Source organism: Lithobates pipiens, unplaced genomic scaffold (assembly GCF_037356315.1).
Source record: "Lithobates pipiens isolate NorthernLeopardFrog02 unplaced genomic scaffold, aLitPip1_a1.2 Scaffold_76, whole genome shotgun sequence".
NCBI classification, from domain to species: Eukaryota; Metazoa; Chordata; class Amphibia; order Anura; family Ranidae; genus Lithobates; species Lithobates pipiens.
Genome location: NW_027507899.1, coordinates 30,992 through 170,636, shown reverse-complemented (window position 1 = coordinate 170,636; position 139,645 = coordinate 30,992). Strand labels below are relative to the sequence as shown.

Below are 139,645 nucleotides of genomic sequence, written 5' to 3'. Positions count from 1 at the left end.
ATCTTATGAAGTAAGGAGTCAAAGAAAGCCCTCTGCCCTTTGTTAGGGGCATAGTAAGATATAAAAGTATACATCTCTCCATCAACCTTCCCCGATACTACAATGTATCTACCCAGAGGGTCCGATACAGTCTCATGGTGAGTGAAATTCACATGTTTGGCCAGGCAAATGGCCACCCCCTTTGTTTTGTTTGAAGCGGAGGAAAGAAAAAATTGGGGGTAATGTTGGTGGAGAAAGGTAGGATTATATGAGGCAGGGAAGTGTGTCTCTTGTAATAGGAGCACATCTGCATGCATAGACCGATAACTTTGGAACATTTTCCTGCGCTTTACAGGGGAGTTAAGTCCCTGAGTATTATGAGAAAATATTTTGAGAGTGGGGCCTGCAGTGGTGGAACTAGGCATGAGATATGTGTGTAGAGGCTAGTTGATAGGCTGCTTTCTTACCTGTGTAGTGGAACAGTACTACTTGGAGGAGTAGACGCCAAGTGGGAAAAAAATCGCCCGAGCATGGGAAGGAAGACCATGGTCCGCCAGGATCTAATGACTGAAAATTTGAGCAAAAGAGAGGAGCTATAGGAAAGAGGTGAAAAAAAGGAAGGAAGGAAAGAGAAGGGGAAGAAAGAGACAATGTTAAAAACACCAGTATAACATCAAATGTATAGATAGGCCCTAACAGAAACATCTCCCCATAAAACCTGGGGTCCCCAGACCCCTGCCCACCCCACGGACGGAAAGTTCGGGTCATTCCGCCCCCGTAATCTAAGAGGACCGGAAAGTCCTAATTATAGGACCCCCAGTATAGTTTCCAAGGGCACCAAAGGTGCTCTAGAAACCTGTCAGAGGTGCACTGGGTCCACCACGGCCCCAGAAACCGGAAAAATAAGACAAGCAAATGAAAGCCAAAACAAAAGCCCATAAGAAAACTCATAGGCCGAACGTCCCTGAGAAAAAGAACAAACCTGAAATATAACTAACCACCAGTAAAGAAACGAAGAAAATTGATAAAAAACAAATAACGCAACCTTGTTACTGGTCATTGTGGTTGCAGTGAAGAGGCCTACTCAGTAGGTCTATACTCTCTCAAAACCCACCCTTCCCCTAACAAGGCCCCTAAAGAACATCCCGCTCCAGCCGGGCGTAGGGCTGGGACAGGCTGCCCCTTACTACCGCAGGGACCCCGTGGGCCAAAAACCCCGCCCCCAGTAATAGCCAACTGAAAAAGCATGCCTGCCTGGCCCAAAAACCTGGGATCTTAACTGGGAAAACTCAGGGTGAAAAATGGAAAGTAGATAGCAATAAAATGAACCCCAGGTTAGGATACATACATTCACAAGGAGTCCTGTATAACTGTAAATGAATAGGATTTTATATCCCACCCTCCTCCCCTACCCAATAGGGCCGAGGCCCCTCAAACCCTCCCCTCCATTCCTCCCTACCTGAGCCCCCCAGTCCAATAACAATGAAAGAAAAAACAAAAAGGAAAGTATAATAAAAATTGGAAAGTGCAGGTAGATGGCCCTAGGCCAGAGGAGGGAGTCCCATAAATGGTCACTGAATGGATCTGTAAGTGGTCAAAAAACCAGCAAAAAAAGGAAGAGTCTGGGAATAATCAAGAACAACTGTCCATTCTTCTGAGGACGAATCCACATCAGGGCGGGAGATTTTCTTTGGAGCGTTTGGAGTGCTGTTGTAGCCAATTTGGTTGTAGAGGACTGGCCGGCGGAGGCCTCTTTGAAGAGGCCGGGGTCCCTCTGATGGTTTGCCTGGAGGATGTGTCCTGAGGAATTAAACCCAGCTGAAGTAAAAGCTTTTCGCCGTCAGCAAAAGAGGAGAATCCAAGATGCTTATTCATATAAGAGAAATTAAGGCGTAGAGGAAAAGACCACCTGTATGGAATCTGTTTATCCGCCAGGATTTGCAGAAGTGGCTTGAGGGCACGTCTTTTCTGTACCGTATAGGGTGACAAATCAGTGAAGATCTGAATTTTATGTCCCAGCAGTTTGAGGTTGTCTGAGAACCTGGCTCTTTTCATAACCTCTTCCTTTACAGAGTAAAAGTGTGTTTTGACTATGATGTCTCTAGGGAGGCCATCTGAGCGGGGAGGCTGTAGGGCCCTGTGTGCTCTGTCGAGTTCCAGGCGTTGTTCAGTAATATCAGGTATTAGATCCTTAATCAGTTGCTTCACAGCCGCATGGACATCTTTCTCGGATTCAGGGAGTCCCCTGATCCTAAAGTTATAACGTCTCGATCTATTCTCGAGGTCATCGATTTTTGCGCAAGCGGTTTCAAGCTGATCCTGCAGATCCTGTAATCTGGCTGTATTCTGATTAATTCGTGCAACTGCCTGATCTGCTTTCTTTTCAATAGTGTCAATTCTCACCCCAATGTGCTGCAAGTCAGAGTGTATGGATGCAGAAATCTGTGCTGCATTTTCTGCCAGACTTTTGGCTAGAAGCTGGGAAAAAGCTATCATCATGGAGGGAAAGTCATTAGGAGCAGGGGCTGCAATATCAGGATCAGTATGTGAGAGAAGCATGCCTGTGTGTGGATCCAGCATGGGGGTGGAAGGACAATCCCCGTCCAATCTGCTTAATAAGGATTCTGTGGACGCTGGAGAGGCTGCCTGGGGGAGAGGAGGAAAGTCAGTACCTGGGGAGCACGGAGGGGCCAGGTCTTGGTCGGCTATAGACTCCTCAGCGAGTTCCGCGCTGTGTGTTGTCTTGTGTCCTGCCGCCGCCATCTTGGCATAGCTGACAGGAACGGATTGCGCCGACATCTGTCCCAGGAGGTTGCGCCGCGGATGCAAAGCCGACATCCGTGGATTCCTGGCGGTTTCGTCTATCCGACCGGCCCGGTGGTGATCGTCGTGGGGCGTTCCGAGAGCTCCGGTGTTCAATTTGGGGCCGTGGTGGAGCGGAGCTCTAGAAGCCAGCGGCCATCTTGTGAGCTGCCGCGCATGCGCCTCTGAAGGCTTGTTTAAGTCCCCATGTGAAAAGCAGCATCATTCTGGCATCTCAGTATAGCTGGCTTCCACTTCCGGTTGCCGCTGTGCTATAGCGTCCAGGGTAACCATGGTAACCAGTACACTATTTAAATGTGAAGGGTGATGCCGTTAAGCTCCACCCACCGCTGACGAAGTCCTGATAGCACGTAACATACATACGGGGGGAGGAGCTTATTCGCGGACGTCACCCGCCGTCCAGTCTGTTTCTGTTTGATATTTCATTCTCCGCTGTGTGCTCTGCTTTTTACATTATATAAGCTGCCACACTGACATCTTGTGGCGGCTTGGTGTATTTGCACTAGGACGGTGTCATTATCCAATACACATGAACTGTGTTTTTTTCTCCGCTGTGCACTCTGCTCTTTGGCATCATATAAGCTGCCACACTGACATCTTGTGGTGGCTATGAGTACTGACACAGCAATATCAGTATAAGTTACTTTACTGAACTGTGGACTATTACAGTGGAATTTTTGGCTACTATTTTTATTATCTATTTTTTTATTTTTTTCATTTTCTGTAATTGTGAATTTTAAATAAAACGATCCTTTTTAAGCTACACTTTTTTTAATCCCTTTTGCACATTTATTTTGGGCTGAGGTTCCCTCTGATTTTTTTCCTGTCTACATATATTGGCCCATATACACCTGGAGTGAAAGCGTTGGGCATATATTGGAAGCCGGCTACATCTGACCGATGACGAATGGGATTTGAAGTTCTCTCTGTCCACACGTAGGAAACCAACCAGTGAGGCTCCTGCACACTATGAGTATGAATCTGCATGTTTGACCATCTGAGAATTCAGAGGTCCATCCCAGCTGGTAAGAGTTTATTTCTACTGGTGGAAGGAGCGGTCACACAAAAAAGAAGAGCGATCTCACTACGTGGTGTCTTCCCCTTCTCTCGGCGGTCACACAGTGATATGTGATCAATGTTTGGTGGACTTTCATTTGCGCTGCACCATTTGTATCTTCTAATCTGGTTGTGAGGTGTTTTGTGTGTTGCTCCTTTAGGTGTTCAGCTTGCAGAAATGATTTGTTTTTTGGGTACATGTGAGCGCTGATTGTCTTTTTTATCTTATTATTGAGAAGAGCTAACATTGGGTCTGGTAGAATTCAGCAATTAACTCATTTTGAAATTATTGCAAAGGCCTTTTTCCAAAATTTTTGTACAATTGGGCATTGCCACCAAATGTGCATAAATGTACCAAGTTCCTGACAGCCGTGAAAACAGAGGCCGGCATTGTCCGTTGTGAATTTGGCTATTCTCACAGGAACCAAATACCATCGGGGAGGACTTTATATGATGTCTCTACCGCCAATATATTTGTAGAGGAAGATTTGGTATTAGACCATATGTGAGCCCAAGTTTTAGAGTCAATCGTACGATCTAGATCTCTTTCCCACAACATATGTAGGTACAATAGTATTAGATTTAGAAACCAATTGTGCATAGATAGATGAAATACGACCTTTAGCATGTGCTTCTTTGAGACAGAATCTTTCAAATTGAGAAATAGTGTTTTAAAAACAAGATATTGATAAAAGAATCAACATGTGTGTGTCTATATGTGTATATGTATGTGTACAGATATATGCATGTATATAGAAGGAACCAAGGAATGAATTATAGAACAACCCTACTACTATTTTCTACTTATCCAATTTTATTAAAATGTATGATTTATTAATATATATATATATTTTATTTTTAATTTAATTGTATTACCAAGAAAGGGGAAAAAAAATGATATGTAATTATATCTTAGACATATTGTATGTATGCTGCTGTTGAATGTATTGTAGTTGTCATACTATCCCCCATATGTTTTTAGTTGAAGTTTGATAAATTTTGATTACAGGGTTAAAAATCCCAGGCCAATTAATTTCAGCTACAAAAGGGCTCTCTGAATAACAGCAGGGTGACCTGAGGAAGGAGGCCGCGGCCTCCGAAACACGTTATCCTGACAACTACCAGTTGGCTTCACCAGAGCTCTCCCTGGGACAAGTGTCGGAGGCGCCCCACAGCCCTCTCCTGACCTGCCGTCTCTTCAGTCGGTGAGCGGCTCACTCGCGGCCTGTCGGCAGCTGCTTGATGAGCCGGTGTCTGTGGAGCCAGCCCATCCATCCAGCCGTCTTTTCATCCACTCTGAAGCACGTATGTGTCCCTCACCTCAGATGGCTTTACCCAAACTCCTCATTGGGACTAAAGAGCTAACCTGCCAGATCAATCCCAGTTGAAAACCATAAAATCGTGGATTCCGCAGTCGGAAAAGTGAACATCATCAGTACTCCTGAAAATGGTGGTCAGGATCTCCAGCAGAGAAATCACCATAAACAAACATATCCCCTGCAAATGGACTATTCATATCTATACAGCATGTAGAGCTTACTGGAGGCTCATCAAGGCCAACCCAGGCTATGGATCCCGACACATTTTCTTCCTGTAGGGACTTCCTTGATTGAGGCCACACCCCCTCCGAGGAAGTCCCTATGAAGAGGAAACACATCAGGGATCCACATGCTTTATAGATATGAAAATCCCATTTTCAGGGGCCATGTTTGAGTCCTCTTGATCTACCTGCTGGAGATCCCTACCATCATTTCCAGGCAGAGGCGTACTAAGTAGGGGGCGGGGAGTACGGGCCGCCCCAGGTACTACACACTGGGGGGGGGTCAGGCCAGCACCCCCTCCGCGATTATAGCGTTGGCAGCACAGCGGGATAGCACAGTGACAGGCGCAGGGAGAGGAGAGGCGAGCTTAGCTATTGAGTTGTGATGCAAGGGGGGGGGGGTGTGGGGGGGTGCAGGGTGACACAGGTGCACCTTCCATCCCCTCCTCTCGCGGCCGCGGGCTGTCTGTCTGTGCGATCACGGATGTCACATAGGCAGGCACAGCCGAGCAGCCGCCTCCCCCTCCTCTCTGTTTATGTGTAAACAGGGGGAGGGGATCTGCTGAGCATGTGCCACCGCGCTGATCTGAGGTACTGAAAGGGGGGCTAGACTGAAGAGGGGGGGCTAGACTGAAGAGGGGGCTGCACTGAAGAGGGGGGCTAGACTGAAGAGGGGGCTGCACTGAAGGGGGGCTGCACTGAAGAGGGGGCTACACAGAAGAGGGGGCTGCACTGAAGGGAGTCTGCACTGAATGGGGGTCTGCATTGAAGGGGGGTCTGTGTAACATGCAGGGGGTCCAGAGCTGCAGGGTGCTGTGTAATGTAAAGGGGCCAAGAGGCGCAGGGTGCTGTGTAATGTAAAGGGGTCCAGAGCTGCAGGGTGCTGTGTAATGTAAAGGGGTCCAGAGCTGCAGGGTGCTGTGTAATGTAAAGGGGTCCAGAGGTACAGGGTCTTGTGTAATGTAAAGGGGCCCAGAGATGCGGGGTGTTGTGTAATGTAAAGGAGTCCAGAGGTACAGGGTCTTGTGTAATATAAAGGGGTCCAGAGCTGCAGGGTGCTGTGTAATATAAAGGGGTCCAGAGGTGCAGGGTGCTGTGTAATATAAAGGGGTCCAGAGGTGCAGGGTGCTGTGTAATGTAAAGGGGTCCAGAGCTACAGGATGATGTGTAATGTAAAGGGGACCAGAGCTACAGGATGATGTGTAATGTAAAGGGGTCCAGAGGTGCAGGGTGTTGCGTAATGTAAAGGGGTCAGAGATGCAGGGTGTTGTGTAATGTAAAGGGGTCCAGAGGTGCAGGGTGCTATGTAATGTAAAGGGGTCCCGAGGTGCAGAGTGCTGTGTAATGTAAAGGGGTCCAGAGGTTCAGGGTGCTATTTAATGTAAAGGGGTCCAGAAGGGCAGGGTGCTATGTAATCTAAAGGGGCCCAGAGATGCAGGGTGCTGTGTAATGTAAAGGGGCCCAGAGATGCAAGGTGCTGTGTAATGTAAAGGGGTCCAGAGGTGCAGTTTTGGAGAGAGGGTATGCAGTAGTGACAAAGAGAAATTGAAGGATGCAGGGGGCACAGTGGGGCATTTTTTAAATTTTAATGGGGGGTGCCAGATATAGGATCCGCCCCGGGTGCCAAATGCTCCAGGTACACCCCTGTTTCCAGGCACACTGTTGTATCAGAGATAAGAGATCAGTAGTAAGTGACACGGAGTTCAGGGGTCAGCATTCACTGTCCATAGTGGGGGGGAGGGGAGGTCTAGCCATGACTGTGTACAATGTGTGTTATCTCATATGTTTTCTTTAATAAAGAATTGTGTTGTGTATATACAAGAGGCTCATGGTTCCATATACTGTATATATGTGAGATTAGTACATTCCGGTCATATGAGTCCATGAAGTAGATTCTTCCATAAGTTGGTATTTCTTCTTCTGCTATACACCACAAGGACTCCGACTGATAGTTCTAATGTGTGTCTTCTAGGCCAGGCTTGGGGTCAGGACTCTTCTAACTTTACTGACCTCATTTGGGACCTTTCAGTGGAGAAAAAGAAAGTGTCTTACCTCTACATTTATCACACATGGAGATTTTTTGGGCAAAAGTAGAACCAATCAGATCTCTGCATTCTATAATTCTTCTACTGAATGTGTAATGTCCTGTCTAGCCTGTCCTTGTGGTCTCCTGGATGTGGGGCACAATTAGGGCTCTTCATAGCCGATTTGGTGAACACCGCCGACTGATTGAAGAAGGTTGTTGTAAATATTGTGTGCCCAGAAATTGTACAGAAAAGCACAATAGATGGACAGATGGACTTGTAGTGTGGGGGATGGGGGCCATACCAAAAAGTCATTCCCCTGCAGAGCGTTATAAAAAATGATGTGATGAGAGACCTTCTGGATTTTTCCTCTCAATATCCTATCACTGATGGGTCTTACTGAAGAAATTGGGATGAATTCTATAATATCATATCATTTACAGGCCACCGTCTCACAATTAGGGATGAGCCGAACACCCCCCTGTTCGGTTCGCACCAGAACCTGTGAACAGACCTAAACTTCGTGTGAACTTTAGAACCCTATTAAAGTCTATGGGACTCGAACGTTCACAATCTAAAGTGCTCATTTTAAAGGGTAATATGAAAGTTACTGTCCTAAAAAGTATTTGGGGACCCGGGTCCTGCCCCAGGGGACATGGATCAATGCAAAAAAAAGTTTTAAAAATGGCCGTTTTTTCAGGAGCAGTGATTTTAATAATGATTAAAGTGAAACAATAAAAGTGTAATATTCCTTTAAATTTCGTAGCTGGGGGGTATCTATAGTATGCCTGTGAAGGGGCGCATGTTTCTGGTGCTTAGAACTGTCGCTGCACAAAGTGTAATTTGTGCAGGAAAAAAAGTCTTTTAAAATCACTTGCGGCTAAATTGTCGGGTCTCCGTAATACAGAGAACATTCAATGAGTGTTCTCTGCATTAGCCGACAATTCATTCATTCATTGATTAAAAAAAAAAAAAAAAAAAAAAAAAAGCGTGGGGGTTCCCCTAAATTCAATCAAAAGGCCCTTCAGGTCTGATATGGATATTAAGGGGAACCCCGCATCAAATTTAAAAAAAAAAATTGACGTGGGGGTCCCCCTAAATATCCATACCAGACCCTTTATCCGAGCACGCAACCTGGCAGGCCGCAGGAAAAGAGGGGGGGATGAGAGAGCGCCCCCCCTCCCTCTGGAACCGTACCAGGCTATATGCCCTCAACATTGGGAGGATGCTTTGGGGGTCTGTGACCCCTCAAAGCACCTTGTCCCCATGTTGATAAGGACAAGGGCCTCATCCTCACAACCCTGGCCGTTGGTTGTGAGGGTCTGCGGGCGGGGGGCTTATCAGAATCTGGAAGCCCCCTTTAACAAGGGGACCCCCAGATCCCGGCCCCCCCCTGTTTGAAATGGTAAGGGGGTACAAAAGTACCCCTACCATTTCACAAAGAAAGTGTCAAAATGGTTAAATAAGACAAACACACTTTTGAAAAATTCCTTAGGGTTACGGAAACCTGCATTACATCAGAGGGGGCGGGGTCACCCACACGTCACTGGGGAACCCCTGGCTTCCCTCTCCTGCGTCAGAGGGGCGGGGTCAGGTGACGGGTGGCCCCGCCCTCCCAATATAAGAAATGTCAGCGCTCGGCTCTCTGCAGTGTCTCCGTAGAGGAGACAGAAGAAGGAGGTATGGACAGCGCTGGACTGAGAGATCCCCCGTCGCTGGATATGATCATCCATCGCTGGACCCCGGAGACCCGTCGCTGGATAGCAAGAGTGGATTAGCATCGCTGGAATTTTTTTTTTATTTTTTTTATTTTTAATAAAGGAATTTTTCAAAAGTGTGTTTGTCTTATTTAACCATTTTGACACTTTCTTTGTGAAATGGTAGGGGTACTTTTGTACCCCCTTACCATTTCAAACGGGGGGGGGGCCGGGATCTGGGGGTCCCCTTGTTAAAGGGGGCTTCCAGATTCTGATAAGCCCCCCGCCCGCAGACCCTCACAACCAACGGCCAGGGTTGTGAGGATGAGGCCCTTGTCCTTATCAACATGGGGACAAGGTGCTTTGAGGGGTCACAGACCCCCAAAGCATCCTCCCAATGTTGAGGGTATGTGGCCTGGTACGGTTCAGGAGGGAGGGGGGGGCGCTCTCTCGTCCCCCCCTCTTTTCCTGCGGCCTGCCAGGTTGCGTGCTCGGATAAAGGGTCTGGTATGGATATTTAGGGGGACCCCCACGTCAATTTTTTTTTTAAATTTGATGCGGGGTTCCCCTTAATATCCATATCAGACCTGAAGGGTCTGGTATGGATATTTGGGGGGACCCCCACGTCGATTTTTTTTTTAAATTTGACACGGGGTTCCCCTTAATATCCATGTCAGACCTGAAGGGCCTTTTGATTGAATTTAGGGGAACCCCCACGCTTTTTTTTTTTTTTTTTTTTTTTTAATCAATGAATGAATGAATTGTCGGCTAATACAGAGAACACTCATTGAGTGTTCTCTGTATTACGGAGACCCGACAATTTAGCCGCAAGTGATTTTAAAAGACTTTTTTTCCTGCACAAATGACACTTTGTGCAGGGACAGTTCTAAGCACCAGAAACATGCGCCCCTTCACGTGCATACTATAGACACCCCCCCAGCTACGAAATTTAAAGGAATATTACACTTTTATTGTTTCCCTTTGATCATTATTAAAATCACTGCTCCTGAAAAAACGGCCGTTTTTAAAACTTTTTTTTGCATTGATCCATGTCCCCTGGGGCAGGACCCGGGTCCCCAAACACTTTTTAGGACAGTAACTTGCATATTACCCTTTAAAATGAGCACTTTAGATTTCTCCCATAGACTTGTATAGGGTGTTCCGGCTTTTCGAATTTGCTGCGAACACCCCAAATTGTTCACTGTTCGCTGAACAGGCCAACAGGCAATGTTCGAGTAGAACATGAGTTCGACTCGAACTTGAAGCTCATCCCTACTCACAATGTATGGAGGTTCTGGTTGTACATGGAGTTTCTTCCCATTAGTTATCTCTACAAGAGTATTCTGTTCCCATTCCTCCAGGGATCTCTGTGTTTCCTTTTATACTAATCTGTCTTATGATCTGGATACATTGTTTCATATTGTTTCTCTTTGAGGATTCTTGCTTTTCTTCTTTTACTTTTCATTGGTTGTCTGGATTATGTTCGGTGCTCCCCCTGCTGGCCATCCCCACACAATGATTTTCATAAAAACCTCATCTATACTTTTTTTACTTCATATAATGAGACGTATTTCACACATTTATTTTAAGTGTATATTTTTATCATTTTTTATTGATGTTTTTATTGATTTATATCTATGAAAGGAAATACATTTAGTGCTGCTGATGATATCTTTGTATTGCCAGCAGGAGGCATTTTTACCTTTTTTTATCATTATTATCATTTATGGCATCCACTATTTCTTATTCTTTTATTTTTATTACTTATTTTACTCTGCTAAATTTGTATTAACATCATTTTTGGAAAATAATTGTCTTTAGAAGTGAATCAACATAGCGCCAATCTGAGTCTTATAGTTCTTCTGATCCAATAATATATCTCCTGAGGTTGTAGAGGGATTAGGCTTGAGAAAGGGGTGGAAAGCTCTGAAACACGTTGCCTGACCAGCCCATCCCCCCATGTGTGTCCCTGTGTGTTCTCTGACTGGTTTCCTGTATCTCTCCTCTGAGGAAGAGCGTCTCCTAGAGGGCCAGTGCCGGATTTATCTGAGACAGCTTGGTCTGAGGACCGGGATCACCGCCGTGCTCTGCCGTCTCCCTGGAGCTTCGGGGAAAGAACTTTCTTATGCTGCAATTTACATTGTGAGTGTTAAGTGGAGATTGTTTTATTGGGAGTTACATTTTTACACCACAAACACCCGCTTGTACCCTGTGCTTTCTGTGTCAGCGGGATTCCTCCCAGATCCTGATGATGGCGCTGCAGGGGGAGGACAGTGTGACTCTGGATGGATTATAGTACATGACATCCATTCTTCAGACTTCTATTTCCTCTGATGGACATTCCATCCTATCTACAGGACTCTTTATGGATAGTACCGCCCCTCCCCCCACATATATCTCTTACATTGTGGCTGTATATTCCTGTCACTGGATGTGTACATTATATCTCTTCTTTATCAGCAATACACATGTGTAGAACAAACACATTTGTTACCTTTCTATCCCTTATTCAAAGAATCTTGTTTAGTTACATTTCAGGAATTTCTTTTTTCTTTTTCAAATTTGATTAAAATTTTCCAAATTTAGTTAAATTAAATTAAATTGGACCAAATTCAGAAAATTTGATATCAGCATTCAAATTTATTCTATTCAAAATTTGAATTTCTGAAGATGGTTTTATTTTCTATTTTATTCTATTCTTATCTATGTTATTCAAAATTCACATTTCAGAAGATGGTTATATTCATTCTATTCTATTCTATTGTATTTTCATCTATTCTATTCTAAATTCAAATTTCAGAAAATGGTTTTATGATTTCTTTTTTATTCTATTCAATTATTATTTTTTCTTTTCTATGCTACTCTCCTATTTCCAATTCTATTATTTTAATTCAAATTTATTCCATTCAAATTTTGGAAGACAGTTATAGTCTTTCTATTTTGTTTCTATTTGATTGTATTATATTCCTTCATTTTCTTTTTCCTTTATTTTCTATTCTATTTTATTCTGTTCTTTTATTTTCTATTCTGTTGTTCTTTACTCTGTTCTTTTCTATTCTATTCTATTCTTTTATTTTTTATTTCTTTATTCTCTATTATATTTCATTCTATTCTATTGTTTTATACTCTATTATGCTCGGTTTTACTTTGTTCTATTCTGTTTTACTCCATTTTTTTATTCTATTCTATTATTTTATATTTGATTCCTTTATTTAATATTATATTTTAATCTATTCATTTATTTTATATTCTGTTTTGTTTTACTCTATTTTGTTTTGTTTTATTCTATTCTGTTCTATTTTTCTCTATTCTACTCTATTCCTTTATGTTCTATTCTATAGTGTTCTATTTGTGTTTTCGAATTCAATTTAAAATGGATTTATAAATTCAATTTGAATTTTGTCCGAATCTAATTTAGTTTAAATGTGGTTATTTTGGTTTAAATTTGTTACTCTTTAACCACTTCAGGCCCGGAAAGGATATACCACATTCCTGACCAGAGCATTTTTTGCAATTTGGCACTGCATCGCTTTAACTGACAATTGCGCGGTCATGCCACGTTGTACCCAAACAAAATTGACATCCATTTTTTTCTCACAAATAGAGATTTCTTTTGGTGGTATTTGATCATCTCTGCGGTTTTTATTTTTTGCGCTATAAACCAAACTAAGTCACCGGAAACATCCAGCCAGAGCTACAATGGAATGGTTTACATCAAAGCATATTCATGTGTTAGAATGGCCCAGTCACAGTCCAGACCTAAATCCCATTGAGAATCTGTGGCAAGGCTTGAAAATTGCTGATCACAGACGCTCTCCATCCAATCTGACAGAGCTTGAGATATTCTGCAAAGAAGAAGAATGGGCAGAAATGTCCCTCTCTAGATGTGCAAAGCTGGTAGAGACACCCCCAAAAAGACTTGTAAAGAAAGGGGGTTCTACAAAGTATTGACTCCGGGGGGCGCCATACAAATGCCCCTCCCCCACACTTTTCACATATTTATTTGTATCATTTATCATTTTCCTTCCACTTCACAATTATGTGACACTTTGTGTTGGTCCATCACATAAAATCCCAATAAAATACATTTATGGTTTTGGTTGTAACAAAATGTGGGGAATTTCAAGGGGTATGAATACTTTTTCAAGGCACAGGCAGTCCCAGAGTTACGAACATTCGACTTGTGAATGACTCCTACTTAGGAACGGGAGGCGGACACTTTTCAATGGTGGGCACTTTCCTCAGAACATCGGAAAACGCCGTCTCTGCCGTTCTGGACATGCTGTTCCAACTTACCAACGTATTGGACTTAAGAAGAAACCTGCAGCCCCCAACCCCTTCCTAACTCGGGGACTTCCTGCAGCCCCCAACCCCTTCCTAACTCGGGGACTTCCTGCAGCCCCCAACCCCTTCCTAACTCGGGACTTCCTGCAGCCCCCAACCCCTTCCTAACTTGGGGACTTCCTGCAGCCCCCAACCCCTTCCTAACTTGGGGACTTCCTGCAGCCCCCAACCCCTTCCTAACTCGGGGACTTCCTGCAGCCCCCAACCCCTTCCTAACTCGGGAACTTCCTGCAGCCCCCAACCCCTTCCTAACTCGGGGACTTCCTGCAGCCCCCAACCCCTTCCTAACTCGGGGACTTCCTGCAGCCCCCAACCCCTTCCTAACTCGGGGACTTCCTGCAGCCCCCAACCCCTTCCTAACTTGGGGACTTCCTGCAGCCCCCAACCCCTTCCTAACTCGGGGACTTCCTGCACTTGTATTTTCTATCATTTCCCACTAATAACACTACAAACGCTTCATCTCCCTGCTGGTCTTTCCCATCTTCAGGAACAATATCACTTCTCTCCTCCATTCCCCTCGGATTGTAGAATTCTCACAGCTTCTCTGCATTTTACATTGAAAAATGTTTTTTTACAGTAAGATTGAGAAATAAGATTTGATGATCTTTAAAGTGAATGAAGAAGGTTTAGAATTGGGGGAAATCCAGTACAAGCCTTTATTTCTAGAAGAAGAGAGAGAATATCTCTTCTATAGATTGAAGATCTTCACTTTGTTGGGGGATTATTACAAAGAAACAATTTGAAGAAACAGGTTGTCCCTCCAATCTACAATATAATATTTCTCACCTTCCACAATGGAAAATAATATCCCAAAAAGTCAGAATTGCAGTAAAAAGTGTCCCCAGAAAGAAGACGATGTCCCCCAACATGAAGGACTAAAGACAACATTTACAGACAAAGGTCCCTCCCAGGAGGAAATAGAAGAGACCAACCATTGGATTTTGGAGCCGTCACCCAAAACTAGAAAGAAGTAATAGCAAAATCCAAGGAGTAAGAAGAATTCCTCAATACAATTATTCCTGGTCCCGGGAATGTCATGTTAGTGAGAGGCTCCAGTACAGACTCCACACCCAGTACATCAGTCTCACTCCTCCTCCTGAAGAAGCCACATTCAGAGTTCAGGAAACATCACCAGGAATCCCCAACCCATCACCTGTCCAGCAGAATAGTAATACACGGTGATGGCACTTCTGAGCCCCTTTTATCACCAATCACCCTAAGTGCTTCACATATATTGAAGGTGGATGGGTGGGGGTTGGGGGCCGATGACAAATACCGAGACGCCTCAATGTAAAATGATGATGTCATCTATCTGTTTCTAAGAATATTTATTATAACACTAATACAAAATGAATTGATTACCTTATTCATGTCTTGATCTGCTTCCTTAAGGGCTCGTTCACACCGTACATGCATGAAAACGGATGGGAACTGAAGGGAAAACCGACATCAATTTCACATCAATTTTCACGCGTGTCAGTTATGTGCCCTATTCACGCCAATGTGGAAAAATCTGCATGTGATACCAGTGTTGTGGCCCTTGCACAACGCATGCAGAATGGTGTGACCGAGGCCTAAAAGTCCACCTGTATTCATTCTGATACTTTAACCGCATGCTGAGCAACCGCCATGAATCGGCATCATGGTACATCAATACCATAGACAACCACTAGGAGGCACCTGCACAGCGCTGGAAGCACATGTGTGCACTCCCTGCTTGCCCACAGTGTTGATGCAAGTGCCCGACGGTCACAATCTCCGTCGGTCTCCCGCGATCTCTCGGGGCACACGGAGAACCGGGATCTGAGTGTGTAAACACACAGTTTCCAGTTCTCTGATGGGAGAAAAGACAGATCCTCTGTTCATACAGACAATCTGTCATCTCCCCTGCAAAGTCCCCTCCCCCCTTCAGTTAGAACACACACTAGGACACATTTAACCCCTTCTCTGCCCCCTAGTGGTTAACCCCTTCACTGCCAGTGAAATTTTTACAGTAATCAATGCAATTTTATAGCACTGATCGCTGTATTAATACTACTGGTCCCAAAAATGTGTCAAAATTGTCCGACATGTCCACCATAATGTTGCAGTATCGATAAAAATCGCATTTCGCCACCATTACTATTAAAAAAAATAATAATACAAATGCCATAAAACTATCCCATATTTTGTAAACGCTATAACTTTCGCGAAAACCAATCATTATATGCTTTTTGCGATATTTTTTTTACCAAAAATATGTTGAAGAATACGTATCGGCCTAAACTGAGGGAAAAAAAATATATGTTTTTTGGAGATATTTATTATAACAAAAAGTAAAAAAATAATGCATTTTTTTCAAAATTGTTGCTTTTTTTGTTTATAGTGAAAAAATAAAAAACGCAGAGGTGATTAAATACCAACAAAAGAAAGCTCTATTTGTGGGAAAAAAGGACATCATTTTTTTTTGGGTGCAGAGCCGCACGGCCGCGCAATTGTCAGTTAAATCGACGCAGTGCCGAATCTCAAAAAGTTCTCTGGTCAGGAAGGGGGTAAAATCTTCCGGGGCTGAAGTGGTTAAGGTACCCACTGTCTGGGGGCACAATAGGGTCATCACTGCCTCCTGGTAGAGATTTCTAGGTGGACTAAGTGAACCTTAAATAAAATAACCTCAATGTCTAAATCTATATATATAGCGAAAAAATATAATATAATATAATATAATGGGACCTTAACAGCTCAAAAAGTATATTAGTCTACAAATAATATAAATGTAATCACATAAAAGTGGAATTAAAAACTTTTTCACATAAGAAATTACATGAGAAAAATATGCAAGCGTACAGTATACTTATACTTATTTGTACATAATAGAGCCTAGTCCAAATCACATAGAACTGACGCGTTTCACAGGCATTTGGCTCCTTCCTCAGGGGTAGCTCTGTGATCAGTACAAAGTAATATGGAGAGTACCCAGGGAAAAGATAATCCTTCTCACACCCCCAGAGGAGGAGAAGTGGATAATCGTCCACTTGTGTCCAATTCCACACCCCTAAACAAAAAGGAGGAAGAGGGGAGACAAAGGAGGTGTAGGTCCCCAGACCCGCAGGCCAGTCGATGGGCACTGAGATCACCCCCAACTGAAATATCTAAATTTCATGTCCCCGGATCCAAACATAACTTAAAGTCATTGTAAACTCTCACTTTTGTTTGTGTTTTAATTACAAACATGTTATACTTCCCTCCTCTATGAGGATGTTTTGCACAGAGCAGCCCGGATCCTCCTCTTCTCGGGTCCCTCTTCTGCTGCTCCTGGCCCCTCCCTCCTTTGAGTGCCCCTCAACCAGCAGCTTTCTATGGGGCACCCAAGCCGGGTCAGAGCTCCGTGTATCCATTCAGACACGGAGCCCTGACCTGACCCCGCCCCCTCTCTCCCCTGATTGGCTGACTGACTTTGATTCAAAGCAGCGGCAGTGTCCAGGATGGCTGAGGGGATAGTGGACATGGCTGGAGAGAGAAGGGGCTCAGGTAGGTAATTAGGGGGTACAGGGGGTGGGGGGGCAACTACACAGAGAAGGTTTTTTATCCTAATGTATAGAATGTATTAAGATAAAAAACCTTCTTCCTTTACAACTCCTTTAATGTCAGAGAAGTATAACAGATCAACAAATCTTAGTCCTTAATCCATCGGTCACATTGGAGCGACTTGTCATGTCGCCGGTAATCGCACTGTTCAGATCAGTGTGATGCCGACTTTGTGGCGCTGCATCGCTTTAAAGAAAAGTGATTCCTCCACTACTTTTGGTGATTTGGGGGTGACTTGCATAGACATCTCTGCATGAAGTTGGACGGATGTCTTCTGAGTCTCACCCCAAGTCACATTGAAATGCAGCTTTGAAATGGTGCGATTTCAGGTGAAGTCACATGATTTCAAAGCCGCGGTCAATGTGAATGAGGGCTAAGGAATGATAAATGACTCCAAGCTTCAAGGGGCCTTGTGATTTGGATGGTCAGGTCAGCTAATGTCGGGTACTAGCTACATCTTGATGTCATCTAGGGCTGGTTTGATAGTCGGTGACCTTCTCTAGGTGTCATCAGCTGGTAGAATGTCATTTCTAAAGGCTCGGTGAGCGATTCTGAGGAAAGACTGACACAACTTTTTATATTTTCCTTCAACCAATCAAAATGACCCAAATTGCTCTTCTGGTTCAGTTATGGTCGGGATTTGAGTTTCCTCTAATTAGCGTCTTGAGAGTCTGAGATTCCTCTTATAGCAGCTTTATCATATTGAAACTGCACCCCACTTCTGGGCTCATCACCATCATCACCCCTTAAGATGTTGTGAATAGGGATGAGCCGAACACCCCCCCCCCCCCCCCGGTTCGGTTCGCACCAGAACCTGCAAACAGACCTAAACTTCGTGTGAACTTTAGAACCCTATTAAAGTCTATGGGACTCGAATGTTCACAATCTAAAGTGCTAATTTTAAAGGCTAATATGTAGGTTACTGTCCTAAAAAGTGTTTGGGGACCCGGGTCCTGCCCCAGGGGACATGGATCAATGCAAAAAGAAGTTTTAAAAACTGCCATTTTTTCAGGAGCAGTGATTTTAATAATGATTAAAGTGAAACAATAAAAGTATAATATTCCTTTATATGTGGTACCTGGGGGTTGTCTATAGTATGCCTGTGAAGGGGCGCATGTTTCCCGTGCTTAGAACTGTCCCTGCACAAAGCGTCATTTCGCAAGGAAAAAAAGTCTTTTAAAATCACTTTCCATTGTCGGCTCCCGTAATACAGAGAACATTCAATGAGTGTTCTCTGTATTAGCCGACAATTCATTCATTGATAAAATAAAAAATAAATAAATAAAAAAAAGCGTGGGCGTTCCCCTAAATTCAATTACCAGGCCCTTCAGGTCTGGTATGGATATTAAGGGGAACCACGCATCAAATTAAAAAAAAAATTGATGTGGGGGTCCCCCTAAAAATTCATACCAGACCCTTTATCCGAGCACGCAACCTGGCAGGCTGCAGGAAAAGAGGAGGGACGAGAGAGCGCCCCCCCTCCTGAACCGTACCAGGCCACATGCCCTCAACATTGAGAGGATGCTTTGGGGGTCTGTGACCCCTCAAAGCACCATGTCACCATGTTGATGTGGAGAAGGGCCTCATCCCCACAACCCTGGCCGGTGGTTGTGGGGGTCTGCGGGCGGGGGGCTTATCAGAATCTGGAAACCCCCTTTAACAAGGGGACCCACAGATCCCGGCCCCCCCTGTTTGAAATGGTAAGGGGCTACAAAAGTACCCCTACCATTTCACAAAGAAAGTGTAAAAATGGTTAAATAAGGCGAACACAGGGGTGGACTGACAACTCATGGGGCCCCCGGGCAATAGGGGATCATGGGGCCCCCTTTGTCACCACCCACCCACGCACAAGCCACACCTATATATTGCACTATTACATTACATGCATTGGTCACATACTTTCTCTACTGTATGTTCAAAATAAATGTTTAAAGAGTTAAGAAAATAAAGAACAAAAAATCACATATAACCACGTACATTTTCTGTGGGGCTGCGTCTCCTGTGAGCAGAATCACATACAGGTACGGTACTTCTACACTTGCGGGTATGTGCGCTGTCTGACCCACTGCCACCTTGATTGGACACACCGAGAGCTAATTAGTGGGTCTGGTGGACCAAATGTCCACTGGGTCCAGACGAATGTTTCCATCAGAGGCAGAATGGTGGTCTGCCAATGTAAACAAGTTAGATCGCCATTCTGTTAGTAGGGAAGACCGAGATCCTGTGTGTCTGCTAAACAGGAACACAGGTATGTCTTCCCACATTTAAAAGCACCTCCCCCACACAGTTAGAAAGCACTTCCTAGGAACACATTTAACCCTTTGATCTTCCCCTGGTGTTAACCCCTTCCCTACCAGTGTCATTAGTACAGTTAACCATTACTAGTAAAAAATTCTATAAAAATATCCCATAGCATATTGGGATTTTTACCAACATGTAAAAAATACATATTGGCCTAAACTGATGGAGAAATTAGATTCTGAGGCTAGAGCCCATAGCAGCAAAGTAAAGAAAGTATATATAATATACACACACACACACACACACACACACACACTGCAAAGGCTGCGGACATGGTAAAGGGGTCAGAGGCTGCAGACAGGGTACAGGGGTCAGAGGCTGCGGTCATGGTACAGGGGTCAGAGGCTGCGGTCATGGTAAAGGGGTCAGAGGCTGCAGACAGGGTACAGGGGTCAGAGGCTGCGGTCATGGTACAGGGGTCAGAGGCTGCGGTCATGGTACAGGGGTCAGAGGCTGCGGTCATGGTACAGGGGTCAGAGGCTGTGGTCATGGTACAGGGGTCAGAGGCTGCGGAGGGGTCTTACTAGGCTGTGATGAGAGGTGTGCACCACTCCTGAAACCACTCAAAGTGCCACTGCTGCCTTACATTTAAAAATGGTGCCGCCCGGTGCCATTATGTCACTGTGCATGCATGTTTGAAAATGACTGAGCGTGTAAGGGCTTGCCCACGTGGCGGCGGTGAATGTGCAGAGGACACTCCAGCCCCCCTCATCATACCATACAGGCTTAATGTTACTTTATGGTATGTGATGAGGCTGGAGTTTTAGAGGAAGAGAGCAGTGCAGCTGGCAGGAGCATGAAAACAGCAAACACACACTGCAAAAATGGACTTTATCTTAATTTTCTGGAGGTGGGCTGTATTGTGGCACCACATCCTTTGCTGTTATTGCACAAATTCATGAATATGTTAGAAATATACTGGGACTTTTCAGGTGCTACAGAAATATTCTACATATACATATATTAAAAAGAATTATTTTGTGAAAATGCATGTGATGTATGTAGTACCTGAAAAGTCCCAGTTGATTCTTAACATATTCAAGAATTTTACTTTCACCAGGACCTGTCCTGCTGAGGTACAGGACAAGTTTAAAGCACATATTTATACAGTGTGGAAGGCAGAACAATCATGACTCACAGTAGAAGAACGCCGTCTGCCATCCGTCCTGTTATCTTGTCTTGGGGGAGCTCCAGTGACTACTTTATGGGTAGCCATGATCGCTACTGTGTTGTCCTGCTTGCTCTGTTCTCCCCCCAGGAGGGGAGGGGGGGGAAGAGGCTCGGGTGTAGGGTGACCACATTTCCAAACTGGCATTCAGGGACAATTTTGCCAAGGACCGGGGGGGGGGGGGGGGGGTTGTCAGCGAATGTAGTCTCAGGGTTGACGGCGGATTCAGAAGTGGGGGGGGGATTTGTTGGGTGATGAATGGCTGGTGCCACCACTGAAATCATTCTGACACCAGGCTTAGTATGGTGTCAAGATGATCAAATCACATTATTTCTATTACTACATTGTAATATAAAATGAAATACTTCAACTTACCATAACGCAGAGGGAACCCTGAGCTTGCCATTTGCCACCAGATGCTGCTTGTCACTTGCCACTGTCTCCTGCCACCAGATGTCACTTGCCACTGTCTCCTGCCACCAGATGCCACTTGCCACTGTCTCCTGCCACCAGATGCCGCTTGTCACAGTTGCTTGCCACCAGATAACACGTGTCACTTGCCACCATCACCTTCTACCAAATGAAGCGTGTCACTTGTCACCTGCTGCCAGAGAGGGGGCAGGAGGGACAGGGAGAGAGAGGACAGGAGGAGAGGAGAGGGGGAGAGAGAGAGGGGGAGGGGGAGAGAGAGGGGACAGGGAGACGGAGGGGGGACAGGGAGACGGAGGGGGGACAGGGAGACGGAGGGTGAGAGAGGGGGGAGACAGGCAGAGAGGGGGGGAGACAGGCAGAGAGAGGGGGACGGGGAGAGAGAAGGGGGACGGGGAGAGAGAAGGGGGACGGGGAGAGAGAAGGGGGACAGGGAGACAGAGGGACGACAGGGAGACAGAGGGACGACAGGGAGAGAGGGGACAGGGAGAGAAGGGATAGGGAGAGAGGGGATAGGGAGAGAGGGGAGAGTGACAGCGACAGGGAGAGGGAGGGGAGACAGGCAGAGAGAGGGGAGATAGGCAGAGAGAGGGGAGACAGGCAGAGAGAGGGGGATGACAAGGAGACAGAGGGGGATGACAAGGAGACAGAGGGGGATGACAGGGAGACAGAGGGGGATGACAGGGAGACAGAGGGGGATGACAGGGAGACAGAGGGGGATGACAGGGAGACAGAGGGGGATGACAGGGAGAGAGAGGGGGACAGGGAGAGAGAGGGAGACAGGCAGAGAGAGGGGAGACAGGGAGAGAGTGGGGAGACAGGGAGAGAGAGGGGGAGACAGGGAGAGAGAGGGGGAGACAGGGAGAGAGAGGGGGAGACAGGGAGAGAGAGAGGGACAGGGAGAGAGAGAGGGACAGGGAGAGAGAGAGAGGGACAGGGAGAGAGAGAGAGGGACAGGGAGAGAGAGAGGGGAGACAGGCAGAGAGAGGGGATGACAGGGAGACAGAGGGGGATGACAGGGAGACAGAGGGGGATGACAGGGAGACAGAGGGGGATGACAAGGAGACAGAGGGGGGACAGGGAGAGAGAGGGGGGACAGGGAGTGAGAGGGGGGACAGGCGCAGAGAGGGGGACAGGGAGACAGAGGGGACAGGGAGACAGAGGGGGACAGGGAGACAGAGGGGGACAGGGAAGGGGGACAGGGAGACAGAGGGGGACAGGGAGACAGAGGGTGGGATAGGGGGACAGGGAGACAGAGGGGGACAGGGAGAGATAGGGGGCAGGGATAGAGAGGGGGCAGGGAGACAGAGGGGGGACAGGCAGAGAGAGGGGAGACAGGCAGAGAGAGGGGGACAGGGAGAGAGAGGGGGGGACAGGGAGAGAGAGGGGGACAGGCAGAGAGAGGGGGGCAAGGAGAGAGAGGGGGGATAGGGGGACAGGGAGACAGAGGGGGGACAGGGAGAGAGAGGGGGACAGGGAGAGAGAGGGGGACAGGGAGAGAGAGGGGGGACAGGCAGAGAGAGGGGGGGATAGGGGGACAGGGAGACAGAGGGGGACAGGGAGAGATAGGGGGGCAGGGAAAGAGAGGGGGACAGGCAGAGAGAGGGGGACAGGCAGAGAGAGGGGGGACAGGCAGAGAGAGGGGGGCAAGGAGAGAGAGGGGGGCAAGGAGAGAGAGGGGGGATAGGGGGACAGGGAGACAGAGGGGGACAGGGAGAGATAGGGGGCAAGGATAGAGAGGGGGACAGGGAGACAGAGGGGGGACAGGGAGACAGAGGGGGGACAGGGAGAGAGAGGGGGGACAGGGAGAGAGAGGGGGGACAGGCAGAGAGAGGGATGACAGGGAGACAGAGAGGGGGCAGGGAGAGAGAGAGGAAGGAGGGCAGAGAGGGGGGTCAGGGTCTGGTTAGCTACAGACAGTGCTCAGCTCACTCACTTGGATGGTCCAGGGGGGGGGGGGCTCACAGTCAGCGGCTTCCCGGTGAGTGTCACAAGCTTGCCCAGGCACTCATGCTGGATGGAGCAGTGTGCGGATCTCCCCTCGGAGGATGGAACGGCAGCGGCCATTGGAGGACTTCTGTCCCCGCCCACCACCAGCATGACCTATCAGTCACCTATCACAGTAGCCAAAGAAAGTGCTCCAAGGCTCTGTGCTACAGGTGGTGGGCGGGCCAGCAACAGTAAGAAGCCGCCCTCAGGACCCAGGAGGAGGAGATACAGAAGACGCTCTCTGGCTGCTCTCTCGCTCTCCCTGCTGCTGCGGCCGGAGGCGGAGGTGGGTGGACTCAGAGCGCTGTTGCTAGGCAATGTTTATTGCCGCGGCTGTGTGTCCTTAGTTCATTCCGGGACATTGTATTGTCCCGGAATGAAGGTGCCCGGGACACGGGACACAGATATAAATTAAGGGACAATCCCGGGCAATCCGGGACACGTGGGCACCCTACTCGGGTGCTGCCTGACACACACAAGCATGGAAGAGATCGAGTTTCTCCTTTATCCATTGACCCGAGGGGTGTCTTATATGAGCAGACTAGTGACAATGTCCAGGCTCCTGGCGTGGTGCTCTCCCCCTCCCTCACTCCGTCGGCTCAGCTCAGTGTCCTATGTGCGCTAGTTGTCAGCGCTAACATTTCCGATGCTTCCTCCAGCTAGCTCCTCTCCTGCTCAGGACTCAGATTTGGCACCACAAATTCAGCTTCTCTGGAGCCAATGAGAGACGAGGGGTGTGGATTGAAGGCGAAAGCCTCCTCCCCTAATTGGAGAATAGCGAGCGATTCTCTCTCTCTTCCATTTAACCGGTTGCTGACCGCCGGCCGTCAAATGACGGCCAGGCGGCGCAGCTATTGTGGCGGGAGGCCGTCATATGACGGCCTCCCGTTTAAACAGGGATGTGCGCGATTGTGCGCGCGCATCCCTGTTTCTTCGGTGGCGGCGTGTCACGGAGACACCGCTCGCCACCGAAGGGGGTGAACAGCCATTCGTTATGGCTGTTTACCACGTGATCGGCCGTGATGAAGTCACGGCCGATCACAGATGGTCACACCCCCTACGTGCACGGCGCATGCGCGCGATCGCGAGCACGCTGCGCGTGCACGTCGTGGCGGCGTGTTCCCCGGGAACACTGCTCGTCACCGACACTGGTAAACAGCCATTGGCTGGCTGTTTACCCACGTGATCGGCTGTGATCCTTTCACAGCCGATCACTAAAATGTAAACAAACCGCGGTAACGGGATGTTACCGGGTTCTCCTCCTCACACACCGATCGTGTGTGAATGAATGAATGAATGAAATACTTATATAGCGCACAATGCGAACTGAATCGCCTCTAGGCGCTGTGGCAAGCTTTGATCATCTGCTAAAAGAGGAAGGTCTTGAGTTTTTTCCTAAAAGCCAGGTGATTTTCTTCCAGGCGGATGTTTATTGGTAGAGCATTCCATAGCCGAGGCCCTTGGACAGCGAATCTCCGATCCCCCTTGGATTTATACCGGGCTTTGGGCACGAGGAGGAGGTTTTTGTTGGCTGATCGAAGACTGCGGTTTGGTGTGTAATGATTTATTTTCTCCATTAGGTATTGCGGAGCTTCTCTATGCACGCATTTGTGGGTGAGGCAAAGGGTCTTGAACGTGATCCGATTTTTTACGGTTAGCCAATGTAAGCTCCTCAGTGAAGGAGAAATGGATTCCCAGGGTTTTTTTCCTGTTATCAGCCTTGCCGCCGTGTTTTGGATCAGTTGTAATCGCGCAAGTTGATATTGTGGTAATCCTATGTAAAGCGAGTTTGCGTAGTCCAGTCGTGAATTAATGATTGTTCCAACTACCACTGCTTTGTCATTCTTTGGGATAAAAGGGATGAGTCTGCGAAGCATGCGCAGCAGATGGTGAGATGGACTGACTACTGCTCCTATTTGCGCATCCATTGACATTTGTGCGTCTAAAATAACCCCGAGACTCTTGGCTTTGGTCTTTGGGGAGATAGTCTGCCCAAAGACGGTTGGTGGAGACCAGGAGGTTTTGGTTGCGGGCTTATGATTTGGGTGTAAGATAAGAAGCTCTGTCTTTGATTGGTTCAGCTGCAGGGAGTTGGTGGTCATCCAGTCCTCTATTGATTTGAGGCAGTTTTCAAGTTGTTGTTGGTGATCTTTTTTTCCATTGATCCGGAAATAAAGTTGCGTGTCGTCAGCGTAAGAGTGGAAGCAGAGATCTGAGCATCTGATGATTTGAAGGAGTGGGCGAATGTAAATGTTGAAGAGAACGGGTGACAACGGAGAGCCTTGAGGGACTCCGCAGGTGACTGCCCGAGTTTCGGAGAGGAATTTTCCTAGTTTCACTGTCTGTGACCGATTTCCTAGGAAGGACGCGAACCAATGGAGATCTATGTCTTGGACTCCGGCTACTTCTGTGAGGCGGACGAGTAGAGTATTGTGATCTACTGTATCAAACGCTGCACTTAGGTCTAGCAGTACGAGGAGACACGGCTCTCCGTCATCTGCCGCTTCGAGGGCGTCATCCCAAATCTTGAGGAGAGCTGTTTCTGTTCCATGACCCGGGCGGAAGCCTGATTGCAGCGGGTCCAGGAGTTTGTGAGTATCCAGGTGAAGTTGTAGCTGATGTACTACAGCTTTCTCCATGATCTTAGAAATGGTGTTGAGGCTTGTAATTGGCCTACGGTTGTTTGGATCCTGAGGGTCCAGGTTTGGTTTCTTGAGTAGAGGTTTGACGATGCCTTGTTTGAGGATGCTGGGAACAATCCCTTCGTGGAATGATCGGTTTATGAGGTGGGTTATGGTTGGAGCCACGATGTCGGAGCATTCTTTCAGTAGTTTTGTGGGGATGATGTCAATAGGTGAGGTACTGTCACGCAGTTTATTAATGATGTTTTTTGCGGTGTCTACGGTAATTGGGGATAGTGAAAATTTTGGCGGTTGCGGTATGTTGGTGCGGACATCCTCTTTATGCATTTGCTGGCTGAGGTCGGATGTTTTCTTCTGACAAATTGTTTCCCTGATGGTTTTGACTTTATCGATGAAAAAATCTGACAGTTTGTCACAGTAATCCTGGGATTCGCTTTCTGGGGGTTCTAGGCACACCGGATTCATTGATTGATTAACCAGTTTAAACAGTTCCCGTGGTTGGTTTGCGGCCGTTGAGATTGTATATGAGAAGTGGTCCTTTTTGGCTTTGAAGATTGCTTTCCGATAATTCTCTGTCAGACCTTTGTAGTTAAATAGGTTTTCCTCGGTGGAATTTCTTCTCCATGTTCTTTCCGCTCTTCTGCGTTCTTGCTTTAGTACGGAGAGGGAGCTATTAAACCATCCAGCATTTTTCTTCCTGATGAGAGCCCTGCGTTTTGGTGCTACCGAGTCTGCTGATTGCAGTAATGCCTTGTTCAGGGAGTTGAGTGTTTCCTCCGTAGAGTGGTTTAAGGTTATTGTAGATATTTTTTTGGACAGAGTGGTTTTGAAGGCTTCGGAGTACAGTTTTTTATGCGATCTGGTCCAGTGCGTTGTTACAGGTTTCCGTTTTGCGTTGGTGATGTTGGTAGTGATTTTGAATTTGATGGCGTGGTGATCCGTCCATGGCAGAGTTATGTTGTCGCATATGTTGACGTCGATGTTCTGTTTGAAAATGAGGTCCAGGGTGTGTCCTGACCCATGCGTGGGAGTCTTTATCAGTTGCTGTAGACCCAGTTCTTCTAGTTGATTGATGCAGGCAGTCGCGATGGGGTCTTTAGGCTCGTTTGCCCAAAGGTTGAAATCTCCGAGTGCCAGGAAATTTTTGAATTTTAGGGTGTGCATTGCAAAGGATTCCGTGAGGGGTGAAAGAAGATTGGACTTTGGTCCCGGTGGTCTGTAGCACAGTAGAATATGAGTGGTGTCATGGGGTGTTGGTTGAAAATGTAGCGTCAGGGTTTCCATAAAAGACACTGGGTTCTGAGATGATGGTTTAGTGTGAGGAGGAGATTGCGGTAACATCTCGTTACCGCATACAGTGTACACCAAACATACTGATTGCCCCCCCCCCCAATAAAGAGGACCTGTCACCACCCCTCATAGTACCTGTCAATCACAGTCCATCAGAGTACCTGTCACAGTCCATCAGAGTATTTGAGTACCTGTCCCAGCCCATCAGAGTACCCAAGTACCTGTCCCAGCCCATCAGAGTACCCGAGTACCTGTCCCAGCCCATCAGAGTACCCGAGTACCTGTCCCAGCCCATCAGAGTACCCGAGTACCTGTCCCAGCCCATCAGAGTACCCGAGTACCTGTCCCAGCCCATCAGAGTACCCGAGTACCTGTCCCAGCCCATCAGAGTACCTGTCCCAGCCCATCAGAGTACCCGAGTACCTGTCCCAGCCCATCAGAGTACCCGAGTACCTGTCCCAGCCCATCAGAGTACCCGAGTACCTGTCCCAGCCCATCAGAGTACCCGAGTACCTGTCACAGTTCATCTGAGTACCCGAGTACCTGTCCCGGCCCATCAGAGTACCCGAGTACCTGTCCCGGCCCATCAGAGTACCCGAGTACCTGTCCCGGCACATCAGAGTACCCGAGTACCTGTCACGGCACATCAGAGTACCCGAGTACCTGTCACGGCACATCAGAGTACCCGAGTACTTGTCACGGCACATCAGAGTACCCGAGTACTTGTCACGGCACATCAGAGTACCCGAGTACCTGTCACGGCCCATCAGGGTACCCGAGTACCTGTCACGGCCCATCAGGGTACCCGAGTACCAGTCACGGCCCATCAGGGTACCCGAGTACCTGTCACGGCCCATTAGAGTACCGAGTACCTGTCACAGTCCATTAGAGTACCGAGTACCTGTCACAGTCCATTAGAGTACCGAGTACCTGTCACAGTCCATTAGAGTACCGAGTACCTGTCACAGTCCATTAGAGTACCGAGTACCTGTCACAGCCCATTAGAGTACCCGAGTACCTGTCACAGTTCATCTGAGTACCTGTCACCGCCCTTCAGAGTACCCAAATACCAGTCACCAAACCATCAGAGTACCTGTCACCAGGCCATCAGAGTACCTGAGTACCTGTCACCAGGCCATCAGAGTACCCGAGTACCTGTCACCAGGCCATCAGAGTACCCGAGTACCTGTCACCAGGCCATCAGAGTACCCGAGTACCTGTCACCAGGCCATCAGAGTACCCGAGTACCTGTCACCAGGCCATCAGAGTACCCGAGTACCTGTCACCAGGCCATCAGAGTACCCCAGTACCTGTCACCAGGCCATCAGAGTACTCGAGTACCTGTCACCAGGCAATCAGAGTACCCGAGTACCTGTTCCAGTCCATCTGAGTACCCGAGTACCTATCTCCAGCCCATCAGAGTACCCGAGTACCTATTTGCAGCCCATGTCTCATAGAATATACGTTGGGGTGTTTACTTTCCAAAATGGGGTCATTTTGTGGGTAATTTCACTGTCCTGGTGGTCCAGGACCTTCAAAAGTGTGATGGGTAGGAATGAAATAAGATGTGTCATTTATGCTCCTAGAACGCCTGAACGTACTACTTCAATGTTTGGCCCATCTATGTGGCCAGGCTGTGTAAAAGTCCTACACATGTGGTATCGCCATACTCGGGAGGAGTAGCAGAATGTATTTTGGGGTGTAATTTTTGCTATATACATGCTATGTGGTAGAAATATCTTATAAATTGACAATTTTGTGTAAAAAAAAAATGTGTTTTAATTTTTTTCCACATATTCCAAAAACTTCTGGAAAAAAATGAACCGTTCAAAAGACTCATTATGCCTCACAGATTATACGTTGGGGTGTTTGCTTTCCAAAATGGGGTAATTTTATGGGAAATTCCATTGTGCTGGTACTCCAGGGCCTTCAAAAGTGTAATAGGTGGTTGAGAAATGAGATGCGTCATTTTTGCTCATAGAACGTCTGAAGGTACTACATCAATGTTAGTGCTCTGTATGTGGCCAGGCTGTGTAAAAGTCTCACACATGTGGTATCGCCGTACTCGGGAAGAGTAGCAGAATGTATTTTGGGGGGTAATTTGTTGTATACATATGCTGTGTGTGAGAAATAACCTGATAATATGACAATTTAGTAAAAAAAAATAAAAAATCTTCATTTTGCAAAGAATTGTGGGAAAAAATGACAACTTAAAAAAACTCACCATGCTACTTACTTAATACCTTGGGATGTCTACTTTGTAAAAAGGGGTCATTTGGGGGGTATTTGTACTTTCCTGACTAGTTAGAGTCTCAAGAAATGAGATACACCTGATGTACTGAAGGCCTGATCAGAAGTGATGAATTTTCAGTGATTGGCACCATAGATTGTAGACTCTATAACTTTCACAAAGACCAAATAATATCCACTAATGTGGGTTATTTTTACCAAAGATATGTAGCAGTATAAATTTTGGCCAAAATTTATGAAGAAAAATTACTAATTAGCAAAAATTTATGACAGAAACGAAGAAAAAGGCATTTTTTTCACAAAATTTACGTTTTATTTTATTTATAGCACAAAAAATAAAAAACCCACTAGTGATTAAATACCACTAAAAGAAAGCTCTATTTGTGTGGAAAAAAGGACGCAAGTTTCATATGGATACTGTGTTGGATGACTGAGTAATTGTCATTCAAATTGTGAGAGCGCTGAAAGCTGAAAATTGGTCTGGTCAGGAAGGGGGTGTAACTGCACTGTACTGAGGTGGTTATTAAACACAGCCACAGCACCAGATAAGAGACTCGGGGCTATGGATTCCAAATGCTGAGCTTCTCACGGGCCCCCTACTGGCCACGGGCCCTCGGTCGGCGCCCGAATGACCTAATGGTCAGTCCGCCCCTGGGCAAACACACTTTTGAAAAATTCCTTTATTAAAAATTTAAAAAAGATTCCAGCGGTGGTAATCCACTCTTGATATCCAGCGATGGATGATCATCTCTCTGGGGTCCAGCGATGGCTGATCTGATCCAGCGACGGGGGATTTTCAGTCCAGCGCTGTCCATACATGCATCCGTCTTCTGTCTCCACTGAGGAGACACTGCGGGGATCCCAGCACTGACGTTTCTTATATTAGGAGGGCGGGGACACCGTCACCTGACCCCGCCCCCTCTGACGCTGATGAGGGAAGCCACCTGCGTTACATCAGAGGGGGGCAGGGTCACCCATACGTCACTGGGGAACCCCATGGATTCCCTCATCAGCATCAGAGGGGGCGGGGTCAGGTGACGGGTGGCCCCACCCTCCTAATATAAGAAACGTCAGTGCTGGGATCCCCGCAGTGTCTCCGCAGTGGAGACAGAAGACGGATGCATGTATGGACAGAGCTGGACTGAAAATCAACCGTCGCTGGATCAGATCAGCCATCGCTGGACCCCAGAGAGATGATCATCCATCGCTGGATAGCAAGAGTGGATTATCACCACTGGAATCTTTTTTTTATTTTTTTTATTTTTAATAAAGGAATTTTTCAAAAGTGTGTTTGTCTTATTTAACCATTTTTTACACTTTCTTTATGAAATGGTAGGGGTACTTTTGTACCCCCTTACCATTTCAAACAGGGGGGGGGCCGGGATCTGGGGGTGCTCTTGTTAAAGAGGGCTTCCAGATTCTGATAAGCCCCCCGCCCGCAGACCCCCACAACCACCGCTCAGGGTTGTGGGGATGAGGCCCTTGTCCCCATCAACATGGGGACATGGTGCTTTGAGGGGTCACAGACCCCCAAAGCATCCTCCCAATGTTGAGGGCATGTGGCCTGGTACGGTTCAGGAGGGGGGGTGCTCTCTTGTCCCCCCCCTCTTTTCCTGCAGCCTGCCAGGTTGCGTGCTCGGATAAAGGGTCTGGTATGGATTTTTAGGGGGATCCCATCATCAATTTTTTTTTTAATTTGACATGGGTTCCCCTTAATAACCATACCAGACCTGAAGGGCCTGGTAATTGAATTTAGGGGAACCCCACGCTTTTTTTTTTCATTTTTTTTTATCAATGAATGAATTATCGGCTAATACAGAGAATACTCATTGAATGTTCTCTGTATTACGGGAGCCGACAATGGAAAGTGATTTTAAAAGACTTTTTTTACTTGCGAAATGACACTTTGTGCAGGGACAGTTCTAAGCACCAGAAACATGCGCCCCTTCACAGGCATACTATAGACACCCCCCCAGCTACGAAATTTAAAGGAATATTACACTTTTATTGTTTCACTTTAATCATTATTAAAATCACTGCTCCTGAAAAAAACGGCCTTTAAAATTTGCATTTTAGATTTCTCCCATATACTTGTACAGGGTGTTCCGGCTTTTCGAATTTGCCGCGAACACCCCAAATTGTTCACTGTTCGCTGAACAGGTGAACAGGCAATGTTCAACTCGAACTCGAAGCTCATCCCTAGTTGTGATGTATGCCCTCCCCCCATATCATGTACAATCAGATGGAACAATACATCTTACAATTCATGGCAACAATTTTTATGGAAATTTCATTTGAAGACAATTTTCCCTGAGCTGAGCTGATCTGACACACGTTGTGATTGGTTGATTCCGTCACAGCTATTACTTACACACACTCTAACACACGACATCTACAATCTCACAGACTAAAGACATTTCAGGTGTATACATCTATATCACTTTATAACTAATTACACTCCAACTATTATTGGTGGTCAATACACAAGGCCATCAGGAGACACAGATATGACCATGTACTGCAAGGTGCTCCTTTCTGTAGATGTGTTTGTGACCTCATACAACTTCCAGGATGAATCTGGTTACATCTTTATGTTCCTTCATTATAGTAAGTTGGTTCCATTTCCATCTCCACCTCCATCGGATCTCTTCTCCTCATCCTCCTCTCACTCCGACTCTTCTCATTCTTCTCATTCTTCATCTTCCTCAGGTCATTGACCATAAAGATGAGGAGCCCAGTGTAGAGGACAAAGACCGCACCGGATGACAGGAAGTGACCCCAACATGACCGAATTTCTGGGAAATGGAGATAAAATATGGGGACACCATGAAAGAGATATACAGAACCCCAATATAAAATATCAGACACAGTCAGATCATTCAGTAGGACCTGTATCAGGGAAGTCACACTAATTACAATGTGGAGATTCTTCTTCTCTTGATGAAGATGTAGCTGCTCCTAAATCATTCCATACACATGGAGAATAGAAGGAGGTCAGATTATGGTCAGACAATGACAGCGGGCCGGGTGAGGACATGACCATGTGACAGAGTCACCAGCCATCACATCTATAAACATTTCCAAAAGTATATGAACCCCCTATGAGGGGGAAGGGATGGAGATCACGGCTGATTTATGAAATCTGCTGACCTCATACTGGGATGATTAATGGTCCTGAAATGGAAATAATTACCAGGTGTTGTGTGCTCAGCACCCTACATTCCAATCACCCAATCAGAACAGAGCTCTTCCATCTCCAGTTACAAGGTTTCCCTCTCCTGAGGGCACCATCCTCTGGTATAGTGTGGGCGATGTCCTCACTAAGGATAAGCTGAGCAGGAACTTAGGTGTGGACGGAATTTTGGGTGTTCAGACAAAATCCAAACGTTTCGGAAGTTCATCATGAAATACTCCGCTGAATGTCCCATAATACATTGCAATCATCTGTCTTGACCTCTGGTGAAGCGCAAGACATTCTATAGTGATGGTTGTAGACAAACTTGCAGCCCACATACTATAAAAGTAAACTGTCCCAGCAGCCCTTCCTCAGTGTATGGGGGGTCAGTGTGGGGGGCAGCTGACAGTATTGCAGGGAGAGAGAGTTGGCAATGTATTGTTCTACTCCAGGTATACAGCCATATATACAGTGCTATGTACAATACTATTTCAAGTGCTGTATAGTGTCAGTGATACTTCCCAGTAAATTGCAATTCCTGTGGCTAGAGAGAGTGAAGTGTAAGCTCACCTGCATTTATAAAACATAGCCGGATACTAATATTTATAGGTAAACTTGAACCAGGGAATATCCAATTGCCTCTCGGGGGATCAGGAAGGATTTTTTTCCCACTGTTGGAGCAAATTGTATCACGCTTTATTGCCTTTTTTTGCCTTCCTCTGGATCAGTAGTGAGAATAGGATTGTATATATATATGTATATATATATATATATATATTGTGGCAGAGCGTTGCCCTGCCAGGGTCTAGAAGGAGGATGTGACCCAGAATTCTCAACCAGACGGGTTGAGGGGCTCCAGGAAGCTTGTAGCGTGAAGAGGAAACTGGCCTTTCATTTTCTTCCTTTGTTAAGCCTCATACACACGACTGGACTTTGTACAAACTTTCCCATGGATTTTTGTACAAAGGGTGTCGGCTGTGAACTTGTATTGCATACACACAGCAGGACTTTTTTTTAGCCAACTTTCACCAAATCACATGATTTTTCTGCTCTTTACCGCCACCTTTGGTCAACTTCTGTATTGTTGTCTGATCTTTTGCATTGGTTCTGAGCATGCGTGTTTGTACTTTGGACAAAAGTCCTATGGTTTTCTGTACACACGATCAGACTTTGCTCCATTGGACTTTTGTTGCCGGAAATTTGTTCGTTCGCACAGCCAACAAAAGTCAGTTTCTCCAATGGAGCGTACAAACGGTCGGATGTTGCCTTAAAACAGCTAATATGCATGTTTGGTGTCAAAAAGTCAGATCGTGTGTATGGGTCTATAGAGGGGTCCACCTTGGGACCTGGAGCCCGGGGATTTCTGAGAGATCCGGGTGGGATGAAATCCCCAGTCCTGGGTCCTGATTTTGAGAACAGCCAGCATACTGATTGGTCAGGTTTGTGCTGGGCTTTTAGTAGTAACCTGACCATAGTTCTGGGCTCCACCCCGCGGATAGGAAGTCTGAGTGCCAGGAGTCAGGAGGGCTCCGGGGGTGGAGCCAGTCATCAAATAATGAAAAGTAATGACAGTGACAATTCTGCAACTGAGCAAATTTCAGTGTTTATGATTTGATTACATTATTGAATAATTTTTATTATTTGGTATAATTATTTATAGTTATTTATTATATTATAATTTATGATTTAATTTTTTCAAACTTTATCATACCCGGGATGTCTGCTAGACTCTGGTTTGAACAGATTTAAGAGAGTTATTCCTAAGAATTGCAGGACTACAATATAAAACGCCAAATTTGCATGCAAAATAATTGTACCGCTTTTAGCACCTAAAATCCGAAATAATCATCCCGCCAGGGAGGTTATTCATCAACCATGTGAGTTGCTAAATGCTGTACCTTCAATAAATGTAACCATATTGCTACACTTAGAGGCGCCTCTCTTCTCTTTTATACTCTGTAGAAGGGATGAGCCCGATATTCGAGTCAAACTAAGTGCAACTTAAACATCGGGTGTTCACCAGTTCGCCGAATAGCCAACAACTTGGGGTGTTTGCGGCAAATTCAATAGCTGCGGAACACCCTGTACAAGTCTATGGGAGAAATCAAAAGTGCTAATTTTAAAGACTAATATGCAAGTTAGGCCGCGTTCACACGGGCGGACTGTTCGCTCAACTTTGTCCGCTGAACAGTGTTTCAGCGGACAGTCCGCTCGTGTGTGGGCTTCAGCGGACAGTTTCAGCGGACTGTTTGACGAACAAAGTTTTTCGGAAATCCCGAAAAACTGTCCGCTGAAACTTTGTTTCAGCGGACAGTCCGCCCGTGTGTGGGCTAGTCCGCTGTACTTTCGAAATGAGCGGACTGTTCCCACCCGGAGAAAAGTCTGCTCATTTCGAGCGCGTCTCCAGGTAGGCGGGGCCCGCGACGGAGACGTCGCGGGCTCCGCCGCCTGGAATGGACTTAAAGGGGAACCCCAACGCCGAAAAAATCGGCGTGGGGGTCCCCCCAAAGTCCACAACAGACCCTTGTCCGAGCACGCTACCCGGCCCCCTCCTGAGCCGTACCAGGCCGTGTGCCCTCAAAATGGGGGGTGCCTTGGGGAAGGGGGGCCACGCGGCCCCCCTACACCCCAAAGCACCTTGTCCCCATGTTGATGAGGACAAGGGCCTCTTCCCGACAACCCTGGCCGTTGGTTGTCGGGGTCTGCGGGCAGGGGGCTTATCGGAATCCAGGAGCCCCCTTTAATAAGGGGGCCCCCGGATACCGGCCCCCCCACCCTATGTGAATGAGTATGGGGTACAATGTACCCCTACCCATTCACCTGTAAAATAAAAGTACCCAAAAAAAAACACAACACACGAGATAAAATATTTTATTGCACAGCTCCGGGGGTCTTCCGTCTTCGGGGGTCTTCTCGCCGGACTCCTCCGCTATCTTCTTGTAGCTCTTTTGCTAGCGGAGGAGTCCGGCTTTCTTCCTCCCCGCCGCCGGCCTCTTCTCCCGACTTCGGGGGTCTTGTCCCCCTCTTCGGTTCTTCTGCCGGGCCACCGCGCCTTCTTATAGCTCTTTTAGAGGCGGTGGCCCGGTCTTCTGTCGCCGCTGTCACCGCCGCCTTCCGTTCTTCTTCTTCTTCTTCTTCTTCTTCTCCAGGAGATGTTGACACGTCGCTCTCTCCGGCCGGAATGCCAGAGCCGCGCTGCGCGGCCACTTATATAGTGACAATGGGGCGGTGTCACATGGTATATGTCACATGGGTTGGTCACATGGGTTGATGTCACATGGGGAATATGACATCGTAAGGGGGCGGGGTCACCATGTGACCAACCCATGTGACATATACCATGTGACACCGCCCCATTGTTACTATATAAGTGGCCGCGCAGCGTGGCTCTGGCATTCCGGCCAGAGAGAGCGACGTGTCAACATCTCCTGGAGAAGAAGAAGAAGAAGAAGAAGAAGAAGAAGAAGAACGGAAGGCGACCGGAAGGCGACAGCGACAGCGGCGACAGAAGACCGGGCCACCGCCTCTAAAAGAGCTATAAGAAGGCGCGGTGGCCCGGCAGAAGAACGGAAGGCGGTGACAGAAGACCGGGCCACCGTCTGTAAAAGAGCTATAAGAAGGCGCGGTGGCCCGGCAGAAGAACCGAAGAGGGGGACAAGACCCCCGAAGACGGAAGACCCCCGGAGCTGTGCAATAAAATATTTTATCTCGTGTGTTGTGTTTTTTTTTTGGGTACTTTTATTTTACAGGTGAATGGGTAGGGGTACATTGTACCCCATACTCATTCACATAGGGTGGGGGGCCGGTATCCGGGGGCCCCCTTATTAAAGGGGGCTCCCGGATTCCGATAAACCCCCCACCCGCAGACCCCAACAACCAACGGCCAGGGTTGTCGGGAAGAGGCCCTTGTCCTCATCAACATGGGGACAAGGTGCTTTGGGGTGGGGGGGCCGCGCGGCCCCCCCTTCCCCAAGGCACCCCCCATGTTGAGGGCACGCGGCCTGGTACGGCTCAGGAGGAGGTGGGGCCGCGCTCGCTCGCCCCCCTTTCCTGGCCGGCCGGGCAGCGTGCTCGGACAAGGGTCTGTTGTGGACTTTGGGGGGACCCCCACGCCGATTTTTTTCGGCGTTGGGGTTCCCCTTTAAGTCCATTCCAGGCGGCGGAGCCTGCGACGTCTCCGTCGCGGGCCCCGCCTACCTTGACACGCGCTCGAAATGAGCGGACTGTTGCCTCGTGTGTGGGCGAGTCCGTTCATTTCAAAAGTTGCGCGGACTTAGTACGACGAACTAAGTCCGCTCAAAAAAAGTGGCATGTGTGGGCAAGTTCGTTCATTCAAAAGTTGAGCGGACTGTTTGACGAACTTAGTTTCGGCAGACAGTCCGCCCGTGTGTACGCCGCCTTACTGTCCTAAAAAGTGTTTGGGGACCCGGCTCCTGCCCCAGGGGACATATATTGATGCAAAAAAGATTTAAAAATGTCAGTTTTTTCGGGAGCAGTGATTTTAATAATGATTAAGTGAAACAATAAAAATTAAAAATTCCATTAAATTTCATACCTGGGGGGTGTCTATAGTATACCTGTAAAGGGGCGCATGTTTCGTGTGTTTAGAACTGTCTGAAAGCAAAATGGCGTGGGGTCCCTTCAAAAATCCATACCAGACCCTTATCCGAGCACACAACCTGGCAGGTCGCAGGAAGAGAGGGGGGATAAGGAAGCACGCCCCCTCCTTAACCGTACCAGGCCACATGCCCTCAACATTGGGAGGGTGCTTTGAGGTAGCCCATCAAAGCCCCTTGTCCCCAAGTTGATGGGCAGAAGGGCCTCATCTCCATAACCCTTGCCCAGTGGTTGTTGGGGTCTGCGGGCGGAATCTGGAAGCCCACTTTAACAAGGGGACCCCCAGGTCCATCCCCCACTGTGTGAATTGGTAATGGGGTACAAATGTACCCCTACCATTTTGTCACGTACCTGGTGGACGAGCCTGGAGTGCAGGGAGCGGCCCCTCGTAGCCCCTGGCTCAAGAACCCCTGGAGGTGGTAACAGAGATTCGAAAGTTCAGGGGGCACAAGTGCCTGGCAGGTGTAGGTAGGTCCGGACAACAACAGCAACACGGATAGCAGTCGGCAGGAGACAGCAGGAACAGACTGATGGACTGGCAAGATGACGGTTGTCAGTGGAGACAGCGGACACTGGCAGGTCAAGACAGGAACAGCAGGCACAAGCAGATCCGGATGGATCAGTAGACAGCAGAGTAGTCAGGTACAGGCAGGGTCGGCAGCAGGCGGGCAACACAGTACAAGGGCAGAGGCAGAGACGTGGTCAGGCAGGCAGGTAGTCGGTGGCAGGCAGCAGGCAAATGTGGTCAAGAACAAGCCGGGTCACAGGAATCAAACTAGCAGGTAACTGGTAAACAGAATCTCCGAACACGCTGTAGACTGGACAGCGAGGGGAGAGTGGAAACCGAGTCCTTAAGAAGCCTTTAGGGCGCCAAAGCGGTCGCACGACGGGTCTGCGTGCCCCCGTGGGAGGTCGTGCTCCCGTTCGTGACCCCGCGCTCCCGCGTGCGCTCGTTTGCCACGTCGCGCACCCGCGTCCGCCCGGTCGTACCGGGACGCAACCGTGTGCGTCCGTTCGCGTTGGCCCGCGCTAAAGGGGAACGACGGGTTCTCAACATGGGACCTCTGTGAGTGGATCTCCCAAGAACGATCGGGACGCCAGGACGGTCGTGACATTGCCCCCCCCAAGGGGCAGCCTCCGGATGCCCAGTTGTGCCATCTTATCCGGGTGGGATCTCTTAAAAGCAGAAATTAGTCTCTTCGCGTGGATATGGGATTCTGGTTCCCAAGAGTTCTCTTCGGGCCCGTACCCCTTCCATTTAACCAGGAATTGGACCTGGTTCCGCCTCTTCCTGCAATCAAGTATGGATTCCACCTCGAATTCGATTTCCCCATCGACCATCACGGGCTCAGGAGGATTGGTAACTCGATCGGGAAAAGAATCTGGAACTGCGGGCTTAAGTAGCGATGCGTGGAAAACAGGGTGAATCCGAAAAGACTCCGGAAGCTTTAGCTCGAATGCCACACTATTCAGCTTTCTTACGATTGGGAAGGGGCCCACAAATTTCGGCCCCAATTTCTTGGATGGGCAGGAAAGTTTGAGGTTCAGGGTGGACAGCCAGGCCAGATCCCCGACCTTGAGGTCCAGTTCCCCCTTCTCTTCTTATCAAATACCTCTTTATTATATTCTTGCGACTTGGTCAAGGTTTCTTGCAAAAGTTTGTTATTTGTCTCGAAGAAGTTGAGATTCTCCTGCACCGCTGGAACTGTACACTCGGGGAGGTCGCCAGATAGAAATAGTGGGTGAAAGCCAAAATTCGCAAAAAATGGGGATTGCTTGGTGGCAGAGTGCATTGAATTATTGTAGGCGAATTCGGCCAAAGGAAGAAGCGGAGCCCAGTCGTCTTGGGAGAACGACGAGAAGCAGCGTAGATACTGCTCCAGCGTCTGGTTCGTCCTTTCGGTCTGGCCGTTGGTCTGGGGGTGATATGCGGAAGACAAGCGGAGATCAATTTTCAGCGCTCCGCAGAGTGCTCTCCAGAATCTTGAAGTGAATTGCACCCCCCTGTCGGAAGTGATATTAGCGGGGATGCCATGGAGTCTCACGATCTCTCTGACGAAGGTCTTGGCTGTCTCTGTGGCTGAAGGGGTGCCCCTCATGGGTAGGAAGTGGGCCATTTTGGTAAGCCTATCCACCACGACAAAAATCGTAGAGTATTCTTCTGAAGGGGGTAACTCGACGATGAAATCCATGGAGATCATCCTCCATGGTCTGTCAGGAACGGGCAGTGGCTTCAGTAGACCCCAGGCTCTTGACTTACTGTTCTTGTTTCGGATGCAGACGATACAAGCCTCAACATATCTCCTGCAGTCATCCTTCATTCGAGGCCACCAGAACGAGCGTCGGAGTAGCTTCAAGGTCTTGTATACCCCGAAATGGTCGGCCAATAGGTGGTCGTGACAAGCGGCCAGAACCGAAGTCCGTGCTTCCTGGGGAACGAAGATCCTGCCCTCGTACCAAAGAAGATCGTTGCTAGAAGTCAATGAGAAGCCAGGTGGAGGAGTAGTGCCCATGGAGGCCTGCTTAACTTGAGATATTAGATCCCCTTGGAGCAGGAGGAAGCTTCCCGCGGAGAGAATGGTATCCGAAGACGGGGAGTTTTCTGGTTGGCTGAACATGCGCGACAAGGCGTCGGGCTTGACGTTCTTGGATCCTGGACGATATGTAATGTGTAGTGAGAACCTGGAGAAGAAGAGCGCCCATCTGGCCTGACGCGGTTTCAACCTTTTTGCTGATTTCAGGTATTCTAGGTTCTTATGGTCTGTATAAACCAGGATCGGGTGGGTGGCGCCCTCAAGAAGGTAGCGCCATTCCTCGAGTGCTGCCTTTATCGCCAACAGCTCACGATCACCGACATCGTAATTCTTCTCTGCGTCGGACAATTTACGGGAGAAGAAGGCGACCGGGTGTAGCAAAGACTTGGGCCCTTGTCTCTGGGAGAGCACCGCCCCTACCGCTATTTCAGAAGCGTCCACTTCCAGGATGTATGGTAGCGCGGAATCAGGATGCTTTAGGACTGACGCCGAAACAAACTGGTCCTTCAGAGTCTTGAAAGCCTCTTGCGCTTCGGGGGTCCAACGGAACTTCTGACCCTGTTTGGTCAAACCGGTGATAGGGGAGATGATAGAGGAGAATCCTCTGATAAATTTACGATAAAAATTGGCGAACCCCACGAACCGCTGAACTCCCTTCTTATCGGATGGGGCAGGCCAGTCTTGAATAGCAGAGACCTTCTGGGGATCCATCTCCACCCCCTTTACGGAAATAACCAGACCCAGGAACTGGATGCTCTGTCTTTCGAAGATACATTTTTCAGGCTTGGCGTACAGGCCATGAAGTCGGAGGCGAGCCAGGACATTCTTGACGTGTTCTCGGTGGTCGGCTAGAGTGGAGGAAAAGATTAGAATGTCATCAAGGTAGATTATTACGAATAAGTCAAGGTAGTCTCTAAAAATGTCATTGACAAAGTGTTGGAATGTGGCTGGGGCATTACACAATCCAAACGGCATTACAAGGTATTCGAAGTGCCCGAAGTGGGTACGGAAGGCAGTTTTCCACTCGTCACCCCTCCGGATGCGGACAAGATTATAGGCACCCCGGAGGTCCAGTTTGGAGAAGACTTTAGCAGAACCAAGTCTCTGAAAAAGTTCAGGAACCAGTGGCAGGGGGTAGCGATTCTTTATAGTAATTTTATTCAATGCCCGGTAGTCCACACACGGGCGAAGGGAATGGTCCTTCTTCTCGACAAAGAAGATTCCTGCGCCCGCCGGGGAGGTGGAAGGTCGGATGAATCCCTTCTCAAGGTTGTCATCTAAGTAGGACCTCAGGGTACCCAGCTCGGACTCAGATAGGGGGAAGATTCTTCCGAAGGGAATCTCTGCCCCGGGTAGTAATTCAATTGGGCAATCGTATGGCCTGTGGGGTGGTAGGGTTTCAGCCCCTTTTTTACTAAATACATCCAGGAAATCGTGGTAGTCCTTGGGTACAGCTTGTCGGGTCTCAGAGTCTGTTTCCAAACAGAGGAGGGCAGAAGAGTCTCTATCATCAACAGGGCAACAATGTTGACGGCAATAGTCCGAAGTAAACTCAATCTTTCCAGTGGCCCAATTGATGCTTGGATTGTGTGCTCTCAACCAAGGCATGCCTAGGATGATGGGAAACAGTGGTGACTTAATAACATCTAGGCATAGGAATTCCTGGTGGGTCCCGGCAATGATAGCAGATAAAGGGGTGGTCTTCTGGGTCACTGGTCCGGATTCAAGGGTAGAACCATCGGCCAAAAATACTGATAGTCCCTTCTCTCTGGGCCGAAGGGGGATCTTGTTCCTTAGAGCGAAGGTCGTATCCACAAAGCCACTACACACCCCGGAATCAATAACTGCGTGAGTCCGGACAGTCCTTTCTGGAAGCTGTAAAAGAACAGGGACAGCCAGGTGAGTAGTGTCGTTAGGTAGCACAGGCAAAGGAACAGATGGAATGAAAAGGCACTTACGCATCTTCGCTGGGCAAGTGCGAACAAAATGTCCTGAACCTCCACAGTAAAGGCAGAGGTTTCCAACCCGGCGACGTTGCCGCTCTTCAGGTGTCAGAGAGGGACGGTGTAGGCCCAGCTGCATGGGTTCCGGCTGATCCGGCGTAGCTGTGGCAGGGGCAGGTGGAGCCGCATGACTTGAGCTGGGTACACGTGGCAACATCCAGATGGGGCGTGTGGCTGTGGAAAAGCGCTCCTGGCGACGCTCTCTTAGACGTCTGTCGATCTGGACCGAAATGTCTATGAGGGCCTCCAGGGTCTCTGGGATGCCTATGCGTGCCAATTCATCCTTCAGCGGTTCAGATAGGCCCAAACGGAACTGGTACCGGAGGGCTGCGTCGTTCCATTCTGTGTCGGAACTCCAGCGTCGGAATTCCGACACGTAATCTTCCACAGGCCTGCGACCTTGTTGTAGGGCGTGTAGGGCAGCCTCTGCAGTCGCAGCAAGTTGAGGGTCTTCGTAAAGTCTTGACATTGCCAGGAAAAAGGCGTCCAGAGTATCTAAAGATGGATCCTTTCGCTCCAAAAGGCGGTGTGCCCAGGCCTGCGGTTCGTCCGTCAATAAGGAAATGACGAACCCCACCTTGGTCGCCTCGAGAGAGAAGGTTCTTGGTTGTAAAGCGAAAAAGAGCTCGCAAGAGTTGCGGAAGGCTCTAAATTTGTTCCGGTTGCCCGAAAATCGTTCCGGGGTAGGGACCCTGGGCTCGGGTGGCATCATCACCACTGATGGTGGGGCATGGAGCCCAGAGGCAGCTGGCGGGGTCGCGGACAGGGCTTGAACTTGTTCCTCCAGTCGGCCATACCCTTCCTGCAGACTCTTCACCGCCTGGGTAAGGCCGGCAAGATGGCGGCAGAGCTCGTCCATAGGGGAGGCTCCCTGCGTAGGCTCGGACATGGCTGTCCAGTACTGTCACGTACCTGGTGGACGAGTCTGGAGTGCAGGGAGCGGCCCCTCGTAGCCCCTGGCTCAAGAACCCCTGGAGGTGGTAACAGAGATTCGAAAGTTCAGGGGGCACAAGTGCCTGGCAGGTGTAGGTAGGTCCGGACAACAACAGCAACACGGATAGCAGTCGGCAGGAGACAGCAGGAACAGACTGATGGACTGGCAAGATGACGGTTGTCAGTGGAGACAGCGGACACTGGCAGGTCAAGACAGGAACAGCAGCACAAGCAGATCCGGATGGATCAGTAGACAGCAGAGTAGTCAGGTACAGGCAGGGTCGGCAGCAGGCGGGCAACACAGTACAAGGGCAGAGGCAGAGACGTGGTCAGGCAGGCAGGTAGTCGGTGGCAGGCAGCAGGCAAACGTGGTCAAGAACAAGCCGGGTCACAGGAATCAAACTAGCAGGTAACTGGTAAACAGAATCTCCGAACACGCTGTAGACTGGACAGCGAGGGGAGAGTGGAAACCGAGTCCTTAAGAAGCCTTTAGGGCGCCAAAGCGGTTGCATGACGGGTCTGCGTGCCCCCGTGGGAGGTCGTGCGCCCGTTCGTGACCCCGCGCTCCCGCGTGCGCTCGTTTGCCACGTCGCGCACCCGCGTGCGCCCGGTCGTACCGGGACGCAACCGTGTGCGTCCGTTCGCGTTGGCCCGCGCTAAAGGGGAACGACGGGTTCTCAACATGGGACCTCTGTGAGTGGATCTCCCAAGAACGATCGGGACGCCAGGACGGTCGTGACACATTTCTTCTTCTTTGCGCTTCTTCTTTCATCTTCTTTCTTCTGGTCTTCCTTCAGTGTTGTTCTTCTTCTCCATCTTCTTCTTCATCTTCTTCTTCCTCCGCTCTTCTCATCCCGAGACGGGGCTGGTATGGATTTTGAGGGGGACCCCATGCCATTTTTTTTTATTTTGGCACGTGGTTCTCATTAATATCCATATCAGACCTGAAGAGCCTGGTATGGAATTTAGGGGGACCCACACACATTTTTTTTTTTTACATTTTGGTTTGGGGTTCCCCTGTGGAGAATCCCCATGCTGTTTTTATCAATGATTTTTTATGTGTATAGTTGGACCAACAATTCATTATAGCCGCGAGTAGTTTTAAATGACTTTTTTTTCCTTTAGAAATGTAATTTTTACTGTCAGACTGTTCTAAGCATGGGAAACATGAGCCCCTTCACAGGCATACTATAGACACCCCCCAGGTATGAAATTTAAAGGAATATTACACTTTTATTGTTTCACTTTAATCATTATTAAAATCACTGCTCCCGAAAAAACTGCAGTTTTTAAAACTTTTTTTGCTTTGATCCATGTCCCCTGGGGCAGGACCCGGGTCCCCAAACACTTTTTAGGATAATAACTTGCATATAAGCCTTTAAAATTAGAACTTTTGATTACTCAGGTTCGTGTCCCATAGACTTTAACAGTGTTTACGTGTTCAAACACGTTTTTTGCCTGTTCGCATGTTCTGCAGCAAACCGAACCGCGGGGGGGGGGGGGGGGGTGTTTGGCTTATCCCTAATAAAGAGCCAACCGACAGCTCTAAAAAAAAATGGTACCGGAGTGATGCCTGCAGATGATAACCCCTTCAAGTCATGAATGCAAATTTGCATACTGTAGTCGTGAAGGAGTTAAAGAAGACTTTTAGATTCAGATGAGCCCCCACATCCGCGATGACAACGCTGCCCCCCAAAAACTCCTGTGTGTAAAGGAAAGCTGCCTGACATTACTGAAATGTGATGGGTGATGTTATTGACTAAACACTAAATCCCCCCACTAACATCACACCCATTTTCTTCAGTCATGTGACCCCCATACACAGCGCTGTACAATCTCATCTGGATGATCGGCTCTAAGAACATTGTACATGGCTACTGCTGTGTGAGAGATATTCTGTACATTGTAATACAAAGTGGATGATACAAAACAGGATTTGAGGAGTTCCCTCTAAAGGAGACCTCCGCCCAGTGGTTCTTGGTGGAGTCTTCTGGGATGAAGAGTCTCCAGAGCTTTAAATGCCCCCCCATGCTGGGAATCCCCCAACATCTGTGCAGGGGGGAGGGGTGAAGATTTCCCCGCTCAGGTGAAGGATGAGATCTTCACACCCCGTCTGTGTTTCCAGCTGGAGATCCACCATTGTCACCCCTCAGCAGAATTCCCACCATCCAGATCATGGAGTCCTCATAGTGAGAGAGGAAAATGAGCACAGGGGGAGGGGCTGCCCACAGCGACCAATCAAAATTCTCAAGTCCTTTTTTCCTGAGATGTGAAAACCGATTGGCTGCTGTTGGCAGAAGCTCCACCCTGTTGAAGAATCAGCTCCATCCCAATAAACTGAACTTCCCTTCTACATGGACGGTGTATATAAAGACACGGAGCGGGGAGGACACTGCTAGGACTGGGGGTGGGGGTTGGGTGGACTTACCTTCTACATGGATGAAGTAATCATCTTTCTGTATAAGGTGTCTTGTAGAGTTCTCTATATACACATGGTATATCCCGTCATTCTCCGGAGTCACATTGGATATGATCAGACTTCCATTCTCTGATATCCTTGTATTGGGGAAATATATGAAATCAGACGGATCACAATTCCTGTGATGAGCTATTTGCTGCCAGACTCCAGGCAATGTGTCATATGTCCAGACAATCCGGTCACATCTCCGCCAATCTGTATGGTTGAGGGTGAGATGGATTCTGATGGAGATGAGAAGGTCAGATCCCGGCCGGGTGAATATTTCCTGGACTTTTCCTGCACAGACAGAATACAGATCCCAGTCAGGTCACAGTGTACTCCCCTCCCCCTCATATAACATATATCCCTCTATGAGGATCCCAGAAATATTCGGATTCCATCTATCAGAGTCCTCCGGGTCTTCCTGGGATTCCTCTGTTTTCTTCCCATCTCAGATCATTGAGGAATCTCCTCTGACACCCCTATACTCTCCATTATTCTACCAATAAATCATCAATGAATAGACAATCATTCCTCCCCCCATTTCCCCTGCTGGAGTAAATTGGAGCGTCCTTTATTTGGCCTTCCTCTGGATCCTCTGTAGGTATAGGATTGTGTAGATGGGATTGGAGGATTTCTTCTCTTTTATTGGTGGAACTGGATGGACTTTATGAAGAGATGATAAATAGAGAATGTATTACATATATAATGCAGTCAGGTAAGATAATCCCTGACCTTCCAGTAGATGATGGTGGGCGTCCATCCATACATGGACAAGGACAATGGACATGTGGAGGACAATAAATGTCTTCTCTGGATATTTTGTATTATTTGGTCTAAGGCTAGACATACATTTTCAATTTTCGGTTCTTCTTCCACAGATTGAAGGAAAGAAAATCAAAGGTTTCCCCGCCATCAGAATACAATGATCAGTGCTGGAGGCTATAGCCACCGGCAGTGATTGTACAAAAAAAGAACACGACGGGCTGATTGTTCTGAAGTCATCTGATGGACCAACTTCAGTACAATCAGTCTGCCCTTGGATGGCTTGAATTTCAAACTGTCATGCAGACAATCCTGTATCCTATATGTGGGGTCCTGACCTCTCATACAATTATCATTATCATAAGAAGAGAAGACACAACAGTCACATCAGAAAATGGAAACCCAACAACCTTCTGAGATAAGAAAGAGGGGCGCCCCCTATCACAAGGTGTAGGAAGGGGCCCAGATAGCCAATCAGCTGCAAGTTTGAAGATGACTTGACAAGCTATTAGGGGCTGAAATTAATCGTTGCATCGATGCATCGGGATTCGGGTGTCCCCGATTCGGCATCGATGCATACGGACCGGAAAATCAATTGCGGGTGACATCATAAAAACTTGCCCCACCCCTCCCAGGAAAGCACTCCGAGCATAGTTTTTTTTAAATAAATGGCGACTTACAGTGAATGATGTGCCCCGCTGTATATGCTTTTAAAAAGAATGTGTCACTTGATTCCCGAAATTCACAGTAAATACATCCCGATCATGTGCCATCCAGAGCCCAGCCCGCCTCTCACCTCCCGCCTCTTTCCTCTCACGTCTCTCGAGTCCTGACGTCAGCGGGGAATTCTTAGCCCCACCCGCCTCTCTTCTGATATGATAACTATAGTCAGCAGGCGGGGCTGAGAATTCCCCGCTGATGTCAGGACTCGAGAGACGTGAGAGGAGAGAGGCGGGAGGAGAGAGGCAGGCCGGTGTTGTGCCGAGAATGGTTTCCACGTCAAAATATGTTCCCCCTGGCTCTCGGCTCAGACCGGAACTCCGCCTGTCCAGCCCTCTGCACTGCAGCTCCTCCTCCTCTACCCCGAATGCAAATCACATTTCCACCATCCCCTGTACAATATTATTAGTCTATTCTATACACACACACACACACACATATATATATATATATATTACTCCATCCACACATAGTATAATATATATTTATGGTTCAGAGCCCTATGGCTGATACGGATAAGGATGACAAACAGGGTTAACACAAACTTACCACTTGAAATGGACCTGAAAGTGTGCCTTGGTCTAACGTACGGTATACCAAAATAAGGGGGCATACCCTAGATAAGAAATGAGAATTGAATGAAATGAACATGAAATGAAGTGAAATGAGTACTCTTGTGAGGAGTATAATGCCTTGAGAAATGCCCTAAAAAGGTAATGGGAGGGTGGGTATCGCGCACAGGAACCGACAAGGAACGCAGCCAAACGGGCTGATTAAATACCCCTCCGGTCTCCTCCCATAAATTCAGGCCACCATACTGGCCTTCTTATTTATGGTTCAGAGCCCTGTGGCCGAAACGGATAAGGATGACATACAGGGTTAACATAATCTTACCACTTGAAATGGACCTGAAAGTGTGCCTTAGTCTAACATATGGTATACCAAAATAAGGGGGCAAAAACATTCAGGTAGGGATTGTTCTTTATTGACTTAACTTAGTCACTGAGTGAGTTTGATGAAGGCCTGGGCCATCTGTGGATTGGGAATATAGTGGGCAAAGCAGGTGGACTTCCATCTGCCCAGTTTCCTGATTACATGGTCCGGGACCCCTTGGCGGGAGGCTGTTGAGGCTGCCCCGATACGGAACAAGTGTCCGGAGTACTGAGCAGGGTTGAGCTGAAGGATACGTAGAAGTATCCTGATATGTTCCATGAACCGAGCAGCGTTCAGGGGCTTGGTATGGAACGGCAGGAGTGGACTAGTGTCTGGTTGATCGGCCAGTAGTGACAACAGGCGAGTGAGAGTGGAGACTGGACACCAGCTGTTATGGGTCTTATAATAATCGATGTCCGTACCGGAGCCAACCTGTTGTGTTTTGGAGACTGCTAGATGTAAGATGAAATGGTCTTCGTAACGAACCAGGTAGCGTTTACAAAGCATACGTTCTGCGGGGTTGTTACAGGTGAACTCTCCTGGCCGAAAGAAGCCATAGAAGGCCAGATACATGTAAGACCACGCTAGGGTGAAGACCGAAGTGTGATGTGGCCAGGATATCTGACATGCTCCTGAAGATATCTCCTGTAATAGGCAGGCAGGTTTGGTGCTGATCACTGGCTCACGCCTCTGGACACCATGCAAGACAGCCCGTACAGCATGGTATGAAAACAACGAGGATTCAGTAGGGTCCTGGAGGGACGTGAAATGTTGGACGCCGGCTAGATACAGCTGGATTGTATTGTGGGATAGTGCAAGTTCCAAGTGGCAGTAGGAGATAAAGGCCAGCACTTGCTTGACATGTGATGTCTCTCTACCGTGGCGGGTCATGAATCGATTGAAGGCCCTCCAGGCCGTTTGGTAGGCCTTGAAGGTGTTGCGTGAGAGAGAAGAGCTGATGAGTTGAGTTGCCAGTAGAAGGTGTGGGGCTAGTCCAGGGTCAGCTGAGACCAGGCCGGGATAGCTGCCGACATTGGTTCGGCTTCGGGCACCTGTTCAAAAAACGAGATGAAATGAAAGCGTGAGAGGGCATCTGCTGCCAGATTGCACTTACTGGGGATAAAGGAGCAGTAGACATTGAACTGAAATTGTAACGAGAGCTGAACCAGCCGATGCAGGAAGGACATCACCACAAGGGACCTGGACCTGCCTTTATTAATGATTTCTGCAGTGGCCAAGTTATCTGTCGAAAAGGCCACGGTTTGGCCCGACCAGCTGCGGCCCCAGATGTGTGCTGCTGCTAAGATAGGGTACAACTCGAAAAGGGAGGATGTCTCAGAAAAGTCGGGTATTGCCAATATCTGAGGTGGCCAGGGAGCTGCGAACCAGAGGTGGCCAAAAATTGCCGCGAAGCCTGTGGAGGCAGCTGCGTCGGTCACCACCTGGGGTGAAAGGGAAGACACCAAGGGAGTGAACAAGAATATGCCATTCCAGGATGACAGAAATTACTCCCACATAGAGAGGTCCGCTTTTGCCGTGGAGTCGAGGCTGAGGACCTGCTCCGGATCCTGTGTGTGGGACAGGAACACCAGTAGGCGGGATACAAAGGAGCAACCCTGGGGGATGATACGCATGGCGAAGTTCAGCATGCCGAGAAGGGACTGCAACTGCTTTTTGGTGCATGCTCTGGAGTGGGTGAAGTCCCTCAGGACCGCCCTGATGCGGGTCAGTTTATCCAGTGGGAGGCTGGCCTGCATGGTGCTGGTGACCGGGCTTCGTGTAGAAGGATCCACGTAAGTGACTGTGCAAATGTGTCGAAAAGCCAGGGGCTGCTTTTAGACCCAAAGGTCAGCTTGTAGCGAAGTAATATAGCTCCCTCCACTTGATGCCATGCCAGCACCAAAGAGATGGATGGATGGGAAGGAGCTTGAAGGCATCTGAGATATCGGCCTTGGAGAGCCAGGTGCCCGTGCCTGTCTTGAGTATGGCCTGGATGGCCACGTCTACAGAGGCATATTTAAGAGAAAACTCCTCGGAGGGGGTGAGAGAATTCAGACTGGGGAAAGTAGAGGAATGAGGCGCTGACAAATCATATACCAATCTCAAGTTATTGGAGAACTTGCCCTTGACAAGCCCAATAGGGCTGACTCTCCAGGTGTTGAAGGGGGGCTGGGTGAAGGGGCCTATCATAATGTCCCGATTTAACTTGACTTGCAAGAGCTGGTCTATGGCCTGTTCGTCAATGGCTGCCGACCGTAGGTTCTGGCCCTCATATGTGACATGAGGGAGAGAGATGAGACCCGTGTGGAAGCCTTGAACGAGGTAGATGGCCAGCGAGGGAGAGGGGTGTGAAGCAAGGTAGAAGCCGAGCCACAAGCCGTCGACCTGGCTCAGTCATGATTTCTTGAGCTGTTTGACCTCACACAGGAGCCTGGGGTGGGCCCTTTGGCACAGGGTACAAATATGCAGCAGCCAGCATTGGCTAAAGTTACAGGAGCCGTAGTTATAATTGTTGCAGATCGCTGTTCCTCCTATCATCTTGACCGGGCGCCCAAACTTATCTAACTGAGGCAGGCGTGCGGGGGCCTGCTGGCCCTGAGCTGCACCAGAGGTAGAAGGGTTTACTGAGGGGCGAGCTGATATCAAGTTGGCGCACCAGGTGGTGGTGTGGGTGGCCGACTGGCAAATAGCGCAGAGGGGTGAACGTAGGCCCGCAAAATGGCGGCAAAACAGCTCAGTATCCATGACGCTCCAGTCGGTAGGCGTCTGAATTTGCAGGAGCCTGGCGGCCGCTTTAGCAGGGGAGGAGCGGTGATAGTCATAGAAGCCAAAACCCCCATATTTGTAGCCCAAGTCTACGACAGTGTGGAGATACCGATCCAGCTCCTCTCTCTTGCAGGGGGAGGCTGAGCAGACGACATCCCTCAACATGCCTTAACATGCCGAAGGCCAAAGTGAATTCTGTCACCAAATGTTTCCTGTCCAACCTGGGATCTTTGGCCTTGAGGACCACCAATACGTCCCCCCACGTGTACGCCTTGTTCTCCACTAGGTCGTGGAGGGAGATGAGCAGGGAGGTGAGATTGACATCCTTGCCCTCTAGGATATCCTTCCTGACATTGGCCGGGACCAAATGAGAAGGGTACACCACGGTACTGCACCCTGTGGTACCTGCGAGAGGAATAGCCATTGCCCAAAGGTCCGGGAGGAGAAATGGCGGGTGGGTCTCCAGGAGGGCCACCCTATTCTGGACCTCAGAAACTGAGGTGGCCAGTGATGACACCAGGGTATGAAGTTGGGTGATAGCAGAGGAGATAGAATCCAGGGAAGCCTGCTGGGAGCTGGTTCCTGCCATGGGTGGAGGAGGGAAGAGGAGCTTGAAGAGCTCGGCCTTCCTGTCTGTCGCAGGAAAGGGGATGCCTCTACGCCTCAACTCTGAGGTCAACTTTGGAATGGTCCATCCTCTGGGGGACCGCAGGCTGCCACTCTCTGAGACTGGAGAGGGGGACAACGGGGCCCTGAGATCCTCACTGCCGGCTTGGGCATGGTAGTGTAGTCCAAGCCTGGGTGAGCCAACTTGTCCTCGGGGCTGGATACTCTCTGAGATGAACCTAATTAGGGTGACATGGATTACAAGACTCACTAGTGATCCCTAATGGTATACATACCTAGTGAAGTGGGCACTCCTGCTTACGTGCCCTTGCTTTTTTTTTTTTTTTTTTTCTTACCTAAGGAGGCACCGTCCAAACGGGTGCAGGGTGGACCTACTGAAACTCGACTGACCTACGAATATGAAGGCAAAACTTGTTGAGATTTCCATACCTGTCACAGACAACTGGCTAAAACAGTGACTTCACTGGGGGTGATGAGTTTTAAAATGAAATGCAATGAAATGAGACAAACAAACAAATAATGAAATGTTGCCTTTAAATGAAACATCTGCCATGACAGAGGCGCGACTCGGTCGTGTTTCAGACGCAGCTGACAACGAAATAGACTCTGGAGCATGTACGGAAATGAGGCAAATAGTGAAATGAGGCCAATGAGCAAGGCCCCCCGGAATGAATCGGAACATTGCAAAACAACTGGATTCGAACTGGGATGCAGTACGTGACAATGAAATGAGCGATTCTGCCATGACAGGGCCCGAATCACCATGCCGTAACTTGCGACTGAGCACAAAACGGAGTCTGGAGCATGTATTGAAATGTGGCTTGTCCTGGGGCACGCTGGGACCAATTTAGTGCATAGGTGTGACTATTCATATCGGAGCATGATAGGTGACAACGAAATGATACCCATGACAAAGACAAGAATCAGAGAGTAAGCCCATGATTGACAAATAAATCCTGTCTCTGGAGCATGTACCGAAATGAGGCCAAACAACTGGGCACACCGGAACGAATCAGTGCATCTGTAAATGCGTCAGGATTCGAATCGGAGCGTAATAAGTGACCAGAAATGATATGCCATGACAGAGACAAGAATTAGCGACTGGACCGATGATTTGACAAAGAATCCGTCTCTGGAGCATGCACAGAAATGAGGCCAAACAACTGGGCACACCGGAACGAATTGGTGCATTCCTGAAATGCGACTGGATTTGTATCGGAGCGTAATACGTGACAAGAAATGATGTGCCATGAAAGAGACAAGAATCCGAGACTAAACCTGAACCTGCGAGTGACTCTGTCTCTGGAGCATGTACTGAAATGAGGCCAAAAAACTGGGGCACACCGGAGCGAATCGGTGCATCGGAGATGCGACTAGATTCGAATCGGAGCGTAATACGTGACAAGAAATGAATGAGATGATTAGAAATGATTTGCGAGCTTTCGGAATTGGTTTGAAACGATCCGGACTGATTAGAACGTTCTGACATGGTAAGCAACGACTTGTGACTTAGAAATGATTCGAACGATTCGAAATGTTTAGAAATGACTAGGGATTGTTCGAATGAATGAAATGATTTGCGAAATTAATGCCTGATGTGGCATGGACCGATGCGCCACGAACGAGTGACAACGAATCATTCGTGAAGCAAAGGAGCAACCGATGTTTTGGAACGAGTGCGTGCGACATGATCGGAACACGTTTTGTGAAATGTTTGTGAGTGGTTCGTGAGTTCAGGATATTGTGGTTTAGTGATATAATAAAATGCATGAAATTAGAAATGGGAGCCCAAGCCCTACCTGTGACAGCCGGACCAGATGCGTTGTACGACAACAGCGACTCGGGTATTGTAAAACTTGGACAATAACACACAAGCGCTCAACTCACGGACATGAAGACAGACGCGAAACACAGACTCATGGAGACGGGACTAACAAACACGGGAACTCACTACGTATAGTCTCGAATAGTCGGCCCTAGATCTCTGACGTAACAAATATCGTGCACAGGAACCGACAAGGAACGCAGCCGTACAGGCTGATTAAATACCCCTCTGGGCTCCTCCCATAAATTCAGGCCACCATACTGGCCTTCTTATATATATATAATGTATGTATTAGTCCATCCACACATATATATGGTACTATATTGTACTCCTTCCATATAGTTCCGATCTGAGCCGAGAGCCAGGGGGAACAGATTTCTCGGCACAACACCGGGCACGGCCTATGATCAGGATGTATTTACTGTAAAATGCGGTATAGTGACACATTTTAAAAAAAAGTACATACTTTTTTTAATAAATACAGCGGGGCACATCATGCAATGTAACAGTAAGTATAGTACAAATGGGTTTGTACTCTACTTACACCTCACGCTGGCTGCATTTGAAGGGCACAGGTGGCTGCGTTTGAAGGGCACAGGTGGCTGCGTTTGACGGGCACAGGTGGCTGCGTTTGAAGGGCACAGGTGGCTGCGTTTGACGGGCACAGGTGGCTGCATTTGAAGGGCACAGGTGGCTGCGTTTGAAGGGCACAGGTGGCTGCATTTGAAGGGCACAGGTGGCTGCGTTTGAAGGGCACAGGTGGCTGCGTTTGATGGGCACAGGTGGCTGCGTTTGAAGGGCACAGGTGGCTGCGTTTGACGGGCACAGGTGGCTGCGTTTGAAGGGCACAGGTGGCTGCGTTTGAAGGGCACAGGTGGCTGCGTTTGAAGGGCACAGGTGGCTGCGTTTGATGGGGGAGGTTCAGTATTTTTCCGTTTGTTTAAAAAGACACTAGGAGGCCCAAGCGAAAGTGGGAGCTCGTCGGTAATCATGATGCATTGCGGAATCAAATCAAATCGAATCTTTGACCAGATAATCGTAATCGAATCGCGAGTCCAGTGAAGATGCGCACCCCTACAAGCTATTGCCAGACTTTCCGGACTTCACAAGTTTGTTGCACAATTGTAGCAAATCCACATTACAAGACCCGTGCTATAGACTTGTGGGGACTTGCAGAGCTTCTGATGAAGACTAGGGATGAGTTGGGTGTTTGAGTTGAACGAATCTTTGACTCGAACACCGGCTGTTCGCCGAAGCCAGAACTTTGTGGGCCGTTCGCACCATATTTCTATGCCACTCACGGTCCACAATGCACTGTGCCATCGCAGTGCATTGCTGGCTGATGATTGGCCAAGCATGCACTGTGACCTGCATGCTTGGCCAATCACAGCGCCGGCAGCGAGGAGAGCCATAATTGGCCACAGGCAGGATGTCTGTGGCCAATTATAGCTCAGGGGGTTGAGTACACGCCCCACACTATATAAGGCCACCTGCACGACGGCCTTGTGTAATGTGCTGCAGCGTTCATAGAGAGAAGGATAGGCAGGGACAGTGTCTTCTTTTCTTGTGATTGGACCTACTGCAGTTACAGTTGGTGTATTGTGCCTCCTGCACAGTGTACACCTGAAGCTACCCCAATTGCTTGTGCTCTTCAGATCCTATACCACAGTGCCCACCAGTGCCACCTGTCAGTGCCCACAATCAGTGCCTGGACAGTGCTGCTGCACATCAGTGCCATCTTATCAGTGCCGCCTCATCAGCGCATATCAGTAAAGCAGAAAAATTACCTATTTGCAAAATTTTCTAATAAACTATTAAACATGATTTTTTTTTCAAAATTTTCAATTTTTTTGTTTGTTTAGCAAAAAATAAAAACCCAGCGGTGATTAAATACCACCAAAAGAAATCTCTATTTGTGGGGAAAAATGATAAAAATGTCATTTGGGTACAGTGTTGTATGACCGTGTAATTGTCATTCAAAGTGCGTCAGCGATGAAAGATGAAAATTGGTCTGGGCAGGAGGGGGTTTAGTGCCCGGTAAGGAAGTGGTTACCCGCTCTAGACTGCGGATTATATAGACAGGAATATTATCCGCCATCTATGATTGGAAATCATTTCCTGTCCTCTGAGAACAAACACCGTGAAGGGGAAATATTGTGTTTTTATTTTATTATGATCAGGACTAAAAAATAAAACCTGTAATGTAAATCTATCATTTCTGTATATATTTCATATTCTCTATTCAGTCAGTGGGCGGGGCTTATTTGTTTTCTGCCCCTCCTACCTGCTCTGTTTAAATGTCTCTGTGCCCATCCCCCGATCTCTCCTCCCCTGGACAGGTGACCCCCCATCTCTGCTCTCCTCTGATTGGCTGACCCCATTCTTCACAGTACAGGTGATGTTCCAGGGCCCCGGGGACCCCACAATGGCTGTAATGTTATTGGAATAATTCCGCTGGGATCCTCCAATCAGAGATAGACGGATATTCAGCTTAGTCCCCTCCTCCACCCTGCAGGAGATCTCAGCGCTGCCATTCCGGAGACATGAGACATGGAGGAGCGGAACCGATACTGGAACTGAGAGAGACAATCATTTCCATTGATCAGGTCCAATATATACACAGCATGCCCCTCCCCCACCCTTACCTATAATCAGGTGTGCAGACATCTTCCTGGAGACTGGAGGAGATAGATTGTGTCTGTGTGCACCCCTCCCCCAACACTAAATCCCCCCACTAACATCACACCCATTTTCTTCAGTCATGTGACCCCCATACACAGCGCTGTACAATCTCATCTGGATGATCGGCTCTAAGAACATTGTACATGGCTACTGCTGTGTGAGAGATATTCTGTACATTGTAATACAAAGTGGATGATACAAAACAGGATGTGAGGAGTTCCCTCTAAAGGAGACCTCCGCCCAGTGGTTCTTGGTGGAGTCTTCTGGGATGAAGAGTCTCCGGAGATGTAAATGCCCCCCATGATGGGAATCCCCCAACATCTGTGCAGGGGGGAGGGGTGAAGATTTCCCCGCTCAGGTGAAGGATGAGATCTTCACACCCCGTCTGTGTTTGCAGCTGGAGATCCACCATTGTCACCCATCAGCAGAATTCCCACCATCCAGATCATGGAGTCCTCATAGTGAGAGAGGAAAATGAGCACAGGGGGAGGGGCTGCCCACAGCGACCAATCAGAATTCTCAAGTCCTTTTTTCCTGAGATGTGAAAACCGATTGGCTGCTGTTGTCAGAAACTCCACCCTGCTGAAGAAGCAGCTCCATCTCAATAAACTGAACTTCCCTTCTACATGGAGGGTGTATATAAAGACACGGAGCGGGGAGGACACTGCTAGGACTGGAGGTGGGGGTTGGGTGGACTTACCTTCTACATGGAAGGTGTATATAAAGACACGGAGCGGGGAGGACACTGCTAGGACTGGAGGTGGGGGTTGGGTGGACTTACCTTCTACATGGACGGTGTATATAAAGACACGGAGCGGGGAGGACACTGCTAGGACTGGGGGTGGGGGTTGGATGGACTTACCTTCTACATGGACGGTGTATATAAAGACACGGAGCGGGGAGGACACTGCTAGGACTGGGGGTGGGGGTTGGATGGACTTACCTTCTACATGGACGGTGTATATAAAGACACGGAGCGGGGAGGACACTGCTAGGACTGGGGGTGGGGGTTGGGTGGACTTACCTTCTACATGGACGGTGTATATAAAGACACGGAGCGGGGAGGACACTGCTAGGACTGGGGGTGGGGGTTGGATGGACTTACCTTCTACATGGACGGTGTATATAAAGACACGGAGCGGGGAGGACACTGCTAGGACTGGGGGTGGGGTTGGATGGACTTACCTTCTACATGGACGGTGTATATAAAGACACGGAGCGGGGAGGACACTGCTAGGACTGGGGGTGGGGGTTGGGTGGACTTACCTTCTACATGGACGGTGTATATAAAGACACGGAGCCGGGAGGACACTGCTAGGACTGGGGGTGGGAGTTGGGTGGACTTACCTTCTACATGGACGGTGTATATAAAGACACGGAGCCGGGAGGACACTGCTAGGACTGGGGGTGGGGGTTGGATGGACTTACCTTCTACATGGACGGTGTATATAAAGACACGGAGCCGGGAGGACACTGCTAGGACTGGGGGTGGGGGTTGGGTGGACTTACCTTCTACATGGACGGTGTATATAAAGACACGGACCCGGGAGGACACTGCTAGGACTGGGGGTGGGGGTTGGGTGGACTTACCTTCTACATGGACGGTGTATATAAAGCCACGGAGCGGGGAGGACACTGCTAGGACTGGGGGTGGGGGTTGGATGGACTTACCTTCTACATGGACGGTGTATATAAAGACACGGAGCAGGGAGGACACTGCTAGGACTGGGGGTGGGGGTTGGGTGGACTTACCTTCTACATGGACGGTGTATATAAAGACACGGAGCGGGGAGGACACTGCTAGGACTGGGGGTGGGGGTTGGATGGACTTACCTTCTACATGGACGGTGTATATAAAGACACGGAGCGGGGAGGACACTGCTAGGACTGGGGGTGGGGGTTGGATGGACTTACCTTCTACATGGACGGTGTATATAAAGACACGGAGCGGGGAGGACACTGCTAGGACTGGGGGTGGGGGTTGGATGGACTTACCTTCTACATGGACGGTGTATATAAAGACACGGAGCGGGGAGGACACTGCTAGGACTGGGGGTGGGGGTTGGATGGACTTACCTTCTACATGGACGGTGTATATAAAGACACGGAGCGGGGAGGACACTGCTAGGACTGGGGGTGGGGGTTGGATGGACTTACCTTCTACATGGACGGTGTATATAAAGACACGGAGCGGGGAGGACACTGCTAGGACTGGGGGTGGGGGTTGGGTGGACTTACCTTCTACATGGACGGTGTATATAAAGACACGGAGCCGGGAGGACACTGCTAGGACTGGGGGTGGGGGTTGGATGGACTTACCTTCTACATGGACGGTGTATATAAAGACACGGAGCCGGGAGGACACTGCTAGGACTGGGGGTGGGGGTTGGGTGGACTTACCTTCTACATGGATGAAGTAATCATCTCTCTGTATAAGTCGTCCTGTAGAGTTCTCTATATACACACGGTATCTCCCGTCATTCTCCGGAGTCACATTGGATATGATCAGACTTCCATTCTCTGATATTCTTGTATTGGGGAAATATCTGACATCAGACGGATCACAATCCCAGTGATAAGCTATTTCCTCCCAGTCTCCAGGAAATTTCTCATAGTACCAGTAAATCCGGTCACATCTCCCTGTATCTGTAGGGTTGAGGGTGAGATGGATTCTGATGGGGATGAGAAGGTCAGATCCCGGCCGGGTGAATATTTCCTGGACTTTTCCTGCACAGACAGAATACAGATCCCAGTCAGGTCACAGTGTACTCCCCTCCCCCTCATATAACATATATCCCTCTATGAGGATCCCAGAAATATTCAGATTCCATCTATCAGAGTCCTCCGGGTCTTCCTGGGATTCCTCTGTTTTCTTCCCATCTCAGATCATTGAGGAATCTCCTCTGACACCCCTATACTCTCCATTATTCTACCAATAAATCATCAATGAATAGACAATCATTCCTCCCCCCATTTCCCCTGCTGGAGTAAATTGGAGCGTCCTTTATTTGGCCTTCCTCTGGATCCTCTGTAGGTATAGGATTGTGTAGATGGGATTGGAGGATTTCTTCTCTTTTATTGGTGGAACTGGATGGACTTTATGAAGAGATGATAAATAGAGAATGTATTACATATATAATGCAGTCAGGTAAGATAATCCCTGACCTTCCAGTAGATGATGGTGGGCGTCCATCCATACATGGACAAGGACAATGGACATGTGGAGGACAATAAATGTCTTCTCTGGATATTTTGTATTATTTGGTCTAAGGCTAGACATACATTTTCAATTTTCGGTTCTTCTTCCACAGATTGAAGGAAAGAAAATCGCTTGATTCCCCATCAGCACAGTCAGTGTTGATGGGAAGAATCCCTCTTGTGGAGTCATTGTGTTCTGAGAGTGGAAGGTTTCCCCGCCATCAGAATACAATGATCAGTGCTGGAGGCTATAGCCACCGGCAGTGATTGTACAAGAAAAGAACACGACGGGCTGGTTGTTCTGAAGTCATCCGATGGACCAACTTCAGTACAATCAGTCTGCCCTTGGATGGCTTGAATTTCAAACTGGCATGCAGACAATCCTGTATCCTATATGTGGGGTCCTGACCTCTCATACAATTATCATTATCATAAGAAGAGAAGACACAACAGTCACATCAGAAAATGGAAACCCAACAACCTTCTGAGATAAGAAAGAGGGGCGCCCCCTATCACAAGGTGTAGGAAGGGGCCCAGATAGCCAATCAGCTGCAAGTTTGAAGATGACTTGACAAGCTATTGCCAGACTTGCCGGACTTCACAAGTTTGTTGTACAATTGTAGGGAATCCACATTACAAGAGCCGTGCTATAGACTTGTGGGGACTTGTGGGGCTCTTGCTATAGACTCACCACTTCTGTCGGACCCACTGATTGGCTCCTGCTGTGTCCAATAACAGTGGGAGTGGCCTCCAGTGGCGCACGCCCCCCAGACCAGGAAGAAGAAATCATGAACAGGTAAGTGATTTTGCCGCCCTGCCGCAGTAGATGTACGCGGGGCGCTCCTTACCCGCTCTAGACTGCGGATTATATAGACAGGAATATTATCCGCCATCTATGATTGGAAATCATTTCCTGTCCTCTGAGAACAAACACCATGAAGGGGAAATATTGTGTTTTTATTATATTATGATCAGGACTAAAAAATAAAACCTGTAATGTAAATCTATCATTTCTGTATATATTTCATATTCTCTATTCAGGCAGTGGGCGGGGCTTATTTGTTTTCTGCCCCTCCCAGCTGCTCTAATTAAATGTCTCTGTGCCCATCCCCCGATCTCTCCTGCCCTGGATAGGTGACACCGGCTCTGCTCTCCTCTGATTGGCTGACCTCATTTTTCACAGTACAGGTGATGTTCCAGGGCCCCGGGGACCCCACAATGGCTGTAATGTTATTGGTGGATGTGGAATATCTCTCCTGGGATCCTCCAATCACAGATAGACTGATATTCAACTTAGTCCCCTCCTCCACCCTGCAGGAGATCTCAGCGCTGCCATTCCGGGGACATGAGACATGGAGGAGCGGAACTGATACTGGAACTGAGAGAGACAATCATTTCCATTGATCAGGTCCAATATATACACAGCATGCCCCTCCCCCATCCTTACCTATAATCAGGTGTGCAGACATCTTCCTGGAGACTGGAGGAGATAGATTGTGTCTGTGTGCACCCCTCCCCCAACACTAAATCCCCCACTAACATCACACCCATTTTCTTCAGTCATGTGACCCCCATACACAGCGCTGTACAATCTCATCTGGATGATCGGCTCTAAGAACATTGTACATGGCTACTGCTGTGTGAGAGATATTCTGTACATTGTAATACAAAGTGGATGATACAAAACAGGATGTGAGGAGTTCCCTCTAAAGGAGACCTCCGCCCAGTGGTTCTTGGTGGAGTCTTCTGGGATGAAGAGTCTCCGGAGATGTAAATGCCCCCCCATGCTGGGAATCCCCCAACATCTGTGCAGGGGGAGGGGTGAAGATTTCTCCGCTCAGGTGAAGGATGAGATCTTCACACCCCGTCTGTGTTTCCAGCTGGAGATCCACCATTGTCACCCATCAGCAGAATTCCCACCATCCAGATCATGGAGTCCTCATAGTGAGAGAGGAAAATGAGCACAGGGGGAGGGGCTGCCCACAGCGACCAATCAGAATTCTCAAGTCCTTTTTTCCTGAGATGTGAAAACCGATTGGCTGCTGTTGTCAGAAGCTCCACCCTGTTGAAGAATCAGCTCCATCCCAATAAACTGAACTCCAACTTTCAGTGGAGAGGTGGCTCCGCCCAGGTCAGAGGTCAGCCTGAGGGTCGGAGCCCCAACTGGGGTCACTGAAATCCCCTCTGAGGTCTCCAGATTGCTGCATTGTCAGTGTGTGTGTTGGGGATCTGTCACCCCACCATCAATGGTCACATCTACCACATGGGGACCCCGAGCAGAAGGCACAGCACAGTTCAGATCACAGCAACTTCAGGAGTGCTGAGCACTGCAGATGTGACTCCACAGGGAATGGTGAGGATGGGGCAGTAATCAGAGGACATTGTACATACGTCTCTCCCAGATCTTCTACTACAGGGATCCTCAAACTACGGCCCTCCAGCTGTTGCAAAACTACACATCCCATGAGGCATTGTGAAACTCTGACATTCACAGATAAGACTGGGCATGATGGGAATTGTAGTTTCTGAACAACTGGAGGGCCGTAGTTTGAAGACCCCATGTTCTACTATATAATGTATGGATATAAAGACACGGAGCGGGGAGGACACTGCTAGGACTGGGGGTGGGGGTTGGGTGGACTTACCTTCTACATGGATGAAGTAATCATCTCTCTGTATACGGTGTCCTGTAGAGTTCTCTATATACACACGGTACATCCCGTCATTCTCCGGAGTCACATTGGATATGATCAGACTTCCATTCTCTGATATCCTTGTATTGGGGAAATATCTGAAAATAGACGGATCACAATTCCTGTGTTCAGCTATTCTCTCCCAGTCTCCAGGAGATTTCTCATAGTACCAGTAAATCCGGTCACATTCCCATCTATCTGTATGGTTGAGGGTGAGATGGATTCTGATGGGGATGAGAAGGTCAGATCCCGGCCGGGTGAATATTTCCTCCGGGACTTTTCCTGCACAGACAGAATACAGATCCCAGTCAGGTCACAGTGTACTCCCCTCCCCCCTCATATAACATATATCCCTCTATGAGGATCCCAGAAATATTCAGATTCCATCTATCAGAGTCCTCCGGGTCTTCCTGGGATTCCTCTGTTTTCTTCCCATCTCAGATCATTGAGGAATCTCCTCTGACACCCCTATACTCTCCATTATTCTACCAATAAATCATCAATGAATAGACAATCATTCCTCCCCCCATTTCCCCTGCTGGAGTAAATTGGAGCGTCCTTTATTTGGCCTTCCTCTGGATCCTCTGTAGGTATAGGATTGTGTAGATGGGATTGGAGGATTTCTTCTCTTTTATTGGTGGAACTGGATGGACTTTATGAAGAGATGATAAATAGAGAATGTATTACATATATAATGCAGTCAGGTAAGATAATCCCTGACCTTCCAGTAGATGATGGTGGGCGTCCATCCATACATGGACAAGGACAATGGACATGTGGAGGACAATAAATGTCTTCTCTGGATATTTTGTATTATTTGGTCTAAGGCTAGACATACATTTCCAATTTTCGGTTCTTCTTCCACAGATTGAAGGAAAGAAAATCAAAGGTTTCCCCGCCATCAGAATACAATGATCAGTGCTGGAGGCTATAGCCACCGGCAGTGATTGTACAAAAAAAGAACACGACGGGCTGGTTGTTCTGAAGTCATCCGATGGACCAACTTCAGTACAATCAGTCTGCCCTTGGATGGCTTGAATTTCAAACTGGCATGCAGACAATCCTGTATCCTATATGTGGGGTCCTGACCTCTCATACAATTATCATTATCATAAGAAGAGAAGACACAACAGTCACATCAGAAAATGGAAACCCAACAACCTTCTGAGATAAGAAAGAGGGGCGCCCCCTATCACAAGGTGTGGGAAGGGGCCCAGATAGCCAATCAGCTGCAAGTTTGAAGATGACTTGACAAGCTATTGCCAGACTTGCCGGACTTCACAAGTTTGTTGTACAATTGTAGGGAATCCACATTACAAGAGCCGTGCTATAGACTTGTGGGGACTTGTGGGGCTCTTGATGAAGACTTGGGATGAGTTGGGTGTTCAAGTTGAACACCAGCTATTCGGCAAAGCCAGAACTTTGTGGGCAGTTCGCACTATATTCGTGTGGTGCTCACGGCCCACAATGCACTGCGCCATCGCAGTGCATTGCTGGCTGATGATTGGCCAAGCATGCACTATGACCCGCATGCTTGGCCAATCACAGCACCGGTAGCGAGGAGAGCCATAATTGGCCAGATGGCAGGATGTCTGTGGCCAATTATAGCTCAGGGGGTTAAGTACACGCCCCACACTATATAAGGCTGCCTGCACGATGGCCTTGTGTAATGTGCTCCAGCGTTCATAGAGAGAAGGATAGGCAGGGACAGTGTCTTCTTTTCTTGTGATTGAACCTAGTGCAGTTACAGTCGGTGTATTGTGCCTCCTGCACAGTGTACACCTGAAGCTACCCCAATTGTTTGTGCTCTTCAGATCCTATACCACAGTGCCCACCAGTGCCACCTGTCAGTGAGGCCCGGAACAGAAAAGACAGAAAAGAAAAAGTAGTGCAGGGCCGGGCATGACCATGTATTTAGGGGAGACAATGCATGGGTTAATATGAAGAGATTAGAGGGAAGGGGACAGTGAGAAAAGTCCAAGGGGGAGTGGTAATATATAAGGAGGAGGCGGGGCTGGGCTGGGAACAGAAAGTTGTGGAGAAAGAAATGAGGAGGCAGTTTTTTGCTCTGCTCCTCCAACATGGCTGAGATGTCACTCGGATGAGGGTCTTTATGGATGACCAGGTGAGCGGATTGTGGCTGGGAGGTGATGGTTGCTGTGCATGCAGAGTTTGCAGCCTCTGGCACTCTGTTTTCACCAGGGCCCTCATCTGGGACCATGCTCCAGGCAAGGAGCCCTCTGGGGGGAACAATCCAGTCCCCCAGCAAAGAATAGCCAGCCGTCTGCCTGAACAGGGTCTGGGTGGACTCCACGCCACCAGCCCAGCTCGGTGGGCGGGGCCACGGGCCGTTATGGTGCCTCTTCCCCGTCCATGAATCGCAGGACTACTACCTCCTCTGCCTGCATCGCTGCGCGGGGAGGAAGGCTTAGGAGGGAGACTTATTAGTATGGCCATCAGGCTGCTTATACAAAGGAAGAAAAAAAAATGAAAGGTTTTTTTTTAAGGGGGTGGGGCTTCGCGGGTGGGCGTGGCCTATACCGGTGGCTCGAGATGGCGGTGGAAGGACGAGGTTGACCTTCCAGGTCATAGTATGTGAGGGCATGTGTGGAACTGTGGCAGGAGGCGGAGCTTCAGGGGTGAGACAGGCAGTACAACGGAGGGACTCCACGGCCCCCAGGACCTCTTTGCCTAGGGGGCTGATGACACCACCGGTCCTGGTCTGGGACCGCAGGTCGGAGGGCGAGCTGTCAGTGTGCGAGGAGGAGGAGCCACAGGAATGCAAGCCAGCGATGGAGGCAAGCGAGGCGGCTGTTGGGGTTCCAGTCAGCCTGGTAAGTCAAATAATGTCTAAATGTTTTTCGTTTAAAGTGGTGTTGCCACCAAAAAAATAAAACTACTTAAAATTCGTAAAAAAAATTAAAAAAAAACAATTGGCAAAAAAAAAAATTTTTACTCACCTCTAAATACCGGTTGCTAGGGGGTCCCTCGTAGTCTGCCTTCTTCATTGCCCAGGCTGGTGACATCACTTCCCCTCGCGCCGCACATTCACCTGGGACCTGTCATGTGTCCCAGGTGACTGTTCGGCGTATCACGGCGCCCTGCGCCGCTCGCGCATGCGCAGTGGGTGCCCGGCTGTGAAGCCACAGCCGGGTGCCCACAGTATGCATGATGGCGCCGCGAGCGGAGCGGGTAGCGAGGGGGGGGGGCTTCGTTCCCCCGCATCGCTGGACCCTGGGGCAGGTAAGTGTCCGATTATTAAAAGCCAGCAGCTGCAGTATTTGTAGCTGCTGACTTTTAATTTTTTTTTTTAGGGGGTACCCCACTTTAAGTTGCATTGCAGGATTTGTTGGGGGGTTGGAAAGGGGGGTGCAATGTCAGCAGTAGTTGCTCCTCCTTGAACAGAGGTGGTGGATGCTGGCCCACAAGTGGCGGGCGGTGCACCTGCCAGTTTGGGGACAGTGGCGCAGTGGTGGGGTTGTCAGGTAATGGTAGGATGGAGATGGTAAGGATTGCAGATGCAAAATAAATAAATGAATAAATAAATATAAAATAAAATAGAAATAAATAAATAAAAATGTGAGATGTACGGGTGCTTTGAGGGTCCCCTGGGAACACAATTAAATAGGGGGTCCGGGATACGATTTGAAAAGGCAAGTGTGTGGAGATCTTCTCGTTATGGTCACCTTTTAAAAAAAAAAAAAAAAAAAAAAGGGGGGGGGGGGAATTTACATTTTAAGTGTATAGGTTTTGTATAAGTGTATATAGTTTTGCCGAAGGCAGTCGCCATTATGCGATTGTCATGGGGGGAAGAACCCGAACATGGTTCGGCGTTGTTCTGTTATATGTAGGCCATTGGTAGGTGCACATGTTAAAAAGGGGGATCTGATTGGCTACGGGATGATGAGCGGTTTAGACCGCGCAGGTCGGTATGGCCGTTTCTTAATGGGGATCAAAGGATAGCGGCTTCTGGATGTGGTTTCTGTAGTAGTAGAGGCAACTATACCCCCCTCGGCTGAAAAGAAAGGGGTGGGTTGGCAGTGCAATGTGAGCTCCTGTCAGTTGAGTTAAACACGAGTGTTAAATGGGTGGGGGGACCCATCCATTGTATTGTGGCTTCATGTGAGGACACTGTACAGGCGAGCCTAGTCACACAAGGGATGATTTTTGGAAAGCGGTGAAAAGGTTGCAGCCTTTCGTAAGTAGATACGGAAATAGCGAGGCTGCTTGCCTCCAGGGTTTTTAATGGGGTCTACAGTGGGGGTGGTGCCTGAGAAGGAACCAGACACGTTTCGCCTCGTTTCCCCACTTATCTGTCAAAAAAAAAAAAAGAGTTCTGTCATAATCCGATGCGGTGCACTGTGTCCGATACTTCACGTACACAGCTATAAGGTGGGTTAGGTGGGACAGAAAAGGGGCGCCTATGGCAAACTAGGAATCCGTGTTCCACTTGCTTCCAGTTTATTCGGAGAGCTTTGGCTGCTGGATAGATGCTGGCAAGAGGAGTTTTTTTACTTGGAACGATGCCGGCCCAGGGGTTTCTCAATTTAGTGGGCTATGGTTAGATGTTTAGTTCTTTACCGGAGTGGGGGGGTAGAGACGTGTCGGTCCCTGATTCAATCATACATGGCTTGGACATTTGTGTGTTGGGCCGCCTTCCTCCGATGTGTGTGCGATTATACTTTATACATTGCAGCACATTGCAGGTAGGTTCATTAGTGCCATTGGCTGCAAAACACAGGGGGCCGATGAGGGATATTGTACTATTTTGTTCTGGCATTGCGATTGTTTCAGGGGTTACGGAGGGTCATCTCTCAGTGACCAAGTTGGAGGTACTATAGAAGGGGGTGTGTGAGGCCCAGGGACGGCGTGAGGTACAATTGAGGACTTTGCATTCATTGCTGGGTAAGTTCAATTTCACCTGCCGGTTTTATTCCAATGAGCGGGTTTTGGCCGACGGCTGCCGTCTGCTACAGTGGGGGTTTCAGGCCCTGGATAATTTAAACAGTTAAATGCGGAACACGGGGAGGGTTAGAAGGTTTGGTACGAGTTCTTGGCCACATATAACGGACGATGGGTGGATGCCAGGTCGATGGGAAAAGAGGTCATGAACACGGCGGGGTAAACAGGTTTGGGGGAAATTTCTCTTTCAGGGGCAATAGAGTGAGGAATTTGGCCCCAAGTTTGTTGGGTGGAAGTGGGGTGTTCATTTGTAAATGTGTGCTATTGGAATTTTTCCAGTGGTTGCGGCTATGGAGCTGGGGTAAGGGTCATGCAAGAACCTGACATGGAGTTGAATTGTGATTATGTGGGTGTAGTTACGTGGTCAACCACATGTCCGCATTGTCACAACTGGTCATACGGCGGCTATGCCATTTTGTGTTGCGTTAGGTGCAGTTGAACATTTTCTATATGCTATTCATCTTGCAGGCTTCGGAAACACGGGGGGCTTACTCGTGCATCTATTTTCGGTGGGATAGGTTCAGAGAGTTAGCCGGACACAGAGGGGGAGGGGTTCCCTACTCGGGCTGGATAGGAGAGATGGCATTGGAGTCACCACGGGAGGTAACAGGGCAGTCAGCCAGCGAGTCCACATGGGCGGCTGATGTGAAGGTATGAAAAGAAGGGTGGGTTGTTCGGTGCAGGAGTCTGAGTTCGAACATGGCTGTGTGGGGGGTAAGGTTGTTGGTGGTACTATGGTTCCAGGAACTTGGTAAATGGGGTTGGTATCTGCCATCGAGCGGAAACTGGTGGGTTTTTGGCTTTTGTTTGACCTGCTGTGCAGGGTGGATTGAAAAAAGGAGTTTGGGTTGGACAATAAATAAATAAAAAATGATCAAAGGGTTAGAGGGGTGGAGGTGCTGCTGTTTGTGTTACCAGGATTCGGAGTAATAAAAAATAAATAAAAATAAAATAAATAAATCATAAAATAATAAGAAAAAAAAAGGGATAAAACGGTTAGGGAGTTTCTAGGGTTTGGAACAGATGGCATGGGGGGTAGTTCATGTGGCACAAGGCTGGGAAGTATTGGTCGAGGTTCCAGTTTGGGTGGGTGTTCTGAAAATGCCACTGGGACGCAAGGTTGGATGGTGCAGAATACGCTTCACACTCCTTCCACATCGGGGCAGCTTTAGAAGCTGCCAGATGTGGGCTGGATGAGGCGGCGGTAAGGAGGAATGGTAGGTGGGAAGCAAAGCGATTACGCACTTACCTATGCCTTCGTGTGCTGGTGGAATAAATAATAATAATAAAAAATAAAAAAAAACACGAGTGGGGGAGTAGTCTGTATATACGAGCTGTGTTGTTTGTGGTATGGGGTTACATTGGTTTACTTTAAAGTTGGTGCTACCTTTGCCGTTTTTGTTTTGTTTTTGTCCAGATGGAGGACTTATACGCCTTGTCTGGATTTTCTTTGTTATCTGTATGTTTGTTGGGGGGGCCAGGAGAGCAGATGCGAGATCGGTTGGCAGACAGTTGGGTAGTTAGAGGAGGGAGGCATGTGTTCACTGGCTAGGTGTATGGGGGTTGAGGTGCAGCAAGGTGATATGGGAAGTGGAACATTCGGCATGGCGGGATAAACCACCGGCCTTTGGGTTATGCATGCAAGGGGTAATGTTTTTGGGTTCGAATGATCAGGGAGCTGATCTCGGACGTTAAGTCAGATATTTTACGACTTCGTACAGTTGTCTAACACTCAGGTGGTCAGGAGGTTGTGGCTCAGAATGGGGGGGCCTGGTGATCAGGAAAGTAGAGGTGGAAACTAATGTGGGCCTGTAATTGAGGGTGTTGGAATACACCTCTAGGTAGTGGGGATAGTTTTCTGGGCTCTGGGACTCAAAGATGGGATCCAGCGGGCCCCGGGGGTGTGGGGGAGCCCTTAAGGGTAAGGTGTCATCCTTGCGGGCTGTGGCGGTGTTTTGTTGGTCTTTGACGGTGGCAGTAAACATATGTGATGGAAAGGGGTGGGGGGCTCATCGGTAGTATGTGCCCCTCCGGTGTATTCCAGCGAAAGGTTAGCTGGAATACTGTAATGGTTGCACTGCGGGAAGGGGGTTGTCTCCGAGCAGGTTATCCGCTGGAGGCCTATCGTGTGGAAAAAGATCCCGCAGTGTATTGGTGGAATATGTGTTGGAGTTCCGGGGTGCCGTCAAAGACCAACAGACTGGAGTTGAACAAGTTGTTACGGAGGTGATATTTTGGTATATATTTGATATTGGAGTTATTTATATGGTGTGAATAATAAATAGGCTGCTATGGCCATTTATACTCCAAAATGAAGGTGTGGTCTCATCATTTTAGAAGGGTAAGAAATGGGGATGTTGGAGCACAAGTGGTATAGCAGTAAGAGGCAAGTTGGGTACCTCTGAACTACACTGGTCAAGGGCCCAGAATCAGTGTCTGGACAGTGCTGCTGCACATCAGTGCCACCTATCAGTGTCCATCAGTGCCCATTGGTGCCACTCATCAGTGCCGCCTCATCAGCGCATATCAATGAAGCAGAAAAATTAACTGTTTGCAAAATTTTATAAGAAATTATTAAACATTAATTTTTTTTCAAAATTTTTCATCTTTTTTTGTTAGTTTATCAAAAAATTAAAAAATAATAATTTTCCTGATTGTCCTGGGCAGGAGGGGGTTTAGTGCCCGGTAAGGAAGTGGTTACCCGCTCTAGACTGCGGATTATATAGACAGGAATATTATCCGCCATCTATGATTGGAAATCATTTCCTGTCCTCTGAGAACAAACACCGTGAAGGGGAAATATTGTGTTTTTATTTTATTATGATCAGGACTAAAAAATAAAACCTGTAATGTAAATCTATCATTTCTGTATATATTTTATATTCTCTATTCAGGCAGTGGGCGGAGCTTATTTGTTTTCTGCCCCTCCCATCTGCTCTGTTTAAATGTCTCTGTGCCCATCCCCCGATCTCTCCTCCCCTGGATAGGTGACCCCGCCTCTACTCTCCTCTGATTGGCTGACCCCATTCTTCACAGTACAGGTGATGTTCCAGGGCCCCGGTGACCCCACAATGGCTGTAATGTGATTGGAATAATTCCTCTGGGATCCTCCAATCACAGATAGACTGATATTTGGCTTAGTCCCCTCCTCCACCCTGCAGGAGATCTCAGCGCTGCCATTCCGGGGACATGAGACATGGAGGAGCGGAACCGATACTGGAACTGAGAGAGACAATCATTTCCATTGATCAGATCCAATATATACACAGCATGCCCCTCCCCCATCCTTACCTATAATCAGGTGTGCAGACATCTTCCTGGAGACTGGAGGAGATAGATTGTGTCTGTGTGCACCCCTCCCCCAACACTAAATCCCCCCACTAACATGACACCCATTTTCTTCAGTCATGTGACCCCCATACACAGCGCTCTACAATCTCTTCTGGACTTACCTTCTACATGGATGAAGTAATAATTTATATGTATAAGGTCTCTTGTAGGGTTCTCTATATGCACATAGTATCTCCCGTCATTCTCCAGAGTCACATTGGATATGATCAGACTTCCATTCTCTGATAATCTTGTATTGGGGAAATATCTGAGATCAGACGGATCACAATTCCAGTGTTCAGCTATTTTCTTCCAGTCTCTAGGAAATTTCTCATAGTACCAGATAATCCGGTCACATCTCCCTGTATCTGGACGGTTGAGGGTGAAATGACGTCTGATGGGGATGAGAAGGTCAGATCCCGGCCGGGTGAATATTTCCTGGTCATTTCCTGCACAGACAGAATACAGATCCCAGTCAGGTCACAGTGTACTCCCCTCCCCCTCATATAACATATATCCCTCTATGAGGATCCCAGAAATATTCAGATTCCATCTATCAAAGTCCTCCGGGTCTTCCTGGGATTCCTCTGTTTTCTTCCCATCTCAGATCATTGAGGAATCTCCTCTGACACCCCTATACTCTCCATTATTCTACCAATAAATCATCAATGAATAGACAATCATTCCTCCCCCCATTTCCCCTGCTGGAGTAAATTGGATCATTCTTTATTTCACCTTCTTCTGGATCCTCTGTATTTCTCTTTTATCATCGCTCCCAACTGTCCCGGATTTTGAGGGACTGTCCCTGATTTGGAGGAATGTCCCTCTGTCCCGCTTTCCTCCTCATTTTGGTCTGATCTATAGAGTTGTATATAAAATGTACTTTCCTGGTGCGTCATGACATCATACATATGGGTTGTGACTCCGCCCCCACAACCTGATAGGTCTGGTTAACTATAAATCAAAGACAGACCCGGCTCACAGCATTCTCCTTTTTATTCTCACCTGATCAGGACACGAGGTATCCCTTCCCAAATGTCACCCCGGTCGGGTTCAGCCTCTCCTGGGTGGAAGTCCTTCCTCTACAGTCTCTAAATGAGCCTATATGGTTGGAGCCCCATTCTGGTGGTGCAGGCTTCTCAAAGAAAGCTTTAAACAAGCTTTGACGTAAGTCACAGAGTTTCTTTTTGCTTTCCATGTGCTTTTTACCTCTTTTCTCTGTGTTAGGGGCGTTTGCCATTCCCAAGATGGCCGTAGCGGTGAAAGTGCACTGTGATCGCGAGAGGCGGGAAGTGATGAGGCGTCAGTGTTTCCTGGCTAGAGCTTGTCCAGGATGGTGATCTGAGCATGCTCAGCACTGATATCATCACTAATGGCAAATGTGAGTTCTAAATGGTTTTATGGCATTTCGGGCAACAAATGGTGGCGCTCTCTACTCATGCATGCTGGATGCTTATGTGGTCATTGTTTACAGGTATGTTTTCCCTCTTTATGGCTTTCACCTGTGTTTTTTCTATCTCCTTCTCAGTGTTGCTCTAGGATCATTGTGCTCTTTATGGCATTCACCTGGGCTCTTCCTATCCCCTTTTCACTGCAAAGTCACATGACAAGCCGTACCCCATGATTTCCAATGAGTACCGTTCATATCTGTGTCCATAGACCTCAAGAATACACAGGCATTGCTTCAAGTCGCATCAAATTTGTGGAAAAATCATGCGACTGTCAGGTCACAATAGTGGAGACTTAGTGTGATGCTGTTTTTCATTTCAGTCGGCTGCTTTGCTCTGTTTCTATGGGAAACGCTGTCCAGTCAGACCACCCATTGCTTGTAAGGTATAGGGATTAGGTAAGTAGTGAAGATTGAGAAAAAGAGCCAATATCTATAGTCCTGTAAGGACTACAAGATGGAGGGAGCCTTCTGACGGTCAACACAAGTCCCCATCTAAGAACAGACATCCAGGCAATGTTGATTAAGCTCATCCTCTCACCCCTCATTATGTTTGCTCCCCGTTTACAAACCCCACAGGATACCGGCCCAAATGGTTGCTGCATTCGTGGTGGAAAGTCATTGCTTGACAAACTACAGTGCAAAAATTGCCTAGCACTTCCAACCAGAGCCAGTAGGTGGCGTCTAAATTGGAAAGCTTGCCATGGGAAGAAAGCATTAAAGCGGTAGTAAACCCGGTGGATTTTTTTTTTCAGACCTGCAAGGGAAAAGGCATAATGAGCTAGTATCCACCGCATACTAGCTCGTTATGAAATACCTTAGAACGAGGCCCCGACATCTCTGAAGATCCACGCCAAGGGAGCTGACATGTTTCCTTGGTGTGTCTTCCGGGTATCGCGGCTCCGGTGCTGTAAGTGGCCAGAGCCGTGATGTTGTCACTCCCGCACATGCACGCGGGAGATTTCTTTCCGGCAGGGTCCGGTGTCTGCCGGGCTTTCAGCCGAAAATCCCCTGTGCGCATGCACCGCTGCAGTCAGAGGCTCATTGCCAGGGGAATATCTCCTAAACCATACAGGTTTAGGAGATATTTTTTTACCTACAGATAAGCCTTATTATAGACTTTCCTGTAGGTAAAAGTAAAAAAAAAAAACACTATACAACCACTTTAAAGGGGCCACAAGGTTTGAAGATTGCCCAATAGAGACTTTTTTGCAAGGGCAATTAATCACTTGCCGACCGGCTCACACTGATGTACATCGGCAAAATGGCACGGCTGGGCATATTAATGTACCTGTACGTTGCACATTAAGATGCGGCATTGTGGGCACGTGCAGCAATATCTGTGAGTGTGACCATGGGTGCCGTGGACTCGATGCCCGCCGGGAGTCGCACGATCGTCTCATGGAGAGGAAGGACGGGGGAAATGCTGATATTAACAAGCGTCTCCCCATTCTTCCTGGTGACAGGACACTGATCACAACTTCCTGTAATCGAGAGCGGTGATCAGTGTCATGTCACACATAGCCCCTCCCCCCCACAAATATAACACATCCCTCGGACACACTTAACCCCTTCAGTGCCCCTACTGGTTAACCCCTTCCCTGCCAGTGTCATTTTTACAGTAATCAAAAAATGTCTGTGTCCGCCATAATGTCACAGTCATGATAAAAATCGCTGATCACCGCCATTACTTGTAAAAAAAAATGAATACAAATAGCATAAATATCCCCTATTTTGTAGACGCTATAACTTTTGCGCAAACCAAACCCTTACTGCGATTTTATTTACCAAAAATATGTAGAAGAATACATATCGGCCTAAACTGAGACAAAAAAATTATATATTTTTTGGGGATATTTATTATAGCAAAGTAAAAAATTAGTTTTTTCCAAAACTATCCCTCTATTTTTCTTTATAGCATAAAAAATAAAAACCGCAGAGGTGATCAAATACCACCAAAAGAAAGCTCTATTTGTGGGAAAAATGGATGTTAATTTTGTTTGGTAGCCACATCGCACGACCGCGCAATTGTCAGTTAAAGTGACGCAGTGCCGAATCACAAAAAGTGCTCTGGTCTTTGGCCAGCCAAATGGTCCGGTCTGAAGTGGTTAAGGTCGTGGGATGTTAAGCTTATGAGGAATAGTAATGAATGTTCTTGAACTGAGTCGTGTTCAAAGCACTTCTGTCATTCACTCCTTTTAGGAAGAGGAACAGGATTTGTACTGTGCCCAGACCACAGTGGAGGGGTAAAATTCTTAGGTTGTCAGTGGAGCTTCCTGTATCAATAATTGCAAATATACTGTAGCTCCGGGCTCCTGAAGAGCACACGCTATGTTTTTGTAAATTTCCTTTTTCCTAAGACCATAGTTGGGTTTTAGGGTTAATTTCAGTAAATTATGGTCTCGGCATCAGTTTAGCTGGACTGTATCATGTTCTACCTGGTCATAGGTGTAGATATCACCTCTGACAGGCATTGGAACGCAGTGCGGTTGGATGCATTGGGTACCAATCTCTCTCTCTGAGCCAATCAGTGGGTGCATTGTCTCGCTGTGTATTCCGGGAGAGGGTACTTAAGGTGCTGAGGTCACGTGGTTCTAGGTTCCGGTCCATAAGCATGTTCTGACTCCTTGGTCCTGGTCCTCCTGACTAGGGATGAGCCGAACAACCCCCCCCCCCCCCCCCCGCGGTTTGGTTCGCACCAGAACTTTCGAATGGACCAAAAATTCGTTCAAACTTTAGAACCCCATTGAAGTCTATGGGACTCAAACGTTCAAAATAAAAAGTGCTAATTTTAATGGCTAATATGCAAGATATTGTCCTGAAAAGGGTTTGGGGACCCAGGTCCTGCCCCAGGGGACATGGGTCAATGGCAATTTTTTTTAAAAAAACTGCAATTTTTTTGGAGCACTGATTTTAATGATGATTAAAGTGAAAAAAAGTGAAATATTCCTTTAAATATCATGCCTGGTGGGTGTCTGTAGTATGCCTGTGAAGTGCCACGTGTTTCCCGTGTTTAGAACAGTCCCTGCACAAAATGACATTTAACGGAAATAACTTCATTTAAAACTGCTTGCGGTTTTAATGTAATATCTGGTTCCGGCAATATGGATGAAAATCATTGAGGAAAAAAATGGCATGGGTAGCCCCCCTGCCCATTACCAGCCCCTTTGGGTCTTGTATGGATATTAAGGGGAACCCATACCTAAATTAAAAAAGTATAGGCGTGGGGCCCCCAGGCCCTATATACTCAGAACAGCAGGGGGCTGAAAAATTGGGCTGGTGGCGTCACCCAGAACCAAAAATGTTTTTCCAAGCTATCAGCAGGATCATTGAGGCGGAAGAGGATAGTCAGTCAACATAACAGGACAGTCACTCAGCATCAGCATAGGCAGTCTTGAAGGGATGTGATATTTCTAAAAAAATTATTCGGTTACATCAGCTTCAGGTGCTTGGTAGCTGTGGGTGATCCAAGACTGATTCATCTTGATGAAGGTCAGTCGATCACCCGAGTCGGTGGACAGGCGCACCCTGTGATCGGTAACAAAGCCACCAGCAGCACTGAAGGTGCGTTCCGAAAGAACGCTGGATGCAGGACAGGCCAGTAGCTCAATTGCATACTATGCAAGCTCTGGCCAGTGATCCATCCTCAAGACCCAGTAAGCCAGAGGATTTTCGGTGGGAAAGGTGTCCAAGTCTGACCTTGCCCCTAGGTATTCCTGCACCATGTAAATCAGACACTGGCGATGGGTGCTGGAACCGATCATACCTTGGGGCTGCGGACTAAAAAATTGTCTGAACGCATCGGTCAGACGGCCACCTTCTCCACCGCTCCTTCTGTGACTGACCGAAGCCTCAGCAACACATTGTCCAGGACCAGGAGTTTGTAACCTCCCAGTCTCTGGGAACGCGTTGCACAGACCTTTCTGCAAGGCCTCCCGGAGATGTCTCATCCTCTGCTCCCTCTGCGATGGCAAGAAAAGGTCTGCAACCTTACCCTTGTACCGTGGATCAAGGAGAGTGGCCAGCCAGTAATGGTCCCTCTCCTTGATCCGAAGAATACGAGGATCCTTCCGCAGGCTTTGCAGGATCAGGGAGGCCATGCAGCGTAGGTTAGCTGAGGAATTCAGTCCAGAGTCTTCTGGGTCACTAAGGACAACATGATCCGCAGCTACCTCCTCCCAGCCACGTACAAGTCCACAGGTTTCTTGGAAGTGTAAATCATCCCTAAAAGACTGCTGCTGCTAATGCTGAGTGCCAGGCTCCCCCACCATGCTGACACAATCATCCTCCTCCTCCTCTTCCTCCTCCTCATCCTCTTCCTGTGTGATGGGTGGGACAGCAGGAACACTGTCTGGATAAAGGGGGCCTTGAGAGGCAAGAAAGTCCTCCTCTTCCTGCCTCTGTTCTGCCTGAAGTGCCCCGTCCATTATTCCATGCAGCATATGCTCCAACAGGTGGACAAGAGGTACAGTCTCACTGATGCATGCACTGTCACTGCTCACCAACCAGTGCAAGCATCCCTGATCATGCCCAACTGGCGTGGTGAAAAAAACGAGCTCCCCTGACCCTGTCCTGGTGCTGTAGTCGCACAGGTACATTGATGGCACTCTGTTGCATGTGCAGCCGCTGCAGCATGGCCAACATTGAGTTCCACATGGTGGGCATGTCACATATAGGTGGTTCTTGGGCAGGTTCAACTCCTTTTGGAGCTCAGCCAGCCGAGCACAGGCATTAAATGATCGGCGGAAATGCACACAGACTTTCCTGGACTGCCTCAGGACATCCTATAAGCCCAGGTACCTGCCCAAGAACCGCTGCACCACCAGGTTAAGGATGTGAGCCACACAAGGCACATGGGTCAGTTATCCCTGTCGGAGGGCGGACAGGAGGTTGGTGCCATTGTCGCAAACCACCATTCCTTACTTAAGCTGGCATGGCGTCAACCACCTCTCGGCCTGCCCCTGCAGAGCTGACAAAGTATTTGCCCCAGTGTGGCTCCTGTCCCCCCAAAAAAAAAAAAAAAAAAACAGCGCAAGTACGGCATGGCATCTTTTTTCCTGTGTACTTGCGTAACCCCTTGAATGCCTACAGAGCACTGCTGATTCAGAGGAAAAAGCACTGGAAGAGGCCATGGAGGAAGAAGAAGAGGAGGGGGTGGAGGAGAGAGGTGTGTCACATCCAGTAGTAGTATTTTGGAGGCGTGGTGGTGAAACAACCTCCAACACTACTGCACCTTGTCCTGCATCCTTCCCAGCTGCCAGAAGAGTGACCCAATGAGCCGTGAAAGACAGGTAACGTCCCTGTCCATGCCTGCTGGACCATGAGTCAGCGGTAATATGCACCTTACCGCTGACTGCCCTGTCCAGCGAGGCAAGGACATTGCCTTCCACATGCCGGTAGAGAGCCGGAAATCGCCTTCCGTGGGAAAAAGTGGCGTTTGGGGACCTGCCACTGAGGAACCGCACATTACACAAACTCATGGAAGGGGGCCGAGTCTACCAACTGAAAAGGCAGCAGTTGAAGGGCTAGCAATTTAGCCAAGCCGACTTTAATTACTGCAGCTGCCTGCCAGTGTTACAGAAACAGAACAACACCAGCAATAAGGGGTAGCTTCAGGTGTATACTGTGCAGGAGGCACACAACTCCCACTGTAAATGCTGCAGATGCCTGTATTACAGAACACCAGTAAGAAAGGGTAGCTTCAGGTGTATATTGTGCTGGAGGTACACAACACCCAATTTAACTGCTGTGGATGCCTGTATTAGAGAACACCAGCAATAAAGCGTAGCTACAGGTGTATACTGTACTGGAGGCACACAACACCCACTTTAACTCCTGCAGATGCCTGTATTAGAGAACACCAGAAATAAAGGGTAGTTACAGGAGTATACTGTGCTGGAGGCACACAACACCCTCTTTAACTCCTGCAAATTCACTTTTCCCTTTTTTTCACTTTTCCGGTGTGCAGATTTCCCTGCACACTGGAACACACTACACAAGGCTGCCGCACTGGCGGCCTCATATATTGTGAGGGCCTGTACTAAACCCCCTGCGCTACAATTGGCCACAGGCATCCTGCCTGTGGCCAGTTATGGCCCTCCTCGCTGCCGGCGCTGTGATTGGCCAAGCATGCGGGGTCACAGTACATGCTTGGCTAATCATGAGCCAGCAATGCACTGCGATGGTGCAGTGCATTGTGGGCCGTGAGTGCCACACAAATTTGGCGCGAATGGCCCATAACATTCGAAATTCGCCGAACGGCGAACAGCCAGTGTTTGAGTCGAACACCAAGCTCATCCCTACTCCTGGCCAGCCCCCAGAGGCCCTCATGGCCAGCCCCCAGAGGTCCTCGTGGCCTGGGGTGCTGATCCATCCATTTCCGAGTCTCAGGGCTGGCTAGCCCGAGGCACAGTAACTGGAAGGAGGGTTCCAAGGTGGTCCGGTGCCATCTCGTGTTTGGAGAAGCCCAACAACTGAAAATGCAACCGGGGAGGACTCTTCAGAAGAGGGCCACACACGAGGTTGGCTGCTCGGTAAGAGCCTGGATGCTAAGCTGAAAGGACACCAAGTGAATCCGCATTCTTATGGTATCGCCGGACCGCCTGCAAGATATTGGTACTGTAAGAGAGTTCCTAACTTCATCCTTCAGTTACAACTAAGTTCTGTGAGAGACTTTCTGTTCTATTCTAAAGTTCTACAACCAAGTCTGTGGCAGAGACTTTGATAAGCTTAAATCACCCGTCGGCTGCTAAGTCCACTAAAGGGGATTTATCCGATAGTTGAAATATCCAGTTGCGAATGGCTATTCCCTGGATCACCTAGAGAGAGACATTTAAAGTGTCAGCAGTTCCAAGAGTACCTGAGCTTTCCTACCCATCCCCTCTATTCCCTACTTAGAGACTGTGTTCTGTTCAACGTTTTTTGCAAATAAAAATTCCTAAAGGGATTCAAGTGTTGGTCTCTATAGTTTATTGGGCCATCAACCTCAGGAAACCCCTAGATGAGCACGAGGTGGAGGAGGTAATGGTAAGGCCAGCAAAACCAGCCACTCCTTCGGGGGTCAGTGCTACATACCATTTTGGCTTAGGAGGCTCTAGTGTGTCTCTCTCTCTCTCTCTCTCCTACTCTTAAGCCTTGACTCACCACTGCGCTTCCAGTGATGACGGATTCGCTCTCTCACGGACAGTTTTCCCATCCAGCTCCAAGAGACAGAGGCTCTCTAATTAGGCAAGTTAGGCGGTCGCCTAAGGCCTCACGCTCCCAGGGGCCTTGCGGCGGCCACTTAATTTGCATAAGTTGTATGTTGAAACTGTTGGTGTCCCTGAACTATCTTTAATGCGGAGGAAAAATCTGCAGTGTCCGCAACTACTTTTCCCAGCCGCAGGCGGGTGGGTGGACTGACCACTTGAGAACTGCTCGAGGTCCCCAGGTCAGTGGGTGTCTGTATGTATTTCCCTCCCTGGCTCCTCTCCCTTCTGCCACGCTCTGAATCTCCTGCATGCACCGGCTGAGCAGCTCCCTGCTCTACGCTCCAGAACAGATTGGCCTGTAATGAAGGACTTGCCAGAGCTGCCGTGTCATTGAGGAGCCAGTCTGCCACAGCCTTAAGGTATTAACTGACACTGACAGGCTGACAACTGGTATATGATGCCACCTACTGACCCCCTGCCATAATCATAATCCTCCTCATCATCCCTCTGTTCCTGGCATCCCACTACCCTTCTGTCATCATACTTCATACCAACTTACCCCCTGTCATAATTTCTATCCTCAACATAATCCCCTGTGCCTGGCATCCTACTACCCCACCCTCGTGTCATCTTCATCCCCCTGCATCCCACTGCCAGCTTCCTACTACCCCACCCCATCACCCCCCCTGCACCCAACTGCCAGCTTCCTACCACCCCACACCCATCATCTTCATCCCCCCTGCCAGCTTCCTACCACCCCACCATCTGTCATCGTTATCCCCTGTACCCCACCTCTGACATTTTACCACCCCACCCCGTCATCCTCATCTTAATCCCTCCTGGTACTCCACAGCCAGCTTCCCATCACTCCACCCCCTGTCATCGTTATCGCCCCCGTACCCCACCTCTGACATCCTACCACTGCGTCCTGTCATCAAAACCCCCATTATCCCCATGTAGCCCACCTTTAGCATCCATCACCTTACCCTGTTATCATCATCCTTATGTTCACCCCCCCCCCCTTACCCCACTGTCGACTTTCTACCCACCTACATCCTGTCATCATCTCCAGCCTTATCATAATACCCCTGTGCCTGGTGTCCTACCACCCTGCCCCCTGTACTCTTCATCCCCCTTGTAACCCATTGACAGTTTTCTACCAATCCACCCCTCTGTAATCTTCATCCCCCCTGTACCCCACTGCCAGCTTCCTACCATCCCACCCCTGTCATCATCATCCCACCTGTATCCCATTGCCAGTTTCCTACCACCCCATCCCCTGTAATCTTCTTCCCCTTTACCCTACTGCTGGCTCCCTACCACCCCACCCACTATCATCATCCCCATAACCCACTTCTGACATCCTACCACCCTGCCCCCTGTAATAAATACCCCATCACCCCCCTGTACACCACCTCTAGCATCCAACCATCCTACCCTCCATCAGTACCCCACTGACAGCTTCCTACCCACCCACTGTCATTTTTATGCCAATTTGCTGACCTCCTATCACCCCACCCATTTTCATCAACATCCCCATCATCCCTCTCTACCCCACCTCTGGCATCTTACCACCCCACCCCCTGTCATTATTCCCATAAGCCCCCTGTAACACACCTATGGCATCCTACCACCCTGCCTCCTGTCATCAGGGAGCTTGGTGCAATCAGTGAGTGTGAACCAGACTTGTATGTGTACATTATTAAAGTTTTTTTTTTTTTAGATAAGTCTATGTACATGTTTGTTTTTTGGATGTTGGGGTGGAGAGTGAAAAAATTACTAGGGGTCTATCGCTTGAATTTTTCCCATCATGGGAATTAGTAGGGCCTCATGTCTAAGGCCTCACAAAGTCTAGAGCCTGGGAAGCTACCAAGTCAAATGTGCTCAGTGCAGGTAGGGCCTAACTTGTGTCAAACCAGAGAGGTCTTCTTGAAGAAGACTTACCAAAGAATATGGGGAAATGATGCAGATCTCAGACCTAAGCAAGCCAATATTCGATAATTCTTACAACTAGGGATGGCTGAACAGTTCGCCTGGCGGTCGGTTCGCGGCGAATTTTGGCTGTTCGCGGTCCGCCCGGCGGACTTGCGTGTTTACTGTGTAAAAGACCTATAATCACACATCCATCATGGGGTACAGGACAGCCAATTGAGACATTACAGCACATGGACAATTGGACATTCCCCCTAACTTATAAATAGACCCGATCCGGCGGCCATTTTACATTCTTTCGTATGTCACTATAGGGAGAGGTTGCTGTGTGGAGCAGGGAGAGACTGCAGTGACCCAAATCTCTAGCTATTAGGTCCACAAAAGTTCTTTTAAGGACTGGTATGGTATAGGTGTAGTTCAGGATATAGGTTTGAGGCACTGCTATTCAAGTCATTGTTGCAGCAGCCTGTCTTTTGTCAGTGCTGAGAGAGGGACAGGACGCTATGTGCAGCAGGGACAGTCAGTTTAATCATTAGCTGTTACTATTAGGTCCACAAAAGTCCTTTTCAGGACTGGTATGGTAAAGTAGTACAGGATATAGTTTTGAGTGCTATTCAAGTTATTGTTGCAGCAGCCTGTTTTGTCAGTTTAAATAGGGACAGACAGGAAGCTGTGTGTGGCAGTGAGGGACAGTCAGTTTAATCAGTAGCTGTTACTATTAGGTCCACAAAGGTTCTTTTCAGGACTGGTATGGTAATAGGCTTGTACACGTATAATATTCTTTATTACAAATATAGAAAGAATATTATACTTGACTGCTGCCCTTCTGCTGCAGTAGTCCTTTATGAGTATAGGGACTGAGGTACAGTCTGCTAATCACAACCTACTAGTTCCACAAAGGTCCTTATAAGGACTGGTAAGGTATAGTGTACTACAGTACATAGGGTTGAGTGAGGTACAGTCTGCTAATCCTTATGGACTGGTATAGGTCCACAATATATAGGGTTGAGGTGAACTACTGCTGACTGCTGCCCTATACTGCAGCAGTCCTTTATTAGTATAGGGACTGAGGTACAGTCTGCGAATCACAACCTACTAGTTCCACAAAGGCCCCTTCTAAGGACTGGTAAGGTATAGTGTACTACAGTATATAGGGTTGAGTGAGGTACAGTCTGCTAATCACAACCTACTAGTTCCACAAAGGTCCTTCTAAGGACTGGTAAGGTATAGCGTACTAGAGTATATAGGGTTGAGTGAGGTACAGTCTGCTAATCCTTAAGGACTGGTATAGGTCCACAATATATAGGGTTGAGGTGCACTACTGCTGACTGCTGCCCTATTCTGCAGCAGTCCTTCATCGGTATAGGGACTGAGAGTTTTGTCACAGGGTCATTTAAAAAATGACAGGCAGAGGAAGAGGCAGGCCCTTCCGCAGGGGTGGTAGGGGAAGGGCAGGAGCAACAGGCTTGAGCTAAAGTGGGAAATTGCAGAAGGTGCGTGCGATTACGTCAAAGGAAGCACCAGAATTGGTTGATTGGCTCACTCAGCCTTACTCTTCTGCACCCTCCTCATCCTCTCGATCTGCACCCTCTTCTTCACTCTCTGCTATGTGCACCCCCAAAGACACTACCACCAACAACACCACCACCACCACATACCTTCCGCTTGAGTCACATGAATTATTTTCCGATCCATATCAAGACATTTCTGATGCGCAGCCACTCTTGGTATTGGATCAGGAAGAGGAGGTAGCAACAACCGCTACTCAGCAGTCTGACGACAGTACCCAGATCAGCCCAAGGAGGAGGTTGGTCCCCGGTGTTGCTGCCTACTCCGAGATCTCTACTTATAGCGGTGAGGAAGGTGACGTCGATGATGACGTGTCTAGTGATGTCACGTGGGTGCCCACAAGAAAGGAAGAGGAGGGGAGTTCAGAGGGAGATATGGACCAGCAGATGGGGAGGAGAAGCAGGAAGAACTTACATTGCACAGGAGGGACAAAGCAGACTGCAAATGTATCAGGAGCGAGTCATCGACCATGTACGGTACATGGCTCCGCATTGTGGGCTTTTTTAAATTGTCCGCTGCTGGCAACGTATTAGTCGCGGTAAGCCCAACACTCACCTAGGGACGACCGCCTTAAGAAGGCACATGAGCAGCCATCACGAGCCCAGTGGGAGCAACAGAACACACAAAGCCACACTCCAGGCTCTCATCGTCCAGCCTCGTCTTCTACTTCTTCTCCTCTCTCCTCACAATTGTCCTCCACTCCACCTTCCATCACGCCAAGCTCACGTTTTTCTGCAAAAAGGCAGGCTTCCGTGGGCCTAATGTTCGAGCGTAAAAAAATTATGACGCCGGATAACCCTCTTGCCCAACGGTTGACGGCTGGCTTGTCAGAACTGATAGCCCGCCAACTACTGCCTTATAAACTGATGGACTCGGAGGCCTTTCAAAAATTTGTGGCTATTGGAACACCACAATGGAAGGTCCCAGGAAGGAAGTATTTCTCAGAGAAGGGCATCCCAGAGCTATATGGCCATGTACAGCGGCAAGTGAATGTATCTCTGGCACACAGTGTCGGTACCAAGATACATCTGACCACAGACATGTGGTCTAGCAAACACGGGCAGGGAAGGTATATCACTTTTACCGCCCACTAGGTGAACCTTCTGACGGCCGTCAAGCATGTAACCCGTGGCACCCGTGTAGATTTGGTTTTACCGCCATGGATTGCATGCAGGCCTGGCTCTTCTCCTCCTCCTCCTACTCCATCCTCCTCCCTCTCCTCCTCAGCTGACTCCTCCTTTTCCGCCGCTAGCGTCTCTTCCGCTGCGCCGCCCAAGCTCCCCAGAACCTATTCGACATGCCAGGTGAGACGTTGCCATGCCATGCTGCGTCTGTTGTGCCTGGAAGCCAAGAGCCACACTGGCACGGCACTCCTTTCAGCTTTTGCGTTCACAGGCAGATCAGTGGCTAACACCACTCAATTTGACAGTTGGTAAAGTGGTGTGTGACAACGGTGCCAATCTGCTTAGCGCATTGAAACAAATTACGCACGTGCCATGCATGGCACACGTCTTAAACTTGGTCGTGCAGCGATTCGTTGTCAAATACCCTGGGGTCCAGGACATCTTGCGGCAGGCAAGGAAAATCTCGGCCCATTTCAGAAGATCTTACACGGCCATGGCTCGCCTTGCTGACATTTAGCGGTGACACAATCTGCCGGTCAGATGTCTTATTTGCGATTGCCCGGCACGATGGAACTCAACCTTCTATATGCTTGATAGGCTGCTCCAGCAGAAGCGTGCAGTTAACGTCTACCTGTATGAACTCTGCGGCAGAAACGGTTCTGGGGAGCTTGGTTTTTTCACCACGCCAGTGGCTGCTCATGCGCGACGCATGCAGACTTCTGCGGCCATTTGAGGAGATCACCAAACTGGTCAGTCGCAGCCATGGCGCCATCAGTGACATGGTACCTTATGCCTTCTTTATGGAGCGTGCATTGCGTTGTCATTGATCAAGCTGTGGAGGAGCAGGAGCGGGAAGATGAGGAAGTCGCAATGCTGGATGAATTCCCAGGGGGGGGGCTACTCTATCTGAGACAAGTCAACAACAGGAGTCTGATGAGGAGTCAGAGGAGGATGGTGCCGGGGAGGATGAGGAGGAGCAAGAAGAGCATGCTATAAACCTTTCTGGGATCCCTGTTGTTGTGCGTGGAAAGGGGAATGAAGAGGACGAAATTATCCTGGATGATGAGCAGGAGCCAGGCCACCACACCGCTTCCAGTTTAGTGCAAATGGGGGCCTTCATGCTCCAGTGTTTTAATAGGGACCCCCATATAAAAATCATAAGGGTCAAGGACCAGTACTGGGTGGCAATGTACTTAGACCCCGGTACAAACACAAAATGGTGGAAATGTTACCGCCGTCACAGAGGGCTGTCAGAATGGAGCACTTCCAGGCCTTGCTTCGAGAAATGCTGCATTCTGCTTTTGCGTGCGCTGGCAGAGGAGCAATTCCCACTCCCAGAGAAGGAGTTGTGGGTACCAATCCAACAGCGCCTGCAAGAAGAGGTTTGAAGATGTGCTGGTGACTTCAGATATGAGGTCATTCTTTCAGCCGACCCATCGACAGGTGTCATCCGGATCCAGCATCAGGGAACGCCTAGACCGTCAGGTGTCCGACTACATCGGGTTAACGGCCGATATGGACGCTCTGAGGAGTGATGAACCCCTGGACTACTGGGTGGGCAGGCTTGACCTCTGGCCAGAGCTTGCCCAATTTGCAATCGAACTGTTGGCTTGCCCCTCATCCAGTGTCCTGTCCGAAAGGACGTTCAGCGCAGCAGGGGGGATCTTGACTGATGAGCGTACTCGCCTAGCTCACAACAGTGTTAACTACCTCACATTTCTAAAAATGAATGAGGCATGGATCTCGGAGGAATTCAACACATGTGACCAGTAGACCATGTATATGTCTATAAACAATTTTTTTAATTGAGCACACAGCCCTTCTTTTTTAATTTGGCTCACTTCCTTGTACAAAAAAAGCACACCGTACTATATGCCCGTACCCTCCTGTTTTGAAGAGGTTGAGCGGTGTCATATTTCTCCTGAGCCTGCTTTATTATTAGGGGCTCCCACCATCCCTGTGCTGTGCTGACATCCTCCTGGGGCTGTACCTCTGCTGTGCATATTATGAGGGGCTCCCACCATCCCTGTGCTATGCTCATTATGAGGGGCTCCCACCATCACTGTGCTATGCTGACTTCCTCCTGGGGCTGCTTATTATGAGGGGCTCCCACCATACCTCTGCTATGCTGACTTCCTCCTGGGGCTGCTTATCATGAGGGGCTCCCACCATCCCTGTGCTGTGCTAACTTCCTCCTGGGGCTGTACCTCTGCTGTGCATATTATGGGGGGCTCCCACCATCCCTGTGCTATGCTCATTATGAGGGGCTCCCACCATCCCTGTGCTATGCTCATTATGAGGGGCTCCCACCATCCCTGTGCTATGCTGACTTCCTCCTGGGGCTGCTTATTATGAGGGGCTCCCACCATCCCTGTGCTATTCTGACTTACTCCTGGGGCTGTACCTCTGCTGTGCATATTATGAGGGGCTCCCACCATCCCTGTGCTATGCTCATTATGAGGGGCTCCCACCATCCCTGTGCTGTGCTGACTTCCTCCTGGGGCTGCTTATTATGAGGGTCCCCCACCATTCCTGTGCTATTCTGACTTACTCCTGGGGCTGTACCTCTGCTGTGCATATTATGAGGGGCTCCCACCATCCCTGTGCTATGCTCATTATGAGGGGCTCCCACCATCCCTGTGCTATGCTCATGAGGGGCTCCCACCATCCCTGTGCTATGCTGACTTACTCCTGGGGCTGCTTATGGTGCAGGTGTCAGTGCTGTATATCACGGTGCTGGTGTCAGTGCTGTATATCACGGTGCTGGTGTCAGTGCTGTATATCATGGTGCTGGTGTCAGTGCTTTATGTCAGGCTGCTGATGACAGTGCTCTCTATCATGGTGCTGGTGTCAGATGACTCTATCACGGTGCAGGTGTCATTGCTGTATGTCACGCTGCTTGTGATCATCTCCTGCACCCTCTTCTGTGCCTACCCTGACCTTCCCTCTCCTCCATTGCCTTCATGCGCTCCACAGTCCTGAATTGTCACAATTTCACATATAAGAAAAGAATGCTTGTAGTTTTCGATCCCAGATTCACCTCATACATGTGTTATGTCATTGGCCATGTGGTGGGACTATGCGTGCACAGCTAGTAATTATTTTGTGGCTGCAAATTTGACCTGTAGGTTTGCAAAGTTTGCCTCCCATTGAAGTCAATGGGGCCCGCCGCAAACGTTATGGTTCGCGAACTATCGGCCGCGTCCGCGGTCCACGTTCGTGAAACGTCCCATCGGAAGTTCGTCCATCACTACTTACAACTGGAGCTGAAGAGGGGCCTAGGTTGAATTAGTCAGCCTTGTCTGCACTTGTAGGGGTTTAAGGAGTCCTGAACCATTTAGTGATACAATTCTTAAAAAGGCTTGCTTGAAGTTATAGACCCCCCAGGAAAGCATTGTTTCCTATGTGGAACTTGCTTATGGTTTTCATTTCTATCAAGGCCTTTTTTTCTATTCTACAGAATTGGCTACACTCTGCAAACCCTAAAGACCGTATTTCTGGTTGCTACAACCTCTAAAAAATGGGTGTCAGAACTGCAGGCTTTGTACTCGAGGAGCCTCACTTAACATTCTACTTTTTATCAATGGGGTATTTTTCTCCTTCCAACTTAACCAGGAAGTCAATTTGCCGTCTTTCTTGGTTGAGTGAGAGAACCACATCCCCCGGATGTTGAGCGAACGCTGGTGACCTGCTTGGCAGCTACCTTTTCATTCAGGAAAGCTGAAATATGTACTTGGTTCCAGCATGGCTTAAAGTGATTGTAAACCCAATACAACCACATTAACCTACAGGTAAGTCTAGATTAATGCTTACCTGTAGGCGCCAGAAATATTTTCCAAACCTAAAAGGTTTAGGAGATATTTGCAGAAATATCGGCACTAGTGATGGACGAACTTCCGACGGGACGTTTCGCGAACGCGAAACGCGAACGGACACAAACGTTCGCGAAAACGACCGTTCGCCGCGGGCTCCATTGACTTCAATGGGAGGCGAATTTCGCAAACCTTTAGGTCGAATTTGCGGCCACGGGGTAATTATTAGGGGGTAGCACGTAGTCCCACCACCTGGACAATAGCATAATACATGTATGAGGTGAATTTGGGATCGATAACTACAAGCATTTTTTTTTTATTTGGGAAATTGTTCTGACAATTCAGGACTATGGAGCTAATGAAGGCAATGGAGGAGAGGGAAGGTCAGGGACCAGGGTAGGCAAACAAGAGGGTGCAGGAGATACAGAGCACTGACAGCAGCACCGTAATACAGAGCACTGACATCAGCACCGTGACATACAGCGCTGACAGCAGCTCCGTGACATACAGCGCTGACAGCAGCTCCGTGACATACAGCGCTGACAGCAGCTCCGTGACATACAGCGCTGACAGCAGCTCCGTGACATACAGCGCTGACAGCAGCTCCGTGACATACAGCGCTGACAGCAGCACCGTGACATACAGCGCTGACAGCAGCTCCGTGACATACAGCGCTGACAGCAGCTCCGTGACATACAGCGCTGACAGCAGCTCCGTGACATACAGCACTGACAGCAGCTCCGTGACATACAGCGCTGACAGCAGCTCCGTGACATACAGCGCTGACAGCAGCACCGTGACATACAGCGCTGACAGCAGCTCCGTGACATACAGCGCTGACAGCAGCTCCGTGACATACAGCGCTGACAGCAGCTCCGTGACATACAGCGCTGACAGCAGCTCCGTGACATACAGCGCTGACAGCAGCTCCGTGACATACAGCGCTGACAGCAGCTCCGTGACATACAGCGCTGACAGCAGCTCCGTGACATACAGCGCTGACAGCAGCTCCGTGACATACAGCGCTGACAGCAGCTCCGTGACATACAGCGCTGACAGCAGCACCGTAAGCAGCCCCAGGAGGAAGTCAGCACAGCACAGGGATGGTGTGATCCCCTCATAATAAGAACCCCCAGGAGGAAGTCAGCACAGCACAGGGATGGTGGGAGCCCCTCATAATAAGAACACCCAGGAGGAAGTCAGCACAGCACAGGGATGGTGGGAACCCCTCATAATAAGCAGCCCCAGTAGAAATATGACACCGCTCAACCTCTTCAAAGAGGAGGGTAGGGGCATATAGTACGGTGTGCTTTTTTGGGTCAGGGAAGTGAGCCAAATGAATTAAGAAGGTCTGTGTGCTTGATTCCAAAAATTGTTTATAGACATATACATGGTCTACTGATCACATGTGTTGAATTCCTCCGAGATCCATGCCTCATTCATTTTTAGAAATGTGAGGTAGTTAACACTGTGGTGAGCTAGGCGAGTACGCTTATCGGTCACAATCCCCCCTGCTGCGCTGAACGTCCTTTCGGACAGGACACTGGATGAGGGGCAAGCCAACAGTTCGATTGCAAATTGGGCAAGCTCTGGCCAGAGGTCAAGCCTGCCCACCCAGTAGTCTAGGGGTTCATCACTCCTCAGAGCGTCCACATCGGCCGTTAACCCAATGTAGTCGGACACCTGACGGTCTAGGCGTTCCCTGATGCTGGATCCGGATGACACCTGTCGATGGGTCGGCTGAAAGAATGACCTCATATCCGAAGTCACCAACACATCTTCAAACCGGCCTCTTCTTGCAGGCGCTGTTGGATTGGTACCCGCAAATCCTTCTCTGGGAGTGGGAATTGCTCCTCTGCCAGCGCACGCAAAAGCAGAATGCAGCATTTCTCGAAGCAAGGCCTGGAAGTGCTGCATTCTGACAGCCCTCTGCGACGGCGGTAACATTTCCGCCATTTTGTGTTTGTACCGGGGGTCTAAGTACGTTGCCACCCAGTACTGGTCCTTGACCCTCATGCTTTTTATACGGGGGTCCCTATTAAAACACTGGAGCATGAAGGCCCCCATTTGCACTAAAGTGGAAGCGGTGTGGTGGCCTGGCTCCTGCTCATCATCCAGGATAATGTCGTCCTCTTCATTCTCCTCTCCCCATCCTCGCACAACAGGGATCCCAGAAAGGTTTAAAGCATGCTCTTCTTGCTCCTGCTCATCCGCCCCGGCACCATCCTCCTCTGACTCCTCATCAGACTCCTGTTGTTGACTTGTCTCAGATAGAGTAGCCCCCCCTGGGAATTCATCCAGCATTGCGACTTCCTCATCTTCCCGCTCCTGCTCCTCCACAGCCTGATCAATGACACGACACAATGCACGCTCCAGAAAGAAGGCATAAGGTACCATGTCACTGATGGCGCCATGGCTGCGACTGACCAGTTTGGTGATCTCCTCAAATGGCCGCAGAAGTCTGCATGTGTCGCGCATGAGCAGCCACTGGCGCGGTGAAAAAAAACCCAGCTCCCCAGAACCGTTTCTTTCGCAGAGTTCATACAGGTAGACGTTAACTGCACGTTTCTGCTGGAGCAGCCTATCAAGCATATAGAAGGTTGAGTTCCATCGCGTCGGGCAATCGCAAATAAGACGTCTGACCGGCAGATGGTGTCGCCGCTGAATGTCAGCAAGGCGAGCCATGGCCGTGTAAGATCTTCTGAAATGGGCCGAGATTTTCCTTGCCTGCCGCAAGATGTCCTGGACCCCAGGGTATTTGACAAGGAATCGCTGCACGACCAAGTTTAAGACGTGTGCCATGCACGGCACGTGCGTGATTTTGCCCTGTTTCAATGCGCTAAGCAGATTGGCACCGTTGTCACACACCACTTTACCAACTGTCAAATTGAGCGGTGTTAGCCACTCATCTGCCTGTGAACGCAAAGCTGAAAGGAGTGCCGGGCCAGTGTGGCTCTTTGCTTCCAGGCACAACAGACGCAGCACGGCATGGCAACGTCTCACCTGGCATGTGGAATAGGTTCTGGGGAGCTTGGGCGGTGCAGTGGAAGAGACGCTAGCAGCGGAAAAGGAGGAGGCAGCTGAGGAGGAGAGGGAGGAGGATGGAGTAGGAGGAGGAGAAGAAGAGTCAGGCCTGCATGCAATCCGTGGCGGTAAAACCAAATCTACACGGGTGCCACGGGTTACATGCTTGACGGCCGTCAGAAGGTTCACCCAGTGGGCAGTAAAACTGATATACCTTCCCTGCCCGTGTTTGCTAGACCACGTGTCTGTGGTCAGATGTATCTTGGCACCGACACTGTGTGCCAGAGATACATTCACTTGCCGCTGAACATGGCCATATAGCTCTGGGATGCCCTTCTCTGAGAAATACTTCCTTCCTGGGACCTTCCATTGTGGTGTTCCAATGGCCACAAATTTGCGAAAGGCCTCCGAGTCCACCAGTTTATATGGCAGTAGTTGGCGGGCTATGAGTTCTGACAAGCCAGCCGCCAACCGTTGGGCAAGAGGGTTATCCGGCGTCATCATTTTTTTACGCTCAAACATTAGGCCCACGGAAGCCTGCCTTTTTGCAGAAAAATGTGAGCTTGGCGTGATGGAAGGTGGAGTGGAGGACAATTGTGAGGAGAGAGGAGAAGGAGAAGTAGAAGACGAGGCTGGACGGTGAGAGCCTGCAGTGTGGCTTTGTGTGTTCCGTTGCTCCCACTGGGCTCGGTGATGGCTGCTCATGTGCCTTCTTAAGGCGGTCGTCCCTAGGTGAGTATTGGGCTTACCGCGACTAACGCGTTGACTGCAAAGATTGCAGATGGCAACGCTATTGTCAGCAGCGGACACGTTAAAAAAAGCCCACACTGCGGAGCCATGTGCCGGTGTCCTGGGAGCGCCAGATGTGACCGTACATGGTCGATGACTCGCTCCTGATACATTTGCAGTCTGCTTTGTCCCTGCTGTGCAATGTAAGTCATTGCTGCTTCTCCTCCCTATCTGCTGGTCCATATCTCCCTCTGAACTCCCCTCCTCTTCCTCTCTTGTGGGCACCCACGTGACATCACTAGACACGTCATCATCAACGTCACCTTCCCCACCGCTATAAGTAGAGTAGGCAGCAACACCGGGGACCAACCTCCTCCTTGGGCTGATCTGGGTACTGGCGTCAGACTGCTGAGTAGCGCTTGTTGCTACCTCCTCTTCCTGATCCAATACCAAGAGTGGCTGCGCATCAGAAATGTCCTCTTGATATGGATCGGAAAATAATTCCAGTGACTCAAGCGGAAGGTATGTGGTGGTGGTGGTGGTGGTGGTGTTGTTGGTGGTAGTGTCTTTGGGGGTGCACATAGCAGAGAGTGAAGAAGAGGGTGCAGATCGAGAGGATGAGGAGGGTGCAGAAGAGTAAGGCTGAGCGAGCCACTCAACCAAGTCTGGTGCATCCTTTAAAGTAATTGAACGCACCTTCTGCAACTTCCCACTTTGGCTCAAGCCTGTTGCTCCTGCCCTACCCCTACCACCCCTGCGGAAGGGCCTGCCTCTTCCTCTGCATGTCATTTTTTAAATGACCCTGTGACAAAACTCTTAGTCCCTATACCGCTGAAGGACTGCTGCAGTATAGGTGAGCGGTCAGCAGTGGTGCACGTCAACCCTATCTATTGTGGACCTATAGCGGTCCTTACAGAACAGCAGACTGTACCGCACTCAAGCCTATGTACCGTAGCACCCTATACCAAGTTACCAGTCCTTATAAGAACTTTTGTGGACCAAGCAGGTTGTGTATTAGTGTTTAGCAGACTGTACGTCAGTCCCTATACCGCTGAAGGACTGCTGCAGTATAGGGCAGCGGTCAGCAGTGGTGCACGTCAACCCTATCTATTGTGGACCGATAGCGGTCCTTACAGAACAGCAGACTGTACCGCACTCAAGCCTATGTACCGTAGCACCCTATACCAAGTTACCAGTCCTTATAAGAACTTTTGTGGACCAAGCAGGTTGTGTATTAGTGTTTAGCAGACTGTACGTCAGTCCCTATACCGCTGAAGGACTGCTGCAGTATAGGGCAGCGGTCAGCAGTGGTGCACGTCAACCCTATCTATTGTGGACCGATAGCGGTCCTTACAGAACAGCAGACTGTACCGCACTCAAGCCTATGTACCGTAGCACCCTATACCAAGTTACCAGTCCTTATAAGAACTTTTGTGGAACAAGCAGGTTGTGTGTTAGTGATTAGCAGACTGTACGTCAGTCCCTATACCGCTGAAGGACTGCTGCAGTATAGGTGAGCGGTCAGCAGTGGTGCACGTCAACCCTATCTATTGTGGACCGATAGCGGTCCTTACAGAACAGCAGACTGTACCGCACTCAAGCCTATGTACCGTAGCACCCTATACCAAGTTACCAGTCCTTATAAGAACTTTTGTGGACCAAGCAGGTTGTGTATTAGTGTTTAGCAGACTGTACGTCAGTCCCTATACCGCTGAAGGACTGCTGCAGTATAGGGCAGCGGTCAGCAGTGGTGCACGTCAACCCTATCTATTGTGGACCGATAGCGGTCCTTACAGAACAGCAGACTGTACCGCACTCAAGCCTATGTACCGTAGCACCCTATACCAAGTTACCAGTCCTTATAAGAACTTTTGTGGACCAAGCAGGTTGTGTATTAGTGTTTAGCAGACTGTACGTCAGTCCCTATACCGCTGAAGGACTGCTGCAGTATAGGGCAGCGGTCAGCAGTGGTGCACGTCAACCCTATCTATTGTGGACCGATAGCGGTCCTTACAGAACAGCAGACTGTACCGCACTCAAGCCTATGTACCGTAGCACCCTATACCAAGTTACCAGTCCTTATAAGAACTTTTGTGGAACAAGCAGGTTGTGTGTTAGTGATTAGCAGACTGTACGTCAGTCCCTATACCGCTGAAGGACTGCTGCAGTATAGGTGAGCGGTCAGCAGTGGTGCACGTCAACCCTATCTATTGTGGACCGATAGCGGTCCTTACAGAACAGCAGACTGTACCGCACTCAAGCCTATGTACCGTAGCACCCTATACCAAGTTACCAGTCCTTATAAGAACTTTTGTGGACCAAGCAGGTTGTGTGTTAGTGTTTAGCAGACTGTACGTCAGTCCCTATACCGCTGAAGGACTGCTGCAGTATAGGGCAGCGGTCAGCAGTGGTGCACGTCAACCCTATCTATTGTGGACCGATAGCGGTCCTTACAGAACAGCAGACTGTACCGCACTCAAGCCTATGTACCGTAGCACCCTATACCAAGTTACCAGTCCTTATAAGAACTTTTGTGGACCAAGCAGGTTGTGTATTAGTGTTTAGCAGACTGTACGTCAGTCCCTATACCGCTGAAGGACTGCTGCAGTATAGGGCAGCGGTCAGCAGTGGTGCACGTCACCCCTATCTATTGTGGACCGATAGCGGTCCTTACAGAACAGCAGACTGTACCGCACTCAAGCCTATGTACCGTAGCACCCTATACCAAGTTACCAGTCCTTATAAGAACTTTTGTGGACCAAGCAGGTTGTGTATTAGTGTTTAGCAGACTGTACGTCAGTCCCTATACCGCTGAAGGACTGCTGCAGTATAGGGCAGCGGTCAGCAGTGGTGCACGTCAACCCTATCTATTGTGGACCGATAGCGGTCCTTACAGAACAGCAGACTGTACCGCACTCAAGCCTATGTACCGTAGCACCCTATACCAAGTTACCAGTCCTTATAAGAACTTTTGTGGAACAAGCAGGTTGTGTGTTAGTGATTAGCAGACTGTACGTCAGTCCCTATACCGCTGAAGGACTGCTGCAGTATAGGTGAGCGGTCAGCAGTGGTGCACGTCAACCCTATCTATTGTGGACCGATAGCGGTCCTTACAGAACAGCAGACTGTACCGCACTCAAGCCTATGTACCGTAGCACCCTATACCAAGTTACCAGTCCTTATAAGAACTTTTGTGGACCAAGCAGGTTGTGTATTAGTGTTTAGCAGACTGTACGTCAGTCCCTATACCGCTGAAGGACTGCTGCAGTATAGGGCAGCGGTCAGCAGTGGTGCACGTCAACCCTATCTATTGTGGACCGATAGCGGTCCTTACAGAACAGCAGACTGTACCGCACTCAAGCCTATGTACCGTAGCACCCTATACCAAGTTACCAGTCCTTATAAGAACTTTTGTGGAACAAGCAGGTTGTGTGTTAGTGATTAGCAGACTGTACGTCAGTCCCTATACCGCTGAAGGACTGCTGCAGTATAGGGCAGCGGTCAGCAGTGGTGCACGTCAACCCTATCTATTGTGGACCGATAGCGGTCCTTACAGAACAGCAGACTGTACCGCACTCAAGCCTATGTACCGTAGCACCCTATACCAAGTTACCAGTCCTTATAAGAACTTTTGTGGAACAAGCAGGTTGTGTGTTAGTGATTAGCAGACTGTACGTCAGTCCCTATACCGCTGAAGGACTGCTGCAGTATAGGTGAGCGGTCAGCAGTGGTGCACGTCAACCCTATCTATTGTGGACCGATAGCGGTCCTTACAGAACAGCAGACTGTACCGCACTCAAGCCTATGTACCGTAGCACCCTATACCAAGTTACCAGTCCTTATAAGAACTTTTGTGGACCAAGCAGGTTGTGTATTAGTGTTTAGCAGACTGTGCGTCAGTCCCTATACCGCTGAAGGACTGCTGCAGTATAGGGCAGCGGTCAGCAGTGGTGCACGTCAACCCTATCTATTGTGGACCGATAGCGGTCCTTACAGAACAGCAGACTGTACCGCACTCAAGCCTATGTACCGTAGCACCCTATACCAAGTTACCAGTCCTTATAAGAACTTTTGTGGAACAAGCAGGTTGTGTGTTAGTGATTAGCAGACTGTACGTCAGTCCCTATACCGCTGAAGGACTGCTGCAGTATAGGGCAGCGGTCAGCAGTGGTGCACGTCAACCCTATCTATTGTGGACCGATAGCGGTCCTTACAGAACAGCAGACTGTACCGCACTCAAGCCTATGTACCGTAGCACCCTATACCAAGTTACCAGTCCTTATAAGAACTTTTGTGGAACAAGCAGGTTGTGTGTTAGTGATTAGCAGACTGTACGTCAGTCCCTATACCGCTGAAGGACTGCTGCAGTATAGGTGAGCGGTCAGCAGTGGTGCACGTCAACCCTATCTATTGTGGACCGATAGCGGTCCTTACAGAACAGCAGACTGTACCGCACTCAAGCCTATGTACCGTAGCACCCTATACCAAGTTACCAGTCCTTATAAGAACTTTTGTGGACCAAGCAGGTTGTGTATTAGTGTTTAGCAGACTGTACGTCAGTCCCTATACCGCTGAAGGACTGCTGCAGTATAGGGCAGCGGTCAGCAGTGGTGCACGTCAACCCTATCTATTGTGGACCGATAGCGGTCCTTACAGAACAGCAGACTGTACCGCACTCAAGCCTATGTACCGTAGCACCCTATACCAAGTTACCAGTCCTTATAAGAACTTTTGTGGACCAAGCAGGTTGTGTATTAGTGTTTAGCAGACTGTACGTCAGTCCCTATACCGCTGAAGGACTGCTGCAGTATAGGGCAGCGGTCAGCAGTGGTGCACGTCAACCCTATCTATTGTGGACCGATAGCGGTCCTTACAGAACAGCAGACTGTACCGCACTCAAGCCTATGTACCGTAGCACCCTATACCAAGTTACCAGTCCTTATAAGAACTTTTGTGGAACAAGCAGGTTGTGTGTTAGTGATTAGCAGACTGTACGTCAGTCCCTATACCGCTGAAGGACTGCTGCAGTATAGGGCAGCGGTCAGCAGTGGTGCACGTCAACCCTATCTATTGTGGACCGATAGCGGTCCTTACAGAACAGCAGACTGTACCGCACTCAAGCCTATGTACCGTAGCACCCTATACCAAGTTACCAGTCCTTATAAGAACTTTTGTGGAACAAGTGAGTTGTGAATGTTTAGCAGACTGCAGCAGAAGGGCAGCAGTCAAGTATAATATCCTTTCTATATTTGGAAGAAAGAATATTATACATGTACAAGCCTATTACTGTACCACTGATACCAGTCCTGAAAAGAACCTTTGTGGAACTAATAATAACAGCAAGTCTTTAAAATTACCCTCACTGCCTGACAACACTGCTTCCTTCCTGTCCCTATACAAATTGGCAAAAAAAGAGAACGATTAGTGGTTACTGGAACAGCTCTTTTGTGGACCTTGATAGTAACAGCTAATGATGATGATGATGATGATGATGATGAAAGACTAATCTGGCTGTCCCTGTAGCATACACCGTCCTTTCCCTTTCTCTAAACTAACAAAAGACACTCAGGCTGCTGCAAGAATCAGCAGCACAGCAAACCTATCAACACCTAACACCTATACCAGTCCTGAAAAGAACTTTTGTGTACCAAATAGCTAGTGGTTTATCTCTCCCTACTCCACACAGGAACCTGTCCCTATCTTAACAGAAGAAAGAATGTAAAATGGCCACCGGATCGGGTGTATTTATAGGTTAGGGGGAATGTACAAGTGTCCATGTGCTGTCATGTCTCAATTGGCTGTCCTGTATCACATGATAAACGTGTCACCAAAGGTTAAAGTTCTTGTATACATTAAACACGTAAGTCCGCCGCGGCGAACGACGGAAAAAGGCGTTCGAACGTGCGGACCGCGAATGTCGGAAATTCGCCGCGAAACGACCGCCGGGCGAACCGTTCGGCCATCACTAATCGGCACCCATGTCTATCCATGAAATCAGGTGCAGGCACACTGAACGTGCCGTTTCTAATGGCTATCATATCGTTAGTGGCGGCACCAGCGTGGGATTGACGTCATCGCGGCTCTGACCAGTCACAGCGCCGGAGCTGCGATACCCGGAAGTCACTCTGGGATAGATGGAAGCATCAGAGGAGGCGAATGAGGGCCGATGCAGGGGCTTTGATTTCAGGTATGTAATTCATAATGAGCTAGTATGCTAGGCATACTAGCTCATTATGCCTTTGTAGGGTATATTTTTTTTTTCAGAGGCTTTACTTCCTCTTTAAGGCAGGGTCAGTCAGCATCAACACGTTCAGTCACCTCCTAGATTGTTAAAGGGGTTCTGCACTCATAATAAAACATTTGCCCATTCTGTTGCCTCTAGTTCATATATTTCATAATGCCACCTGTTTTTTTTTTGGATTCACCTACCTTTTGTAATCTGTAGTAGTTTATTTTAAACCCCTGCGGCGATGGGCGGTCTCTTGCGGGGATCAGTGTCATTTCCTGCTGAAGCCCGCACTGTCTCCTGGGATCTCGTTCAAGTAATCCCAGGAGACATTGCGGCTAATGCACCCGACATCAACCACTTTAGCCCCGGAAGGATTTGCCCCCTTAATGACCAGGCCATTTTTTTGCGATTCGGCACAAAGTCACTTTAACTGACAATTGCGCGGTCGTGCGACGTTGTACACAAACAAAATGAACGTCCCTTTTTTCCCACAAAATAGGATTTTTATAACAGCTTACCTGTAAAATCTTTTTCTTTTGAAGTACATCATGAGCCATAGTAATTACTATGTGGGTTATAGTCCACCTTCAGGTGCTGGACACTGGCACATCCTAAACAGAATGTTGCCTCCCTATATAACCCCTCCCATACTGGGAGGACCTCAGTTTTTGTAGCAAAACAATACACATATATACCAGAAAGAGGGGTGTGACCTCTGTCCTGTGATGTACTTCACAAGAACAGGATTTTACAGGTATTTTCTTTATCCTACATCACGGGACACAGAGCCATAGTAATTACTGTGTGTGATGTCCCTGAGCACTGCCAACTGAGGGGAGGGAGACACAACAGAATTAGGACAAAATGAGACTAAATGAGTTATACTGCTGCCTGCAGCACACTACGCCCAAAGACGATGGCCTCATGACTTTTTACATCCACCTGAAAGAATATAGTAAATGTATGGATTGAAGACCAATTTGCGGCCTAGCAGATTTGAGCCATGGAGGCTCGATGATGCACTGCCCACGGAGCACTAACTAACCCTAGAGGAGTGCGTTTTGATTTGAGAGGGTGGAATCCACCTCTTGAAACCATAAGCTTGAATGATTACTTGTTGAATCCATTTTATAAATAGTAGATTTCGATGCTGCCTGTTCTCTTTTAGGACCTTCAGGCAACACGAACAAGACATCAGTTTTTTTAATCTGTGTAGTCGCCTTTAAGTAGACTTTGACTGCTCTCACCACATCAAGAAAATGTAGTGGTTCTTCCATAGAACAAGGTTCTGGAAAAAAAAGGCAGAACAATATCCTGGTTTAGATAAAAAAACCTGATACTACCTTTGGTAAAAAGTTAGGATGAGGACACAATACCACCTTATCCTTGAAAACAATAATAATATGGCTCTTTACAAGAAAGAGCAGACAATTCTGATACCCTTCTTGCAGCAGATATGGTTACCAGAAAAAAATAAAAATTGTTTCCTTGTCAAAAAGGACCAAGGGAAAATGTCCTATCGGCCCAAAAGGGCTATTTTGTAATGCCGACAAAACTAAATTCAAGTTTGAAAGGTTCAGGGTTGACCTAACCAGAGATTAAGCCGTGTTACCCCTAAATAAAGTTAAGAACCAAAAAATGTGAAGCAAGTGGTCATTGAAATAATACAGATAAGGCCGAAACCTGTCCTTAGAAAGCACTCAAGGCCATCTTTATTTCTCACCCCATCTGCAGAAAGTCAAGGATTCTATCTTTGACCTATTTCCTGGGGTGCCATCTCTGGTTTTACACCAGGAGATGTATGCTTCCCAGACTCCATAATATACAATTATGGAGGCCGTCTCCCTTGCATTAACCAAGGTAGAAACCACTGAATCTGACAGCCCATGCTTCTTCAGAGTGTGGGTCTCAATAGCCAAACCATTAAATTTAGCGTTTACAAAGTAGGTTGGAACATCCGACCTTGTGAGAGAAGGTCTGGCCATGGAGATAGGGTCCATGTGTGCCCTACTGCCATCTTTACGTTCTCTGCATACCCGACTTCTCTTCCTGCTTGATCCTGTGAAGAAGTCATGGACGCAGGCAGAATAGGAGGGAATGCATAAATCAGTGAGAATGGATTCCACGGAAATAGTAAGGCCTCCTTTGTTCTTGATACAAAGTTGTTGATTTCTTTGTTGAACCTGGACTCAAACAGATCTATGTCTGGGATCCCCTATCTTTGATATATTAACAGGAAGATATTGGGTTGAAGGAACCATTCTCCCGGGAACAACTGCTGGCGACTCAAGTAGTTCTCCTGCCAATTTTTTATTCCTAGAATGAAGACTGCCAATAGTCAAAGTACATTGTTTTCTGCTCAAGATATGATATGATCACCTTTCTCTGGGCCGCACAACTTCTTGTGCCCCCTTGGTGATTAATATAGGCCATTGTTGTGGCATTGGGCAGGACAATTCTGTAAACTGAACGTTCAAGCCTTCAGGACCAAGTACTCTGCCTGGATTTTTAGAATGTTAATGGGCAAGGCCCTTTCTGACCTGGGCCACTTCTCTTGGACAGTTGCCTCTTCCAGGACTGCACCCCAACCCAAAAAAGGTTGGCATATGTTCTTACCATTTCCCAGGTAACTGAAGGAAGGATTTTTCCTTTTGCAGATTTTTGGGTATCAATAGGGATGAGCCGAACACCCCCCGGTTCGGTTTGCAGCAGAACATGCGAACAGCCAAAAAATTGGTTCGAACACCGCTAAAGTCTATGGGACACAAACATGAATAATCAAAAGTGCTAATTGTCCTTTGGGGTGACCCCGCCCCCCTCTAACACCACAAGGAAAGCCATAGGGAAGTCTCCATGCATCAGAGGGGGTGGGGTCACTGGGTGGCCCCTCCCTCAGTTATATAAGAGCTGTCACAAGAACAGAAGCGTCACACAGAGGGAGCCTCCCATTGAGGAGGATTGTCCGGAGAACAAAGCGAGGGGAGAAAAAGCCAGAGGAAGATGCCGGAGGAAGCTTGAGAAGACCGGAGGAAGAAGCAGAGGAAGATAGAGGAAGAAGCAGGAGAAGAACAAGATGGAGGAAAAGATGGAAGAAGCGGGGGAAAGAAGAAGAAATTAATAAACGACTTGTCAAAAAACGGCTATTGTCTTTTTAACATTTTTGACACTTTTTTGTGAAATGGTAGGGGTACATTTGTACCCCATTTCCATTTCACACAGGGGGGCTGGGATCTGGGGATCCCCTTGTTAAAGGAGGCTTCCAGATTCCGATAAGCCCCCCACCCGCATACCCCCACAACCACTGGGAAAGGGTTGTGGGGATGAGGCCCTTGTCCCCGTAAACATGGGGACACAGTGCTTTGGGTGCCTACCCCAAAGCACCCTTCCCATGTTGAGGGCATGTGGCCTGGTCCGGTTCAGAAGGGGGGGCGCTCTCTCATCCCCCCTTTTCCTGTGGCCTACCAGGTTGCATACTCGGATAAGGGTCTGGTATGGATTTTGAGAGGGAACCCTACGCCATTTTTTTTAAATTGGTGCAGGGTTCCCCTTAATATCCATACCAGACCCGAAGGGCCTAGTATGGAATTTGGGGGGACCCCCAAGCTATTTTTCTTTTTTCAATTTTGGTTTGGGGTTCCCCTTAATATTCATACCAGACCCAAAGGGCCTGGCAATGGACTGTGGGGGAATCCCATGCCGTTTTATTTTATTTTTTCAATGACTTTTATGTGTATTGCAGACCGAAAATTCATTATAGCCACGAGTACTTTTAAATTAGTTTTTTTCATTTAGAAATGTAATTTTGCTCTCTAACTGTTCTAAACATGGGAAATGTGCCCCTTTGCAGGCATACTATACACACCCCCCCGGTATGAAATTTAAAGGTAAATTTCACTTTTATTGTTTCACTTAAAGGGGTTGTAAAAGTTTGTTTTTTATTTTCTTAATAGGTTCCTTTAAGCTAGTGCATTGTTGGTTCACTTACCTTTCCCTTAGTTTTCCCTTCTAAATGTTTTTTTTTCTTTGTTTTATTTGTCTGAATTTCTCACCTCCTGTTCCTCCTCAGTAAGCTGTTCTGGCTGACCAGACACCGCTCGGATGATGGTGTGAAGTTTACTGAGGAGAAACAGGAAGTGAGAAATTCAGACAAAGTAAAAAAACATGGGGGTTTTGGTAGATCATAAGCTCAATAATAGTATGCAATGTCAAGCTGCGGTTTCCAAAGCGAGGAAAGTCCTTTCCTTTATTAAGAGAGGTATGGACTCCAGAGAGAGATATCATTTTGCCCCTGTTCAGATCATTAGTAAGACCTCATCTGGAATATGCCCTTTAGTTTTGGGCACCAGTTCTCAAAAAGGATATCGGGGAACTGGAAAAAGTGCAGAGAAGGGCAACCAAACTGATAAGAGGCATGGAGGAGCTCAGCTATGAGGAAAGATTAGAGGAACTGAATTTATTCTCTCTGGGATATGATCAACATGTACAAATATATAAGGGGTCCATATAGGGAACTTGGTGTTGAGTTATTCACTTTACAGTCAACAAAGATGACAAGGGGGTACTCTTTACGTCTAGAGGAAAAGAGATTTCATCTCCAAATATGGAAAGGTTTCTTCACAGTAAGAGCTGTGAAAATGTGGAATTGCAGAGGTGGTTCTGGCCAGATCAGTGGATTGCTTTAAGAAAGGCCTGGATTATTTCCTAAGTGTACAGAATATAACTGGGTGACATTTATAGGTAAAGTTGATCCGGGGAAAATCTGATTGGCTCTTGAGGGATCAGGAAGGAATTTTTTCCCCTGCTTTAGCAAATTGGATCATGCTCTGCTGGGTTTTTTGCCTTCCTCTGGATCAACTGTGGGTATAGAATTGGGTATATGGGATTGTATGATATTATTATATATTTTTTTTTTGTGGTTTAACTTGATGGACATGTGTCTTTTTTTCAAACTGACTAACTATGTAACTATGTAACATTTAGAAGGGAAATTGAAGGAAAAGGTAAATGAGCCAACAATGCACTAGCTTAAAGGAACCTATTTAGAAAATAAAAAAACAAAGCTTTACAACCCCTTTAAGCATTATTAAAATCACTGCTCCCAAAAAAAAACTTCAGTTTTTAAAACTTTTTTGTATTGATACATGTCCCCTGGGGCAGGACACTGGTCCCAAATACTTTTTATGACAATAACTTTCATATTAACCTTTAAAATTAGAACTTTTGATTTCTCCCATAGACTTTTAAAGGATGTTCCGTGGCTTTCGAATTTGCCGCGATCACAAATTGTTCACTATTTGGCGAATGGCGAACAGCCAATAATTGAGCCAAACTCATGTTCAACCCAAACATAAAGCTCATTCCTAGTTATCAACCATAAACTGAGGCTCCAGTGCACCCAGCCTACAGCACCTGGTATTTCCAGATGGTCTCCCATCCAGGCACTAACCAGGCCTGACCCTGCGTAGCCTCCAAGATCCGACAAGATTGGGCGCTTTCAGGGTGATGTGGCTGTAGGCTTGGGAATCAGACACATTGGGAATCTAGAGCTTGAACCCTTTGTTGCAAGCCGATAGGATACTGTTTTGCAGCAGTCTTAAATGAAACTGAGCATAAAGAACGACCTCAAATGAAGCCTCCCATCTTTCCCAAAAACTCATGAAAAAGCTGAATAGAAGAATTCATCTTGCTTCGACCACCTGAATCAGTTCCTTTACTGCGCTGATCTTTGTCTGGGGCAAGAATACCCTTTTCTGGGTGTATCTATGATCAGACCCAAGTATTTTAGCCTTCATGGTTTATAAAAAAATATTTGTTCTAGGTTGAGAATCCGACCTAGATATTTCAGGTACAGTAGTTTAATGTGGTGACCATACTTTGGTCTAAGTGCGCTATTGACTGGTCTATGAAGAACAGATCGTCTAGGTAGACCACAATCGTTAAACCTTGAGCCCTTAATCTGGCTAGCAGAGGGGTCAGAACCTCTGTAAACACTCAAGGTACAGTAGCTAGACCGAAAAGCAGAGCTACACCCTGAAAATGAAGGTTTTCCACCTTGAAAAGTAGATATTACTAGTGAGAGAGGAAATACGCATATGGCGGTATGTCTCTTTGATGACGATTGACATCAGAAGTTCTCCTCCTTGTAGGATGGAGATAACTGATTGGATTGACTCCATGAAAAAAAGAGAGGTTATATTCAGGAATTGAATTTTGATTTTTGAAAGAGGTTTGAACCAAACCCCAACTTCTGCTCTTACATGGGGATCACCATGATCACTTTTTGCCAAAAGATGGTCCAATGCTTAAGAGAGACTTCTTTTTCTCTGGATCCTTAGGAACTTTTGATTTGAGAAAACGAGGAGATGGGAACTCTTGGAACTTCAATTTGTACCTTGGCGCTATTGAGGAAGTCCCATATGTTTTGACACTCTTCCTGCCAGATCCTTGAGAACTGCAGAAGAATTCCCAGATTGAGCGAGCGGGGCGCCTCCTCATAAGGGGGCTTCAGTATCTTGTAGGTTTCCTCCCCCAAGACCTCTTTTGTCCTGGGGGTTAAAGGGGTTGTAAAGGTAAAACAATTTTCACCTTAATGCATTCTATGCATTAAGGTGAAAAAACATCTGACAGTGCTGCCCCCCCCAGCCCCTCTGTTTTACTTACCTGACCCCTCGAAAGTCCCACACTCGCCTCCAAAATCCTCTTCGCCGCTCAGCCTGGCCGTAGTGGATGGATTGAAAGCAGCGCAGCCATTGGCTTGCGGTGCGGTCAATCACATCCAATGACGTGGCGTGCCGGGGGCGGGCCCAATTGATACAGCGAGCGGCTATAGCCGCCGGCTGTATCACAGGAGCGTGCCCACAAGTGCTTCTTACCATACGAGGGAGCTCGCATGAAAGTGAGAAGTACTTGTGGGGGGAATCAGGGAAAGCCGTGAGGGACCCCAGAAGACCAGGTTTGGGGCCACTCTGTGAAAAACGAGCTGCACAGTGGAGGTAAGTATAACATGTTTGTTATTTTAAAAAAAAATCTCTTTACAACCCCTTTAACCCTAAGGATTACCTTTTGAACCTGATGGTGGAAGCCGTCATGATTGCCTGGAGGCTGATGACCCTGGCACAGAAGAAGGAGCTTTAAATACGAAAATACATTTACTCCTTTTCTTTGTTTTCAAATGATTTTATTATGAGAGTACAGGCAATTTGTTAGAGAATACCAGTTGTAAAAATAGCAGTAATGGATACAAGGCCAATAGATATAATGTAGTTGGTGTCACAACAGAATGGACAAAGAACACTCAAGTTTACATATCCAACAAACAGGAAAGTGTTACCGTATATACTCGAGTATAAGCCGAGATTTTCAGCCTCTTTTTTGAGGCTGAAAGTGCCCCCCTCGGCTTATACTCGAGTCATCGCCGTCTGCCTGCTAGATCAGCGTGTCGAGCAGACAGACGGCGGCCATTCTACCTTTCAAAAGCCGCGCCTCCGCCTGTGATAGGCGGAACACTCAATTTCCCAGCAGTCAGTGTTCCGCCTATCACGGACATCCGCTCATCCTCGTACTACGGACGAGGATGAGAGGATGTCCGTGATAGGCGGAACACAGACTGCTGGGAAATTGAGTGTTCCGCCTATCACAGGCGGAGGCGGAGGCGCGGCTTTTGAAAGGTAGAATGGCTGGAAGGACGGAGGCTCGGCTCGGCTCGGCACGGGACGGAGGAGGCACGGGACGGAGGAGGCACGGGACGACGGAGGCACGGGACGACGGAGGCACGGGACGACGGAGGCACGGGACGACGGAGGCACGGGACGGAGGAGGCACGGGACGATGGAGGCACGGGACGGAGGCTCGGGACACAGGTAGGCTGGACACACAAGGCTGCACGGACACACACACAAGGCTGCACGGACACACACACAGGGATAGATGGACACACACACAGGGATGGATGGATGGACACACACACAGGGATGGATGGACAGACACACACACAGGGATGGATGGACGGACACACACACAGGGATGGACGGGACACAGGGATGGACACAGGGATGTCTCACCCTCGGCTTATACACGAGTCAATAAGTTTTCCAGTTTTTTGGGGGTAAATTGGGGGCCTCGGCTTATATTCGGGTCGGCCTATACTCGAGTATATACGGTATTTCAGAAATGATACAGGCCTGATGTGGTACAGAGGCGTCATCAAAGAGACCTCCACGAGGCATCTCCGAGAACAAATATGATCATAGAATAACCAACTTTAAAATAAACAAAGAAAAGGACAACTCAAAAAAGAGAAGAAAAAGAAGAAGAATAGAATGCCTTCGATGCACTAGTTCAGTAATTTATCCAAGCCATGGTGGTAGCTGTGTTACGTAGGCTCTAAAACCATCATTATTTCAGCACTTCCTCTAGTGCGGGAGGGGACCCTCCTTGCGTAAGGTATAACCTCGGTACCCGACACCCATGTGGGTCATGGGTCCTCTAGCCTGGATGTAAGGAGGAGGGCCGCCCATCCACTCCATTTCCCATCAAATACGTGCATGGAGTCCAAGAGAGTATGGTGGATGCGCTCCATTAGTCTAATGGACTCCATGCGGAGAATCACCTGCGACCATGGCACCAATTTACTCCTTTTCTTAAATGGCAAAAGGGGTACATTTTCCACTAGAATTTCTTTGGATGTATTATCCAAAACATCCCCAAATATCTTTTTCACCGCAAAAGGAAGACTTTTGTTATGGTGCTTAGCAAAGGGCGCAAGGCCTGAAGGATAGAATCTCTCAAAGCAACTATTGCAAACATAAAGCTGCCAGATCCTGAGCCTGCTGAGCAGGATAACCTTGAACACCTGCTTAAACTGGTCTCTAAACGATTAAGCAATTACTGTCAGTGCAGGCTGAGACACTCAATCTGTCAGAGAAAAAAGGTTTTTTTTCTCTTTTAATAGGAATTACAACTTTTTATCTGTTGGATCTCTAAGTATTTGAGTATTGTCTGCCAGACAAGTCAAACTCTTATTCACAGAGGATATAGCAGCGTTAATTGCTGGTATACCCTACTTAGTGAATTTCCTCCACCATAGCATAAAGTGTGAAAACTTTTTAGGAGGGAAAATAATGTTTATCTGGGTGATCCTCTCAGATACAAAAAAATATTTTCCAGCAGTGAATGGACAGGAAAGGTATGCGCAGCTTGAGGAGGCTTTAGCGAACCCAAACACTCAGTTAAGGGTACATAAATGCGGAGTGGACCATTCAGCAAGAAAGTGCACCATCAATCTAAGATTGAAACAGCTGACTCTCCCGCATTTGACATCTCACAAGAGGAGTCATCAGCCTCACCATGGTCCCCTGAGGAAATTCATCTTCTCCCGCCCCTAGTTCCTCAGTTTGAGGGCCTTTGGCAATGGAAGAGAACCTGTCGCATTTTGACCCATACTGGGATGCGATTAAAGTCACTAAACTTTTTTTTTTTAAACCTATCATGGCTGAGGAAAAAATATATTTTTAGAAAAATAAACCGGGGCTGCAGTGTTGAAAACAGGTGCAAACATTTCATGGCTCTGATGCTCACTCTGACCAGCCACCATCTCTCAGGGGAGGATGCCATTTGTAGAAATGAGTAAGCTTTCCAGAGCTTGAGGGAGACCCCTTTTATCTCTTTTTTGGGGGTGTTTCAATCTCCCTTCTGACCTTAGCCCGATGCACAAAGCAGAGGTACTACCAGAAGAAATCGCATCCACCACTTAAGTAAATAGTCCTGCCACTGCCGCTGCTATTAATGCTCAGCCTGATGCAAATAGTAAATGTGTCAAATAGGAAATGCCTGTGTCCCCAAAACCTCTTTCATGCTCTTCTTTGCACTTATGTCTCTCTGACAATTTTGCAGCCATCACAAATGGAGTGCTTTTTTTAATCACACACAGTTCCGCGTTGGAGGATGCCAACGCCACAATAAGCCCCACCCCCACCTTGCATTGCTCCCCTCTCTCTTTAAAAAAAAAAGAGTTTTCCCGCACAAGTACAGGCCTCTGATCCGCCGGGATCGGCTTGTGAGGGAGGGATGGCGTGGAGGAGACCTAAGAGCCTCCACCGAGTAGGGGCGGTGAAAGAAAAACGGCATTGCCGATCGTTTCAGTTCTCCCTCATATTCAGCCTCATGAAGAGGGGAAGAGTTCAGCCTAGGTGGGGGTGTCTGGAGGAAGCAAAACCCCCAAACTTACCGGAGGTCTGCCTGCTAGCCAGAGGAAAAAAGTCTGTTGCTTCTGTGACACAGCGTGACTCTGAGAAAAGCATGAGAAGGTACGTGCTCCATACAGCCCCAGTGGTGACACTTAGGCATGACAACATTTACTTTAAAGGAGACATTTCATAAAAAAAATTAAAAAAATTCCTTAGAAAAACTCCACTTCCCTTTCCTGCCGCAGGGATTTCTGTGGTAAAGCCAACAGACCCAATCTTCACCCTTCACGGTGGGTTCCGTTAACAAACCTTCAGGAGTCATGGACCCTTGGGGAACCCACATTCCTGGACCTAATATTAGTACTTTACTAAATACTTTATGGCCTTAATACCAAAAATACTGGATCCCAGAATCCAGCACTCTAAAAAGAGAAGTGTTTACAGGTAAAACCTTGTTTCTTTCGACACGAGGCACGGGTACTATTCAATTCGGCCTAAAAGATACTTTGAATGGATCCGGCTGCATAGCAAGCCCCAGCAAGGACTGCTCCAGAGGAGCTCAGCACAGCACATCTTTACTTGTGGCCAACACCTTAGACACTGGCGAAAAAAAACGGAGGACTCCCAGTAGTGGGAGGAGTTATATAGGGAGGCAACTTCCTGTTTAGGGTGTGCAAGTGTCCAGCATCTGAAGGTGGACTATAACCCACATAGTAACTACTATGGCTCTGTGTCCCGTGATGCACGATTAAAGAAATAGAGCTTTCTTTTGGTGGTATTTGATCACCTCTGTGGTTTTTTTTTTATCCCTATTAATAAAAAAAAGACAGAGAATGAAGAAAAAAAAAAGTATATATTTTACTTTTTGCTATAATAAATATCCCCAAAAAAAGTATTAAAACAAATTTCTTCCTCAGTTTAAGCCGATATGTATTCTTCTACATATTTTTGGTAAAGAAATTGCAATAAGCGTATATTGTTTAATTTGCACAAAAGTTATAGCATCTACAAAATAGGGGACAGATTTATGGCATTTTTATTACTAGTTTTTTTGTAATGGCGGTGATCAGCGATTTGTAGCGGGACTGCGACATTGCGGCAGACACATCGGACACTTTTGACACTTGTTTGAGACCACTGACATTTATACAGTGATCAGAGCTAAATAGCCACTGATTACTGTATAAATGTCACTGGCAGGGAAGGGGTTAACACTGGGGGGCAATCAAGGGGTTAAATGTGTTCCCTAGTGAGTGTTTCTAACTGTGGGGGAAGGGGGCTGCCTGGAGGAGAGGAGGAGACTGATCTCTGTTCCTAATTACTAGGGACAGCAGATCTGTCTTGTCTCTCCTGACAGAACAGAGATCTGTCTGTTTACATTGACAGACCTCCATTCTGTCTCTCTCAGGGGTGATTGCAGGTGCCCGGTGCACATCGTGGTGCCCGGTGTTCTGGCGTATAGAGTCCGGGCATCACATAGTGTCCACTCCGTACTGCGCATGCGCAGTACAGAGCAGCCGAAGGTTCGGAAAATCTCCGAAGCTGAACGGCGCCTGCGCCATGAGTGGAGGTGGTAGCCCCACCATCCAAGCCGACATAGGGTTGTGAATTTTAGAGGGCCCCTCGCGGACGAGCTTCGCTCGCCACGCTTCGGGCTCTTTTTTATTCTAACTCTATGTCCACTTGGATGGTGGGGATAGAACCTGGACTCACGGCGCAGGCGCCGTTCATCCTCGGCAATTTTTGGAATCTGTGTTCCTGTGTACTGCGCATGCGCAGTACGCAGGGGACACCATCTGATGGAGGACGCTATTTGACAAGACACCGGCCACATTCATCTGCTCCGTTATCATACCGCACGTCCCCTAGAGCTCTTAAAGTGGCTGAAGTACCATGATGGCGATTCGCACAGGGGAGCCAACCTGCTGCAGTATAACTGTGCTGGCTGATCCTTAAGCGGTTAAGGGGGCGTGACAGGGGGTGTGTCCAATGTCTTCATACTTCTGTTAGTAGGTGTCCCTCATTCCCATCCCAAAAAGTTGGGAGGTGTGATTTATTGGTTGAACTGGATGGACTTGTGTCTTTTTTTGAACCAGACTGACTGTGTAATATGTAACTTACACATACATACCGGACCCCCATCAGACCCAGTGAGGGAGTTTGTGAATAATAATAATAATAAGTGTACCAAAGCGTTGGAGTTCTCACATCAGATTAGGCAGGGAGATCAGGGATTCCATTAGGTGGAAGAGCACATTATCGGCATACACCAAAAGCTTGTGCTCCGTATGACCCACCGTCAATCCTTTGATGTCTGCGTTAAACCAAACAGTGCATAGGAATGGTTCCAACACCAGGCAAACAAAATAGGCAAGAGAGGGCACCCCTGTCTCATGCCATTTCTGATCCAGAATCTCGGGGAGAGGAAGCCATTAATCTTGACCTGAGCTCTCGGGTTCGAGTACAGGGCCATGATCCAAGCTAGCATGTGTGTACGCAAACCGAGAGCCTCCAACACCGCGCGTAAGTATGTCCAGTCCACTCGATCGAAGGCCTTCTCTGCATCGGTGGACAGGATCAGGTAGTGGGGGGTCAGGAGAGGTACATGCCCAATGGACAAGGTGAATTGCCCTAATGGAGTTGTCCCTAGCCTCTCGGCCCGTAATGAACCCTGTCTGGTCTGGGTGAACAATGAGCGGGATTAGGTGTTTTAATCTGGTCACAAGGATCTTGGCTAGAATTTGCCCAAAGTGTGGCGGTAAAGAGCTGAAAAACCACGTGGTTTGGTGAATGTTGGCTGAAAATGTTGTGCCGTGTGTATGCAGAACAAGTTCACGGCCTTCAACGCCCTTCGGGCCAAAATCCATGGTAAAGTCAGCTGGAAGTCCGATCGTGTGTACGAGGCTTTAGACTTCTGGCAGAATTCAGCTGTCCCAACTTATCAAAGTGTCTTTGTTTAAATATGTCAGTGTCATCTCTCCTAGTGTGTGTGTGTCTGTGTGTGTCTGTGTGTGTGTGTCTGTGTGTGTGTGTGTGTCTGTGTGTGTGTGTTCCTCCATATTTCAATCTGGAAGCCTTCACTTTATATGTTAACATATGAACGTCATCACCTCACACAAACTTAGAACCTTGTATGGCACACATTCCTTTCTGCTAACTTCAGCAATATGTTTTCCAAAAGTAGATACTAACTCAGAGAGTCATATGGAGTTTGATTGACAAATCCACATGTAACACTCTATACTACTGATCATGTAATGTCATATAACCAAACATCTACTATACAAACACATATTACCAACTTTAACTACATTAAGTAACTATATACTAATACTTATTAATGTGACTGAGACTACACTAAACTAACTTAACAGCATATAAACAAATATATATATATATATATATATATATATACCTCTAACTACTTAAATACTGATCTATTCTTGTCTTCTCATGACATCATTTACTAGGGATCAGCTGTTCGACCGTTCGTCAAATTGCGAATTTTATGGTCCATCACGGCCCATAATTCACTGCAGCATCGCAGTGCATTGCTGCCTGATGATTGGCCAAGCATGCACTATGACATGCTTGGCCAATCACAGCGCTGTATGTACAGCGAGCCGCAATTGGCCAAAGCCAAAGTAGTTGTAGCCAATTATGGCTTAGGGGGTTTATTACATGCCCCACAGTATATAAGGCCGCCTGGAAGTCGGCCTTGTGTAGTGTGTTCTGGCGTGCTGATAGAGAGATAGACAGTGTCATTTCATTTAAGTTAGAGCAGGCAGGAGGTGAGTCAGTTAGCTGCAGTCAGTGTATTGTGTATATATATATATATATATGCATCCTAGGTGTTGTGTGTGTGTGTGTGTGTGTGTGTGTGTGTGTGTGTGTGTGTGTGTGTATGTGTGTAAATATATATATATATCTACCCCAATTGCTGGTATTCTTCTGATCCTATACCACAGTCAGGCAGCTGCAGTATTTATAGCTGGTGTACTGTGTACTCTGCACAGTGTGCACATAAAGCTACCTGAAGACAATTTCTGGTGTTCTCATACTAATAATACTACAGTTAGGCAATTGATTCTGCTAGCTGCAGTATAATCAGTATATGCATCCCAGATTTGTGCAGCTACATCTCCCTGCAGGCCATTAGTATGTCTGGAAGGCCAACAAGGAGAGGCAGACAGCCACAAGCCAATAAAAGAGGGCAAGCAGACTCTGTGTCTAGAGGCAACAGTGCTGGTCGTGGACATGGTGCATCCTCATCAGCACGTGGCCATGGGACACGCTTGTCCTTTTTTCGGCAGCTGGCCGTGTTGAGCCGCAACATGCAGAAGACTAGGTAGAGTGGATGATCAAGCTGTCCTCATCCTCCTTATCCTCTCTCACCCAGGCTCAGGGTACTTTGTCTGGCAAAGCAGCTGCCAATGCAGCCTCTTCCCTCGGCTCAATGGCATCAGTCACTCCTTCCCTAGCCCCACCATGTCCTCCAGAGGAGTCCCCCGAACTGTTTGACCACAGTGTCAGGTACATGCTCCAGGAGGAATCCCAGAGTTTTGAAGGCTCTGATGATGGTACCCAGCTAGAGGAAGGCAGTAACATGATCCCAGAGAGAGGGGGTGCCCAAGAAGGACAGCAATCTGGCAGTCATGTTCCCCTAGCTGCAGCATACTGTCAGGTTTGCTCCAGTGATGAGGAGGGAGGGGATGATGAGGTCACTGACTCCACGTGGGGGCCTGATAGTAGAGAGGAGGAGGAGGCACATCTCCAATGAGGCAGGATGCCCTCTAGGGGGCCAGTTTAAGGGCAGTACACCAACTGCATCACACCGCAGAGCTCCACATGTGCAGGGCGCTGCCTCTGTGCGTTATTCCAAAAGTTCTTTGGTGTGGGCCTTTTTTGAGATGAGATCATCAGATCGCACCGCTGCTATTTGCAACATATGTCTCAAATTCATCTCGTATGGCCAAAACATCAGCCGCCTGGGCACCACATGCTTAACCAGACATATGTCGACCTGCCTAAAAGACCCACACCAAAGAACAAAGCGGACCTCTCCTTGCTCCTCATCAGCTCGGATCTCCAACCCCACTATACCTTCAGCCCTCTCTGAAACCTGCATTGAGAGGAATGAAGGTATAGAATTAGGTGTCTCACAGCCAAGTACTTGCGGGCAAACACCGATGTCCGATTGTACCAGGCAAATTTCCCTGCCCCAGCTGCTGCACCATCAAAAGAAGTTCACTCCCAACCATCCACATGCCAAGGGGTTGAATGCTAGCTTGGCTCTACCCCCTTCCGTGATTTTGTGGAATGTGCGCTTCCTCTGTGGCAGGTTCCCAAACGCCACTTTTTCTCATGGAAGGCGATTCCGGCTCTCTACCGGCATGTGGAAGGCAATGTCCTTGTCTCGCTGGACAGGGCGGTCAGCGGTAAGGTGCATATTACCGCTGACTCATGGTCCAGCAGGAATGGACAGGGACGTTACCTGTCTTTCACAGTGCCTTGGGTGATTCTTCTGGCAGCTGGGATGGATGCAGGACAAGGTGCAGTAGTGTTGGAGGTTGTTCCGCCACCACGCCTCCAAAATGCTACTACTGGTGATTCTGACACACCTCTTTCCTCCACCCCCTCCTCTTCTTCCTCCATGGCCTCTTCCTGTGCTTTGTCCTCAGAACCAGCGGTGCTCCGTAGGCGTTCAAGGGGCTATGCAACTATGCAGGCAAAAAGATGCCATGTGGTGCTTGCACTGGTGTGCTTGGGGGACAGGAGCCACACTGGGGCAGAGATTCTATCAGCTCTGCAGGGGGTGGTTGACACCACATCAGCTTAAGCTAGGAATGCTGGTTTGCGACAATAGCACCAACCTCCTCTCCGCCCTCCGACAGGGACAACTGACCCATGTGCCCTGTCTGGCTCACATCCTTAACTTGGTGTTGCAGCGGTTCATGGGCAGGTACCCGGGCATACAGGATGTACTGAGGCAGGCCAGGAAAGTCTGTGTGCATTTCAACCGGTCATATAATGCCAGTGCTCAGCTGGCTGACCTCCAAAAGGAATTGAACCTGCCCAAGAACTGCCTAATCTGTGACATGCCCACCAGGTGGAACTCAACGTTGGCCATGCTGCAGCGGCTGCACACGCAACAGAGGGCCATCAATGAGTACCTGTGTGACTACAGCACCTGGACAGGGTCAGGGGAGCTTGGCTTTTTCCCCATGCCAATGGGCCATGATCAGGGACTGTTCTGTCACCATTTGAGGAGGCCATGAGGATGGTGAGCAGTGACAGTATATGTATCAGTGACACTGTCCCTCTTGTCCACCTGTTGGAGCACACGCTGTGTGGAATAATGGACAGGGCACTTGAGGCAGAACAGAGGCAGGAAGAGGAGGACTTTGTTACCTCTCAAGGCCCCCTTTATCCAGACAGTGTTCCTGCTGTCCCACCCATCACACAGGAAGAGGATGAGGAGGATTGTGTCAGCATGGAGGTGGGGCCTGGCACACAGCATCAGCAGCAGTCTTTTAGGGATCATTTACAGTCCCAAGAAACACGTGGACTTGTACGTGGCTGGGAGGAGGTAGCTGCGGATCATGTCATCCTTAGTGACCCAGAGGACTCCGGACCGAATGCCTCAGCTAACCTACGCTGCATGGCCTCCCTGATCCTGCAAAGCCTGCGGAAGGATACTCGTATTCATCGGAGTAAGGAGAGGGATCATTACTGGCTGGCAACCCTCCCTGATCCACGTTACAAGGGTAAGGTTGCGGACCTTATCTTGCCGTTGCAGAGGGAGCAGAGGATGAAACATCTTCGGGGGGCCTTGCAGAAAGGTCTGTGCAACACGTTTCCAGAGACTGGGAGGTTACAAATTCCTGGTCCTGGACAACGTGTTGCTGAGGTTTTGGTCAGTCACAGAAGGAGCAGTGGAAAAGGTGGCCGTCTGACCCAAAGTATGTTCAGTTCCAGCAACCGATTTGTACTTGGCTGGGAGGAAGTTCTTACAGGTCATGTGACCCAGAGGAATCGAATATCTCTTCAAACTCATGCTGCATGGCCTCCCTGAGTCTGCAAAGCCTTCAAAATGACCCTAGGATTTGTGGCATCGAGGTGAGGAATCATTACTGGCTGGCAACACTTCTACGTTAAAAGGGTAAGGTTGCAGAACTCATCTTGCCTTTTCAGAGGATGAAACATCTTCAGGAGGCCTTGAAGAAAGGTGTCAGGAAAGGCTGGCTGGGGACAGTGGTCCTTCACCTGTCTGTGCGCGCCTGCGGGTGCCTGGTGCGCGTGTGCGTGCGTTCGCGTGCGCGCGTGTTCGCGGTGGCGCGCGTTGCGTGCGTTCGCGCGTGCGCGCGCTCACAGCGGGCTATTTAAACCCAGTTCTCCCTTCTGATCTTGCTGCTTGATCTACAGTGTTCCTGAGACTATTACCTGAATCTGATCTGTTTGTGTATTGACCCGGCCTGACCTGCCACCTTCCCTGCCTTCTGCCCACCTCTGACCTCCGGCTTGTCTACGACTCTGCACCTGTCTCATCCTCTGGTCCATCCGTGCTCATCCGTTACCGACCCAGCCTGTTCCACGTTCCTGCCTCTGCCTGCTGCATCTGTTCCTGTACTGACTGTCTGGTTGACCCGGCTTGCCTGACTCTTCTGTGTGCCTGCCCCTGAGTGATCCACCTGTTCCTGTTGGTCTCCTGCTGTCTACTGGTTCCTGTCTGCTGTCACTGGGACCTGCTTGTCCAGCTACAGTTCCTGAAGTCAGCCTGATCCATCCACCGGCTGTTGATCCTGCCAGGCACTCGTGCTACCTTTGACTCCCGTGCCTCCTGTCACCATCATCAGGGGCCGTGAGTCGGGACGCAAGAGAGGTCTCCTTCTGCATTCCAGGCTCACCACTAGGTACGTGACAAAAGGTTTGTGCAATGCATTTCAAGACCCTGGTGCTGGACAACGCGTTTGAGGCGTTGTTCAGTCAGGTGAAGTGTGGTGGAGAAGGTGGCCGGCTGACCGATGACTTTAAACAATTTTTCCTTCCTCAGTGCCAAGGTCTGATTGGTTCAAGCAACCAAGCAGCATCTGTTGATAGGCTCACATTTATAAAAATGAATCAGTCCTGGATCAGTGGCTATCAAGCACTTGATTCTGATGTTACTGATTGAATTTTCTATGGATGTGGGATCCTCCTCAATCTTGATGATTCTAGCTTCCAACAATATTTTTGGTTTAGGGCACCACCACTACCACCCAAGGCCCAATTGTTCTGCTCCTGTTTAACAGAGGCATGTAATTACAATTTTTGATATAATATTTCACAGCAGAGCACATTCCTGCGACAAACAAGAGTATCTGTGAGGGGTTACAGTGTTGTGGCACCACCACCACAACCAAAGGCCCAATTTGTCTGCCCCTGTTTAACAGGGGCATGTAATTATAATTGTTGATATAATATTTCACAGCAGGGCCCATTCCAGCACTCACCAAGAGTAACTGTGAGGGCTTACAGTGTTCTGGTACCACCAACACCTAAGGCCCAATTTTCTGCAGAGTATATAGAGCAGGCATATAGTATATATACTGCTGTTCAGAGTATATAGTGCCCAGGGGGCCCCCACACCATTTAAAAAAAAAAAAATGGGTGCAGGGTTCCCATCAATTTTTTTTCAATGGTTTTCATCTATATTGCCGGGACCCGACAATACATTACAGCTGTGAGTAGTTTTAAATGACTTTTTTCCCTTTAGAAATGTAATTTTGCTGCAGGACTGTTCTGAACACGGAAAAAATGTGCTACTTTATAGGCATACTATAGACACCCCCCAGGCACGATATTTAAAGTAAAAAGAAAAAATTACCCTATTTCTCCTAAAAACAACAAACTGCAACTTAAAAGTGATATACACACCAACAGAATTAATAAAAAAATAAAGCTGTGTTAATAGAGAAGGGTCAACTGTACCAACAAATAAAAACTAAATAACAGTATTGATTAATATGTGAAAAATGTGGAAAGAAACCCTTTCCATAGAGGTTCTGAGAGGTTAAGTGCTATCACACCCAGGGGCGTAGCTATAGGGGGTGCAGCAGTCACGACCGCAACTGGGCCCTGTGCTGCAGGGGGCCCATGCAGCCCCCTCTACATATGGCCGGCAGCAGCATAGGCAGCTAGGGGTACCAGTGCACCATGCACATGGGTGGCTGGAGGTGGAGGGTGACTAGCAGAGCTCCATGCTCGACTATCGCACTGGCTGCGCTTTAGTTGTGCATTCCCTGCATGACCTGTGTCCTCGGCCGGCTCATCAGAGTACCCCTCTCCTGCTCCATGCATTGCCGCTCTGTTCTCCCCAGCCAGAGTGAAAAAAAAAAAACACTGATGCCAGTGGTTGAACTACAGGGCTCACAAAGGTCATATCTGTGACCATGCCCTGGAGTTCCACCGCCGGACTCGGAGGGAAGGGAACGGGCTGGGGTTCAGGGGGGCCCTTCATGGTTTCTTGCATCGGGGCCCTGAAGGTTCTAGTTACGCCACTGATCACACCCCATAACCATTTTAAGTTAAACCATCCAATTGTGTTTAGAAATAAATGTAACCAAATACATAAATTGTTAAAATACAAAGCAAATAATAAAAAGTCTCTTTGTGTGTGTCCAAGAGACATGAACGCAGCAACACCCTGTGACTCGGCCACCATACAGAATGAAGGCTTACCAGCTTCTCAGAAAATAATAGCTTGTCACCCAGCCTGGGTAATTACGATCCTCCCACCGCAGCGAATGGCGAGCAAGCCTGGCGTTCCTGGAGCTCCAACCCGGATCCTTCGGTACTTTCAAAGTACCAAAACAGCTCCCTCGCCCCATGTTGGAGACTTGTTCAATGGACCCCTGTTTACACAGTCAGGTCAGTTAAGCCTCCCACACTGGGAGTAGTGTATGCTGATTGTCTCTGTGGAGATCCTGAGACGTTTAGATCACACAACTTCAAGAAAGCCAGCTTTACCTTCCAACTCAACAGGGGGCAGTGTTGCACCGTATCATGTAAAATCAATAAAGAATATATAGTGCTCTCTGCTTATAGGTATGCATTTATTAAGAAGGTAAAAAGCTACACTTACATAGGAGGCACTAAAATCCTAGCGTCTGGATGAACAGCATGCGGTCAAACGCTTGGTGACCAGTGATAAAATGAAATGAATGAGAGGTGTCTGCAGCTGACATGGTGTGGATTCCCCTGCACGTGTATCGTTCCAGTGGGGGGGACTTCATCAGCAGTGATATTTAAAGGAATATTACATTTTTATTGTTTCACTTTAAGCATTATTAAAATCACTGCTCCCAAAAAAACGGGCATTTTAAAAACATTTTTTTTGCATTGATACATGTCCCCTGGGGCAGGACCCGGGGCCCCAAACACTTTTTATGGCAATAACTTGCTCATAAGCCTTTAAAATTAGCACTTAGAATGTGATTTTTCATGTTCCTGTCCCATAGACTTTAATGGTGTTCGCATGTTCGAAAAAATCGTTTGCTTGTTCACATGTTCTGCTGCGAACCGAACCGAGGGGGGTGTTCAGCTCATCTCTACTAACTGTCTAGTAGCACTGAACAGAGCCCTATTCTATCTCTCGCCATGCCAATATCACACTGAAAATGACCACTGTGGGGAGAATATATTTTTGGGTGTAGAGCGGGACTAAGAGCAATGAGCTATGATTGTATAAAGTCATCATTACTTTCTGCAATCGTGGCTCTGACAGTGCTCTGTGCCCTGATTGGGTAAAGCTTTTATTGCTTAAGCCAATCAGGGCTTCCAATGTACTGTGCAGAGGTGCAGTGCATTGTGGTCATTCTGTGGACTAGACAAATGGTCGAACGCCCCAATAATTTGGGTGCTCGAACGGGCGAACAGCCAGTGTTCACCCAACACTAAATGTTAGTTTTCATGGAAGGAGTGTGACTGGAGATACAAAGTACACGTTTTATTCCACTTTATAACGACACATTACATCCCTGCCACAAAGCATGGCCAACTTATTTACAGATGAGATAAATAATTAATTTTACAATTTTATGCATTTTTTTATTCAAGATTTTTTAAAACTGGCATATAAAAGAATTTTTAAAAAGTTTAAACATTAATGTTAAAACAATATAATGTTCTTACATACCTGTGCCTGGACAGAGAAGAGTCCACAAGAGGATGACACGCAGGGGGCACAGGAGGATGACACGCAGGGGGCACATCGCTGCAGTCGGGGTATCTGCTCTGTGTGAAATAATGAGAAGTTATAGATTTACAGAAACTCAAACAGGAAGATTCTATTTTGCAAAACTCTTGTTTCCTTTTTTTTCAAGAATAAAATCTGGTGCGTCAGACCAACCACATCCGACATTTCATTTGTAGTGGATTTCAAAGTGGTAAAACCAGCAGAAAGTGTTTTTTATTTCTCGGGGACTTTCTTGGTATGATATCTGTGCCGAGTTCCTGGCTACTCACAATTCAATACTCTATTTTTTCCTCTTGTAATGAACGGTCTTCTCACTTCAGATCCCATCATCTGTTCCTCCGGCTCCCCCAATCACATACAGGTGGGTATCCTCCATGGGTGACCAGTTGGTGCAGAGTGAGTAAAGTACTTGGAACCTTTCCCTGTGGCTCCTGTTCACACTGCCAATTTATTGACCCAAGTAGGCATTTGCCAACCCAATGACCGCATGTTTATCCCCAAACATTTTGGCAATTGTCAAACGTCAGGGGTAGTCTATTTTTTGCAGTGTGAATGTGGTTGCTACTATGTGGACAAGACTATTCAATAATTCTGGAAGCGTATATCTATCACCACATATAAAGTATGAGACAAAGTGACCCTGAATATATGTCCATGCTGGCTGCTACCCCGAGTGTCATTCTTGGCCCTGGATCGAGTCCACCCCAGTCCACGGGGTGGGGACTTCAACAAGTCCCTCCTCCAGCATGAACTGTGGTGGATCTCTGATCTGAATTCCACTTTGCCCCAGGACTCAATGAGGCCTTTAATGTCAAGCCATTTCTTCAGGGTTTCATCTCTGGAGGTTTTGAAAAGGACCTCTAATCTACACACGTAGGACTTCTCATTGTGGTCTCCATATCTGGGATGTATATACGTTTTTAATTATATCTCAACACCAGAGTAAATTTAGGGTATGCAGCCACTAAAATCCTCTTTGTGGCCCCCATATCCTTCTATATACAAAACAACAAAAGGAGGATAGAGCAAAGGTTGGTACAGAAGACACACCTTGGGGGGAGAAAGAAATGTCACAAAATATGCATAAAAAATATGTAGAATAAAGGTTGTGGATAATCAGATATGAAGTTCATAAAGTCCATTTGAGTGCTATGACAACACAAGTGGCAGCTCCCTTTAGAGTGAAGCAATTCTCTAGAAGATAAATGGAAAGACAACACAGTGCACCAGACTAAGTGTAGCAGAAATATCACAAGGGGCTTTATTAAGAACATCAGCCAATGTCAGGGAAATGGCCGAAAAAGGACTGGCAATTCCACCCAAGACAATCATGGCCATCATGGTGCACAGTGTGTGCGCTGCTTTTACAGGATAATGTAGTTATAATTACTTATATAGAATGTGTAGTTTACCACTGCCATCTAGTGGCCAAAGTCTCTGTAGCAGTTTTATCTCTAGTTAAAGGGGTTGTAAAGGTAAATTTTTTATTTTCTACATAGCATCCTTTAAGCTAGTGCATTGTTGGTTCACTTATCTTTTCCTTCGATTTCCCTTCTAAATGTTTTTTTTTCTTTGTTTTATTTGTCTGAATTTCTCACTTCCTGTTCCTCCTCAGTAAGCTGTTCTGGCTGACTAACCACCAGCTCGAATGATGGTGAGAAGTTTACTGAGGAGAAACAGGAAGTGAGATATTCAGACAAAGCAAAAAAAACATTTAGAAGGGAAATCAAAGGAAAAGGTAAGTGAACCAACAATGCACTAGCTTAAAGGAACCTATGTAGAAAATAAAAAAATTACCTTTACAACCCCTTTAAGTTAATTTCTCAGACAGGAAGTGACCTTTGGTTCAGGAAGTTCTTCTACCATTTTAGATTGTCATTCTACATGGAGGCAGCATGTCTGTTTCTCTCCCAAGGGGCTTGAGACATCATCACCTGTAAGTGCCTTTCTGTTGTGTCATCTGTCATTTATCCTAGACTAGTTCTTCTATGTGTACTGATATCTTATCATTGTATTGTATTGCAGTTTCACAAATAAAAAAAGAAGTAAAATAAAGTTGGATTACTTCGGTAGACAAATCAAGCATTGGGCTTCCGTTTACTGGAGTCTCTGACAAGTGTTTAGCTGTCCGTTTAGAACGGCACACATAGTCAGTGTTTTGAGAGCGGAACAGTGAAAAGGTGAAGCACAAGAAGCCTGGAGATATTAGTCTCTGCACAGACAGGATGAGTCTAAGATCAGGAAGACAGGATAAGGGCCGGTTCACACTGCAGGCGATGCGAGGCGACACCGACTTGCCTCGCCGCGACCTCAGCGGCAACTTGCAGATGACTTCTGTATAGAAGTCAATGCAAGTTGCCCCGAGGTCGCCCGAAAGTAGTACAGGAACCTTTTTTCTGAGTCGGAGCGACTCGAGTCGCTCCTCTCAGAACGGTTCCATTGTACAGAACGGGGGCGACTTGTCAGATCGAGGCGAGGCGAGTCGTGTCGCCTCGCATCGCCCGCAGTGTGAACCGGCTCTAAGGCTGAAGATCAGCTACCCGGGACACATCAAGGCAGGGAGAGCATGCCAAGTGTCCAGCAAGACCATACACGCTCGCACTCGTCTAAATCAACAAGGTCCAGTCAGATTTCATCAGCAAGTGCCCTTTTAGTCAGAGCTCGGGCCAAAGCAGAGGCAGCTCATGTTCAGCTAGAATTTGCAAAGACAGAGGCTGCCATTATGAAAGAAAGATCAGGACAGGAAGCAAAGTTGCATATTCTTCAGCGTCAGTGTGCAGCCGCTCCGGCAGCAGCAGATATTGAGCGGTCTGGAACTGATATTGAGCGGTCTGGAACTGGGTCTATCCACAAAGGCCCAGATGTGCCGGAGAAACCCTGTTCCTCAGAAGAACGCACAATGCAGTATGTCCAAGAACTTTTAAACAGCAATGCAACAAAACAGTTTCCCAATCCAGAGTCAGCTGAATTTAAACCAGAACCAGCAGAACCCCTGAGTGTACGAAAACAAACCCACAAAGTCAGCAGTGCCCAAACAATAAGGCTGCATTCACACCTGAGCGTAGCTTTTTCAAGCGTTTTTTTGCAGCGTTTTCTACCGCGATTCGCGGCGTTTTTTACCGCGATTCGCGGCGTTTTTTACCGCGATTTGCGGCGTTTTTTGCCGTGTTTTGTCGCAAATTTGTGCAGGGCAAAAGGTCACCAATGTTAAGCATTGCAGATACAGCGTCAAAACGCCCATAGAAACGCTCGTTGTCGCGCTAAACGCTCGAATCGAGCGTTTCCATTAGTTTCTATGGGAATGAAAACGCCCAAATCAGCCCGATTCGTGCGACAAAAAAGGGTCCGGAACTTGTTTGGGCTTCAGGCGTAGGGCTTCAGGCGACTTGGAGTGGAGATGTGAACCATCTCCATTGAGAATAATGTATTTTTTCCCCTCCAGCGTTTTGTAGCTTCAGGCGTAGGGCTACAAAACGTTCAGGTGTGAATGGGGTCTTAAAGATGAACCATTAGAGACATATAGGAACAGGCCAAGTGAATCCCAAACACCAGTGCACACAAGATGTCCCTAAATATCTTATCCGTAAAGAAATGGTTAATTCAGGCTTTCTCAAGTTTCATGACAGCCCCGAGAATTACTGAACATGGAAGTCTTCTTTTCTGAATGCAGTCAATGACTTAGACTTACCAGCAGCTGTGATGATAGACCTGATGATAAAATGGTTTGGGACTGAGTCAGCAGGGCATGCAAGAAGGATGTGCAGGATACACATATTTAACCCTTCAGCAGTATTTGATATGGCCTGGCAAAGGCTAGAGGAAAGATATGGATCACCAGAAGCAATTGAAGGTGCTCTAATGAAAAGACTGGAGTCTTTCCCTAAGCTAAACAGCAGAGACAATTTGAAACTGCAAGAGCTGGGTGATATTCTTTGGGAAGTCCAGTGTGCCGAAGAAGAAGGCTGTTTTAAGTGGACTTGCACATTTGGATACCGCTAGTGGTACTAAGCCTATAGTGGAGAAACTACCTCACAACCTACAAGAAAAATGGTTAAGTGTTGGAGCCAAATACAAAGAAGATCATGATGCCCCCTTTCCCCCCATTCTTTGCCCTTGTACACACTGTCAGATATTCCGATGGACAATGTCCGATAGGACTGTGTTGTTTGATAATCCGACCGTGTGTGGGCTCCATCGGACTTTTTCCGTCGGAAAATATCCAATGGACCAAGTTTTCCAGCTGGGCTATAAAATTTTCCGACAACATGATCCAATCGGACTTTGTCCAATTGTGTGGAGAGAATTCCAAACGGACAAAGTGCCACTCATGCTCAGATAAAATTCCTAGACCAAAGCAATTGGCTACTAGCCTGAACGTAGTCCCATTGTAATGAATTAACGTCACCATGTTCTGAACGATCGGATTTTCTGACAACTTTGTCCAACCGTGTGTATGCAACAGTTTCAGACAAAATCCGTCAGACAAAATCCAATGGATTTGGTTGTCAGAATGTCCGACCCGTGTGTACAAGGGCTTTCTGTTTTCTAGGTTTGTGCAGCAGCAAGCTAAGATAAGGTGTGATCCCAGCTTTTCCTTCATCACCAACAGTCAACTGCCAAAAGCAGAAAAGCCACCTAGAGCCTACAATAGGACATCTGTGATCACCCATAAGACAACTTTACCCTCTGAGGACCCAGACTGTCTAAGCCCTTGTACACACGGTCGGAGATTCTGACGGAATGTGTCCGATTGGACCGTTTTGACGGATATTCCGACTGTGTGTGGTTTACATCGGACTGTTTCCGTCAGAGTATCCGACGGACCAAGTTTTCCAACTTGTTGGTAAAATTTTCCGACAAAATGCTCCGATCATGTGTAGAGAATTCCGATCGGACAAAGTGCCACGCATGCTCAGATCAAATTCCTACACCAAAGCTATTGGCTACTAGCCTGAACGTAGTCCCGTCGTAACGAAATAACGTAATCATGTCGGATTTTTCGACAACTTTGTCCGACCGTGTGTATGCAACAGTTTCAGACAAAATCCGATGGGCTAAGAAGCTACAAGGTAAACACCTTTGAAGACCCTGACAGACTCTGCCCACTTAATAAAAAGCCCCATCCCCTAAACAAGTGCAAAGGGTTCAAAGGTAAACCTATCAGGAAAGGATAGCCTTTCTTAGACAAAACGGCATCTGCTTCAAGTGTTGTGGATCCACTAAACATATAGCCAAAGACTGCAAAATACAAGCGGATTGCTCCGAATGTGGCAGTAACAGACACATCACAGCTTTACACCCTGATACTTTGCATCAACTATTAGAGTTCACTGAAGCCCAAAAAGATAATTCATCTACCCAAGCAATGTCTAAATGCACTGAAATCTGTGGTGGCAGTATAAATCCACGTTCATGTTCCAAGATCTGCCTAGCAACAGTGTACCCCACAGGGGAAACGCAAAAAGCAGTTAAGATGTATGTGGTTCTGGATGAACAGATAACAGGTCACTGGAAAGGTCAGACTTTTTTGATGCCTTCAACATTACATCGAGTGCAGGTCCATACACCCTAAAGACATGTGCAGGAGTGATAGAAACTTCAGGAAGAAGAGCTCCTTAATATCGCGTCTCTTGACAAGAGAGTCCATCTCTCACTTCCGACTTTGATAGAATGTGATATGTAACCAGACGATAAAGCAGAGATCCGGTCACCAGAAGTGGCCCTTCATCATCCTCATCACAATTCGATATCACACCTTATTCCAGCTATCCAGAAAGATGCCTCTATTCTTCTACTTCTTGGAAGAGACATTCTATAGGTACATAAAGTATGCCAACAAATTAATGGGCCCTTTAATGCCCCCTATGCTCAAAGACTTGACCTAGGGTGGGTTATAGTAGAAGAAGTTTGTCTAGGAGCAACACATCGGCATGACAGTATCAACTCTTCAAAGACATCTGTGCTAGTAAATGGGCGCACGTCCCTTCTTAGTCCATCTCAGAACAGCTTTGTTGTTAAAGAAAACCTAAAACCATACTGTGACTCTCCTTCTAATTACAATAGAGACATTAGTAGTGGCATTAAGACGGACACTTTAGGGAACTCAGTGTTCCAGAGAACAAAGAAAATGATGACAAACAAGCAATGTCAAGATGCACACAAATTGTGAATCAAAAAGTGGCCAGTTTCCTCCTGTTCCCATGCCTAATGTCAGCATGTGCTATCTCCCATCAGGGGTATCAATGTATGTGTTTTAGGGGTGCAACCCCTTCATCTCAGCCACTTTAGTAGCAATGAAGGGGTTGCACCCACAAAAAGCGTACATTGATCCCCCATGATGGGAGATAGTACATGTTGACACACTGTGTGCATCTTCCAAATTTGGCTTTTCTTCAATGATGTTCTTCATTTTTTGCAGAACATCATTGATGTTTTTCTTGATATTATCTAAATCGCAATTGCACCCCATTATCTCTCCAATGAGGATCTGGGCACTTTCACTGGTAAAATGCGATTCTTCTTCTACAACATCCACATCACCTAAAAAAAAAACAAAAAAAAAACACTGTATTATAAATATGCAGGCATAAATTGATTAGCTTACCTGAAGCTATGGTCTCCGCAACTCACCTGTTGTGGTGCCAATTTCGACAATCTCTCCTTCCTCCTCCTCCTCTGCTTCTGGTTTAGGTATTTCCCCTTCTTTGGGAGGTGTGGGGGTCCCTGGTAGGGATGAGCTTTGTGTTCGAGTCGAACGTAAGTTCGACTCGAACATCGGTCGTTCGTGCGTTCGCCGAATTCCGAACGTTTGGGCCGTTCGCGGCAAAATTCGTGTGGCCCACAATGCACTGCGATGGCGCAATGCATTGCTGGCTCACGATTGGCCAAGCATGCACTGTGACCCCGCATGCTTGGCCAATCGCAGCGCCAGCAGCGAGGAGAGCCATGATTGGCCACAGGCATCCTGCCTGTGGCCAATCATAGCTCAGGCTGTGTAGTGCACGCCCCACACTATATAAGGCCGCCTTTGAGGCGGCCTCGTGTAGTGTGTTGGTTAGCATCTGAAGCAGTGGGTGTTCTGTGTACCTTCAACACAGTTACACACCAATCGTTTTTGGCTGATTTACTATCTTGCTCTTGTGTAGTGGTTACTGTCTGTGCCCTGACCGCAGTATACGCCACTATATTCACCTCACCTATATAGCTAGTGATCTAGCTTTAATAATAGAGCTTGCAGTCAGTAGTGTTAGTGCGTGCTGTCTGCGTGCTCTGTACCCAGTACATACCACTATATCCACCTACATAGCTGTTCTCTATTTGAGCCCAATTGCCATCTGCAGGAGTTATTGGAAGTTGTGTGTGCTTCCAGCACAGCACAGTATACATCTGTATATACCCCTTTAACTCTGCTGTTTTCTGGTTATTGTCTGCGTGCCCTGACCGCAGTATACACCGTGATATTCACCTCACCTATATAGCTAGTGGTCCATCTTTAACAATAGAGCTTGCAGTCAGTAGTGTCACTCAGGAGATAGTGCGTGCTGTCTGCGTGCTCTGTACCCAGTACATAACGCTATAATCCACCTAGATAGCTGTTCTCTATTTGGGCCCAATTGTCATCTGCAGGAGTTATTGGAAGTTGTGTGTGCTTCCAGCACAGCACAGTATACATCTGTATATACCCCTTTAACTCTGCTGTTCTATAAAAAAGGCATCTGCAGGAGTTAGTGGGTGTTGTGTGCCTCCAGCACAATATAAACTACCCAACTACTGTTTTACCCAACTCCCTTCAGGCCATTACCATGTCTGGAAGGCCAGCAAGGAGAGGCAGACAGGCGCGAGCCGATAAAAGAGGGCAAGCAGGCTCTGTGTCTAGAGACAACAGTGCTGGTCGTGGACGCGGTGCATTGTCATCAGCACGTGGCCATGGGACATGCTTGTCCTTCTTTTCTGCAGCTGGACATGTTGAACCGCAACATGCCAACGACTTGGTAGAGTGGATGACCAAGCCCTCTTCATCCTCCTCATCCTCTCTCACCCAGTCTCAGGGTAGTAGCAAAGCAGCTGCCAATGCATCGTCTTCCCTCCTCTCAATGTCATCATCAGTGACTCCTTCCCTAGACCCACCACGTCCTCCTGAGGAGTCTCCTGAACTCTTTGAGCACAGTGTTGGGTACATGCTCCAGGAGGATGCCCAGTGTTTGGTGGGCTCTGATGATGACACTCAGCTAGAGGAAGGCAGTAGCGTGAGCACAGAGAGAGGGGATGCTCAAGAAGGACAGCAATCTGGCAGTCATGTTCCACAAGCTGCAGCATACTGCCAGGTTTGCTACAGCAATGAAGAGGGAAGGGATGATGAGGGCACTGACTCCACGTGGGTGCCTGGAAGGAGGGAGGAGGAGGAGGAGGAGGCACATGTCCAACGAGGCAGGATGCCCTCCGGGGGCCAGCTTAGGGGCAGCACACCGACGGAATCACACCGCAGAGCTCCGCCTGCGCAGAGCGCTTCCTCTGCGCGTTATTCTAAAAGTTCTTTGGTGTGGGCCTTTTTTGAGACGAGTGCATCAGATCGCACCGCTGCTATTTGCAACATATGTCTCAAGCGTATCTCACGTGGCCAAAACATCAGCCGCTTGGGCACCACATGCTTGACCAGACATATGTTGACCTGCCATGCAGCTCGTTGGCAAGCGTACCTCAAAGACCCACACCAAAGAACAAAGCGGACCTCTCCTTGCTCCTCATCAGCTGGCATCTCCAACCCCACTAGACCTTCAGTCCTCTCTGAAACCTGCTCTGAGAGGAATGAAGGTGTAGAATTAGGTGTGTCACAGCCAAGGGCTTCCGGGAACTCTGCTAGTGGTACATCCACATCCGATTATAGCAGGCAAATGTCCCTGCCCCAGCTGCTGGACCGGCGGAAGAAGTTTACTCCCAGCCATCCACATGCCCAGCGGTTGAATGCTAGCTTGGCTAAATTGCTAGCACTTCAACTGCTGCCTTTTAAGTTGGTAGACTCGGCCCCCTTCCGTGAGTTTGTACAATGTGCGGTTCCTCAGTGGCAGGTCCCCAAACGCCACTTTTTCTCACGGAAGGCGATTCCGGCTCTCTACCGGGATGTGGAAGGCTATGTCCTTGCCTCGCTGAACAGGGCGGTCAGCGGTAAGGTGCATATTACCGCTGACGCATGGTCCAGCAGGCATGGACAGGGACGTTACCTGTCTTTCACGGCCCATTGGGTCACTCTTCTGGCTGCTGGGAAGGATGCAGGACAAGGTGCAGTAGTGTTGCAGGTTGTTCCGCCACCACGCCTCCAAAATGCTACTATTGGTTGTGACACACCTCTCTCCTCCACCCCCTCCTCTTCTTCTTCCTCCATGGCCTCTTCCAGTGCTCTGTCCTCAGAACCAGCGGTGCTCCGTAGGCGTTGCAGGGGCTACGCAAGTACGCAGGCAAAACGATGCCATGCCGTGCTTGCGCTGGTTTGTTTGGGGGACAGGAGCCACACTGGGGCGGATGTTTTGTCAGCTCTGCAGGGGCAGGCCGAGAGGTGGTTGACGCCACGCCAGCTTAAGCCAGGAATGGTGGTTTGCGACAATGGCACCAACCTCCTCTCCGCCCTCCGACAGGGACAACTGACCCATGTGCCCTGTGTAGCTCACGTCCTTAACCTGGTGGTGCAGCGGTTCTTTGGCAGGTACCCCGGCTTACAGGATGTCCCGAAGCAGGCCAGGAGAGTCTGTGTGCATTTCCGCCGATCATTTAATGCCTGTGCTCGGCTGGCTGAGCTCCAAAAGGAGTTGAACCTGCCCAAGAACCGCCTTATATGTGACATGCCCACCAGATGGAACTCAACATTGGCCATGCTGCAGCGGCTGCACACGCAGCAGAGGGCCATCAATGAGTACCTGTGCGACTACGGCACCAGGACAGGGTCAGGGGAGCTCGGTTTTTTCTCACCACGCCAGTGGGGCATGATCAGGGATGCATGCACTGTCCTGTCACCGTTTGAGGAGGCCACAAGGATGGTGAGCAGTGACAGTGCATGCATCAGTGACACTGTACCTCTTGTCCACCTCTTGGAGCATACGCTGTGTGGAATAATGGACAGGGCACTTGAGGCAGAACAGAGGCAGGAAGAGGAGGACTTCCTTGCCTCTCAAGGCCCCCTTTATCCAGATAGTGTTCCTGCTGTGCCACCCATCACACAGGAAGAGGGTGAGGAGGAGGAGGAGGAGGATGATTGTTTCAGCATGGAGGTGGAGGCTGGCACTCAGCAGCAGCAGTCTTATAGGGATGATTTACAGTCCCAAGAAACACGTGGACTTGTACGTGGCTGGGAGGAGGTAGCTGCGGATCATGTTGTCCTTAGTGACCCAGAGGACTCCGGACCGAATGCCTCAGCTAACCTACGCTGCATGGCCTCCCTGATCCTGCAAAGCCTGCGGAAGGATCCTCGTATTCTTCGGATCAAGGAGAGGGACCATTACTGGCTGGCCACTCTCCTTGATCCACGGTACAAGGGTAAGGTTGCCGACCTTATCTTGCCATCGCAGAGGGAGCAGAGGATGAGACATCTCCGGGAGGCCTTGCAGAAAGCTCTGTGCAACGCGTTCCCAGAGACTGGGAGGTCACAAACTCCTGGTCCTGGACAACGTGTTGCTGAAGCATCAGTCAGAAGGAGCGGTGGAGAAGGTGGCCGTCTGACTGATGCTTTCAGACAGTTTTTTAGTCTGCAGCTCCAAGGTATGATTGGTTCCAGCACCCATCGCCAGCGTCTAATTTACATGGTGCAGGAATACCTAGGGGCAAGGTCAGACTTGGACACCTTTCCCACTGAAAATCCTCTGGCTTACTGGGTCTTGAGGATGGATCACTGGCCAGAGCTTGCACAGTATGCAATTGAGCTACTGGCCTGTCCTGCATCCAGCGTTCTTTCGGAACGCACCTTCAGTGCTGCTGGTGGCTTCGTTACCGATCGCAGGGTGCGCCTGTCCACCGAATCAGTTGATCGACTGACCTTCATCAAGATGAATCAGTCTTGGATCACCCACAGCTACCAAGCACCTGAAGCTGATGTAACCGAATAATTTTTTTTGAAATACCACATCCCTTCAAGACTGCCTATGCTGATGCTGAGTGACTGTCCTGTTATGTTGATTGTCTATCCTCTTCCTTCTCCGCTGATATGTTGGAAGAACATTTTTGGTTCTGGGTGATGCCAGCAGCCCAATTTTTCTGCCCCTGTTTAACAGGGGCGTTTAATTACAATTTTTGATGCAATGCTTCGCAGCAGGGCTAATTCCTGCAATAAAACTAGAGTATATGGCAGAGGTTGCAGTGTGATGGCACCAGCACCAGTGCCTAAGGCCCAATTTTTCTGCCCCTGTTTAACAGGGGCGTTTAATTACAATTTTTGATGCAATGCTTTGCAGCAGGGCTAATTCCTGCAATAAAAATAGAGTATATGGCAGAGGTTGCAGTGTGATGGCACCAGTGCCTAAGGCCCAATTTTTCTGCCCCTGTTTAACAGGGACATGTAATTACAATTCTTGATATAATATTTCACAGGAGGGCCCGTTCCTGTGCCCACCCAGAGTAACTGTGAGGACTTATAGTGTTGTGGCACCAGCACCACAACCACCAAAGGTCAATTTTTCTACCACTGTTCAACAATGGCATGTAATTACAATTCTTGATATAATCGTTCACAGCAGGGCGCTCCAGCGCCCACCAAGAGTCACTTTCAGGGCTTACAATGTTGTGACAAAACCAACACCTTGTTCCGCCATTTCTGCAGAGCATATAGGGCAGGCCCCTACTTTCAAACATCCAATTTACAAACATCTCCTACTTGCAAACGGAAGGAGACAACAGCAAGTGAGATGAAAAAAGATGGACGACAAAACAAATTATACAGGGGTGATAACCCTTCCCTATGTTTTCCAAAAAGCTTAAAAATCGTTTTTTTGACTGGAGCTACACTTTAAAAATGTACCGGTTGAAAATTACAAACAGATTCAACTTAACACAACAAACCTACACAGTCCCTGTCTTGTTTGCACCGCCTGTATACTGCTGTTCTGAGTATATAGGGCCTGGGGGCCACACGCATTTCCTTTTTTTAATATGGGTACGGGGTTCCCCTTAATATGCGTACAAGACCCAAATAGGCTGGTAATGGGCAGGGAGGGCTACCCATGCCATTTTTCTGAATGATTTTCAACCATATTGCAGGAACCAGATATAACATTAAAACCGCAAGCAGTTTTAAATGGTGTTATTTCCGTTTAATGTCATTTTGTGCAGGGACTGTTCTAAACACGGGAAACACGTGGCACTTCACAGGCATACTACAGACACCCCCCAGGCACCATATTTAAAGGAATATTTCACTTTTTTTTTTTTCACTTTAATCGTCATTAAAATCAGTGCTCCCGCCAAAACGGCCATTTTTAAAACTTTTTTCTGCATTGACCCATGTCCCCTGGGGCAGGCGCCAGGTCCCCAAACCCTTTTTAGGACAGTATCTTGCATATCAGCCGTTAAAATTAGCACTTTCCATTTCAAACGTTCGAGTCCCATAGACTTCAATGGGGTTCTAACGTTCGTTACGAACGCGGGGTCCGTTCGAAAGTTCTGGTGCGAACCGAACCGGGGGGTGTTCGGCTCATCCCTAGTCCCTGGTGTCCTCAGATGTCCTGAGTCTTCTCTCCCCTATAAGAATGTAAAAAAGGAATACTTAGCACACTGATATTTGAGGGCAGAAATAGGAATATGAAACATTGCTTGGAAGTGTCGTACAATTGTGTTTTTTGCCAGAGTTCAAAGCTGAAAACATTATTTGTGACACTTTCTAAAGCTGGAATACTTACCTGTTATGTAAACAAATGTAGTCAGGTGAAACTTGCCAAAACAATGTCTTTGGAGTGGGCTAACGAACAATGTTTATTATGAATGATTGATCCCATGAACATGAAAATGGCCATTTTAAACTGTACAACATTAAATCAAAGCACATGGAGCAGTATGCAAGCAAGAATAATCATATGAACACACAACTACTTACTTTTTAGAAGAACTCGCTTGATCCTTCTGTACTGATTATGCTCCCTCAGTTTCAAGTCTGACCAGGGTTTTCTTAGTTGATCCTTGGATCGTCGTACCCCAAAATTCTTCTGAAGACTCTTCACAACTTTAGTCATGATCTTGGCCTTTCTGACATTTGGGTTTGGGTAAGGTCCATACTTCCCATCATAGTCGTTCCTCTTCAATATGTCCACCATCTCCAACATCTCTCCAAAAGACATATTTGAGGCCTTAAATCTCCTCCTCCGGGATAGTGACATTTCTGGCTCTGGGCTTTCCTCGTCCTCCTCCTTGTTAGTGGAATTATTATCATGCCCCTGCTGTGTCTCTGCTATGTGCTCTCCCTACTGCACTGAAAGAGAAGGGGCAGGGAATAGACTAGAAAGAACGTCAGGGGCGGGCGGAGTTTCACGCATGAACACTGTATATAAAATGCAACACGCGTGTGTTGTACGTACGATCTGTGAGCAGAGGGAGAAACTGACGCGCCGAACATTCAAACGAAGGTACAATTTTAACTTGGTACATCACTAGCCTATACTGCTTCTAGATTGAGGCCTGTATTGAGACAAGATTAGGAGAGTTTAGCCTGACATTAGGGTTTGTCTTGTGTTGTGTCTTGCAGATAATAATATGGATGGGTTTAACGACCACAGCTTTCTCCCCCTGTTCATCAACAAGTACAGGGAGCTACCCTGTCTGTGGCAAGCTACGCATCCACACTACAGCAACCAATCAAAGAGGCAGGCAGCGATGGAGAAACTGCTAGAGTTTGTGAAGCCGGTGGTCCCCAGGGCAGACATCACCTATTTAAAAACTAAAATTGGTGGCCTTAGGAATACATATCTGAGGGCGCACAAGAAGGTGCTGGAGTCCATGAAAACTGGAGCAGCAACAAATGAAGTTTATGTCCCCAGGCTGTGGTATTATGAGAGGATACATTTTCTGTCAGACCAGGCTGAGGTCAGGGAATCCCTCTCTACCCTTCCTTCCACACGTCCTTCTAGGCTTCATTCTACCCCTGCTGAGGCTTCCAACGCCCAACCTGGGCCTTCCAGTCATGAAGGTGTGGAGGAACCCAGCTTGAGTTAGGTATAGTATTGTTGTATATATTTTTGGAGTAAAAATGAATGATGTAAACTTGATTTATGCTCACTTATTGCTGATTTTAGAAAGTGTTTCACATATCAATAAACAGTAGTGGCCAAAATATTTGGGCCAAGAATGAAAAATGCTGGGCTCAGAATGATAGTCTTTTCTATTTGTTAACATTTAATTTGCAACAGTCAAGAGCTGAAAATTGTGTGTTTGATAAACCAAAAACTAAAACTATGTCCCTTTTTCATACACAGGAAGACCTCAGCCAGGAGGTGGCTGTGGAACGTGGCAGCCAGGAGGAGGCAGGGGTAAGTGGCAGCCAAGAGGTGGGCAGGCCTAAGAGCCTGACTCATTCCCAAGTTGACCCTCTGCCTTCCACCCAAAAGGGCCAGAAAAGGGGGGGAATGTGGAGGAGTCAGCTAATTGGGGAGGCTTCTGCGGCGCTCAAAGCCACCCCCACATATCAAGAGTAGAGATGGCTTTACGGTTCGCTGAAAATTTTGGTCAATCCAGCGGACTTCTGGCGCTGCTGACATATGTGCTTACATTGTGAAGAACTTTGACCCATGACACATCCATCATGGGTTACAGGACAGCCAATTGAGACATTTCAGCACATGGACAATTGGACATTCCCCCTAACTTATAAATAGACCTGATCTGGCGGCCATTTTACATTTTGTCTTTTGTCAGTGTAGGGAAAGGACGCTGTGTGGAGCAGGGACAGTCAGTTTAATTACTAGTTATTACTATTAGGTCCACAAAAGTCCTTTTAAGGACTGGTATAGGTATACAGTATATAGGGTTGTAATACACTTAGAATATACTTTCTTTCAAGTATACAAAGTATATTCTGGTGCACTGCTGCTGACTGCTGTGCTGCTGAGTGCACTGCGACGGATTCTGCAGATGTCTTTTGTCAGTGTAGGGAAAGGATGCTGTGTGGAGCAGGGACAGTCAGTTTAATCACTAGCTATTACTATTAGGCCCACAAAGGTCCTTTTGAGGACTGGTATAGGTGTACAGTATATAGGGTTGTACACGTATAATATACTTTCTTTCAAATATACAAAGTATATTATGGTGCACTGCTGACTGCTGTGCTGCTGAGTGCTGACCGATTCTGCAGCTGTCGTTTCTCAGTGTAGGGAGGGACAGTTTGGTTTTTGGAGCAGGGACAGTCTGCAATTCACTAGCTACTAGCTAGCTACTATTAGGTCCACAAAGGTTCTTTTAAGGACTGGTATAGGTGTACTATTCGGTGTGCAGTATATAGAGGTTTAATACACATGTAAAATACTTGCAAATATAGAAAGCATAGTATAGTGCATTTCCACTGTGCAGCATTGTGACTGCTGAGCAGTTCTGCAGCGATACTACAAAGAGTGACAAATGCAATAAAAAAAAAGTATTACAACGGGTGTGATAGACCAGTGGCCCCCCAAAACGACCAATTGAAGCGGGGTGTTATATACCTTCTTCCTTCTCTGGGCTGGCCGCTCAGCTGTCAGCTAATTGCCAGCTCTCTTCTCTTTCCACAGTTACCAGCTGTTCCCGATGATGCTTGTCTGACCTGCCTATTTAAAGCCTTCCAGCTCACTTTTTCTTTTGCCTTTACGTTGGTCACATCACAAGGAACCATCTCCTGCTCTTTGTTTCAAGACTGGCTTGCTGACATCCCCCCTGGCTTCTTATCCTGCTTGCAGTTGCTCTCCTTGGATCCCTGACTTCTCGTCTGGCTGACTACCCGATCTGGCTACTGGACTCTGGCTATGATTGACTACGCTTTTTTTCTATTTACCTTTTTATTTTTATTAATAAACAAGTGTGATTTGATTGTACTTCTGTCTCAGTTTCATGGTTTCTGACAGTACGCGAAGGCAATGAATTCAGGAGATACAGTCAATCCACTTGTTGGTAATATTTTTTTCCAGATTGGATGAGCAAGATCACCGCATGGATCAGTTTGCCTTGGTGTTACAAACGCTCCTGAATCGCACGGCTCACCTGGAATCCCCCACGGTGACTGCTCCGGTACAACCTGAGTCATAGGCTGTCCCTGCTGCTGCGCCAGTCTCTGTGCAGGCACCCACCTCGAGTATTACCTCTATAAGAGGTATGTCTGGTTCTGCTTCGCTTCCCCAGCGATTTGGGGGCGATCCAGTTCAATGCAGAAGGTTTCTCAATCAGGTTGAGATATACTTCGAAATGCTGCCCCAGGCATTTCCCACGGACAGAAGCAAAGTAAGTTTCATGATATCTTTGCTTTCTGAGAGAGCCTTGGCCTGGCCTAACCCTCTATGGGATACGCAAAAACCTGTTGTCTTGAGTTACCCTCAGTTTGTGGTCTCCTTTAAAAGGGTTTTTGACGTTCCCGCACGCTCCGCTTCTGCTGCCAAGTGCCTCATGTCCATCAAACAGAGTACGAGAACGGTTACTGACTACTCCATTGAATTCCGTACTCTGGCAGCAGAGGTTGCTTGGAACAATGAGGCCCTCGTGGCTGCTTTTTCTCATGGTCTCTCGGATTCCATCAAGGATGAGATAGCAGCCCGAGATGTACCCACTGAGCTGGAGAGCTTGATCTCGTTTGCCATCCTCATTGACTCCAGACTCTGCCAGATAAAGACTTTCTCTTAAGGAGCGCTTGCGGAAGCCTCCTGTACGTTTGCCTCTGAGCTTTGTAGTCCCACCCATGCCTCCCTCACCTCCCATGCCTCCTGGTACCGAGTTGGTCAGTGAAGATGAACCCATGCACCTGGGCTTCATGCGTCTGTGGATGAAAGAGCATTTAGGAGGAGGGAGAGATTGTGCCTTTATTGTGGCCAGGCAGGTCACTTTTTGAAGTCTTGTCCTATCCGTCCAGGGAACGCCGAAACCTTGAGGTCCTGTCATGGACAGACCTTATGTGGCGTTGTTTCATCCCCAGTTATCCAGAAGGATAAGCCCCTGGTTTTGGTCACCCTTTCTTGGGCTGAGTCGTCCATCGAGATACAGGCTCTAATCGATTCTGGGGCTGCAGGCCTGTTCATTGATGCTGCATTTGTTTCGCAGCACTCGATTCCACTGCAGCTATGTGACACTCCTCTTGCCATTAAGGCTCTTGACAGGAGAACTTTACAGCCTTCCCATGTGACTCATGAGACGGTTCCGTTGCCCATGGCCGTAGGGGCTCTTCACCATGAGATAATCCAATTCCAAGTTATTTCCTCACCCAGATTTCCACTAGTTATCGGTTATCCTTGGTTACAGAGGCACAACTCCTCTTTTGATTGGCTCTGTGCTGAGGTTCTCTCCTGGTCACCACAATGCAGTGAGACATGCTTCCTGAAGGTATCCAAGGTCCTGTGCACCTCTTCACTCCCCTCCCTGCCAGAGGAGTACCGTGATTTTGGCGATGTCTTTGATAAAGGTCAAGCTGGTAGTTTGCCTCCACACCGGCCTTATGATTGCGCAATTGACCTTCAACCTGGTGCCATACCTTCTCGTGGCCGGGTTTACCCTTTGCTGGTCTTGGAGGATAAGGCCATGGAGGAGTATGTTGCTGACACACTTTCTTGAGGTTTCATCCGCAAGTCCTCGTCTCCTGCTGGTGCTGGTTTCTTATTGTGAAAAAGAAGAGTGGTGAACTGAGACCTTGTATAGGTTATAGGGGTCTCAATCGTGTCACGATTAAGAATGCCTACCCGATTCCATTGATTACAGAGTTATTTGATCGCCTCAAGGGAGCAACGGTTTTCACAAAGCTTGACCTGAGAGGGGCATACAATCTCGAGCGCATTAAGGAGGGCGACAAGTGGCAAATTGCGTTTAATACCAGAACAGGCCATTATGAATACCTGGTAATGCCTTTTGGCCTTTGTAACGCCCCGGCAGTTTTCCAGGAATTTATTAACGATGTCCTCTGAGATTTGTTGCAATTGTGTGTGGTGGTTTATCTCGATGATATCCTCATATTTTCCAAGTCCCTGGAGAGCCACCACACAGATGCCTGTCGTGTACTTCAGAAACTAAGAGAGAACAATCTTTATTGTAAACTGGAGAAGTGCGAGTTCCATTGTGAACAGGTTACATTCCTGGGCTATGTCATTTCCACTGCTGGTTTTTCGATGGACCCAGAGAAACTGTCGGCAGTCCTACAGTGGCCTTGACCCGTGGGTTTAAGTCCCCTTCAGCGTTTCCTGGGCTTTGCAAACTACTATCGGAAGTTTATTCGTAACTTCTCGTCTCTGGTCAAGCCTCTGACTGATATGACCAGAAAGGACAGTAGCCCACAGAGTTGGTCTCCGGAGTCCATTAAGGCCTTTGAAACTCTCAAGGCTGCCTTTGTTTCTGCTCCTGTGTTGGCACATCCTGATCCTATGTTGCCTTTGATCCTAGAAGTTGATGCTTCTGAGACTGGAGTTGGCACCCTTCTGTCTCAATGTCCTAACTCTGAGAGCGCTATGCATACGTGTGGCTACTTTCCCAAGAAATTGTCACCTGCTGAGTGCAATTATAAGATTGGTGACAGAGAGCTGTTGGCAATCATTTTAGCCCTGAAAGAATAGAGACATCTCCTTGAAGGTACCACTGTGCCCGTTCTTATTCTTACTGACCATAAGAATCTTACATTCTTGCCTGAGGCTAAGCGAATCTCTCCCAGAAGGACGCGATGGGCTCTTTTCTTGTCGAGCTTTAATTACATTGTCTCATTCTTACCCAGTACTATGAATGTAAGGGCCGATGCCTTGTCACGACAATTTTCCTCCACTTCCAAGTCGGAGTCGGTTCCAGTTCCTATGATTCCTCCTGATTGTATCTTGGCTATGGTTCGCACCAGTCTTAAGCTGCGTACACACGTGGCGGACTGTCTGGCCAACTTAGTCCGTCAGACAATCCGACGGACAGTCCGTCATACTTTCGAATGAACGGACTTGCCCACACACGGCACTTTTTGAGCGGACTAATACGGCGGACTAAGTCCGCCATACTATCCGCCCTACTTTTGAAATGAACGGACTCGCCCACACACGCGGAGGAAAGTCCGCTCATTTCGAGCACGTCTCCAGGTAGGCGGGGCCTGCGAAGGAGACGTCGCTGACCCCGCCGCCTGGTATGGACTTAAAGGGGAGCCCCAACGCCGAAAAAAATCGGCATGGGGGTCCCCCCAAGTCCACAACAGACCCTTGTCCGAGCACGCTACCCGGCCGGCCAGGAAAGGGGGGCGAGCGAGCGCCCCCCCCTCCTGAGCCGTACCAGGCCACGTGCCCTAAACATGGGGGGGTGTCTTGGGGAAGGGGGGGCCGCGCGGCCCCCCCACCCCAAAGCACCTTGTCCCCATGTTGATGAGGACAAGGGCCTCTTCCCGACAACCCTGGCCGTTGGTTGTCGGGGTCTGCGGGCGGGGGGCTTATCGGAATCCGGGAGCCCCCTTTAATAAGGGGGTCCCCGGATACCGGCCCCCCACCCTATGTGAATGAGTATGGGGTACAATGTACCCCTACCCATTCACCTGTGAAAAAAAGTAAAAAAAAAACACAACACAGGGTTAAAATATTTTATTGCACAGCTCCGGGGGTCTTCCGTCTTCGGGGGTCTTCTCACCGGACTCCTCCGCTATCTTCTTTTAGCTCTTTTGCTAGCGGAGGAGTCCGGCTTTCTTCCTCGCCGCCGGCCTCTTCTCCCGACTTCGGGGGTCTTGTCCCCCTCTTCGGTTCTTCTGCCGGGCCACCGCGCCTTCTTATAGCTCTTTTACAGGCGGTGGCCCGGTCTTCTGTCGCCGCCGCCGCCTTCCGTTCTTCTTCTTCTTCTTCTTCTCCTTCTCCTTCTCCTTCTCCTTCTCCAGGAGATGTTGCCTCGACGATCTCTCCGGCCGGAATGCCAGGGACGCACTGGGCGGCCACTTATATAGGGACAATGGGGCGGTGTCACATGGGTTGGTCACATGGGTTGATGTCACATGGGGACTATGACATCGTAAGGGGGCGGGGTCACCATGTGACCAACCCATGTGACACCGCCCCATTGTCCCTATATAAGTGGCCGCGCAGTGCGTTCCTGGCATTCCGGCCTGAGAGATCGTCGAGGCAACATCTCCTGGAGAAGAAGAAGAAGAAGAAGAAGAGGAACGGAAGGCGGCGGCGGCGACAGAAGACCGGGCCACCGCCTGTAAAAGAGCTATAAGAAGGCGCGGTGGCCCGGCAGAAGAACCGAAGAGGGGGACAAGACCCCCGAAGTCGGGAGAAGAGGCCGGCGGCGAGGAAGAAAGCCGGGCTCCTCCGCTAGCAAAAGAGCTACAAGAAGATAGCGGAGGAGTCCGGCGAGAAGACCCCCGAAGACGGAAGACACCCGGAGCTGTGCAATAAAATATTTTAACCTTGTGTTGTGTTTTTTTTGTACTTTTTTTCCCAGGTGAATGGGTAGGGGTACATTGTACCTCATACTCATTCACATAGGGTGGGGGGCCGGTATCCGGGGGCCCCCTTATTAAAGGGGGCTCCCGGATTCCGATAAGCCCCCCGCCCACAGACCCCGACAACCAACGGCCAGGGTTGTCGGGAAGAGGCCCTTGTCCTCATCAACATGGGGACAAGGTGCTTTGGGGTGGGGGGGCCACACGCCCTCCCTTCCCCAAGGCACCCCCCCCATGTTGAGGGCACGTGGCCTGGTACGGCTCAGGAGGGGGGGCGCTCGCTCGCCCCCCTTTCCTGGCCGGCCGGGTAGCGTGCTCGGACAAGGGTCTGTTGTGGACTGGGGGGGGACCCCCACGCCGATTTTTTTCGGCGTTGGGGTTCCCCTTTAAGTCCATACCAGGTGGCGGGGCCAGCGACGTCTCCTTCGCGGGCCCCGCCTAACTGGATACCCGCTCGTAATGAGCGGACTTTTCTCCGGGCGGGAAAAGTCCGCTCATTTCAAAAGTACGGCGGACTGGCACACACACGGGTGGATTGTCCGCCGAAATGCGAGTCCAACGGACAGTATTTCCAACATTCCGAAATACTTAGTCCGCCAGACTGCACGCTGAAAAAGTCCGCTGAAGCCCACACACGAGCGGACTGTCCGCTGAAATGTGTTTCGGCGGACTAAGTAGGCCAGACAGTCCGCCAGTGTGTACGCGGCTTAACTTCTCATTTGGGTGATAAAATTCTTGCTGCTCAGGTCCATGCTCCTTCTGATAAACCTTGTGACCGCTGCTTTGTCCCAGAGAGTCTCCGTACTGCAGTGCTCCAGACTTACCATTCTCCCAAGGCAGCTGGCCATTCTGGGAAGAATCAACTCATTTGGGCCATCTACCAAAAATTCTGGTGGCCTAGTCTACAGGCTGATGTTACTGCCTTCGTAGCTGCCTGTCCTGTGTGTGCTCAGAGTAAGACTCCACAACACCTTCCAGTGGGTCTCCTACAACCCATACCCAATGGAGAGAGGCTCTGGACTCACCTGTCTATGGATTTCTTTATGGAATTGTCCAACTCCCACGGCAACACTGTTATCCTTATGGTGGGTGACCGGTTCTCAAAGATGTGTCATTGTATTCCACTTAAGAAGTTGCCCACCTCTAAGGAACTGGCTTCCATTTTTGCTTGGGGATCTTTCGCTTACATGGGCTACCCAAGGTGATTGTCTCGGATAGGCGCAGTCAGTTTGTATCCCTTCTGGTGAGCCTTTTGTGCACAGTTGGGAATC

General features: G+C 48.2%; 1 protein-coding gene and 1 pseudogene across 1 annotated transcript; both read right to left on the bottom strand.

Annotated features, from left to right (window-relative positions):
* Nucleotides 1–31,353: 31,353 nt before the first annotated feature.
* LOC143959454 (uncharacterized) lies at nt 31,354–117,830 on the bottom strand. The gene is made up of 4 exons (XM_077468105.1): nt 117,734–117,830; nt 60,978–61,307; nt 57,535–57,861; nt 31,354–31,891 (listed from the first exon to the last, which is right to left on the bottom strand). The coding sequence occupies exons 1-4, from the start codon at nt 117,807–117,809 to the stop codon at nt 31,686–31,688; spliced, it is 939 nt and encodes a 312-aa protein (XP_077324231.1). The 5' UTR covers nt 117,810–117,830; the 3' UTR covers nt 31,354–31,685.
* LOC143959459 (5S ribosomal RNA) lies at nt 101,771–101,889 on the bottom strand (annotated as a pseudogene).
* Nucleotides 117,831–139,645: the final 21,815 nt, after the last annotated feature.

Excerpts from the sequence above, each read along its gene's own strand:
- LOC143959454 (XM_077468105.1), bottom strand. The coding sequence starts at position 117,809 with ATGTGCCCCCTGCGTGTCATCCTCCTGTGCCCCCTGCGTGTCATCCTC. Across the intron at positions 57,862-60,977 it reads TTACTTCATCCATGTAGAAG|GAAAAGTCCAGGAAATATTC; the intron begins GTAAGTCCACCC and ends CTGTCTGTGCAG. Across the intron at positions 31,892-57,534 it reads TTACTTCATCCATGTAGAAG|AAATTCGGTCATGTTGGGGT; the intron begins GTAAGTCCACCC and ends TCCATTTCCCAG.